Here is a 144,179-nt window from a genome sequence, read left to right as displayed (position 1 = left end):
CAACACATGAATTGCCTGATGTCATAGTTTCAGATAATGGCACTGCCTTCACATCCTCAGAGTTCCAAGAGTTTGCGGACCGCAACGGCATTCGTCACGTCACTTCAGCACCTTATCACCCAAGTTCGAATGGCCAAGCTGAACGTATGGTGCAAACAACAAAAGAGGCCCTGTCTTGCATCACCAGGGGCGAGTGGCAGACCCGGCTGGCTCGTTTCTTGCTGTCACAACATATCACGCCGAATTCATCAACTGGAAAAAGTCCTGCTGAGTTGCTCATGAATCGGCGACTGACCACTGCCCTGGATCGCTTGCATCCTGACCATGGAGAAGATATGCTTCGCAAACTGGAGCTGAAGGCTGCGAAGGGCCATGGCACTGTTAGAGAGTTTAGGCCACATGACTTGGTGTACATGAGAAGTTACACTAAGGATTCTAATAGGTGGACGCCGGGGGTCATTACGGATGTCACAGGCCCCTTGTCATACAGGGTCAGAACCGGTGATGGGCAAGTGCACAGACGGCACGTTGATCAGCTGCTAGACAGGGTGACACCCTCATGGAGCCCATCCGGGCCCGAGCCAGAAGGCTACACCGTCTATCGGCCAGAACCCTCTGGGATTGGGATGCCTGAGTTACAACCGCCAGCAATGGAGATGGCAAATCCTGGGGAGGAGATTGCCGGGGCTGAGAGCACATCAGAGTTCCCTCGTTCTAGGAGATACCCTGTAAGAGAGCATCACGCCCTAAAGAGATTTTCAGACTTTGTGGACTGGGGAAAAGGGGTGTAGTGTTTTGACTATATATAAGTTGCGATAAATGAAGCCCCTTTAAGAGAGCAAAGATGGGGAGGGGCATGGGGAGTGACCCACTAGGAAAAGGGGAAATTTTTGTTTGATTTGAGACGCTGGCTGATGATGTATGTGCTGTTCTGTACGACACCTAGTCAGTAAAGAGTTCTGAACACCTCAGCCTCCTGTCATTCCAGTATATTACACTGAGGCTAACTAGAGTTGCTAAACTGTGTGTGTGCATGCATATGCATGTGCACCCTGCAATGGGTTGGTGCCCCATCCTGGGTTATTTGCTGCCTTGCACCTATAGGCTCCAATGTTTTGTTTTGGTGGTCAGAGAAAACTCTAATGGATAAAGATATAGTCAGTACATTTTTAACAGGTGAAACAAAACACTGTCTGCCTTTGGGTAGTCCAGTCTTGGTATAAATGATGGTAGATATCCTGGCTGCTGATACACATTTACCTTTCAGTTACAATTACAACTGGGATCCACTGTCAGGGTCCACAGCAGCTAATAAATCTGTGCGGTCACTGATGTTCCTCTGACAGTATCAGGCCCAAAGATATGAAGAGAGGCAATCTTCTCTGAATAAGTTTTGCATGTAGTTTCAATTAACAACACCTATAAGTGAAGAAACACTGTCAATTACCCTCCAACATTTAAACCCTAGGCAGATATGGTATTGATGTGAATCTAAAAGAATAACATCAGTTTTGGTTGATGAGGTACTTTGGAAATAAAATGAAAATTGACAAGAATCATCAGTTTTTCCATTGTGAAGTGTCAACCTCCATTGGCAAAGCTGTTTATATTTGTTTTACAGCTGTTGGTCATCTTATTGTTCCAAAATACACTGTATGGACAAAAGTACTGGGACTCCTGGCCATTACACCCACAGGAAGTTTTATAACATCCTAAATCTATTGGCATAAATATGTAATTGATCCCCCCTTTGCAGCTAAAACAGCTGCAACTCTTCTGGGAAGGCTTTTGTGTATCTGTGGGAATTTTTTCCCATTCGCCCAGAAGAGCATTTGTGAAGTCAAGCACTGATGTTGGACACGAAGGCTTAGTTCACAATCTCTATTGTAGTTAATGTGTTAGATTGAGATGAGGTCAGGGCTCTGTGTGGGCCAGTCAAGTTCTTCCACACCAGTCTCACCCAACCATGTCTTTATGGACCTTGCTTTGTGCACTGGGGCACAGTCATACTATAGCAGAAATGGGCCTTTGCCAAACTGTTCCCACAAAGTTGGAAGCATAGAATTGTCGAAAATGTCTTGGTATGCTGAAGCATTAAGAATTTCCTTTATTGGAATTAAGGGATCTAGCCTAACCCCTAAATAACCACCCCATACCATTATCCCTCCTCCACCAAACTTTACAGATGGCACAATGCAGTCTGGCAGATAACATTCTCCTGGCATCTGCCAAACTCAGATTCGTCCACCAGACTTCCAGACCGATAAGCATGATTTATCGCTCTTGTTTTTTTGACCTATTAATTTCTGTTAATAAACCCTATTTGCTTGCCCTGAGTCCCGCTCTCACATCCTCAGTTCTGCCCTGTGCCATGACACACACCCTGAAGACTCCATTCCCTGGGTCTGTGGACACTTGAAGAAGAGAAGGGAAGCTGCAGTTTCTGACCCAGTAGAGGGGCCCACATCTCCAGTTCCCAGCCCAGCAAAGGGGCCCACTCTGCCCAAGTCACCTTTACTAGGTGTTTGGGTTAGTGACTTCTCCATCCTCCAAGGACTCTTGTTGGGCATATTGAGAAACTCAGCCAGACGCCGATTTTCATTTATATTAATCCACATCAAGGGAAAAGGGAATAAATTGTGACTGTTCTCCCCCCAAGCAAGACCCCCAGGAGATAGTTAGAGTATGGACATGCCACCTGAATCTACAGGACTTGACAAGATCGTCAGTATATTCCACACCCAGCCCAGAGTAGGCTGCTGTCTTGCCAGACTCATGAATCCTCGGCCTGGAATGGAGTGCTGCCTCGCCAGAGTCCTGAGTGCCTGGTCCAGAATTGTGTGTGTCATCCCCTCCAGGCCCAGAGGAGACCAGTGAGTTTCCCTCACTTCCAGTGAGTACCATATCTGGAAGTTATTCAATGAAGAGTAAGAAGCTCCTTGGGCTGCCATGTGACTGAATGGGTAAAGCAGACTACTCAAACCCAAGCTCCCCTACCACCTTCGTTAGAAATTCATTTTATTACTGTATTGGTCTTTGATTTTCTATCTTTCTGGTTCCTTGTTGCCCCTAATCTTTTGTTTTGTGGTTAATTAGTTATATACCGCACCTGTCCCTTGTTGAAGTCCTTGTTATGTGTATTTAAGTGCCTGCCCTTACTCTGTTCCCAAGTGCATTATTGTACGTGTTCCTGTGTTGCCCCATGCCTTAGTTCTTGTCTATCTGGTTTGTTTTTGACCCCTTGTGGTCCTTTTTTTTCTGGTTTCTTGTGGAGTTCAGTTTTTTTCTCTCAATAAAACCCCTTTTGCCTGAGATCCACTTTTGCCTGAGATCCACTCTTTCTGCAATGTCGTAACAGATGGTCAATTGAAAAGGACTACAATTGGCTAATGTAAGGATGAAGCAATCATTCAGAAGAAAATAGTACATTTTTACAAGGATGGTCTTAAATTAATAGCAATGACTGTAATGTGTTGTTTGTACAATTTTTCAATCTAAAAGCATAGAACTATAAAATTCCTTTTGAAATCAAAAATATGAACCACGGCATGTTCTTTGCAGGCATACTGTATATGACGTTGCATTCAGCAAACAATACCATGATAGTGGTCATGAGAAAATACAAGTTATGTTTATTCATATCCATTTTTTTCTTTACTCTGTTTCCCTTCCAAAAGACAATGAACCTTTCATATTACTGTAGATCTGTCATGAAATGTTTTTTTTTTAACTTTCTTGACCAGCAGAACTGCTGGGGATCAGGCTTCAGAGCAAATCAGCAAATATCATGGCGGTTGTTTACAACAAATTCCCAAAGATCCTGAAGTCTTGAGGCTCAGTGTTTGGCTCAGAGGTCTGTTGCCGCGACTGTGGTTTTGAGTAGGTTGTAAAGGAAGTGGTTTTGCTGGTGGGGGTTCTACTCTTTGCATATTTTAAGTGGAATAGGGGTGAAAGAAAACTGAAACAGACTTAAAAACAGCATGCTTTGACTTCCAATGAAAACAAAATTGTGATTCAAAAAATCCAACTTTGATGCATCATTACAATTCACTGTAAGACATTACCATAATTTAAACTACAACACTCCATTATCTCTAGAAATTTATTTTTTTTGTTTCACAAAATTCTTTGAAGCCATTACCAAGGATAAGCTGGAGATCCAAAATGAGTCTTATGTTCATGTAAGCCGTGGAAATAGCCTTTCACTGGCCTTAAATGTTAGAATAACCCTAGAATGTTTATTGGTTTCCTCCTCTCTGGCCACACCCAAGCTGAGGGCACAGAAAATTTCTTCAAATTCATATTCAGTAGCATACATACAACCTGAAGTCTGCTTGTTTTCACACAGAGCTAAACTGGTATTTGTGTTGGATACCTAATGATATGTTTGGTTGGCAAAGCGCATAATGTGGCAAAGTTTAGTCTGTGACAGGAATGTCTAAACTACAGGTTTGCAGAACCATTAATTTCTTCAGGAGACTGTTATTGAGAAGATCTTAAAATGATGCACAGTTCTACAGTATAACTGCATGACAAATTGTCTGACTGTTTAATAAAAACAAGGAAGGTGGCAGAAGAAATCATTCAGATTTGTTTCGATTCAAGTCATATACGCTACAAAGTTGTTAAAGCCAAAATAGATTAAACAAAATGCATGTCACACTAGAACTGGCGGTTACTGAATCTCTGTGATGCTAACTGTATTAGCCCTAGCGAGTCATGGAAAACACATTACGTCTTCTACATTTAACTTTAAGTAATTACATATTTCTGGGAATGTGTGGTCTCTCCCCAAGGCTAAATAATATGTTCCTTAATACACTAGTATGTTCTGCAAATATGGACAGGAGAGATGAATTATCCTCTATATTCATTTTAGTGTCATTGGTCTTTGTCATGCTGAAGGATATGTGCTCCAGCTCTCTTCCTCTGCAGGGCTTTATTCTGCTCCCTTGTGTTCCCTTCAGCCTCCACACATCTGCTCCTTTGGCGCAGCAGTTCCTGAATGATGTGTACACTGGCTCCCATTTGAATATGGGGTGTGTATGCAAGCCCCTGGTCGTGTGAGAGCCACTGATTGCTTCAAGGTTTCAGACTGCAACAGTGTAAAAGCAAATGGCAAATGCAAGAACACTACACAGTGTACAAACCTAAAAAACGTTCCCTCTGAAAAATACATTTTTTTCTATTGCAAATTACTCATTATAACTAGTATGTTATTTTTCTCCTAATTCATACTTGAATGGACCATAATTGTTGCTTTGATGATTTCTAGACCTCAAAGGGTAACATTATTTACAGCTTTAAGCCGAGGGTTTGGTTAAATTAACCATTGACTCACCCATCAATTATAATGTTCGACTAAAAGTGTATAACTTTTAATACCTATAAAGTTTTCACACCGATCACAACTAATTTAAACAAATATTAGATACTCAAAATGAGTATCACTGGCCTTTTGTTTGTATGATTATGTATAATGTCCATCTGCCTGTAGGCATTGTTTTACCTTCTAACCAAAACTGAACTGAAGTCTCTGAAACATCTGCAACAAATTACAACAACCCCCACAGATTCTTTGGGTTGTGTTTGTGTAAAAGATGGGTAGGGTTAGTAGTGGGTGTTAAAAAGAGATCTGGGAGAATTTTCTCCAGGGGCTATCAATCTGCTAAGGTAGTGGGCTGAATTATGAGAAGAACTGTTTTAACGGTGGTGGGGAAGGGGGTGTTGAGAAATAAGGGCTGGGGGACTGAGAACAGGGCAGAGCTGCAAGCTTACTATCTTCCCAAGTATAAACCTATATACTGACTATTATATACACAATAATGTACATCTCTGTCTTGAGTTTAATTCATACTCATTCTCATATTTCTTTTCCAATCAGTATTGTATCTTGTTCAAAAAGCATAGCAGAGTGCTAGGGGTTAGGGTCAATGGCTTTGGCTTAAATGTGTGCTGTAACTTCTGATAAATAAACATTTTGTTGCATTTATTTTCAGGCTGCACACTATGACCACTCATTGGAAATTTGAGCACAAAGTTTCCCCCAAGTATTCCACCTAGCATACTAGCTATGTGGGACCAATGCATAAAATATTTTTTAAACTAACAAAAATCTTGTCATTGTTTAATTAATTTAAAACTATTATAAAAATATTGTACCCTACCATATTCAGCTAAACCTGTCATAATTACATGACCAGTTAAAGTCACAATATTATTATATAAATCCATCCATCACCTATTATCTTGATCATGGTGACAGGGGGCCTGGAGTCTGTCCCTGGCAACACAAGGTAAAATCAAAACAAATCCATAATTAGTGTATGATCATAAATAATAGCTATGCATTAATATAAACTTTTCAAGCCATATTTATCAAACAAACATACCTTTATATTGTTAAATATGTACATAATTGGCTTCTTGGATATTTTTACATTCACTCCATTATTCTGTTTACCCTGTATAATTACAAAGTGCCCTCCTGAAGTAATTGAAAGGAAAAATAAATTATTATCATAAAACAAATACTTTTCTCAAAGGTATCACAATTATTGGCACCCCTTCGTTTAGTACTTTAATATTTAGTGCAGCCCCCTTTACCAAGCTAACAGCTCTGAGCAGTGCTTGAAGAACACATGAGTAGGGATCTGAAGCCTTTCCTCCATACAGAATCTCTCTTGATGTTTCAGATTTTGAGGTCTGTACTTGTGCACTCTTCTGTTCAGCCCATTCCACAGGGCTTCAACGCGAATTAGGTTGGGGGACTAGTGTGGCCCAGGCAAAGACTTTTACTCTGTGGCTGGTGATCTATTTTTGTGTTGATTTTGAGGTGCATTGTCCTGTTGGAAGATCTATCCATGGGCCAGTGTAAGTCAGCTTTTGCTTTATTTTCTGCTGATACATGAAACCATGTCCATGATACCATGTATCCTAACAAGATTTCCTGGGACTTCAGAAGAAAAACAGCCCCAAAAAGCTCTATTTTCGTGTCATCTGACGATACAATCTTGTCCCATTGAAAGCCCCAGTAACGTGTACAAACTGTACCCTCTGTTGTTGATTGACAGCAGAGGCCTTTTTCTGGTATCCTTCCCAAACACTCCTGGTGATGTAGGTGGCATCTGATCATAGTTTTGGAGGCTTTCTGACCCCAAAACTATCATTTGCAATTTTCCAGCTGTGATCCTTAGAGATTCATAGGCCACTTGAATCATCCTCCTCACTGTGCATGCCCTTCTCTTGCTGATTCGAAACACCTCTAGTTACTTTGAATCTATTAATTGCCGCCTTGATAGTGATAATGGGAATTTTCAATGGTTTAGCCACTTTCTTATAGCCATTTTCTGATTTGTACAGCTCACCAAGTATTCATTGCATATAATTTCTGTGTTCTCAGCTCTTTCCCATTGTAAGGAATGACTAAGGGAATCTGGCCTGTGTGCCATCTCATATTTATACTGCAGTGAAACATAAAGTAATGGCTGACCACTTAAGGTTTCCAATCCACTCTAGTAATTTTAAAAACTTAAAATAATATCGGGATTACACTTCAGTTTGATTTTATTCATATGAATTTCTATAACTGTGGCACACATACACTATATTGCCAAAAGTATTGGGAAACCTCTCAAAATAATTGAATTCAGGTGTTCCAATCACTTCCATAGACACATGTGTATAAAATCAAGCACCTAGGCATGCAGACTGTTTCTACAAACATTTGTGAAAGAATGGGTCGCTCTCAGGAGCTCAGTGAATTCAAGCGTGGTACTATGCTAGGATGCCACTTGTGCAATAAGTCCATTCGTGGACTAAATATTTAGTAGTAATAATATTATTATAAAATATTATATTACATTATAACAAAGTGGAAGCAATTGGGAACAACAGCAACTCAGTCATGAAGTGGTAGGCCACATAAAATCATAGAGCAGGGACAACGTATAGCAGTGGTTCTCAATTCCATTTCTGGCGTTCCCCCTGCCAGAATGTTTTCATTCCATCCCTACCTTAATCAGGCTCAGATGGTCCTTAGTAGGCTAAAGCCAGTTTCAGACTTTAAGTCTACACTGCGCTCCGTGCCGCGTGCTGCTCGCGGAGCTTGTGCGAGCTCTGTGGTCAAAGATGGACTTTGTTGAACTTTGACCGCTGAGCGCTGTGACGCATTGTCGCGCGATCAATAGAAACAAGGCACCGAAATTGAAATAGAGGGAAAACGTATAGCTCTGGGAACTCAGACACGGACAATATATCACACAAATGTAGAATCTTTTTGAATGCAAAATATATCGCTATTGACCGTGAGCCGAAATGACAGGAGAGAGTTTTGAAAACCACGCCTACCGCTGTTTTTTGAATGGGGTGCGCACAGTGCATGCTGCATTTGTTCTGTAACCAGCTTTAACCTATTGAGGTAGGGTTGGAACAAAAACATTCTGGCAGGGGGGCACCAGGAACGGAATTGAGAACCACTGACTTATAGTGAGGCGCACAGTGTGCAGAAGTCGCCAACTGTCTGAAGAGTCAATAGCTACAGACCTCCAAACTTCGCTTGGCCTACAGATTAGCTCAAGAACAGGGCATACAGAACTTCATGGAATGGATTTCCATGGCTGAGCAGCTGCATCCAAGCCTTAATTCACCAAGTGCAATGCAAAGCGTCGGATGCAGTGGTGTAAAGCGCACCGCCACTGGACTCTAGAGCAGTGTAAACGTATTTGCTGGAGTGACGAATCTCTGCCTGGCAATCTAATGGATGAGTCTGGGTTTGGAGGTTGCCAGGAAAACGGTACTTGCCTAACTGTATGGTGCTAAGTGTAAAGTTTGGTGCAGGGGGGATTATTGTGTGGGGTTGTTTTTCAGGGGCTGGGCTTGACCCCTTAGTTCCAGTGAATGGAACTCTTAATGCTGCAGCATTCGAAGCCATTTTGGACAATTTCATGCTCCCAAATTTGTGGGAACAGTTTGGGGATGGCCCCTTCCTGTTCCAACATGACTGCGCACCAGTGCACAAAGCAAGGTCCATAAGGACATGGATGACTGAGTCTGGTGTTCAGGAACTTGACTAGGCTGCACAGAGCCCTGACCTCAACACCTTTGGGATGAATTAGAGTGGAGATTGTGAGCCAGGTCTTCTTGTCCAACATCAGTGCCTGACCTCACAAATGCTGTCCTGGAAGAATGGTCAAAACAAAACACACACTCCTAAACCTTGTGGACAGCCTTCCTAGAAGAGTTGAAGCTGTTATACTGTAGCTGCAAAGGGTGGGCCAACTCCATATTAAAGCCTATATATTAAGAATGGGATGTCATTAGAGTTCATGTGTGTGTGTAGGCAGGTGTCCCAGTACTTTTGGCAATACAATTTATGTATATCAGAAAAACATTTGTTTTATGATCATTTCTTCTTTTCAGTTTACTTCATTTTGTGGCTGGATTTTTAACATTGTTGAATGAATGATTAATTGGACAAACAATAAAGTCCAGTCCATTTCATTTTTATTCACCAAGGATGCCAAAAATTCTGGAGAACAATGTAATGGGATGACTGAAAATGGGAACAAAGTACTATGAAAAAAACATGGTTGCATTCTAGCACATGACCAGTCACATTACATTACCAGGTGAGTTGGTGTGTGCTGTTGCTTTATGTGGGATGAAGTGTAGGAGGAGAACTTATTCCTAATATTATGCTACAGTATATACAACTAGCCATAATGCCACCATATCCAGTTGCCAAGCGCCTACAATTTCAACATGACATTGATTCGCTTACTAACTTGATCTAATTAGATATACTCAATATTTAAAAAATAATTCAATTACTGGTATGACATTCAATCCAATACAGGCATAAAATATAAGTCTTTTGTGCTTATTATTTATAAATTGTGCTGTTCCCCCAAAACATGAGCTTCCCTTTAACGTAAATTTGTGAATATATTGTGTATTAAGATAAAAAGAAAAATCGAAATCATATCCTAGCTATTTCGAAGTCTGATCAAAAAAGCATGGAAAGCATTAATTAACATGTTCAATCTCAGGAATATATACAGGGCAGGGCGGGCCATCTGGCCTGTGGGTAGGTGGGCCACCAAAATCGTCCTCCCACCCCCCTCATTTGGCAACATTTGGGGCCATGGGAGATGCCAAAATCCAGGGCTGAATTTTAATACAATTCAGCGCTGTTTATTCAATTCAGCAGCCATGTTTTTATGGGTATCATCAAAAGCTGACAGATGTTACAAGTTGCATATCTGGATGTTTAATATAATCTACATTCTGTCTGCATTTGTCTTCATGTTACTAACTTTAACGATTTTAAGAAATATCCCCACAAAGCGTTATAGGAAAAAAACTGGCGACAAATGAAACGCAGACACGTGTAATTTAACATCAAGTTTTAAATAAGATTCATATTTATGCCACTGCATATTTTCAGATGGCTTTATTTCCTGCAAGGGAAACTGAGTAAGCTTCACTGGCTGCTGGGTCCGACCGCAATGCCTGCCACGCCAGTCTCTCCCAATTCATGGGGAAATCGGAAATTCCTCGGTTTTGAATAACCGATATTAAAGCCGGAGTGCATATGCTCAGCAGGTGGACTTATTTCACCTCACGTAGACTTATTAAGAATTAGATCAACACAATCAAACAGAAATAAATATATGCTTAAGACCTTTAAAATTGCAATTCTTGCAAAAACGAGGCATGCTTGCTACTCCTACTGCATGCTATAAGGTTGCACCTTAGACACTATATAAATTGCTTAGTTTGTGCGCTGCTAAGTTTACTACCTGGATTTACAGGACGAGCGAATTTAAGTTCGATTGGGAAAAAAAAGTTTTTTGTAATTGGCGAAGTTAGCCCGTCAGTGTTACTTACGCAGTGTTGCAGTTAATAACCCGACGACACTTTAAAAAACCAATGGTAGTTAGCCAATGCTTAAAATCCGTAGAAAGAAAATGTCGGCGCCTTATTTTAAAATGCCTGCCCATCCTTTATACGTTAGAATTAAAGGTAAGTTCGATATTCAAGTCAAATATTTTGATATGATTGATTACACAGTTTGTTTTGAAGATATAAGAAAAGTATATATTTTTCTTTCAATTTAAGCTTAAGGTACCGCCTCCAGACTTTGACGTCACAGCGAGAGAAACTACAATTTCAGGACATATTCTGATCACCAGCAGTACAGTTTAATGGCTTGACTGGTTGGCATAACTCAGTGTACCGTAATTGAAATATTCGACGCTAACTTAGGAATTAAAGACACCCCTGGAAATAAGGTAAAGGACTTTTAGTCGTGGAGAAATTTGTTAATGATCATTTTAATGATTGTAATAAGATAAGCTTTCAAAATGTTTTTGTTTGTTATGATTTTTTAAATTATTTTGTTCTCTCTAAACGAAAATGTATTGCGAGGGATACGACAATATAGTGATAATCACATCATGCTTATGTTTCTAACTATTGGGAAATGAACTAAATTAGTGTTGTATATATAAGTATAATAATTGAACCGTATACATTCTGCTTTATATTCTTCTTATGTTAAGAGATTTATGGAAAACGCATAACATGTTTAAATTAATACGCAAGTCAAATAGTTAATGTGAAGGGAAAATTGTCAAGCGCATTTTCATTGTCATGATAAGACAATATTAAAGTGAAGGAAGTGCTTTTCTGTCATGACTTTTGTTTATATGTTTAAAAATACCTTCTATTCTGGTAACAATTGCAAAACAGAATGGCACAGTCATAAAAATATTTTGGTATATAGGGGCCCCCTCTAGTGGAAGTAGAGGGAAAAACAGACGCAGCAGTTATTTAAATGCTGACATGAAGGATAAGTGAAGAATTTGAAAGACTTAGCTTAATATTTGAGTAATAGCATTAAATTAATAGTATTTCATGCATTGTATATTTTTGATTTCAGAATATCTGTTGCATTGCTTTGGATGATATTAATTTTACAACTTCTTTTGCATTCTTCTTCATCTTCACAGTTTCATTATCTGGATTGTACACAATGATGGAATCATTCCAAACCACCGCTTCTTCTTACTTGGGTAATGGGACAAACATGTTTCCTAACTACATGCCACCCAATACCACAACAGCTGACTATTATTACGATTATGAAGATGAGAACACAGAGATTAGGAAGGTACTTAACATAATGTCTCTCATTGTGTACTCTGTGGCATTTGTACTGGGAGTGCTGGGAAATGGTTTGGTGATCTGGGTTACAGGTTTCAAGATGAAAAAAACTGTCAACACTATATGGTTCCTGAATTTGGCTATTGCTGACTTCCTTTTTACTGCATTCCTGCCCTTGAGCATAATCTACACTGCTATGGACTTCGACTGGCCTTTCGGCAAATTCATGTGTAAGTTCAACAGTACTCTGGCTTTCCTCAACATGTTTGCCAGCGTCTACATCCTAGTAGTGATCAGTGTGGATCGTTGCATCTCTGTGGTACATCCAGTTTGGGCTCAAAACCACCGTAGCTCCCACAGAGCATCAGTAGTGAGCTTTTTCATCTGGCTGTTTGCCTTGATCCTGAGCGCCCCCTACTTTGTCTTTCGAGACACGGCACCCGCGAACCATGACAAGGATGTCATCAACTGCTTCAACAACTTTGCCATCTCAGAGCACAATGAGACGTTGGACATAAAAACACTCATTGCATTCCGTCACCAGACGATGATTATCACACGTCTGCTCTTGGGTTTTGTGGTGCCCTTCACTGTCATCGTTTCCTGCTATGCCATGATTGTGCATAGACTAAGGAGAAACCGTTCTATGGCTGGACGGACAGGACGGCCTTTCAGAATTATTGCAGCTATCATCATTGCCTTCTTCCTGTGCTGGGCGCCTTACCACATCCTGGTGTTTATCGAGATGGTCAGCCACATGGAATCAGAAGAAAGCAGCAGTCTGGAGCTTGTTGCCGTCATTGGCATTCCTATAGTCTCCAGCCTTGCTTTTCTTAACAGTTGCCTTAACCCCTTGCTTTATGTTTTTATGGGTCAAGACTTTAAAGACAAGGTACGTAAGTCCATTTTTACAGTGCTGGAGAGTGCCTTCACGGAGGAAGTTTGCCCTTCCAATTCTCACTCAAACTCTGGATTCAACAGCCAAAACAAGCAAACATCCTTTTCTGATGTAGAAGTGTGAGGACTAATTTGACGGTCACTGCTATGTACATCGTAGCTTAAAAATAATTTCCAGATGCTTTAGAAAGCAATCATTATATAATTATTGTGCATGTATTGTGTTTGAGCATCAAGAATGCTAATCCCTTATACAGGATATGTAATGCATATACAAAATAAGGTACTATAACTACATCAAGTACTCAGAAAATTTACTTTATACCTATTCCATCCAATATTTGAAAATGTAAGTGAGACATGGTGGTAAGATGTCATATGTACAGTGACTATCAATAAAATAACACAAGTTTTTTCCATAAAGTTTTTAATTATGATGTTTAATGTAGCTTACTATGCTATGGATGCCATACCTTGTAAATACTTGGAAATGTTAATTCTGTCAGAGTATATACTGTTTTTTTGTGTCAATATACAGTGCCAAGTATTTTCTGTGCATCTGTTAATCAAACTTGTTTCAGATTCTTACAGAATTTTTCTAAACTATTAAATGATTAATAGAAACCTTACCATTGGTTTGTTCATTTTGGATGATACTTAATGGCCGATGGGGTGGTTTTATTTTTTATTTTAAAAGTAGCATATAGCTTTAAGAACACAAGCACTCATGGATTGTGACCTTAGCATGGTTTGTGTGCTTCAATGATCCACAGAGTGATGTGCAGCTGGACTTTTAATGGTACACTAAGTTGCACAGAGGAAGACTTTATCTATTGTTTCTGTGTAGGCACCAAATGCAGTTCAGAGAACCCAGAAATTGGATGGGGTCCTGAAATGGACTAGCATTTTAGTACACACATAACAAAACAAAGAGGGATAAAGTGGTCCCCACTGAGCTACCTGCCAGATATTGCCATTTAAAATTTAACCATAAAATATAATACATAATGGGGAAGAAATATAAATGCCAAGAAATTATGTTTAATTACAATCATTATGCAGCAAGTTATTATTCTGTGCATCATAAACTTCAGTTTTCTTAGTATTTCTAGTATTTCTAACCTTCCTAAGTGTAGATGATGCATTTTCTATTTCATATTGACAGCAGTTGTTAGGTCCATCTATCCATCTACCTGTTTTTCATAACCACTAGTTCATAACCACTAGTTTCATAACTTCCAGCATTGTACTACATTTGGAATTTGGTATTTTTGTACATATACAGTACTGTGCAGAGGTCTTAGACAGTCAAAGAAATGTTTATATTTAGATTTACCTGGGAAGCGAGTGTGTATTCACAAAGAAAGAAAAAGAACACCGGTATGCTAGTGGCCGAGTCAGCAAACACATGGATACATTGAATATTTACTGCAAATACCAGGGTGACTATTGAAGAAATGGCTAGACTGACACATTTTGACAGATGGAATATCACAGTTTTACATCTACATGAAGATCATTTAAAATTTGTCTTCTTTGACTTTTGCACAGTACAGAATGAAATGCATTCCTGAGTTAATGCAATCTTTAGTAAAATCAATGCATTCAACTTCTTGCTTTTCCTGGTCAGGGTTGCTAGGGGTATGAAGCCCATTCCAAGCAGCATAGGGCACAAAGCTGGGGTACACACTGGAGGGGATGCCAGTCCATCACAGGGCACAGGGCTGGGGTATACCCCGGAAGGGATGCCAGTCCATCACAGGACACAGGGCTGGGGAACACCCCGGAGGTAATGCCAGTCTGTCATAGGGCACAGTCTTGGGAACAACCTCGATGGGATGCCAGTCCCTGAGAGAGCATAGGCTGGGGAACACCATGAATAGGATGCCAGTATGTCACAGGGCACAGGGCTGGGGTACACCCCAGAGGGGATGCCAGTCCGTCACAGGACACAGGCTGGGGAACACCTCGGAGGGGATGCCAGTTCGTCACAGGACACAGGCTGGGGAACCCCCTTGATGGGATGCCAGTCCCTGAGAGAGCACAGGCTGGGGAACACCCTGGATGGGATGCCAATATACCACAGGGCACAGGGTACATGCAGGATGGGACATAGTCCAATCCAGGGCACAGACACAGTCTTATGCTACAGGTAACCAAGTTTCAATTTTATTTGTCACATCCACAATCATACGCTCTACCACTGTACAGTGAAACGCCTTACCATCCAATTCCTGGATTGTGAATACATATGTAATATAAAGAGAAAAACAAAACAGTTATAATTATAAATATGAATACAGGATAAAATAGGAATAAAATAACAATAAGTTTAAATAAAATGACAGTTAAACAGACAAAAATAGAGCGCATCAGCATATCGACCACTGAAAAAGATATTCAATGACACAGTGGGCTGGTAAAAGTAGGCAAAGTAAAGTGACTGGTTAGCATGGAAGCCCTCAGTGGCTCGGTTTTGGCCTCCAGGCTGTGATAGTGTAAACCTATTATTAATCTATTATTTAGTTACTGTTGCCCATTCCTGTTGGCAAATTTACCTCAAGTCATTGAAATTTGATGGATAGAGCATGTGAACCACAGTTTTATAAATGTGCCATTAATTATTAATAGGAATTAGATCAAGGCTTTTACTGGGCCCCTGAAGAGCATTCAACTTTTCAATCAATAGCTGTTCTGGTATCTCCTTAGGTTAGCTTTCATCCAAGCTTGATATTTGTAACAAAGTGTAAAATGGATTCCAAAGCTCTGTGTTTTGTTTTCATACCTATTCAGTAATTCATTCAAAATTTCTTCACATTTGCATACCACACGGGATAGCCTTCATGCGCATTGGGCATTGGATAGTTTTAGCTACCTAATATCCAGTCAGTGGATTGTGATTTTTCACTCCTCAGACCACTGTCTGTAGCATGGGTGTTGCTAGATCCCTTTTACTGGGGCACATGCCCCAATATTGATCTGCTGTGCCCCAGTAAAATGTCACGGTCAAGTTTTAACAAGTTCTTATATTTAGTAGTGTGTTAATTTGAATTGATATTAACGGGAAAGGAATTCTAATCTGCAATGTCAAAGAAATGCAGTTTAACACAGATTACAAGGTGAGGTATATACCTTGCAATCCAGGTTCGTACACTGTGGTGCACACATTACTGTCCATTCATGGCATTGTGCATGTCGTAGCCAGTGCACCGTGGCACGGACACGTATTCCCTGGATCGGCGCATGAAACAAGAATCAGGATTGAAGAATGATAACACGATGGGATTTAACTCTTGTATATTGACATCAGTGTGGCAGTGACAGGAATAGTGAGCTAAGCAAGGGAAGTTCAAATAGCACATTCTATACCACATTTCATACATAGAGCAGCTATTTGAATAATGGGGAGTCTGTTCTGGGTATGACATTAAATTGTATCCAGCCCTGCAAGTAGTCCACCAACTAGCAGGGAATTTTTTTTGGGTTGATGGCAGGATTGACACTCTAGCCTCCATAAAAAACTTCACGACAGCTTGGACCAAACATGCATGACACCTTTGTGCTCTCAGCAGGAGTAGCTCTGCAGCAGCCACGAATGAATTCATCATGAAGGGGATGGGGAAAAGTGTTCGGGAACCTCATGCCTGGAAGAGTGGAAACCATTGGAGAGCTAACAGGGTCTTGTCTGTTGGGGATCAGAGCTAGTGTGGTGCTGAGGCATTGCCCACTGCATGGTGGCACTTGGGTCCCAGTTTGAGGCGGCCCATCCAGGTAGGCGCGTGGAACATCTTGTCTCTCTGGCAAGATGACCATCTTCCTCTGCTGTCAGAGGAGCTTCGCAAACTCCATTTAATAAACACATTTCAGTGGTTACACTCTCTGAGGTATGCAGACCAGAAAGTGGCCAGATCTCTGTAAATGGGTACACCTTTTTGGTCTGGTCACTCTGGTGGCTGCCATACTCGGTGAATAGCTGTTGCTATGGCAGATTGACTCCTCCTGATGGTGTTTGATGTCACTCGTTTCAACAAGCATATTATGAGACTCAAGCTAAGACACTCCTTGGGTGTCTTGTCTGTTGTCTCAGTGTATGCTCTCACTACAGTGAGTGATGTCTTGTTGAGGGAAACATTTTACTTGCAATTTCACTCAGTGGTTGATGGGTGCCCACGAGGTGACACTCCCCTGGTCATGGGTGACTTCAATGCAACCACTGGCACTGACAGGGCGGGCTATGAGGATTGTGTTTGTCCCCATGGGTTTGGTGTCCAGGGTGAGAGTGGCTCCATTTTCCTTAACTTTGCGAAAGGTTAGGGGCTGCATGTTGCTGGATCCTGGTTCCAATGTCCTGAGCCGCATCGTTGGACTTGGTACTCCAATACTGGTGGTGCAGTGAAGGAGATCGATCTAATCAATGTGGGCTGATTCTGGAGGCTCCTGCAGAACTGCAGGGACTACAGAAGTGACCAATTTGTAAATTATGATCTCAGACTTGTTTTTGCTGCTCAGAAGATTCAGCTTAGATCCAGTAGGTTATCATTTACTAGGAGAATGAGGCTGGACTTGGTGAGACTCCCAGATCAAGTTGTTTTTGATGAGTTTGCATGCAGTGTGTGTGAGGAACTTGCAAATTTGGGTGCGACTGCTTATTCTAATGTGATGTGGGGGACCTTCCGTGACAAGACCCTGAAGGCTGCTGAGGGTTGTGTTGGTGTTCCAGTGTGCCCAGAAGTAGGTGTTTCACCTTGCAAGGCACCCTGGATATTATCGAGAGGAGTCACAGCGCACAACTTGGTGGCACTCATGTCTGTACCAGGAACTGAGGAGGATGGGTGTGAAGGCTCTGAGGTCAGATAAGGAGGTGCTTGTTAGAGGAATCTGTGAGCAGGTGACACACCATCTGTGGTCTAGAGACCCACATTCTGTTTCTAGGTGAATCGAAGCATTTTGCCCATCTGAATCTGTTCCACAGAGACTTGCAGTCACGGTAGGCTATGGAACTGTCCTTACAGATGACACTGCAGTTGTGACCTGCTGGGCTGGCTAGTTTGAGCAGCTGTTTAAAGCTGATCCTCCAGCTAGGACTTTGGACATCTCTGGGTTCACAGTTCTTGAGGCTGATCTTTTAATCAGCTGTGAACCACCCAATCTCACTGAGATTGCATGGGTTTTGAATCGGCTGGGGGTAGGGAAGGCTGCAGGGATCTGTAGTATCCGGGGTGAACTTCTCCAGACTGGTGGTAAGGATGTCCTCCTGGCATTGCTGGCAATCTTTGCTTCCATTTAGGAGTTAGGCATCATTCCAACTGACTGAAAAATGGAACTTGTTGTCCCTATCTGGAAGTGTCAGGTAAGGCCTTTGATCACTTCCTTGCCTACCAGCAACCAAAGGAGTCTGGGTTTATGCCTAAGAAGTCTACCATCGACCGCATTTGTCAATTTTGTAAACTGTTTGACTCAGTTGATCAAGCTGCCCTGTGGGACATCCTGAGACTGAGACAGGATTCCCCCAAAGTTGCTGGATATCAAATCTGGCCTGTACACTGGTACTGTGAGTGCTGTGCAGAGAATCTCTGTGTTCTTCCCAGCTGATTCTGGGGTTTGTCAGGGGTCCGTTCCTGGTTCTACTCTGTTTTGCAAATGTTCTCATCCAGTTGTCTGACCATAATGATTTGGCCCTTATTAAAGGGGCCAGAGGAGGGGGTTGAGTGGCTTCTTGCTGTGGAGTGGCAATGGGCTAAGCAGCTTCATGCTCAACTATCCTCTGCATGTCAGATCCACCTCCTATGGATCTGCATTTGCGGTGACTCTCGCTAGCACACTCACTGCCTCCAAGAAGAGAACATCGCCCTCAGGGAACCTTCAGGCTATGGGATTACTACTCCACAACTGAAGGCTATCCAGGAGGGAGAATAAGTCCTCTGTTTGAAGGTGGGGTGGCTCCTACAGTGATGGGAATCCCTGCGTTCCTCAGATCCATTGCCTGGTGGTGTCACATGTAGAGATGTGACTGCAATTTACCGAAATGCAATCCTTTGTATAGGCTGGCGGAAGATCTACGTAAACAGCAGAGTTATACCGTCTAAAGCAAAGCCCCAAGACTTTTTTCACTCTGAAGAAAAGTGTTCTTTGGTGTCACTTTGACTATCAAGCAGAGCATAAACAAGTTTTCTATGTATGGATCACTTTTTGTTGACACTCATAATGGCACAACCATAGAGGTATATGGAGAGTTAGGCTGAGTGATCTAACAGCTGCTGTTTTGATTACCTGGCCTTGAGATAAAACTGAGAGAAGCAGGATTCTCCTTGTGCACATAGCTGTCATCATGGAGGCATGTGGGGTGCTTACAAGCCACCTCTGCTTCAGTGAAAATGAAGGCAGCAAAGTCTTTGAAACTAGGGAGGCCCTTTTCATGTGGCATGACATCTTGACATGCAGTCACAAAGCTCTCTGAGTCCTACAGCTTCTTTTGGTGGAATCTTTGGCCAGTATTTAAGTTTTGCTCTGAACGCTCTCTGAATAATAATTGGTTGAGCATTGCGCTGAAAGTGCCATCTAGAATTGTGTGCTTTTTTATGAATGAGAAACATGAAAGATCATTTCCATTCAACAAATTGAATGGGATCCCCATTGAACACAAAAGGTTCAGGGACAGGTAGCCCGTTTGCTGTCATACGTTCTTGAAGTGCCTGAATCAAGGTGGACACATCCATTTTAGGAAGTGTTCCGTTATTAAACTGGGGAATTGCATTTGGATAAATGTTGCTTACATCTTCATTGGGTTTAGGATTGCTGTAATCAGAGGATGGGACAAGAACTTCCTGCTTTACTTCCCATTCATTAATTTGCAGTCTGACTCTTGCACCCTTTAGTTCTCTCTCTGCTTTTAGTTGCTCCAACTCAAGTTGTTGAACTTCCAATGTCCTCTGCTGTTACATTAGTAACTCCCTTTTTTTCTTTCCTGTAAAAGGATCTCATATTCTGCTTCCATTACTGCCAACTCAACAGTGGCCTCTGCCCATTTAGCTACATGTAAGCTCATGATAGAATGACCAGAATGTGAGGCGATTTGTGAGGCAGCAGACTCATAAATGGAGTGATGGAGGAAGCATCTTTCTTGTTCTTCATCGAACTCCTCAATTCCTGCTACTTGATCATAAATAATTTTAATGAGGTCTGCTGTACTGCATCACAAGCATCGACTCGCCATCTCACCTCAGGTGAAGGTGTACTGTGTTGCCAAACGTCAAGATAAATCTTCATTATGTCTTCCTTACCTTTTTCCAACAAATCAATCCAGATACCCTAGCTGACTCTTTAACTGATCTCTTGCCTTACAAACTTGGATTTTCCATTGGTCATACATAGAGAGCAGCCTCTTCTCCTTTCTTTGTGCCTTTTCTCTTTGAAATGCAAGTATCCTTTCTGTTGGTTTGCATACTTGAGTGGTGCTTCAAGGGGTAGGCAGCTCTTGAGCAACTTTGTGAAGCGTGCATTGAAAATTAGATAGAGCCCTTCCTTGGCATCAATTTCTTCCTTCAACTGATGTCTTTCAGCAAGCATCTGTTGCTTCATGAAGCGTAGAATTCAGCTCCAGTATTTCATACTGGAGACTGTTAACCTGCTCTACAGATCAATCTCTACTAGGATTTTGCATAAGTAATTCAGAACTGTTATACTACAGAAACACAGCAAAATCACCTTCAAATATGTAATGCATGAGACGACCTGCGAGAAATTATTGCTGATTCTGAATGAACTACTCATTAAATTGAACATGTTCTAGCACAGTATTTGTAAAAGCACTGTAAATACAACAGTACATATTTGATAAAATTTTTTGTGACATTTTAGAGGAGGCGGAGCTTCCTTTGTAGTCTTAGAGCAGTGGCCACTGGACCACACTCATCTCAATCATTTCTGCCAGTTCATGCCATTGAAATTTGCATTTGTGCTGCTTTAAATTTCTGATATATAAATATTCCTTTACATGGTGACATCACCACCAGGCGTTCCCATCCAGATTTCATCCCCTTATGACATGTCATTCAGCTGTTTGGCTGATGATGCAGTTTCAAGTTAATACTGCACCATGTAAACAAACATTTATATCCAGTGTTGGGGAGTAGCTAACGACAATTAGCAATGCTACTAATTTAGCTACTTTTTTTCAGTCGCTTATTAGTAGTGCAGCTATTTTTAAAATGCTGTAGCTTTTCCAATAACTGTTCTTTTACAAGTAACGTTGCAGCATGGCAAAACACTACATCATTAAAAAACACTACAGGTCGTCGTCAACTTACGACCTATGTGACTGCCGGCAGCGCGAGCATCCCTGCCAGATGCTCACAATAGGGTATACATTCATATCCATTTGTGTAACAATAATACACTAAGAAAATTGTGATAAAAGGTTAAAAACACCAAACAATATTACTAGATGATGTAACTTTATCAAAAAATTAATAATACTTCACAGCAAACAATATTTTAGACATGTTCATTAAAATACATAAGAGCACTTTGGTTCTTGAACAGATTATCAAAATCTATCTTTTATATGTACACTCAATGACTAAAAAAGTTAAGCACCCAGGCAGAGTGATGAAAATGAAATGAATCTGCACATGGTGAAAGGTCATGTGACTGTATCGCAATGATTATACACTGTGTGCACAATTATTAAGCAAGTTGTATTTTTGGGATTAATTTTAATATGAAGCAAATACAGTGCCATCAGTCAATCCAAAATGTCAATAAACCTGAAACCTGAATGTTATGCAAAGGAAATGTGAGTGTGAACATTATCAGAGGAATACACGTGTGTGCACAATTATTAGGCAACTATTAGTGTGCAGAATTAATATGCAACTAAATCAAAAACGTACATTTTCCCCATCTCCCATGTGTATTTTCATCTGTTAAAGTGAGAATAATAAACGAACAACACAAAATTTCAAAATAAACATGTCTGACATGGAAAAAAATCAGTGAGCAATATAGCCACTCTTCATTTCAATAACAGCAATAAGCCTTCCATTCATGGAATCTGTTAGTTTCTTGATCTGTTGCCGATCAACTTTTTGTGCAGCAGCAACCACAGCCTCCCAAACACTGTTCAGAGAGGTGTACTGTTTTTCTTCCCTGTAAATCTCCTGTTTAAGAAGGGCCCACAAGTTTTCAATAGGGGGCCATGTCATTATTGTGTAATCTTTAAGGCCTTTACATCTCATCAGTTCATAAAACCTTTGAAAAATCTGTCTTCAGATACTCCTTGGCCCAGTCTTGATGTTTCAGTTTATGTGTCTTGTTCAGTGGTGGTCAGGTTTCAGCTTTCCTTACCTTGGCCATGTCTCTGAGCACTGAACACCTTGTGCTTCTAGGCACTACAGTTAGGTTGCAGGTCTGGAATATGACAGCACTATTGGATAACGGGTTCCTGGTTGCTTTACATTTGATTCTTCTCAAATCTGTGGCAGTTAATTTGCGTCTTTTTTTCTCAACACGTTTCTTGCGACCCTGTTGACTATTTGCAACAAAACGCTTGATGGTTCTATGATCACGCCCCAATATCTTAGCAATTTGGAGAGTGCTACATCCCTCTGAAAGACTTTTTACAATTTTTGATTCTTCAGAGTCAGTCAAATTTCTTTTTTGGCCCATTTTGCCTAGGGAAAAGAAGCTACCTAATAATTATGCACACCTTGATATAGGGTGTTGGTATCCTTATCACACCCTCCCTCATTACACAAATACATATCATCTGATATGCTTAAATCAAATAAGCATTTAAATTTATACAGCTTGGAGATGGAATATATGCATGAAAATTATGATATCGTCAAAATACTCACTTTCCTAATAATTCTGCACACAGTGTCAATATCAGATCAAATAGATAGTATCAAATCAAATAGATAACAGAGTTGGCAGTATGGGGACACTGCTGGTTCCATGTCATTAGGGTGTGGCACATCCCTGGGCCTGGATACATGCAGCGAAACATACATGCAGTGTGGAAGGGAGTTGTACAGCCGTTGTATCCTCTCCTGTGGCAAGCCGGCCCACAGCTGTTTTAACTGGGCCCCACGATCCTGCAGATTGGCAGTGAGTCTGAGTTGACATCCGAGCTGATCCCACACATGTTCAATTGGGGAAAGATCGGGGGACCTATTTGGCCACGGGAGGACCTCAACATGACACAGGCAGTCCACAGACACACATGCCATGTGTAGACGGGCCTTGTCTTATTGAAAGACTGTACCAGGGTGCTGTCTCAGGAGGAGCGAATTACTACCAGAAATGACCTGAAGTCATACTCTATGGCTCCCCATACCATGATGCCAGGAGTAATGCTGGTGTGTCTCTCTATAACATTGGCAGGATTGGTCCTCCCTCCTCGGCACTACCATACACACACAACATCATCTGTGGTAATACAGAACCGAGATTCATCGCTGAACATAGTACGATGCCACTCATCATTAGTCCATGCCTCCTGGTTACGGCACCACTCCAAACGCAGCCGTCTCTGTTCTGGTGTTAAGGGCAGCCTATTCAGGGGACAGGAAATCCATAGTCCGGCTGATGCCAGTTGTTAAGATTACACGGGGTATTGTAGAGAGTCCAATACCTGTGTCCGGATGGCAGGCACGGATGTCATGGGGTTCTGTAATGTTTGGCACACAATATAATGATCCTCCATTGGTGTGGTCTGTCTTGGGCGACTGGAACCTTCACAATGTGTGTGGGAGCCCTCATGTGTCTAATGGTTCCAACATCGGGTGACTGTGACATCTGCATGCCCCACATGTCAGGCAATTGCACGAAACAACCACTCGGCCTAATGCAAACCTACAATGCGATCCCTATCAAACTGGTAAGGGCTGGTAATGCTGTCTAACATGTCTACGAGGCATCCTCTGTGTCTGGTGACTAGACGTGCCAGCTCCTTGTCAATTGAATCATTTATATACCCATAGCTGGTCAGCACATGTGCCAAATTATATCAAAATTGGACCATTACTTCTGGGTGCTTAAGTTTTTGTCACTGAGTAATTAATTTGCTTTAAGAGTATCCTACAGCACAAATATTAAATATTACCGGATGAAATACCTTCGATGTAGTTAGCCACTTGTAGTGTAGCTAACTATATATTAAAACAGTAGGTTGTAGGGTGAAAAGCTAACATTTAAAAGTACGGTAGCTTGCCCAACATTGTTTACATCTCGGAAACTAAAGCAACACAAATGAAAATTTCAATGTCACAAACCAGCCCAAATGACTGAGACCAGTTTGATTTATATCGGATGCAAATGGGGGGCCAACTTCACAGTGGCTGCATTAGTTGCTTGCTAGTAGGGAGACAGTCCAAGTTATTGTGCCTTCTGCTGTCTAAATAACACATTTACAGCTAGGAAAAACTAAGAGATTGAGAAGCCTCTGGCTGAAGCCTACGGGAAGGTGGGGTTGCACATCAGCCTGGCTCACATGCAACACGGCCTACTCTAAGTCACCTCACAAACCTATCAATCATGCCATTCATTCTAGAACCACTTTTGCTGTGCTTGATTTACACGTCATGCTCATGTTCTCAAGAAACACTTTACCAGTGTCATTGTTGTGTGAACATCATGTTATTTACACACTATGTGTGACACGGCATATTGGTTTACAGTAAATGTTTTCCTTTTTAATAAATAAAATGTACACTTGAAAATAATATTTAAAAGGAATTTATAGTAAATACATAAACTGCTAACATAGTTTATTATTATTATTACTAACATAGATTATTTTTATTATTATTATTGTCAAGTACAGAACTGTTATAAAGTATTATTATTATTTAAAATCTTAATTCTTCCATTCAGCAAGTTTGCATCGGCTCATACTTCTGCTTCGACTTGAAGATGTGTTGGACATAGGCGTGTCTTTTCATGTTACAAAAGGGCCTGGTTGGATGTCCAACCTCCCCAGTGAGACATACTTGGAGAGATTACACAACTTTATAATAATTTGAGCTGTTTCACAGTTTTTTTTTTCACAATTAGAATCATCATAAATTTGTACCTCAATTTATCATCGCTACATGCCTACAGGAAACCAATGCTTCACAGTGAATATAGCTTGGGTAGAAATGTTAATCTATTCTGCAGAGGTTTCAATGGGTTTCCTCCATATCTATCTTAGATATGTTGGTGTTTCTCAGTTCCATTTGTTGACTGTGCGCCATGTGATGAAGTGCTTTGTGCTTCCTGGAATAGTTGTAGTATGATATAGGGTAAACATATATGGAAATCTCAGCCTACCCCAACGTATAGTAAACACCTGAAATCATATTTATGTGGCAGAATGAATCCCAGATTACTTATTTCCCATTTTGTAGTGGTACACATCTGGGAGTGCCTAAGTAGTGTACGTATTTCACTGATAAAAATAAATTTATAATAAACTTGGAATTCGTATCTTTATACGAAGTTAGATTTAAATGTAAAATGTGATGATTAAGGAACAAGGAAAATAACTATCCTCCTTCCTGACCTTATGTACCACAAAATTGACATTAAATATTTTTCTGTAATTTGTATTTTTAATGTGCACTTTTTAGATTAAGACAAAATACTGGCAGGAATGATTCTGTTTAGTGGAAAGATTTATTCTGCAAATTATGTCACTTCAGCTTCTCAGGGTTTTTCGTGAAATCCTACAAATTTTATAGTCTATGTTTACATATTAGCAAGATTAATTAATAATTATATAATCACGGAATAAATGCAATACAAAATGTAGAGTGTAATTATATATACTCAGTAAAGGAATTTTTAATAGATATCTTCGACCAATGTTGTTGCGATGTAAATGCGTGCGTGTGTGTGTTTAAGAGAAAAAAAAATCTATCTCCGCCCTCTGCCTGGGCTTATTGTTACCATCCGCAAACTGTGGCTGGAAACCGGCTCGCCGTTTGCGAAAATCGGCCGGGGAAAAGCTAGTTGGTGGTGTCTTTGAACTTTGCTTTAAATGTGTATATATATATATATAAATAAGAAATATCTACCAGAATATTCAAGCATCGTGTTTGATGGATCTCGTAAGTACCAGCTATTTTTTTTAGAGATGCACACCAAATGCTGCTACCTGCCAGGATTGGGCTATGGAGAAAGGAGGAAGGCCTGCAGCCCAGCTAGCTATATCTGTTAGCCGAGGCAAACATGAGGATTTGTGATAAACTGACGGTTTTTGGTGGATATTTCACGTTTTTACAAAAATATTTTGAGAGTATTGTCGTTCCTATAGCTATACGGTAGATATAACACCGTTTATTAACGTTCTGCATAGTTAAATTATTTTGCCGTATCGCGCCTTGAAATAGTTGAATTATGCTGCCGTTTTACGGAAATAGACTCACGGCAGTATTTATGAGCGGTGCATCTGTCGTGTTTTTGTACGCATATTTATGCACAGAATGTTTCAGGGTTGTTGCTGCATTTATTTTTTCACTGCCAAGTTACTCGTTAATGTGTTAATCCATTATCCGTGTTAGCTTATCGGTTTTTTTCTGGTAGAAATGGGTATTCATGACTAACCATCTAACTGCCCTTCCTGTCAACCCAATGGACGTAACTTAATAAAAAATTAATAATTTTCCCTAAAAATAAATCATTATGGAATAAAGTCGTGCACGTATATATCCTCGAAACTGATATATTTGCATAAATTCAAAATGGCCGTTCATTTCTTGTCAACATGACTAAATAAATATATTTAAAAGGTAAGAAATGTTCGTATAAATATAAAAACACAAACGAGTGTCCATGTCGTTATAATGAAACTTGAAATGGCTTTTATCGCGGTGGTAACACTATTTGAAAAAAACCCTTGGTTGGAGATTTATCTGAGTCCATGATCCTTTCAGCATTTGTGACGGCCTTTATTAATTTTCTGAATAAATACACGTAGCATGTCAGTTGATACAAAACGTGTATTTATTTAAATTGCGTCATTTTTTTACTTTTTATTTTGAGTTTGACAAGCGTTTTTTTTTGTTTAATAGTCAATATGGTTAGTAGAGTGTGTTCAATATCATTCATAATAGTGTCAGTAACGAGTATGGCTGTTACCACATTCCTCATATCCTCATTTCTGACTTCATGTGCTGGAATTAAAAGGTAATTTAGAAATAAGACCAGTCTGAATTTACGTATTTGCTTCCACTTAGCCAGAGTACCCCTTGGCAAATAAGCTGTCTAAAATACCTAACTGACCAGATCTCAATTTTTTATGAATTAATTGATCTCTTTGTTCATATTTACAGTAGCGGACGCACATTTGGAGCTGCCTTTATCTGGAGCCTGTCCTGGGAAACACAAGGCACAAAGCAGGTGTGTGTTTGACCACCACAACACACACACACAAGAAACACAGAAAGGATCATGAACACAGGAAACCTACAATTTAACATATACATTTAAAAATGTTTCTGCCAAGGTCTGCATATGAGGCATCAACATTTTCTGTTCAAGAAAAGTGTTACATTTAGGAATGATAGAGATGTTGATAATCAGTTCCGTTGTACTTGCTTTGTCCTGATGCAATTTGAAAAATTGTAGTTGTAATGAATGAATCTGGTTACACAGTATATCTGTTGAACTGCAATCCTTGAATTTCCTACACTAGTTTTGTGTGATTGTAGGTGGGGATGGTTTAATGAAGCTTTTGCCTTCTGCATTTGGGGAGATGTTAATAGACAGACATGAACCCCCATAGTCATTGTGTAGGGGGCAGGCGTGTGGCTCACTGGGCTAAGCCTCTGTGCCTGTGATTGGAATGTCACCGATTTGAAACTAGCTTCAATAGAATAGGCACATCTGTGGGCCCGTGATCAAGGCCCTTAATCCCTAGCTCCATGGCACCTGCTACAGGTGGCTGGCCTTCGCTACCGAGCTTGCTCTCACCTTCATACGTGTCTGTGTGTCATGGAGAGCAAGATTGGGTAGGTGAAAAGAGAAATTTCCATCCATTATCCACCACTTATCTGGAGTCAGGTCAGGGGGGCAGCAGTCCCCACAGGGATCAGTAATGTATTATTATAAGAAGTAGAAAATTTTATGAAAAGTATAAAAACATCCCCCATAAAACACCACCTTATTGTGATGGAGGGGTTTGTATGCCTCTGTGATCCTACAAGTTTGTGGGGAGCAATTGCCCCTAGTATGGTCTCCCAAAGCAAATTGGTTCCAGGTGAGCGGGCAGTCTAAGTGCGATTCACATAGACCCCCATGACGAGTACATGAGAAAAAAGATGTGACCTTGCTTGGACTGGGGAGACCAGGGTCCCACCCTGGAGCCAGGCTGGGAAAGGAGCTCACATCCAAGTGCCTGATGGCCAATCCCGCTCCCCATGGGGCTCAGCCAGGCATAGCCCAAAAGGATTACATGGGTCCACCCTCCTGTGGGCCCACCACTTGCAGGAGGGGCCGTGGGGGTCAGGTGGTGTTTGGATCGGGTGGCAGTTGAAGGCAGGGGCCTTGGCAGACCTATCGTTGGCAACCAAATCTGACTATAGATACATGAAACTAGGCAAGGCACGATACCAGAAATTTAGTAGTCAATACCAGTATCGGTAGAACTACAAGATTCTCTACCTAATTCGATACAACGTAATTTATGTGCTAGTAGTCTACTTGTAAGCGTCCTTCCTTTTCATCAGCATGTAAGGATAGCCTTGAACAAATGTAGTCATATATGCTGCCCCTGTCAGTTCTGGAAGAATTACAGCCTCGCTTCATACGCTGCCTATGGTACCTACAGTACTCCAAAGAAACAAAACCTTTGCGTTTTCAGAATTTTGGTGTTGAAAGGTATCGTAAGTATTCTTTCCGGTTAGGGATGGGTCTGTCCATGTTTTTTCCAGTTCCAATCTGATTCTGATACAGAACTGCCGATTTCGATACAAGAGCTCTTTTTACTTTAATATTTAACTAGTAAAGACAAAGTATGCCAAAAAAGCTTTGATTGAACTACTGGTAACACTAGTGCTGGGCGATAAAACAATCTTGATTTTTTTTTTTTCATTGATAAAACAATCTTGATTTTTTTTTTCATCGATAAAAAATTAGGACAATTACAATGATACACACCGACTATAAAACTCGGTCAACCAAGTTTGCTCAGTTTTAGAGAATGCGCTGAGACAGACAACTCGATCGCCTATCGAGTAGAGATTTACTGAAGCACAATAGCCAATCGCCAACGACATAATTTTGGCCATCCTCCTTTGAAGAAGCAATGGGTGCGTTCAACTTGGGCTTAGGTCTGTCTTCAGCTGACGTGATGTGGAGCGAGATCTGCTGGCGGCTGCAGAGGTGGAGTATAAACTGACTGCAGCCAAGTCGGACAACTTCTACGCCTCGTAGTGTGCGAGACCTGACTGCAATGACAGCACTGCCAGAAGGGTGTAGATAAATCTATACAAATATCACCTGCATGCACATTACTACTTTAGAATAACCAACTCCTGATCCAAACTGTTAGCAGTGAAAGAAAATAAACTATCGTGTATAGTGGCCCTGTGTAAAAAGATTGCTGCCAGGGAAAAGGTAAAATACATGTATTTCAAGGATTCAAAGTTTATTGTCATGTACAATGCAATTCTTACTTGAATGCCTTCACAGATTGGACCATTAAACAAATAAATCAGCGCAACATTACAGTAACCTAACAATAAATAAACCACTAACTTGCGTGTACTGTTTGAGCATTTATGTAATTTATTTAAACTTTATTTTACCAGGTAAATGAACTGAAAACCAGTTCTCACTGCTTTACGTGCTTTTCGGGAGAAATTGCAGATAATGCATCATAACTTCCTGGGATACAAACGTCATGCGTGCAACTAAACTCAGCCAATGAGGGCAAAGTTGTGTCGTCACGGAGGCAGTTCCAGTTTGTGCAGCCAGTTGAGAGGTGCTGCATGATCTGTCTTAAGTTGTCTTGCTCTTGCGAGGATTTTGTACCATGTGACATGGTGACGCGTGGTGACATTTTGCAGCACCGGACAAAAAAATCTAACCATGATTTGGCATTTTTTAAAATAAGTGTTTTTTGTTTGGTTTAGATACTTTTCTATCTCAGAATTTTAAAAAGTTGAGACCAAGAATAGAGGCAGATACTTGTTGCAGTCAGTTCTGTCCTGTTTTATTTTGTTTGCCCTTTAACATATTTGTAATATTATACTGTTTTGCTTATTGTTACATTATTATATGGTTTTTATTCATTCTATTTTTCAGAATAGGGTTATTTTTATTATTTGATTATTACATTATTACATGGAATAGCATTGTGAAACTATAATATTGATAATTATCGATATCGGCCAATACAGGAAAAAATATATTTTTTTTTTGCCATATTGCCCAGCTCTAGGTAACATACATAATGTTCAGTTCCACCTCATTTGTATATCTTATTTTAAGTGTTTTTATGGTATTTGCAGTTGAGTTTGAATATCTTCCAAGAACTTGTACACAAGTGGCAAATGCTTTAAATGCCCCACAATTTTTTGCCCACTGGCAATGGCGTCACTTACTACAATAGCAGCCCCTCATGTATCACAAGCTGTACCAAGTGTGCAAAACAGCCCAAGCTAGCAACTCCCAAATCATCCATTGATTGCTGTTTTCATATTACTCGCATTTTCGCACAAATTTTCCACTAAACTCTGCTTCCACCTTTCAAAACTTTTGTTTTTACAAAGATTACAAATCATTCTGCAACTAGTTGTTCTCAAAGCGTGAAATACTTCCAGATCGTCACCCTCTTATCTGATATTTTTACATTCCCCCTACTGCAAAGGGAATCAATCAATCAATCAATCAATCAATCAATCTTTATTTATTTCAAACAAACCACAAATAAAAAAAAACATTTCCACATTCTCCGTCATTATGTTACACACTATGCATGATGTCACAGCACTCGCACCTATTGAGTGGCAGAAATACTCAGTGGCAGCATTAGTATTGATAGCCTTCTTGAAGACGTTTGATGGGGTGCTGGAAGGTGCCCCCTCTGCGGGCTTCATAGTTCTGCTGGGGGACTTTAACACTCACATGGGTAGCAACAGTGAAACCTGTGTTTGGGAGAAATGGCCTGCTCAATCTGAACCCGAGTGCTGTTCTGTTATTGGATTTCTTCGCTAACCACAGTTTGTCCATAATGAACACCATATTTGAACATAAGGGTGTTCGTAAGTGCACCTGGCACCTGAGCATCCTAGGCTGCAGTTCAGCGATCAGTTTTGTAATTGTATCATTGGATCTGTGTCTGCATGTTTTGGACACTTGGGTGAAGAGAGGAGCTGAGCTGTCAACTGATCACCACCTGGTGGTGAGGTGGATCTGATGATAGGCGAAGATGCCGAATAGACCTGATATAGACCCAAGTGAAGGTGTGCTAGGAGCATCTGGTGGAGGCCTCTGTGTGGGAGATCTTCAACTTGCACCTCTGGCAGAACCTCCTGCATCCCAAAGCAATCATGGGACACTGAGCCTGAATGAATGACGACTCCATTCCAGAAGCAGCTGTGTGGAACTGTAGCCATAAGGTTCTTGGTGTTTCACAGTGGCAATTCCCAAACCCAATGATGGATACTAGTTGTGAAGGGATCTGTCAGGCTGAAAAAAGAGGCCTTCCAAGCTTGGTTAACTTGTGGGACTCCTGAAGTAGTTGACAGGTACCGACAGGCTAATCAGAATGAGGCTCTGCAGTACTGAAGCAAAAACTCAGATGTGGCCAAAGTTTGGTGATGCCATGGTGATCTAAAAGATTCTGGCAAACCATATACGCCCACCTGTCCCTGTTTACAGCAAGGATGGAGAACTGTTGGCCTCAAATAGGGATTTAATCAGCCGGTGGAAGGAATATTTCAAGGAGCTCCTGAATCCCACTGATACTCCTTTTTTGGAGGAAGTAGGCTTGGAAGACTCAGAGGAGGACTTGCCGTTCACAAGGGCTGAGGTCTCTGAAGTAGTCAGTGTTCAGTGGTCAGACTCCAGGGGTGGATGACATTTGCCCTGAATTCTTGGTAGCTCTTGCTACTGTTGGCTGACGCGTCTCTTCAACATTGCATGGAGGTTGAGGACAGTACCTTTGAATTGGCATACTGAGATGGTGGTGCCAATCTATCCCTGAAATGATCCCCACTACTCAACCTCTTTGGGAAGCTCTATGCTGGGGTACTGGAGAGGAGGGTCCATCCTTTGGTCGAACCTTGGATCCAGGAGGAACAATGCAAATTTCATTCTGGTCATGGACAGGGTTGGGTATCGTTTGGGGTTTTTTCGATACCGGTGCCAAATCGATACTTTTAAAACGGTACCGGTGCCTGAACCGATACTTTACAAAAGCCACAAAATGATGGTGGATGACTCAAGAATACATTTTTATTGAACAAAAAATTGAATGCTTAAAATTGAACAATATATTAAAAGTTTAAAGTATATATAAATATATATGTAAATACAAAAAACAACAACAAAACATAAGCCACCTATCTAATGTTAATTTAACATTACATTAGCCTACTACTAACCTGCGGAAAGGTTGCTGTCGTCATCATAATCGGTGGACTCCTTTTTGCTACGGTTGGTATGACTGGGGCTGGGGTTATCCACACCGATCGTGCCAGCTGTTGCCCGCAAGCTGTCAAGCACGGTGCATCCCTCTGCTTTTAAGTTTATTCCGTGTACCGTCAAATGTTTGATTAGATTTGACGCGTTTCCCCCTTTACATGCAACTGCTGTAAAACATTTGCTGCACGCCGCGGTGTTGGAATCCTTTCTTGTGAAATATAGCCACACTTTCGATCGTTTAGTTTTAGGCATTTTAACAAAAGTTGTTTAATTTAGCAAGCTAAGATAGTGGTAGACCACCTGCTGCCGTCAGAGCAGGTGTAACGTTAGTTGCTGCATTCACGCGCATCTCGGATTCTGTCATTTCCTGATGATGTCATGTGTGTGTTGATGAATCTTATGCTTATTACAACTGTGTCATCATAGCCCCAGAGAACAAATATTTCAATCGACAGTTCAGGCATCGAAGTGGCACCGAAATTCGCGTTTTGTTTCGGTCCGGTACATACCGGTTATATAGGTACCGGTGCCGTATTGGCACCGGTTTTCGGGTACCCAACCCTAGTCATGGAATGCTTGACCAGCTCTTTACCCTAACAAGGATACCGGAGGATTTTGTGGGAGCTTGCCTAACCATTCTACATGTGTTTTGTGAACTCGGAAAAGGTATATAATCATGTCCCTCGGGGGGTCCTGTGGGGGGGTGCTACGGGGTCTGCTGTTGTGGCCATCAGGTCCCTGTTTAAGTGGAGTGAGAGTTTGGTTTGCATCACCACTAGTAAGTCAGACTTGTTCCCGGTGGGTGTTGGACTTCGCAAGAGCTGTCAGCATGAGGATCAGCACCTCCAAGTCTGAGGCCATGGTGCTCAACATGTGGAGCAGCATAAGTATCTCAGGGCCTTGTTCAATAGTGAGGGAAGAAGGGAGCATGAGATTGACGGGCACTGTACAATTCTGTTGAGGTAAAGAGAAAGCTAAGCCAGAAGGCAAGGCTTTCAATTTTGTAGTCGATCTATGTTCTTACCCTCACCTTATACAAGGTGTCTGGGCTCAGCCTTAGAGAGAGGGAGAGGAGCTCAAAGTAGAGCCACTGCTCCTCTGCATCAAAAGGAGTCAGCTGAGATGGTTCAGGAATCTGTGTAGGATGTCTTCTGGATGCCTTCTTGGGGATCCTATTTGGAGGAGAATTTTGGGCAGACCCAGGACATTTTAGAAAGGTTATGTATATCAGTTGGCCTAGGAATGCCTTGGTATTCTCCAGGTGGAGCTGGAGGAGGTGGCTGGTGAGAGGGTGGTCTGGACATCCCTGCTTAAACTTCTGCTTCCGCGACCCAACTTTGGATAAGTGGTAGAAGATGGATGGATAGATGGATGGGTGAATGAGGAAATGTTCATAGTTGGAATATGATGAAGAGAAAAACGGTATGACTTGCACGATTTGCATAAAGCATAGCAATAGTGATGCTCTGACTAGTAAAGAGTTTAGAAATTGTAGGAATCTATACGTGCTAACTGAGGAGCCTATAAATAAGCTGGTTATTGAATCCATGACTGAGTACTTAGTAGGGGTTGCACCGACTAGTCGACTAGTCGACTGGTCGACCTTAATACTCTGTCATGACGCTTTTTGATTGAAGTCGACTAGTCGCGCTGCGTGGATCATGTGATTTTGACGTGAAAAACATGGCAGCCTTACACGACACGTCACACGTGCACCGATCAGGAACCTAGTGGGTCATTTCAGAAAAGCAGCGGCATATTAGCAAAAGCTACTTAGCTGTTCCAGCTACCAGCACCCCAAGCGAGAGAATCTTTTCACTCGCTGGGAATACAATTACGCGACAGCGTGCGAGCCTGCATCCAGCCCATGTCAACACCCTCATTTTCTTGCACGCAAACCAGGATAAAAAAGTAAATTATGTGACTGAGCAGGACTCTGACAGTGAGTAGGCTTATAGCCTTTCTCGTTCGAGAGTTATGAAATCACTTCATATGAATTAGTGTTCTGTTCTGACGACGGTATGCATTACTTTTGCATAAACTATTTGTCGTTTTTATATTTTTAGTAAGTGCAGTGTTTATTGTGTTGACTGTGCATTTGTTGGCACTAAAATTAGCCAGTGCTGTTGCATTGTTTTTGCAATGTGTTATGAGCTGTCTAACAGCATTTGTATATTTTGTTCCTGTCAATAAATTACAAATTGTGGCATGTTGCAAAACTTTTGCATCGTTTTAATGATGACGTCACCAGCGACTAGTCGACGTCGACTGGACTTCAATCACATAAAAGTCGACTTTAAAAAATCTAAAGTCGTTCAACCACTAGTACTTAGTGCAAGTTGTGGCAGACATAACTAATGAAAAACAGCCAGCAGTTTTATGTGCATTGAAAGCTAACTTCTGGATAGCAAAAGAGGATCTAATAACTAAATTTGAATGCTTTGTCACTGGGGTTGCAGCAGTATAAGATTTAATGATAAATAATGATAAATTCTTTATTTGCCATTTGCACACGTGTGAGTACAGGTACATTGAAATTCTTCTCTTTGCCTACCCCATCTTGCTCTCCTTAGCTGTGGTGTCGCAGTGCAGGGTCAGCCTACGGGCAGCACCACTGGAATGGTGGGTTAAGGGTCTTGCTCAAGTGCCCACTGACATGTGACTGTTCTGCTGAAGCTTGAAACTGATCATCTGATCAAGTTCACAGAGACTGGGTACAGACTGGGGTGAGCCACTCACCACCCACACATGAGTGCATTGACTTCATTTTCACATTTTGATTGCCATCTCGGCAAATATCACGGTTTCATGATATACAGTATTTCAGAATTATTATTGACAGTCACAGTTGACCTTTAATGTAATAAAAACGAAAGGATTTTTTGGTTGAGCAAACACTTTCTCTAGCTGAAACTTTTTTTTCCTGGTGCCACTGATTTGGAGTGATAAATATATCTGCAACAATTGCGAAATATATCGAACTTCATATTTCAGTTCAGACTGAAGTATACCAAAATACCATATCACTGGATAGCAGCAATTTCAACTGAGGAAAATATAAGCTAATATTTCAGATAAGGCTATTTACATAATAGTGTTGATCCAAAAAAAGTGGAAATAGATGACTGGAGTGAGTTTTGAAATCAGAGTTAACTTAAAAGGTTGAAAATAGTCATCCGGTCTCCAGTTGTTAGTCTGTTGTGTTGTCTTAACATTGCTGATGTATCTATTACCGAGAAACTGAGTGTGTGCATTGTAGGGTTATTAATGCGAAGTAGAAGAAAAAAGTAAATCCTTGAAAGACATTCAACATGTTGAGTTACGTTGAAGAGTTTGCAGTTTAAAGACCAGCCTTTATGCGAGTGTCCTCTTAGTCCTTTTTAAAAATGCCACATGTCTGATGGGCCATTCAGCCTCATATTTTGAGAATCTTGGCTGATATTTGCAAGTTATTGTGATGTTCTTGTACATCATTCAAACATACTTTTTCCAACCTAAAGTGTGTATGTTTCGTCCTTGTCTTACAGTTGCAGACAGATTCTTGCAGGTAGGAGGCCAATAAGGGTTATGTTACATGATGACCTCACCAGGTCATGGAAATAAGAGCTAGAATTCCAGCGATGTGTTTCAGGCAGATTAGACAAGGGTGTTTTCTGGGGTGAGAATTACTCCCTTTGGTGTGTACTTTAGATTGTAAGACTTTGCAGACTGTTTGCATGCCCATAAAGCTATATAACACACTACTTTAAAGGAGACCTATTATGCTTTCTCTTTTCCTTTAAAGACGAGAGCTGCAGTGGTACATGTACCATTGTTTACTTTTTGACTTCATCATTTTCGGTCTGGAATACGCAGTGAAACTGAGTATATTTCCTGATATGGGTGAAACCTAAATTCACAAGTAGTGTTCAACACAGAACATTATGCTAATTGTGAGTTTGTTATGGCCGTGAGTTTTTGTCATATACACATTTTAAAAATACCCTCAGAAACCTTGGACGGTCTACTTTTCAAATATATATAGGTAGAAACTAAATATATTTTTCTGCTTCGTGATACGAATAGAAAGAACAAGAGTGACTGACTTAAGCGTCTGCGTCTCGAAGCGGCTGTGATCGCCCACCCACTTGCAAATTGCGCTATTCGCATGATAACATGATAGGGATGCTCATTTAGATTAATTTTCCAAACCGACAACCGCCTTTCGTTATCCGAACATTAACCGTTAACTGATTAGATTAGAATATTAAATTAGAATTGAATGAAAATAGAACTGAGGAGTGTCTGATTAACCCTCTGGGGTCGGCGGTCCCGCCGGCGGGATCTGACAGAAATTTCGCCAAACCGTTTAAATAACTCTGCGAGGTTTTGCCATATACACATTTAAAAAAACACCCTCAGAAACCTTGGACAGTACTTTTCAAATATATATATATATATATAGGTAGAAACTAAATATATTTTTACAGCTTCATGATACGAATAGAAAGAACAAGAGTGACTGACTTAAGCATCTGCGTCTCGAAGCAGCTCTGATCGCCTTCCCACTTGCAAATCGCGCTATTCGCATGATAACATGATAATCCGACAGTTAGTATTGGATAAAAAAATATGTGAATATGCCCATTGTGACCGAAATAAACAAGAGCACATGTCTGGGTAGTGTTTACACCGATCGGGTACAATATAGCAAACGGATACGTCTCTGCCGCTGAAGCTTTGCACCAATGTTTCCATTTTCAGCAGCAAAGCTCGTACCTGTGTTCATGGCTCAGTGGGCTAAGCCTGTGTGCCTGTAATCACAGGGTCGCGATTCAAACCCAGCGTATTTAGAACATGAATAGCGATCTTCAGCTGAGATGCCACAAAACTTCATACTACTAATAATAATTAAATATATATAAAAACATTTTAAACCGTTTAACTGATAGTAATAATCGGTCAAAATTAATTATTTCAGTTAACGGTTAAACGGTCAAAATGAGCATCCCTATAACATGATAATCCGACAGTTAGTATTGGGTAAAGAAATATGTGAATACGCCCATTGTGACCGAAATAAACAAGAACATGTCTGGGTAGTGTATATCGGCTAGAATATAGCACACGGATACGTCTCTGCCGCTGAAGCTTTGCGCCAGTGTTGCCACTTTCAGCAGCGAAGCTCATACCTGCGTTCATGGCGCAGTGGGCTAAGCCTGTGTGCCTGCAATCACGTGGTTGCCGATTCAAACGCAGCGTATTTAGAACGTGAATAGCGATCTTCAGCTGAGAGCGGTCCTACCCGCTCCCGATACAAGTAAAACAAAGAAAGGTGACACGATTTCCTTTTTTGCCTATTTTTAACCTAATTTTAAGAACTTTAATACTTCTGACAATGGAAGTTTTGAAAAGAAGACAGATAACGGATTTAGTCAGTGTTTTTTCATGATTTTACATAATGATTTCAATGAGATAAACTGAAATACACGAGAAAGATACGTGGTCGACGATGCCCTCGTCCCCAGAGCGTTAATAATAGTCACTGCATCATATTTATCGCTTTCTATATTTATATAGTCAGTTTTTCATTTTTCATTCCATCTACCAATAAACTGTGAAAGGGATTTTATTGTTGCTACTTTTCTTGCGTTTCAAACTGCCTTTCCAAAGTGATGGGTGTGGGGTGCAGTGACATTCCAGACTGATGGGCCATTGACAGTATGCAAACTACTACAGGTGTGAGGACACTTATCCCATCAATATTCATTGTGAAGCAGGGCTGTGGAGTCGGTAGAAAAATGCTCCGACTCCGACTCCTCAGTTTCTAAATTTTCCGACTCCCCGACTCCTCTGTATGTATATACTATGCTAATGTATTTTCTACATCCATTGAAGGAAAGGAAGGCAACATACATGTCATTTCACCACAGAACTACTGGCTAGGAAGCCAACACTGTACTATAATGCCAGATTAAAGACAAACACAATGAAAACAAGGATTTTGCCACCGACCGATGTGCGTGTACAATCGCGGCAATTGATTGGCGGCCGCAGATTGAGGGTGTCCACATGGACGGGCAGATCCAGCTTGCCGAAAATCTCGACCACCGCCCCCATCCAAAGTAATGTGATGCCTCTGTCTGCTGCAGTGGCTGTCTCCTCTGTCAGCCAGCCGGAAGTTTAGTGCATTGTGTCACTCACCGGCCAGCTGATCAGCAGAACGAGCCTCTGCTGGAGACAGGTTGGGAGATCTGTGTTCTCGGCTCCTTCGGCCCCCTTCACTAGCGCATAGCGAAGGGGAGCCGACGGAGCTGAGAACACACCAGATGATTTTTCAGGCGTTTGACGTGTGATGACTCGTTGAACGGCCGAAAAATCGGCAGTGCATCTGTAAATGTATGGGGGGCTTTAGGCTAGGTTCACAGTTCCCTGTAACAGTGGAACACGACACAATGGAAAGCGGTGCCGCACCTTACCTGTGCATTACATCCCATATAGTGACGCATACAGTCAATGAAAAGCATGCTTCATGGTTACTTGACATGTTCTTTTTGTGGTAACATTATGCACTGCATGCATTGGGCTTTATTCTTACAGCAGAGAAGTAGTTCATTATGACTGTTTGTGAATTGGGTCATTTCAACTTACTTTTTTAATTCCCATTTAAATTTAGTAGGAGTCGGAGTCGGTTAACTTTTTGCCGACTCCAACTACAGGTACCCAAAATTGTCTCCGACTCCGACTCCACAGCCCTGTTGTGAAGGCCACTTACTTTGAGAAAAAGTGTCACTCTAAAGTGCTAACACTTTAGTAATCAAACCACATAAAATTTCAAGAATGTCACTTTCACCTATGTGTAGCCAACCCCTGTGTCTATAAGCTTCAGAACTCAAAAGTCTTACCTTGAAATGTCTATAATGTGGTTTTTGAAAAGTATATGTTTAAAGTTGATTTTAACAAAAAATAGAATAATAACATTCTAAGAGGTCTCAGATTATTGGTGCTGAGTTTGTGCTGAATAAAAGCAAATGTAACACTTTGGGATAAATGTTTTTTAGATAGGTGAAATATTTTAAAATGTCAAGGCATGTCAGACTACCCGAAAGTGGAAAAGAGGCCTCAGACCCCAGGGGGTTCAGAAGAGGACACGTTTTGCACAGTTTAGAAAGACAAAGGAATATTTTTGAATAAATTTGTCTGCAGTTCATTCTGCTAAAAAAAAACGTGAGAAAATCGTATCGTGAACTCCGAATCGTGAATCGTATCAAATCGTGAGTTGAGTGTATCGTTCCATCCGTAACAGACGCGTCTCTACTTACGAACTTTCAACTTATACACTTTCAGGCAAACATAGAGGACTGTAAATCCAAATTTTGTTCATTGGGCTCCCGTTTCCTGTCTGCAACATCATTTTTTTTTTTTCCCTGCATGCCAGTTCCACCTAGTAAGACTTCTGGCCACTACTCCCGCCGCACAGTAGCGTAGCATGCGTTCTTTGTACTTGCATATATCCTTAAAATGATGTTGAAGAATAACTAACGAACATTCCAAGTTACGAATGGCCATTCGGAACGTAACCCGTTCGTAAGTAGTGGAGCATCTATACATGCACATAGACAAAAGTAGGGATCCTTGGCCGTTACTTGCCCAGGGCACTGGGACACAGTCATGCTGGAACAGAAATAGGCCTTTGCCAAACTGTTCCCACAAAGTTGGAAGCATAGAATTGCCCCAAATATCTTGATATGTTGAAGCATTAAGAGTTCCCTTCACTGGAAGTAAGAGACCTAGCCCAGCAGCTGAAAAATAACCCCATGCCGTTATCACTTATCCACCAGACATTACAGTTTGCAGAGTATAGTCAGGCAGGTAATGTTTTCCTGGTGTCCACTAAACCCAGATTCATCCATCAGACTGCCAGACAGAGAAGCTTGGTTCGTCACTCCACAGAACACATTTCCACTGCTCCAGAGTCCAGTGTTCTTTACACCACTCCATGTGACGCTTGGCATTGGGCTTGGTGATGTGAGTCTTGCATGCAGGAACTCATGCTTGGAAGACCATTCCATGAACCTCCCCGTGCACAGCTCTTGTGCTGGGGGTAATGCATTTTAATGACGTTTGGAACTCTGTGTCAGTGGAGCATTGCTGACTATGCACCTCAGCACCTCTAGGCTAATGTCTTAAACAAAAGATAATTGGAGTCAGGAGTTGGCAAACCTGGATTCCCATCGATGAAATGAGTTTGGAAGTGTGGGTTAGAGCTACTTTGACTTATCAAGAGCCCTTAAATGTTTTGAGTTTGCTATTCGCAAGAAGCATCAGCTGATGTGAACCATTCATTGTATGTAAAGATATGTTCTCTGGTGCTGTAGGTTATCAAACTTGTGTGTGATACCAGCCTTTTTACTGAGTCTAATGCTAACCGTATACTTCAGATGAAATCAATGGAATCTACATCGTTTTGGCAATATGTTATCATATGATCACCAGATTTTTTTTTTTTTGTTCTAATCCCAGTCCATGATTGGCTAATTTAAATGTAATGCCACAGGATTGATCATCAGCACAAATTATGCAGTTACTAGCATGCTTTGCACCTCACCGAGCTGCACTTTAAATGAATATGTGTATTTATTTATGTCTGTTAATGGTAAATGTCGGAACCGTGGAATGTGCATGCTTCGTTAGCAAGTAACTTTGAGTGTCGTGTAAATTGTTAGTTTTCCTTTGCTACTGCTGGTTGCTAGTAATTGTGACTGTTAATGAGAGCTACTTCCATTTTAAAAGAGCTGTCACGTCCTTTATTACAATCACTCACACCCTTGCCACAATTCTTTTATTTTTGCTCTGTATGTGGGTGTGCTGCGCTGAACACATTCTCCCGACCATCGCCGATGCATCACAGATGCCCGCCAGATATTTGGCGTGCTAAATATCTAGACTTCAGCGACTTACAATCCTGTAGGTGTGAAAAGTGTTGTGGCTGGCAATGAGCACAATGAGCATCAAGCACCCCGTGCCTGCACCGGTCGGCCGCTGCATTGAGACATATAATTCAACCCCTGTATTAGCTTAGTCATATCATCTTGTTTGTTTGACTCATCTGCCAGCCCCTGGAGGATGGGCTCCCCCTTTGGGTCTGGTTCCTCCCAAGGTTTCTTCCTCTTAGGGAGTTTTTCCTTGCCACCGTTGCCTTTGGCTTACTCAATGGGGGGTCCTTACGAGGCAGAAATGTAAAGCGCATTGAGACAATGTAATGTTGTGATAATGTGCTATATAAATAAAATTGAATTGAAAAATTGAATTGAACAACCTTAAAAGTCATACAGTGTGAACAAGGCATTACAGGAGCAGAGATTTATGTGTAACGATGTAACATGACCAGTAATATACACTCACCTAAAGGATTATTAGGAACACCATACTAATACGGTGTTTGACCCCCTTTCACCTTCAGAACTGCCTTAATTGTACGTGGTGCTGAGGACAAAACAGAAAAAAAATTCTACGTGATTCAACAAGGTGCTGAAAGCATTCTTTAGAAATGTTGGCCCATATTGATAGGATAGCATCTTGCAGTTGATGGAGATTTGTGGGATGCACATCCAGGGCATGAAGCTCCCGTTCCACCACATCCCAAAGATGCTCTATTGGGTTGAGATCTGGTGACTGTGGGGGCCATTTTAGTACAGTGAACTCATTGTCATGTTCAAGAATCCAATTTGAAATGATTCGAGCTTTGTGACACGGTGCATTATCCTGCTGGAAGTAGCCATCAGGGGATGGGTACATGGTGGTCATAAAGGGATGGACATGGTCAGAAACAATGCTCAGGTAGGCCGTGGCATTTAAACAATGCCCAATTGGCACTAAGGGGCCTAAAGTGTGCCAAGAAAACATCCCCCACACCATTACACCACCACCAGCAGCCTGCACAGTGGTAACAAGGCATGATGGATCCATGTTCTCATTCTGTTTACGCCAAATTCTGACTCTACCATTTGAATGTCTCAACAGAAATCGAGACTCATTAGACCAGGCAACATTTTTCCAGTCTTCAACTGTCCAATTTTGGTGAGCTCGTGCAAATTGTAGCCTCTTTTTCTTATTTGTAGTGGAGATAAGTGGTACCCGGTGGGGTCTTCTGCTGTTGTAGCCCATCCGCCTCAAGGTTGTGCGTGTTGTGGCTTCACAAATGCTTTGCTGCATACCTCGGTTGTAACGAGTGGTTATTTCAGTCAAAGTTGCTCTTCTATCAGCTTGAATCAGTCGGCCCATTCTCCTCTGACCTCTAGCATCAACAAGGCATTTTTGCCCACAGGACTGCCGCATACTGGATGTTTTTCCCTTTGCACACCATTCTTTGTAAACCCTAGAAATGGTTGTGCGTGAAAATCTTAGTAACTGAGCAGATTGTGAAATACTCAGACCGGCCCGTCTGGCACCAACAACCATGCCACACTCAAAAATGCTTAAATCACCTTTCTTTCCCATTCTGACATTCAGTTTGGAGTTCAGGAGATTGTCTTGACCAGGACCACACCCTAAATGCATTGAAGCAACTGCCATGTGATTGGTTGATTAGATAATTGCATTAATGAGAAATTGAACAGGTGTTCCTAATAATCCTTTAGGTGAGTATAATGAGTAATATAGCAAAATCTCACAATATAGAATCTGTTAATATGTGCATGCAACACGTACAACACAATCCTTTCCTATTCCCCTCTGTCTACTAATTTTTGGGTCACAGGACTTATAACCTAAGGGCTCCTTTATGCTCCGTTTATGTATGAAAATAAATACATCCATTTCAAACAAAGTAATTGTCACTGCCCACATGTATTCTGTACTTATCCTGTACGTTGGTATGGATGTTAAACAACAAATCCCCTAGATGGTAGGACCTTCTGAAGTTTCTGGTGCAACAAGCATGACGACGGTAGAGGAGGTTGTAATAATGTACTTGTTAATTAAGAAAGGCTGCTTAAGATTTCACACCAAATTGTAAGGAACCCTCAGAGTCCCAAAAAGAAGATGGAGCTTCTGCCCTCAGGCCATCAGACTTTGTCAGTAGTCATTAAACTTCACCAAGTACTATATTGGAGCTATGTCGCACATATCTGGTCTTCTTTCAGAGTGAACCAAAGTGTACCAAAATGCCATGCCACAGGATAGCAGGAATTTCAAATGATGAAAATATTCATATTTATAGTCCAGATATGGAATATTTTGGTAATTGTGTTGATCCAAAAACTGGAAATAGATGATCGGAGAGTTCTGAAATCAAGCAAATGAACACTTAAAAGGACAAGCAAAGAAAATGGATTCAGTGGAATCATTTACACCAGTTCTTACTAAACAATGAAGACAACATGGTTTGCCATAAAATGGCAGGATGAACGGATCAGGTAGTTCCACAATATGTAATGCAGTTTATACATGCTTGGAAATGAATGCGCAGGCATGCAAGTTATAAATCAGGCTGGTGGTATGGATCAGGTAGTGACAGTGGAAGAGATTTGGCAGGATGGCGCTAGTTGCTGAGACTGACAGGCAGCCAGTTGGGAAAGGGGATGTACAGGTGAGATTCTCTAAGTTGCATTCTTTTCAATACCAGTAAAAAGCATGTGTACAGTACATTATTTTACAACCATCAATTTTCATGTCGTGGTATACTGTGAAACTGGTATACCACTGTAACCTTACCCATAACACAACCTTGGATTCCTTGGTCTTGCATTCTGTGTAGAATCACATAGCATGGTCCGGGTTGGTCGAGGAGATTACTGGAGAGCATCTCTGATTGTTACTTTGAGACTTTCCCCCAACTCCTAGGGATGTTCACATCTGGTCCAATTACTCTATCAGTCACGTCAGCCAGTGGGTTGGTGGTCCTGGATAAGTTCCCAAATTGTCATGAAAGTTTTCTCAATCATAGGTCAGACAAGGAGAGGCTGAGTATATATGGAATCCTCCTGAAATGTATATACACAAGGAATAGGTAATTCCTAGGTTACTGTAGAATGTCTTCCTCTTCAACTATTGGCTAAGAGTTTGACCACAGGCATTAAGCTATTCTTAGGATTTTCTATTTGTCCTTTCAGTTACTAGGTCACCAGGTGTCTTGACCTATTTTCCACCCTTAGTTCTGCAGATTGTTATTCTCTGAGGATGTGGTTTCTTTCTGTGCTATAACAGCAAGAACATGAAAACACCCTCTGTTAATGTTAGTGAGGTTGGTGACATGCCAGTAATATCTAAATTTCTTTCACACACTGAATTCTTGTATGTTTAATTCTCATTTAGTTGCATTAGGACTCAGTGTATTGTTTTGTACTTTGTGCTATCTATCCTGTTAATCTATTCCTAGAAACAGCCTTTGATTGCCCTAACCTAAAATTGTTGTGACATTGAAAATAACAGGCATATTGCTAATTTACCTTTTAATAGCAAAGGTTTTATGTTGATTTAGCTAATAATTTTGTTCAAAGTGATGTACAAGTACTACATATTCTTGTCAACCTGGTTCCAAAACTGTATGGATACAAAGACAAGTCAACCGGGTCTGGGTTCAGACGATTCTTTGTCTTTGAAAGTTCATCAGCTAATCTCAGAATTACCTATTTCAGATGGATTTGGTATCAATGTCCTACTGCTAAGCCTAAGGTGGCTGTGTACCTCATGGAATCAGTGTCATTATAGAAATGCAATTCTATATTAGGGGTGATCAAAGGGGTGATCGAGGTTTTGTTGCTCTGCCTGTGCAGAGTCCCCAAGGTGAACTTTTTCATTTGTTCTGATTCCTTGTTGTGGAAGGTTGTTTGTCGTGGAATGTGTTTCGTTAGCATGTTACTGTTTTGTGTAAATTGTTGGTTTTCCTGTCTGTGCCACTGCTAGTATTAAACCAATAGTGGTTGTTAATAAAGAAAACAGCTTCCAGTTTAATAGAGTTGTCATCTTCTTAAAATGTCACGGACTCAATAAAATAAGTTTATTTACATCCCATATGTCTGCTGCATCGAAACATTGTGCACCTTTTAGGATTGTGTCATAAACAACGTGGTGGTGTTTTAAGTATGCAACACCATTGTTCTCACTGACGTGTTCTATATATGCGGTGTACCACAGGTATCTGTCCTAGGTTTATTATGCTTTGTGTACTCATGCGTTTAACTAAGAGACTGATAAAATGAGTATTGGTTTTCTGCTGATGATCAAATAAATTCTGGTTGTTCTGTCACAGATTTGCAAAACATCACATTAAAAATGTCCTGTTGTGCTGTATTTTTCATAAATATTTTTTGTATTTCTCTCTTCCATTTTCTCGTAGCCTAGATGCTGATCTGAAGATCTGAATCAGTGAAAAAAGAAGAAAAAGTCTGCATCTAGATTGTAGTCACAATATGGGTATAAAAAGTTCAATTCATCAGATTTTTTCTGGCTTAAATTTGAGCCTCATTAGATAGTCATGTGAAGTTAAGAAGACACAAACTTAAAGTTTCAGATTTAAGGCTGACTTGAATAACTCTTAGTGTTATCTCTTGAAGAACAAGAAGACGGATCTTCTGAGATGGATCAGCTGAGCTAATATGGTCTTAATTTTGTGAGCACATGAAGTGTTCTAAATTGATGGTATTGATGAGTTCCAGCCCCTATACATAGTTAGTCTAGCCATAGGATGAAAATGAGGTGAAGACTGGAGTTCACACTGCAAGTGCTTCTTTAGACAAAATGGCAATTATCAATCTCCTTTTTAGTGCGAGTTAAATTGCATACATGGAGTCATGATGGGATTATGTTTTTATTCTTTGTAACTCTCATGCTACCTCTGTGTTTGAGAATCTCTAATGTGAACATTATCACTGTCTGAAAAGTGTTTTTGGTTTTTTTGACATTACGCAATGGTCTGAAGTACATTCTTAAATTCTTTTTATATAGTCTTAAGATTAATTGGTGTATTATGACCAAATGGAAATTTTAGACCAGTGAAACATTTATATTGTGTTCTTTCTGTACATTATACTTAAAATCATAACATCGATCGATTATATAGTGTACATTTAGTGCTGTTTCCTAAACCTGATCTTGTGATACTATTGTCCCTCCTTGAAATTACCCAAGAAAAAATGGAATACCCTATTGTGGATTATAACAACTGCAGTGAACAGGTTGGGGGAGCAGCAGCTTTCATCTGCACTGAATGTGGAGATGGCTTCAGCCATTATCCTGACCTCTTGAATCATATGGTGACACATGGGCCAGTGGATACCTTCTCCTTAGATTGTCCCCCAAATGGCTTTGGAGCGCCTCTTGAGTTTGCACTTCATGAAAATGGCATGCTAACAGTTGTAGATAGATCTGTAGAATTGAACTATTTACCTGCCAATGATAAACCTCCATCCCCAAATATAGTTTGGAGTCAGGCTTCCTCACAGGAGACCCAGCCCTGTCCTGTTACGTCACCTACTGAAGATGAACCTCTCGAGTCTCAGCATACTCCATTAGTGTTGCCAGTCAGCCAGCCTCCTACATCTCAAATTACACCTGTAATTCTATCTTCAACTAAGGAAGTACAGTCCTATAGTGAATCCATTAGTCGAACTCTAGTTTCCTCTCGCTCTGCTCGTTTTCGATGTGAAACATGTGGCCAGTTATTTAACACAAGGGCTGGTTTACAACGACATCAGCGCTACAGGACCTTAGACCAGGGATTTAAATGTACTTTGTGCTGCAAGGTCTTTAGTGAACGAGAGGAACTGCGTCAACACCTTCAAGAACATGCACATGAGCGATTTTATAGCTGTGGACACTGTGGAAAACGATTCCTCAATCAAGAGACTCTTCATGCTCATCAGGAAGAACGGCACAGCAAAGCAGCATCAAAGACCTCTAAAGAGGGTCAGGAAAAAAGCACTGGTAAATCGTACCCCTGCAAGTTATGTGGGCTTCGGTTTTTTTGGCTGTCTGATTTGCAGAGTCACTTGCTCAGTCATGCTCAAGGAAAAGTAGTGTCCCATGCTTGTACTACACCAACTACCAAGAGACAGCCTCAGCAGGATGAAAAAGCACGTGATAGTTTACCTAAAATTGGCTTGCCTAAATATACAAATCAGCGTCGGGATTCTGCCTCCAGTCTGAATACACCATTTAGACCATACCGCTGTGGATTGTGTGGGATTCGCTTTCAGCATTTATCTGATCTTAAGTTGCACCACCTCTCACATCAGACACAAGAAGACTTTTTAAGCCCTGAACCAGAACCTAAACCTAAACATGTCCAATGTGGGGCAACAACAAGACAACAGACCCAAAGTAGTCCACCAGCAAAAGAGCCAAAGCCACGAGGAAGGCCTCCACGTGGGAATCAAGCAAATCACAATGCTCGTGTATATCCTTGCAAACTATGCCACCGTGTGTTTGTGCATTCCAGTAGTTTGTCTCGGCACATGAGATACCACAAAGGAACTTTGCATACTTGTGTTTACTGTGGGAGGCACTTCCCACAGCGCTGTGATGTAAGGAGGCACATAGCAATGTATCATAATGCACAAGGAACACAGTCTAAGGCTGAGACGGAAAAAGCAGTTGCAGAAAGTAGAAGGGACCTACATTTGCAGCAGCCTCAATTAAAGCCATATATACAACCTCAAATAAGGCAAGCAAAAGAAATAGAAAAAGGTACATCGGACAAAAGAAAGGATAACAGTAATTATTCTTGTGGAAAGTGTGGAAAGATTTTTTTAGATTCTTCCGAGCGGGATAAACATGGTTGCAACAGTCAGCACCCCTTAGATGCCAAAGAGGCACAGACTCCTTCCAAACCTCGGGTGACCTTCCAGTGTAGTGTTTGCGGTAAAGGATTTGGGTTGCTTTGTGTTTACCAACGTCACCAGCGTTATCACAGACGGGAGCTTTCTGGTGAGATACACAAGTGTCCCCGCTGTCCAAGACGTTTCCGTCAGTCATCTTCATTAATACGCCATCTCGAAACTCACCAAAGTCATTCTCCACAAGATGATGACAAAGAAGTGCAAATATCTCCTACCACTTTGTGTGGTCAGGATCCTGCCTTAGTTTTGGAACATGACAATGAAGATCTTGAGGATGAAGAATACTTAGAGGAAGAGGAGGCTAATGGAAGTATCGCAGCTGAAGTGCTGTATGAATGCACAGAATGCACCCAGACTTTCTCTTGTTTGGTGACATTCCTGCAGCACCAGAGTGCCCATGGCTCAGATAGCCTTGCATAATGGAGTTCCCAAAACAATGTCTTGTGAAGTGTGTGTGACTTATGAAACTAATTATGTTCATGAACTATTCCTCCTGGCATTCACAGTCAACCTAAAATCAAAAAGATGAACAATGATGACGCATCTGACAGAGGAAAGTTATGAAAATGTTCCACAAGTTTGACATTTTTCTGATCCAGAGTTTTCAGATGACTTTTTGTATTGTTGAAGTTTGTTTTGCTTGGGTTTGTCAGTACGGTTATAGAAGGTTATCTGGTTCCAGTTTGGATCAATATGAATCTGTATAGTTCTATAGATTCCAAGTATCTGGTAGTTTTGAAACTGCTGAAGATGAATTGGATTTGGGAAAAAAAAGATGTGTATTTGTCATGACTTGGTCTTTTCTACTTAAACCCAATTGGAAATGTACATAATATTGTGGATTTCCAAAACGTTAAGAATATTGGCATACATCTTTGCAGGATTTCGTCTGAAAGGTCCTTTATTAGAGGATCATCTTACATCTGTTTTGGGTCTCTTCAGCTGATATCAGTTTTTAAAAATGACACTGTTTTACAGTAACATTATAAATGCTGATGTCCAGTTACTGTTATTCTTTCTAAGCCAGTTGTCTGTTAGCTGTGTTATATTTACAAACCCTAAACATTTCTAATCAGATTAAGCTGCAAATTCCCATGGTATCCATCAGTTCCTGGGAGTTTGTCCTAGGAACATTCATTTTATATGCATTTCCATCTTTGATTATTTTTTGTTTATGAATTTGTTTTGAACTGGTATTTTGACAATTGCTATTAAGTTTTAACAATAGTTAATCTGAAAAATAAACTGCAGAAATTTGCAGAATTCTCTTGCCCCTATTTTAACATCCACACATTACCATGTCACCTACCCCCCACCCAACTCTCAACCCTATAAATATAAGTCTTTTAATTCTACTGTTTAATTTAAAAATGAACATCCAAGTAATAGGTGGTACTCTTGAAAATAGCCCCTTGACAGCTACAACTAACTTGCACACTTTTCTTGTATTGAACTATATTCCATCTTGTATTTCAATGGTAATTACCCTTTTTTGTCACCCATATAAAATTCCTATATCATCCTTCCTCACAGTTCAAGATTAAACACATATTTGGTACTGGTTGTCACTAATATCAAATAGGAAAGTGCCATTTGTGGTTTTTTGTGTGTGTTTTTTAGTGTTACATCAAATTTGCATTTTTGAGGACCAGAGGCACTGAAAAGTTTTTTATTTTTTTTATTTTTTACTTTGTGGGCAACAGAGAAAGACTACTCAAAAGGCTTTTATTTTGAGATACATCAATGACAGAATGTAGTTTTTACATTTTTTCATTGCCAAATATGAATCAATGTATCCTTCCTCCAGAAATGTTATGTGCCATTACAATTAAATAAATGTTCGCTATATCAGCCCATGAAACGTTTTTGATTTTTTTTTTCTTTCTTTTCCCCATTGTTTGATAAATAGAAATAATAGAATTTACGTTCCTAAATGTTAAATGATTTGCCGGTGGAGTCATTAATTTGACCCAGGCTTGTATCTTAATGTAGTTTATGCTGCAACAAACATTTTGTTGAAGTGGTCATTTCACACTCTTCAAAAACCTCTAGGAATTGATCATATTGGTGATTTTCTCCCTGACCTCTTATGGAAGATGATCTCGCCTCTTGACCAAAAGTTTTTATGTACATATGTGGGCATGCTTCATGCCTGTATAACAGAACAGTGATCAGATCAATGTCGATGGAAAAACATTCTCCATCACAAATAGTCAATGTGATAAGTTTCCAAAAGCTAGGAATTGTCCCTGGAACTCATGAAATGTAAAAAACTGCAAGATCATCTGTTTACTATAACGTTTTATAAAAATCTCTTTGGTTCAATCTGGAAAATGGCACAATGACACTTGTGTCAGTTATTGGTTCTTCCATTGACCTTATATTAATGTGTATGCTAACTGTGGTTTGGAATCTGTTGCTCAAAGGTATAATTCTCTTGGCTTTGGAGCATATGGAAGTTGAAACTGTGGGAGTACCAATGCAGTACCTTCCTAATCCATTCTCTTTTGGAAGAGCAATAAGCATACTACACAACACAACCAATGGAGGTAATATCAGGCAACTATTAGAAACTAAAAACAGATACCACTGATATTGCACCATCATAAAGAGTTAACTATCAAAAGTCCAGTTGGGGGGAGGGGGTAAATACAGCCTCATACCACTAGGGTTGGGGTCTTACCAACCCTGGCCATAAGTGCCTGTTCTATCTGCGTTTGAGTATCCTCGAGAAACTCAGGTTTCCCACTGCAATCCAAAGATAAGTGAACTGGTATCTCTAAATAGTTCAAACTGGGTATTTGCATTGTAATGGACTGATATCCTGTCCAGGGTGTCCCTTGCACTGTTCCCCGTATTTCATGGGCTCAGAGCAACCCTGTAATATGTTGTACTGGAAAATGGATGGGAGACACGGGAAGATACATTACAGGCATACAAACAGTTTGTCTTTCTTGCTCAAGAAGAACCCTGTGTGTATTTTTATGTTTTTTTGAGTAATAGACTCTAAGCTTAAATAGTTTCATTGCTAGCTTTGTATAGAAGCTTGTAACCTTCTGGAATGGCAAATGTATTATCAAGACACTGGAATTTGGAAGACTGAATCGAAGAAACCTTAATTAGCTCTTCGAAGTTAACAGATATGGAGACTAAAACACATTAAACCACTAGAATTTTTGGGGGGAAATTTGTTAGATATACAAGCTTATGTCACTAAAACATGAATTGGCATTTATGATCAGTGCACAGTGTGTGGAGTTTGCATGTTCTTGTGTTGTATGAGTTTCTTCTGGGTACTCCAGTTTCCTCCCACAGTTCAAAGACATACAGTAGTGTAACTGGCATCTCTAAATTGTCCATAGTGTATAATTCTGTTTATATAGCCTGAGATGGAATGGCATCCTGTCCTGTGTATACCCCAACCTTGGCCCTGTGCCGCCTAGGATCAGCTCCAGCCGCCCAACATATTACCCTGACCAGGATAATATAGATCCATTGAATTCCGTGTTGTCAAGCAGCAGACCTACAACAAATATTAGTGTCTGTAACTTCTTGTTATGAATAATTAACTCCCAGGCCTCAAGAAGACTAATGGAAATGCTACTAAGATATTTTGGGCAAGTTATACCTTTTCTGAACAACTGTGGAACAACTTCTCAACTGCAAACAGCTTGCAGAAGTTTTTGCCATGTAATGCCTGATTTTGGTTTGCAATTCACAACCTTCTTGAGTAGTCAATGTAGTTCTTGAGAGTCAAAGTGATCAAAAGCTAATCTTAGGAGCACAGCGTGCATGACTGTATTGTGGGAGAAATCTGTACCCCAGGAGAATACGGAAAAACAGCGTGGATGGATTTAAACTCACAACCCCGCAGTTGGGAAGTTAGTACTTTATGTTCAATTTAAACTTCAGTTAACTTTGCAAGTTATGACTCCTGTTGCTACCTAAAAGCCTGTATATGAGCTTCAAGAAACAAAAAAAAGAGTTTATTAGCTTAAAAATGATTGTATACCTTTATGAGGCTGAAGTATACCACACAACACATTTATGTTCATGCATTAAAACTTAGAAACAGTTTTTGTATGTTCTTGCTGTCAGCCTTTTTGTCCTGTATAGAGTTCTGGAAAAGAAGATGCAGATTATCTATATAGCATATCTAGAGCAAAACTGAAGATAACAAGGAAAGTGAAGGTCAACGTCAACCAATGCTACCAAACCACTGACCCAAAAGCTGTTACATCTCTTGATTCCAGAACAGAAAACCTAGCAGGAGGAAGAAAAAGTTATCTATATGGACCTTTTCCAATTCTGAATTTCAAATAATATATGTGAAATATGCTCATGAAACCGTATTCCTCTGTATGCTTCCTGTAAAATGTAAGCCTATTATGGTTTTACATGAATAAATCTGTTATGTACATCTTCATTCTTGAAGTTGCAATAACGTTTGTCAGAAATAGACCATCACACTTGCATGAATGAATGACATGTTGAGTATTGAAGGAATTCGGTATTTTCTTTTAGCAGAGGTGGAAAGTTCAGGTTCAGAAACTACAGATCCAGACCAAGATTGTGTCTCAACCAACCAGCTGAGTACTCTGGGAATGTGACTCTTCATACTCAACTGATTGGTTGAAACAAAATCTTGGTTTGGATTTGTACTTTCTGAACCTGGACTTTCCACCTCTGCCTTTTAGAATTGTTTTTCTCATAAACTGACCAAGTTCCTGTGAACCTTCTGTATGTAATACTTGTTTACTCAGCTTTGGGACCTTGAAAATCTGCCATTGATTTCCAGTCCCTCATTTTTTAGTTAAGTGTCCTTTATGGCCACCGATAGGGAATTATTAGCCTATAACATTAAGCCAACTTTCCCAGAGTCTACCCCAGGCAGGTCAGGGCTCAAATATGGGATGCATCCATTACAGGGTGCATATACACTATGAGATACAGATGCCAATTAGGATAACTGCATGTCTTTGGACGTCCCAAAGGAAACCAACACACCACTTGGAGAACACACACAGAGCAAAGGCAGGATTCAAACCCTAAAGCCTCAGCTCCTGTACCCTCCAATCAATGGTGAAAATGTGTGCTGAAACACACTTACACGGCTAATGGTAGCAACTGACATGCAGCCCAATCAGAAAGCTCAGTTTCACCAACTAGCTTTGACACCAATTCAGCATGCTCAATTGGCCAAAACAGCAACGTGTACCAACTTGTCCGACTGTGTCATACACACTGAGATGACAGGCAGTCACCGAGTCTCCTTGACAGACTAACAGCTTTCAATGGCTGAAAATCATCTTCTTGTGTTCCAGGTTTTAGGCAACTACCCAATAAGCTCCACTATGCACATAAAATTTTCAAATGTATGCCAATCAGAAACATAAAAACAACCAAAAAATGGTGCCAATTGGAACTGAGCAGGGTTCATGTGACAAGTTAGCTTTCTAGTTTAAAAAGTGGACACAAGAATGAATAGACTATGAAGCAATACCTTCAACCAAGGGATTTCAAACATCGGACTACAATGAAAGGTTGTTTAAACCACAGGCCAAACAATTTGTATCTCTATGATGCAGGATTGTCAGTCCGGAAGTCAGAGTCTATTTTTGACTAATCAAAAAACTAACAAAAGATTTTCTCTTGTGGATATAACACAAACTGGGTTTCCCTCATAATGCAATCAGCTCCAAAATTCATAGTTCATCCAGTTAAAGAAGCTGATCTACATGCTTTAGGTACTATAACCATAGTTAATGCCTTAGACCTAGTATATTCTGGTACAGACTAAAAACGAGGCACGCCTTGTGACATGTTTGTAATAGGGCAAGCTGTATGCATGCAAAAATAGAGGTCAATTGTATTGTGCAGTAATTTTATTATAAGACACTACAGACTACATATAATGGCAAGTCTGTTCTGGATTACTGAATTACACTTAGTAAAGATAAAAAATAACACATACAGAAAGTCTTACAGTTATGTGCAGATTGAGGTTTCAGTGTTTAATAAAACATTGCTACAATTCACGTATTATCATGAATAGGTTTGTATTGAAGATTTGACTGAATTGCCCTCAGTATGCACTTCTTAATTTAGGCAATCACAGACTACCTGGCGATGTTATGCCATCTAAATATAATAGTGCCTGTTACAAACTATGTTACCCGGGGGGAAATCTTTACGTGTGGGCTTAATAACTGCGGTTCCCCGCCATTATTGCTTTATTGCGCCATTGTACATGCGCAGAAGCATCAATGCGCAAAGACGAACTTGTAAGTTGAAGCCGCGCGACGAGAGGGGCGGGATTTTACGAATCAGAACTTCGTTTCGATTGGTTAGTATAAAGTGGTGTCATAAAAGTGGCCCTGGTTTAGCCACATTGTCTAACAAATGCGCCAAACGGGGGGAAGGTAGAGATCCGAAATAAAATATATTTAAGCTGTTAAGAAATTGAATTCATTACATTTGTCAGTACGAATGATCGCGCCTTAAAGGTTGCGTGTGCTGTAATTGTGTTGATAGCCAAAGGAAGACGGACACGGAGGAAAAGCGAGAGGTGAAGACAGCTACAGTAAGTGAAGAAACGTTCACAACTGCGCCGATTTTTTCACGAGGAAGCCATTTATATCCTGCCAGTAAGCTAGTTCAATTCCAACGTAAGAAAATAATGATAGATGTGGGCAAAACTAACGTTTTTATTGCTAGATGATGCGTACCTAGTCATTTGATCATAACACGGTTTGTTATTATTGGCCGCTGTGATGTTAAACGCGTATTTCGGTTTGTCAGGGTGTTCAAAAAAGGGATGGTATGCCTTTCTTTAGGCAAGCGCTAGCTAGCCGACGTTGCTCCTCCCTGTTTTTCCTATTTGTCTTTGAAATGTATGTATGTATGTATGTATGTATGTGTGTGTGTGTGTGTGTATATATATATATATATATATACGGTATATATACGGTGTGTGTGTGTATGTATGTGTGTATATATATATATATATATATATATATATATATATATATATATATATGTATATGTATATATGTATGTGTGTGTGTGTGTGTGTGTATGTGTATAGTGTGTGTGTGTGTGTGTGTGTGTGTGTGTGCGCGCGTGTTTGTCTGTGTGTACATATTACCCCGTGCATCGAATCCCATTTTTAGGAAGGTGTTAAACTTATTGTTGCTCGGAAAACACCGAGGGTGACCTTTTTGAGAACGGGTATATTATAAGCTGCTTCAGTCAGTTCACATGGCAAGATTATTTTATATGACATTAAATGCATATGCATCACCTGTGGAGACTAGTGTGATAATTCACAAGTTTAAGAGTTTATAATTGGGTTAGTACCCTTGTATCATTTAAACAAAGTATAAATTTCAGTTCTGCTTTGAATTACTTGACATGCAACGAAGTTGATATCTATGAATGTTTGTTGGGCGGTTGTTTGCTAGTAAACACTTTTTATATTTATACACCAGATTTTATTAGTGCAGTAATTGTATTTTTTCTGAAAGCACTGGACTAATTTTAATTATGGACAAGGACACTAGCTTTTAAAAAGAGATTTATGGAAATTAGAAGTGATTGAAGGGAAGTACAAGTGGGTGGGAAGCATCCAATGATCAGTTCTAATGTTTAAAAAACTCACAAGATTTATATAAAACTTGGAGGAAATTCAGATAGATAGCAATGCCTGTCATGGTACTATTGGTTTCAGAAGCCAGGACATTTTCATATTTTTCTCCACTTGTAATTCACATAATTTGTGTCACACAGACTGTAGAAAAACAAGAGTGCAGTTTAGTGTCAGCAAGAATCACAGAAGTGCTACATGTATTGTCTGAATATTATTTAACTGCAATTTAGTAGTTCCTATATTGCTGTTCCCTCAACTTTGAGGAAAAACTTTCCAGTATTGTCACTTGCATTTGGTTCACCAAATTAGCAAGCTTCACCTTCCACACTCCTCAATACTGGATAGTGGTAAATGTCAGCTTCTTTCTACATGAAATACATATACAGTGTTATGCAGTAATATTTGATTATGTATTTCAGTATGAAGAATATTAACAAAACTTGTCTAAATAAGAACTCGAGTTGGAGGACCCTTATTCAAAATAGTTTAAGATCTTTGTCAAGAAATCATCCTTATTAGCTTTAAAAAAATTTCTGTGGTTTAGATACAAAGTGTTTTGTGCTCTAGCACTCTTAAAAATATTAAACCAAAGTTTTGTAACAATTTCATTGGATTTTTTTGTGGAGCATTCTTGTGATCTGATGGAGAGTAGCCACTGAGTTTTTAATCTTATTGTCCTATTGTAGCTTTTAAAATATATATATTTTTGTGTTAGATATGTGCAATATATTGATTAATATTGTTTAAAAATCAAGATTGTTATTTATCTGATGTGACAGTCAGATAACAACAAGTCAGATAACAATTCAGAAAGATAGCAGTGCCTGTCATGGTGCTATTGGTTTCACAAGCCTGGACATTTTCATATTTTTTTCCACTTGGAATTCACATAATTTGTGTCACACAGACTGTAGAAAAACAAGAATGCAGTTTACTGTCAGCAAGAATTCCAGAAGTGTTACTTGTATTGTCAATATTATTTAACTGCAATTTAGTATTTTGTAAATTTGGTGGAGTTTGCATGTTCTTCTCCCCCAGATCCAGAAATGTAGTTTGAGTGTATCTAAGTTGTGCTTATCTTAGCCGATACTGACAGGTAATATTTAAACTTTGATCAATACGAAAATTTAGTAGCATTTGAGACAGACATAACTACTGAATTAACTGACATGATTGCATTGGAAAATTAGACATATTGTATAGTAGAGCACTGTGGGATTTCACTTTCAATCCGATGAAGTAAGAGACCCATGCAAACTGCGTCTACAATGATAAAATTTACGGAGTGGAGGGATCTGTTGTATGTTCTTGCTGTTTTTAGCCTAACTACAAAGGCTTCCATTTCATTTAACAGTGGCTTCCAACTTGTCCAGCAGTGAATATGATTTGCTTTTAAAACCTGCAAGTTGGGCTTGTATAATATAGTATAGTCTCATTGTGTATAACTTGATTTAAATTTAAAAAAAATATTTTGATGATGGTTATGTAAAGCTAATAATTACTGTATATTGTATTTCTGTAATAAGAATATTAATATTCATAATGTAAATCTATAGTAATTGTATCATGCCGTTTTTTTTATTTTAAATGTTGGATTTGACACTTTGAGTGTTCATTTTGTTCGTGGTGTCGTGCACCACGAGGAACCCAGCACCCACTGCATCAGCATATGGTCTGACAGTGGGTCCTAGGATTTCATCCCGATACCTAATGGCAGTCAAGGTGCTGTTGTCTAGCCTGTAGGGGTCTGTGCGTCCCTCCATGGATATGCCTCCCCAGACCATCACTGACCCAACACCAAACCGGTCATGTTGAACAATGTCGCAGGCAGCATAATGTTCTCCACGGCTTCTCCAGACCCTTTTACGTCTGTCACATGTGCTCAGGGTGAACCTGCTCTCATTTGTAAAAAACGCAGAGTGCCAGTGGTGGACCTGCAAATTCTGGTATTCTATGGCAAATGCATGGTGTTGGCCAGTGAGCACAGGGCCCACTAGAGGATGTCGGGCCCTCAGGCCACCCTCATGAAGTCTGTTTCTGATTGTTTGGTCAGAGACATTCACACCAATGGCCTGTTGGAGATCATTTTATAGGGCTCTGGCAGTGCTCATCCTGTTCCTCCTTGCACAAAGGAGCAGATGCCGGTCCTGCTGATGGGATAAGGACCTTCTACGGCCCTGTCTAGCTGCCTGTCTCATGGAATCTCCTCCATGCCCTTGAGACTGTGCAGGGAGACACAAACCATCTGGCAATGGCACGTATTGATACGCCATCCTGGAGGAGTTGGGCTACCTGTGTAACCTCATGCTACTACTAGTAGATACACTGACCATAGTTAAATGCAAAACTAGTAAAAAAAAGTCATCAAAAAAATTAGGAGAAAAAATGTCAGTTGCCTCCACCTGTTAAACCATTCCTGTTTTGGGTTTTGTCTCATTGTTACCCCTCTAGTGCACCTGTTGTTAATTGAATTAACATCAAAGCAGCTGAAACTGATTAACAGCCCCCTCTGCTACTTAACCGACCAGGTTAATATCCCAGAAGTTTAATTGACTTGATGCTATACTCTGATTAAAAAGTGTATAAAGCCCTGGGGATTATTGACCGTGTGCCATGTGATCATGATTATATTGTGAGAGCCCTTGTGGTAGTTTTACCATTATGGGTGCTTTTCTTCTGCACCAGGTACCATACTTTTGATTAGAGAAGCACAGATCTGATATTCGGATCGGTATTGGCGCTGATCCAGACCTATTTGATGGATCGGGTATCGGCATGCTGGACCGATCCACGTCCTACACTTATTTAATTTTTGCCAATATCTAAAAAGATAGCTCATGTTTCGTGTTAAATCTGTTTGTATAATGAATCGCACGACAGCTCTTTCTCATTTTGCATGTGTTTTTTTTTGTGCCATTCAAATCGAACGCTTATGCTGCCCCTCAGTCTTCTTTGCTGTTCAGTGGGAGTGAGTACAGTGACTTCCGCCTGCTGTGACGTCATGCGCATACCCTTCGTGGTACGAGGAGCGTAAGATAAGATGTGACGATCTGGGAGTATTTTGCGCTTTCAACAGAAACCAGTAGCACAGCGATTTGCAATCTTTGTCAAATAAAATTTTGAGAGGTGGGAATAGCGTTTAATGGACAATCCCACTTAACAAAGCACACGCAACTGTGAGACAAAAAAAGCAATGGATGGTTTGGGAGTCGCTAACCTGGACTGTCTTGCGAACTCGCTGCAGTTTGTGATACAAGAGGGGCTGCCATCGCTAGGGATGGGTACCGAAACCCGGTACTTAATCGGTCCCAGTGCCTAATTATAAAAGACCGAAGTATCGATAAGCTCTGACGTTAACTGTTCTGCTGTCGGTACTGGAGAAATTAAAAAAATAAATTTCCTATTTATTATTGTTAAATAAACATTACCTAGCATATTTTACCTGACCAGCCTTTTGTAATTTGCGATAATATTCGTTATTCGCCTGCACTGCTGTTATTTGCAATCTCACGCACGAAATGTAGTCTGTTCCGCAGTACACAGAGCTTGCGCGCACACAACATGAGAGCTCGCGCTTATGGAGTGACGATGGTGGAGAGAGCCAAATGATCGAAAGTATGGTTACACTTCACCCGTGTGAACATGGACAATGCTCGTTGCAACAAGTTCAACAAGATTTTTGCTTGTAAAGGCGGAAACACAAGCAATTTATCAAAACATATAGCCAAAGTGCATTATGTGCAGATGGAGAAATGCAAAGTTTTCGAGTGCCTATAACTTCTACTTCATCATCCGCCTCCTCAGGAATGTATGCTATGTTAAAATAACGACATAAACATCACATAAGGTCTCTCTAAATCAGTATTATAATGCTAATAATTGAATAAATACACATTCAGTTACATATAGCCTACATATAGGCTAAATATTTAGAGTATTTTTTTAATGCAGTAGCCTAAATAAATATTAAACATTAAAATGCCTTTATAGTACTGGGGCCTGTTTCACGAAGCAGGATTACTTGCTTAGCCAGATAACTTGCCAGATTTAAGGTAGTCTGGGCTAAATAGACCTTATTTTCATCAACTTACATTCAGCCCAGACTACCTTAAATCTGGCAAGTTATCTGGCTAAGCAAGTAATCCTGCTTTGTGAAACAGGCCCCGGCTTTTACAAATAGATAAATAATAATAAACTAATACATTATAAAGCAGAGCTTACCTAAAAATTAATTTGTAGTGATTAAATACATTCAATTTAGCGTACATTGCAATAGGTTCGAAGCCTGTATTACTTTTAATCCCAAACACAGTTAACTAATTTATATGAATGTGTTCATGATAAAACATAAACATTAGCCACAGATGATTGTTTAGCTGCATTTTGCAACTTTTTTGATGTTGATTTTTCTCCAGAAGAATGGTTAAAACTGCTAGTTCTTTTGCAGCCTACCTGCATGCTCCAACTATGTTCCTTTAAATCATTGTATATTCATTTACAAGAAAATTGTGTTTATTCATTTGTTTTACAATCAGTGGTTTTGTTGGATAGATATTTTTGTTAGATATTTGCTCAAACATTGGTGTTTGCTAAGCTATAGATAATTATTTTACATTTAAAAAATGAAGTGTTGTTATTTCTGTTCTGAATTTGTTTTGGTTTTTTAATTAAAAAAACACAACAAAAAGTAACGATAAGAGTAGCGTTAAAGTACAGAATCGATAAGTGGTATCGATAGAAGTAGTAATACCATTAAAACCTTAACGATACCAATCCCTAGCCATTGCCAGAAAGTGTAACTGAGCTGACGCCAATGGGAGAAAAATTGTTAAAATTTGTGTATAATTATTTTGAAGATATTCATATTGAACTGCAAATGCCTCAAAAACGCTTAAAACGAGACGTACAAACGAGATGGAACAGTACGTTAGGTATGTTTGTAGTAGCCTAATATTTTTTGTCATACATTTTTTTCCATTTGTATTTACTACCTTAAAATAATATATAAAGTATAAAAGTAAAAAGTGCTCTTGTATCGGAATCTGTATTAGGCTGCACGATTTGGGAGAAATATCGAATCGCGATTTTTCTGGCAGAAATTGCGATTACAATTTGACTTGCGATTTAAAAATTTTTATGTCAAGCTTCAGTTCAATATTCAGTGTGTAGTAATTTTAAAACTTATGATCCAGCATGAGAGACCATCAGTATTAACTGGTCTGTATTCTAATGCAAGGATGAGAATTTAAAGATGTTTTATGTGTCAAGTTAAATAAAGTAATAATGAAAACAATTGCAGCAAAAAGAAAAATAGCGATCTTGCAGGTAACACTTATTACCCTCCTAATAACACTAGAACCACTTTTTCCCACACCAATGAACAAGCAAGAACTACTTCGGTGTATGCAGCCCTTTTGTTTGCGCTATTGTGTTGTTAGCTGCTGTTATTAACACTAACAACACTCAAAAAACCGTAATGTTCATAACAGAGTGGCTGTTCTGTCCTGAAACTGTAAAGCTGGAAATTTTTAAACGTAGTATGCATTTTATAAAATGTTGAATAAATAGAAGTCGTTTATTGGTGATTTCATATTGGTTGAAGTTTCCGCTTTTTAATTACTGTATACGGTTATTTTCTATACAAATCAGTTCAGGTGAAACAAAAAATTTACGTGTTAATGGTTGCAAACTCTTTCAGACTCTCATGCAAGAAATCTTACGGCAAATCTATATTCCATTCTGAACTTAAAATTAGCTGCATCAAAAACGTTACGGCAGTTTGCAAACCCTACAGACTATTCACAAGGTAATAAAACTTACATACATGTAAATGTGTGTGCAGAACAGAGAACAGAAAATCTCACTCCAATGCAGCTGACCAAAGTTGCCAACCCTGCATTTTATTTTAAATGAGAAGTCAAATGCAATTTTCGACTGAAGCAGCTTATCATTCCTTTGCTTTGTTACTCGGACAAATACAAAACGAATGATTAAACATTATATGCTTCTCTTTTTGTATGTTTTCTAAATAAGACCGCGTGCCCATACCCAACTGTAATAGCGATTAAAGTGATCTATTCTTTTAGTATTTATGTTAAAGCAAGACTTATTTTATTACTGTTGTGGGATTAATCTTTGGAAACACTTAATAAGCACAAAAACATGACATAAGCACAAAAACATGACATAAACACGACTGTCTTGTGGGTTTTATGGCTTTTTTGGAGGTCACCGACTCCGCTGCTGTGAGAATTGTCGTTCTGATGGGTTAGCGGTATACTAATGCTATTGCCTATTAACAAAAACCAAAGGTATGATACGCTGAAGTATATTGCAGCTGGTGTTTAAAAGGAGCTTGCCGGTTCTATTGATGATAGGACCTTTCTGAAACAATCTCGGACCATGAAATAGGAAGGCAATTCACTTATATCTCAGTAGCGGAATCAGTATTTTTCCGCACCGCGAATAACATTTTCCTTGGGTTTCACGTGTTTGCTGTTTGTGGGCCTATACGCCTTCTTGGGCCACTTCTGATTGGTGAGCATGACTGGCACACGAGAAGCACGGCGCTTGTGATTGGTGAGAATGACTGTCACACAGGGAGCATGGCATGAATTTGTAAAACTATTCTCAGAGCTGTTTTAAACCCTAGGTCTGACGTGCTGTATAATGTATATCCTAAATCGCGATTTTTGCGACTTGCTAATCGCGTGTTTCAAATCGCGATTTCGATAAATCGTGCAGCCCTAATCTGTATCGGTATCGGCAGTTGCGTATTGGAATCAGATACTTTGAGAAAGTACCAAAAGTACGGTACTTGAAGGCATTGGTTTTCCAATGGCATAAAAAGTCCAGTATTCTCTCCCAGTTGGTATCTGTACTACCCAGGAAGCCATCCAGGTTCTGCTTAAAATTTGACGTCAGAATAATCAATAAAATGACATGCGTCTTGGCAGAGTTCACCAGGAGGAAATTCTGTATCATGAAATGTTTTACGGAAATTTAACACTTACAAATAATATCCTCATCAGGCAATAGGCCTATATTATGGAAGTGTAAATAATTGCATATTCAACAAAGTCCTGAGAGAAGGGCACCTGCTGCGACAGGCAGTCTAATGATGCTTTTTCACTGGCATACAAGAACCGAGCCGTACCGTGAGAAGAGGCTAGTTACAGCAACAGTAACTTAACACCAAAGAGATGCTTATTTACTGTCCGCACAGTGTACATCATGAATTACTGTGTGCTTATTTCATAATTTTCTATCACATCTGTGAGAATCGCTATGTTATGCAAGTATCAAATGCAAGCGGAATTTGCATTAAATTTGAAATTTAAGTTCAGAGTTCTCTGGAATGTATCAATACATCGCAGTGTGCGATACTACTTATGATGAATAAAATATAGAATATACCCATTTCCTTCAGAAAATCCATGTCCAGTATGTCCATGCATTTTAACAAATTATTTGCCACAGCCAGTTCAGTTTGGTCATGCTTTCAGCCCTGCTAATAAACAGGGTCACATTGGCAAGGTTACAGTTCTGGTAAGGCTCACATACTAAATATATACACTCACCTAAAGGATTATTAGGAACACCTGTTCAATTTCTCATTAATGCAATTATCTAATCAACCAATCACAAGGCAGTTGCTTCAATGCATTTAGGGGTGTGGTCCTGGTCAAGACAATCTCCTGAACTCCAAACTGAATGTCAGAATGGGAAAGAAAGGTGATTTAAGCAATTTTGAGCGTGGCATGGTTGTTGGTGCCAGACGGGCCGGTCTGAGTATTTCACAATCTGCTCAGTTACTAAGATTTTCACGCACAACCATTTCTAGGGTTTACAAAGAATGGTGTGCAAAGGGAAAAACATCCAGTATGCGGCAGTCCTGTGGGCGAAAATGCCTTGTTGATGCTAGAGGTCAGAGGAGAATGGGCCGACTGATTCAAGCTGATAGAAGAGCAACTTTGACTGAAATAACCACTCGTTACGACCGAGGTATGCAGCAAAGCATTTGTGAAGCCACAACACGCACAACCTTGAGGCGGATGGGCTACAACAGCAGAAGACCCCACCGGGTACCACTCATCTCCACTACAAATAGGAAAAAGAGGCTGCAATTTGCACAAGCTCACCAAAATTGGACAGTTGAAGACTGGAAAAATGTTGCCTGGTCTGATGAGTCTCGATTTCTGTTGAGACATTCAAATGGTAGAGTCAGAATTTGGCGTAAACAGAATGAGAACATGGATCCATCATGCCTTGTTACCACTGTGCAGGCTGGTGGTAGTGGTGTAATGGTGTGGGGGATGTTTTCTTGGCACACTTTAGGCCCCTTAGTGCCAATTGGGCATTGTTTAAATGCCACGGCCTACCTGAGCATTGTTTCTGATAGGGGTGCACCGATCGATCGGCGCACCGATCGATCGGCCTCGATCACGTTAATTTGAGGGGATCAGAAATCGACCATATTCCCATGAGATCCACCGATCTTAGTTATATGCTTTTAACTCTTTGGGGTCGAGTATGTCGTCGACGACATCGCGTACTTTTCGCGTCTATTTCAGTTTATAAATATCTCGCTGAAATCTTAATGTATAATCATGAAAAAAACGCTGGCTAAATCCGTAATCTGTCTTCTTTTCAAAACGTCCATTGTCGGAAGTATTAAAGTTCTTTTAATTAGGTTAAATCGGCAAAAAAGTAAACCATGTCATCTTACTTTGTTTTACCTGCATCGGGGGCGTGTAGTACCGCTCTCACCCGAAGATCGCTATTCACATTCTAAATAGCCGCATTAGCGCGTATTCAAATCGCATTCGCATGGTAATTTGATTAACAGCGCAACGGTGAAACGCGATCCAGATGCATCCCCTTCAGCGCCATAAAAGGGGGTTGGGGACGTGGCCAGGTGACAATGGCTCATTCATACACATGAAAGTTGCTACATATTCAATGAAAGGAGCCAGAAATAGTTACATGAGTTAGGTTTTTCTTATTTATTTATCCAAATTAATGTTGCATCTACACAATTTAGTCATCTTCATGTAGCCAAGACTTTGGTGATCAGATATCTGGGATCAAAACAAACTGCCAGCATTGCTTACTATGTACTTTTATAATGTTTCTGCAAGTGTAGTTCCAAACTGCATTTTGCAATGTCTATACTTTGATGTCAAATTTCAAACTTAACAAAAATCTGACATATTTACAATATATATTAAAATAAAGATGAGTGTAATGGCAAAACAAATATATAAGAAATAATTTATTTGCCATGAATTAAGTGTGATGAAATGTGTGATCATGCCCCAGTCAGTGAAAGTGTGTTTCCTACCCCTAGGCCCCAGAGGGTTAAATCAGCCTTTTCTCCCATTCCCGAGAGAGGTGCAGTGCAGGCTGCCTCCCTCCCTATTTTTTGGACAAGTGTGTCATAACAGCTATATATATATATATTTTTTTTTTACAAAATTAGAGAAATTAAAGTCTGGAAGAAAAAATATGATTTTGTACTTCAAACAGCAATGCTCATTTATATGTTCATTTATATTTGAGGACACTACCTCATGTTTTGTGAGTATTCATATCAATTTACTCAATAAAAATGGAAACATTGAAGTAACTGTCTTTTAGTTATGAAAGAAACAAGATCGGCAAAAAAAAATCGAGATCGGCAGGTAAGGTTGCCTAAGGATCGGTGATCGTTGATCGGCCAGAAAACTGCAATCGGTGCACCCCTAGTTTCTGACCATGTCCATCCCTTTATGACCACCATGTACCCATCCTCTGATGGCTACTTCCAGCAGGATAATGCACCATGTCACAAAGCTCGAATCATTTCAAATTGGTTTCTTGAACATGACAATGAGTTCACTGTACTAAAATGGCCCCCACAGTCACCAGATCTCAACCCAATAGAGCATCTTTGGGATGTGGTGGAACGGGAGCTTCGTGCCCTGGATGTGCATCCCACAAATCTCCATCAACTGCAAGATGCTATCCTATCAATATGGGCCAACATTTCTAAAGAATGCTTTCAGCACCTTGTTGAGTCAATGCCACATAGAATTAAGGCAGTTCTGAAGGCGAAAGGGGGTCAAACACCGTATTAGTATGGTGTTCCTAAAAATCCTTTAGGTGAGTGTATGTTACTTGGGTTCATCATTATTATACTTAGTATTAATATTATTATTTATTATTGTTAGTTTATCGTTATTATTATTTACATTTATATATGTTGGCTAAAATTTTGTGTGTAGGGAACAGGCGAAACACAAATGTAAAATGTAATCTTTTTGATGGACCCTTACCGTGCGTGCACTTGGTGGTCGAGCTGCTTCGGGTGGTAAAAAAGTATGAAGTTAACTCCAGAAAAAAATAATCATACTTTACATAGATAGATTCCTTTAACCCTCTGGGGTCTAGGGGTAGGAAACACACTCTCACTGACTGGGGCATGATCACACATTTCTTCAAATATCATAAACTTAATTCATGACAAATAAATTATTTCTTATATATTTGTTTTGCCATCACACTCATCTTTATTTTAATATATATTGTAAATATGTCAGATTTTTGTTAAGTTTGAAATTTGACATCAAAATATAGACATTGCAAAATGCAGTTTGGAACATTTGCAGAAACATTATAAAAGTACATAGTAAGCAATGCTGGCAGTTTGTTTTGATCCCAGATATCTGATCACCAAAGTCTTGGCTACATGAAGATGACTAAATGGTGTAGTTGCAACATTCATTTGGATAAATAAATAAGAAAAACCTAACTCATGTAACTATTTCTGGCTCCTTTCATTGAATATGTAGCAACTTTCATGTGTATGAATGAGCCATTGTCACCTGGCCACGTCCCCAACCCCCTTTTATGGCGCTGAAGGGGATGTATCTGGATCGCGTTTCACCGTTGCGCTGTTAATCAAATTACCATGCGAATGCGATTTGAATACGCGCTAATGCGGCTATTTAGAATGTGAATAGCGATCTTCAGGTGAGAGCGGTATACACGCCCCCGATGCAGGTAAAACAAAGTAAGATGACAAGGTTTACTTTTTTGCCGATTTAACCTAATTAAAAAAACTTTAATACTTCCGACAATGGACGTTTTGAAAAGAAGACAGATTACGGATTTATCCAGCGTTTTTTTCATGATTCTACATTAAGATTTCAGCGAGATATAAACTGAAATAGACGCGAAAAGTACGCGATGTCGCCGACGACATACTTGACCCCAGAGAGTTAATTGTCATTGTACAAATATACACCGAAATTGCATTGCACCCATATAAAGAAAAGAAGCAAGACATCTAAACAAGAAGTCAAAGGGAGTTACATATTTATAAAAACTGTAAAATATGACTGCTAAGCATTGCATAAATAACTCATCGGTTTTGAATTTTGTCTTTTGCTTCTTAATGCTGGCAGTGTAGTGTAAGTAATACTTGTAGGACATTAAGGTCAAATGCATCTGACTCCCCTAACAGAACTGGCTGTTTTATTTAAATTCTGAAATGGGCAGTCAAACCTAAAGAGTTCATTATTTATTTAAAGGATGATGTGTTTGTATTTTCTTCTAAAATACCGCATTGGCCCGAACTCCGGTTATGGGGTATTATTTTTTTTGGGGGGGGGGGGGGGGGGATGTAGATAAACAAACAATATTACCAGCTTCACAATCCTTGAGGGCACAGAACGTTTTCAATGCAATGGACCCACATGCAGAAGTTAAAAAACGTATTGCGGAGAAGTCGAGCCTTATATGTTATATGACAGCCTTTTTGTTAACGGCCACTATCGGTTAATGCTAGCAGCGACACAGCCAGGGAAGCCAGCAGTTTACATGACACCCAAGGATACGCACTAATCATATGCATTGCCAGGGTTGCCAACCCTCACGCATCTGGCGTGACACTCGCACTTTTTGACTCTCACGTTCACAAGAAATCATTTGGCAAATCTACATTATTACATTATAAACCTAAAATTTGCAACATTAAAAGCATTGGGTTAATTTGCAAGCAGTCTATTTACAGGGTAATAAAACTGTTACATACATGTAAATCTATGTAAGTCTCAAATTGAAAATCTCATGCCAGCCAGCTGACCAAAGCTGACAACCCTGCATTGCATGGCAAACATTACATGCTTCCAAAATTTACTGTTAACAATAATGCATGAGTACACATTAATTTAGACTATTCACAGATGAGCGAGGTGCAGAACCTGCCTGTAATTGCATGTAGTTCCACTAATCAACCCCACGGCATTGAATTATGGCAGCCAATCGTGGACAACGGTTGGGATCAATGTAGTGCTGCACAATTATTCATAAAAAATGTGATCTCAATTCACACCTCTATCTCTCTTCACACGATCTCATTTCTAAATTACAACAGTTCTTCTGCGTTGTATTAGATTACCTGGATCAACTACTTTTCCCCAGAGAGTCTCAAGTGTCCCATAATTCTGCATTATAACCCAAATTATATTGAGCTTGCTTACTTATGCATCCAAGGTATTGTTTTCTTTTTCTTTTTCTTACACCCATTTTACTGTGGTGGTTTGACACCCCTGGGTTGTTCCTTGCACCTGTAGCCTCCGGGATAGACCCTAGACCTCCTGCGACCCTGTATTGGATAAACGGTTACAGAAAATGGATGGGTATTCATTATATTGGTATGGACAGAGAGGCATATATCTTGATTTCATCTTTTTGTTCTATCAAAGAAAAGCTGAAATATGGGTGCATGGACTTATGTATATTCACTGTATAAAAATTGTACATTTTGGGGTAGTCTGCTACAGTGATTCCCTTGAATGAATGTATCCCTGATGAATGTATTCCCATAGTTTTCTCTGTAAAACTTGGTGGGAAGCACTTGTCTTTTCAAAGAAAATTTGAATATTTACATGGGTGCTCAAAGCAAATACAAATTCAAATGTTACCACAAATGATATGGTTTGGTAGAATCCATATGTAGATGTGAAGGTTCCATATATGATTCTTTTCTTACCCTATGCTGCTTTTTTTCCCCTTCTCCATACTGCAGGTGACAAATCCAGCTAAAACAAAAACTGAGAGCCTTTTGAGTTATCCAGTTTGGTCAGGGACTAGTCAACTTGGGTTTCGCAGGAAGTATGCAAGGAATCTACTCTGTGAAAGAGGTTGACCCGATTGCTGGAGTGAGAAACCCATGAGCCCTTTTATGTCGAGAGTGAATGCACTCCTTCACTATTGATTTGGATTCCTGTGGACCCTCCTGGTAGGTCAGTTTATTGTATATTCATGACATGTTGTACCAGTTGGCTCTGCTTCTAGCTCATCTGTTTAGGATTGAATCAAAGGAGTTTGGTTCATATCTGAATAAGCAATGTTTTCCACTTCAAAGATTCTGTTTTAGGCCTTGTTTTATCCTTCTTCACTGACTAGTGAATGTTCTAAAGATAAACTTGAGGAGAATTTTTGAAGTACCCACTGAATCTAAACGAATGCACAAGTGTATATTGATATGTTTGGGGCTATTATTATGTAACTGTACAGTACAAGAATCTAGTCTGTTAAATCAAATATGTGCACCAATGTGCAACCAAATATGACTGCTGCAGAAAAAAATGTGGAGACCTTTTTTGTTGAGCTGTTCTGCTTCCATGGGTCCTCTAACTCTTAAGACTTTGGGATTTTGATTCCTTCAAATATACCATTTCTTTTAAAAAAATTGCTTCTGGAGAGCCATTTCAGCCTTTCAGCAGGCAATGATTCCAAAAAACATGTGAAGTCAACAGAATGGCCACGTGATCACAAAATCATTGGTGTGTAATCACTAGTTTAATATTTCATCTGGATTCAACTGAATTTGTCCATCAAAATGTAAAGCGGTTTGCAAACTGAACTTTAACATGCAAATGCCTCGTGTCTGTGTGCCTGAACCATTTAGAATTTAACTGAAGAAATTTTGCATAAACTAATTCAGTAATCTGTCTACATAATCATGAAACATACCTCAGCCAAAACTTGAACTGTGGGAAGAACACCCTCAAGTTTTTAGCAAAATTTTTTAATAGGATATAGTGACAATTTTTATGAGGTTGCTCTTTGTCCAAAAAAATAACATGGGGCAATTGACTGTGTTGATATTGTGAACTGAATTGGACTGGGCTGTTATTGTTAATCTGCATGTGAGCCTTTGATTTGATTTACTCTTTAGATCCTTCACTGATTTCTGAGCAGCTAATGTACTCCATTTAGTCCTGCTTGTATGTTAAGTTACTGTGAGGCGAGTTTCTCCCATACTTATCTGGGAAAATGTTTAACTCAGTCCTGCTTTTCTAAAATGTTGCCTATGATGGATTTCAAGCATGTTGTGTTGGACCTTCCAGAGATATAGTTTGTCAAAGAACCTGCATGTCTCAAGACTATTTCATTTAACAAATGTGCTCCTTAAGGTTTTTTTCTTTTCTTTTTTTTTGAATAGGGTTTGGGAACAAGGGAACTAATCACCAGCTTTGGTTTCCAAAAATTGGTATGGCACATGGACAAAACACATGCTGCAATACCCAGGTAATGAAAGATCCTGGGTCTGCGGAAATTCCCATAAATCTGGAGAGAAACTTGGTGTCTCCCTCTAAAAGTCTTACTGTGCAAGAGACTCATGTCGAGAATGTATTTTCTTCAATTTGTAATTCAAACATAAACACAACACTGGACTCCCCAACGCAACACCCACCTCACCAAAGGTGTCATGGGGAACAGCTTTGTCTGCATCAACAGCCAGATGGAGTGGAGAGGCTGGAACTTCCAAACTGCACTGCTGCAGATGTTACAGCTAACGAAACACAATGCTTAAGTCTCTTCCATGCAGTGACTGAAGCAAATGCAGACTCCCAAGGCAATTATTTTGTGAACTCCACTATTTTTGATCAATACTCTGATGTTAGCAGTTGTTCAGAGCCTGATGTTGGAGATGTTACTACTTGCACTGAATTAAACATTGGCAATGACCAATATAATGACCTACAAGGAAGTGAAAGCACCTGGAAACTTGAATGTTTGGAATTCTCTAACTCTTTTGGATCAGTAGAACCCAACTGTCAAAATGGATCTAACCACCCTGGTAGTACCTGCAAAGATGAAAGTTGCAGTAGTACCTCTGATTTGAAAGTTCAAGAAGCCGAGGATAAGACCCAGAGAGAACAGATGTTTGTGGATCAAAAGTATGACTACTTGCATCTACAAAAGTGTAGGGGTGATATTAATACATGTGGAACACATCAATGTGAAGGTTGCTTTTTTGCCAGCAGATATTCCAGCAATCTACATGATTCTGATACCTGCAAGAACTTAAAAAATGATAGTACTGTTGCTTATGAAATGGAGGCCAGAGATCAAGTGCTTGCACCTTGTGGAGATGGCTCTATCAGTTCAAAAATGGGACTCCAGAAACAATGTGACCAACAACAGAAAGATGATCATAAAGAATATCCTGGTGAGTTGCTTGGTACTAGCAAAGGTGAGGATCAACACTGTAGCAGCTTTGAATTCCTTCAGCGCTGCTTAGGCTTAAATAATTTTCACAGTGATGCAAATGAGTCTAGCTTTGCAAAAGAGAGCCAGAATGGTGGAAAGGTATCCCACGAAGACGGTATACACACCATACAGGGAGAACCACATGGTGGTCCTTTGGCCATTGTGCAAATGGGTTTAGAGTCTGTTCCTACAAGGAAGCCTGAGGAAACGTACACCGGAAGTGGTAGTCAAGAATTACCTATCACTGTGTGCTATAATATTCCATGTGTTACTGACTCAAACAAGGTAATGGCTACATCTTCTCAGAGTAGCAGTTTAAAAGGAGACAGTTTAAATTCACAGGCATCTGACACCTGTGCATCTATTTTTGAAAATCTGAATTGTATTGATACATATACTAAAATTGATCATTCTTGCAGTGATCTTTCCAGAGATCTTTTACTAACAACTTTTCCTGACTCCAATACTGACTCTACTGATATTATACCAAGTTCCTGGAAAGATAATGAAATATTGGAATCTTCTGAAAAACAGGCTTCTGTGTTGTCTAAAAGTGCGCACAGACCTTTTTTTCCCTTGAATAATGAAAATTCTGCTTTGCTTGATGTGGCTGCTGATTCCTCCACCATCCAAGTGTTGACTCATTTTGAGACTTCCCAACATTTAAAGAAACTCTTACATCCCGTTGTGCTGCTGAAGACTGCAAGGCAATATGTTACAGAAAAGAAGGGGTACCACTGTGCTGAATGCCAAGACCCATCACCAAGTTTGTCATGCCTCATAGAACATCACCATGTTGCTCACTCTAAATACAATTTTCACTTTTGCCAGACTTGCAACCGATATTTTACTGGCTTTGAACAAGCTAAGAAACACTTTTGTGTACGGCAGATAAATACTTTAAACAAACTGAAGAAAGGAAGTTACCGCATGCCACGCACATGCAAGTACTGTGACCTGACTTTCACCAGACTCTCTGACTATTACAAGCATGAACGGAAACATACTGGCATTACACCATTCAAGTGTGAAAAATGTGGTGTCTACTTTGCTCAGTCAGCAAGTCTGAACCGACACAAGCGATTGGCTCGGTGTCCGCATCCAACATTGAAAAATCTTGATAAAAAAGTAAAGCACCAAAAATCTTACTCTCCTGTCAAAGTGTACCAGCTTCCATCAGATGACATGGGTAGTCAGCTACCTCCATGCTATGTAAAGTTGGTGGACTTTCGCAAGGGCAGTTGTCCAACAAGCAAGAATAATTCAGAAGTTTTTGAAAAGAGTTTCCAACTTGGACTAACTGATGAAAGGCCCTTTAAATGCCTTAAATGCCACAGAACCTTCAAACATGGTAGCAATCTAAGCAGGCATAAGAAGAATGCCTGTAAAGATGAAAATAGCACACTGAAGTCTACAATTACAAAACCGATTAAAAATGTTGGAGGGCAGTACAAGTGCCCACTTTGTCCACGTCTGTTCAAATATTCCTTCAACCGTTTCCGTCATATGCGGTTGCAGTGTCTTAAAGAATATTCACAGCAAGGCAAGGGTAAAAAAGGTAATTTGTACAAGTGTGCTTTTTGCAAAAGTACTTTTTCTAATTCCTCTAATCGCAGCAGACACATAAAGATGGTTTGCATGAAAGAGTATATTCGCCGAGAGAGTTTGAAGATGAGACGGGAAATCCAAGAACAGAAAAAAGGGTTGCCTCAAAAGCAACAGCGGCCACTGACACAACCTCGGCAGGCTCAGAGGTTGCGCCACAAGTGCAGTTTTTGCCCAGCAACATTTGCTCATACGTCTGGTAAATATAAACACATGAGGAAACACAAGCCGTTTGAGAAGACTGGAAAGCCATTCAGGCAGCAGAACTCTCACCGACTTCTGTCAAAAACTGAAAATATTAATCCAAGGTCCAAAGTCCGCAATGAAAATGATAATGCTGGCAGCCTACCCTTCTCTTGTCATTATTGTGGAAAACAATTCAGCACCTCTGCCACTCTCTCAAAACATGAAAGGTTGCATAAAGGTGAAAGACCTTATCGTTGCTTAGAATGCGGAAAGCGCTTTTTGCGAAGCTCACACCTCATAGCTCATAAAAAGGTACACCAAAGAAGAATACAGTGCACTGTTTGCAAGAAGATTGTTCCTACAATTAAAGATCTAATAAAACACAGACAAAGCCATATAAATAAGGGTATGCTACAGTGCCCTGATTGCCCATTGCAGTTCAAATATCCTGCTTTTCTTCTCCGACATGTGTCTAAGCATAACAAAAAACCATCGAAAGGCCCAGAATTTTCTGCTTCTCCACCGCTGCCACCACCAGAACCACAACATGAAGGCAGCCTTGGTGAGTTTCAGTGCTCACTCTGTCAAGAGACCTTTGACAGTGCCTTAACACTGAATAGGCACTGCTTATCTCACATGTCAAAGTCTTCTAAAAATCAGTGCCCTTTCTGCAAAAGACATTTTTCTGGGCGTACTGCTTTAGTTCGACACCTTCGCCTACATACTGGGGAAAAGCCATATCGTTGTGACACCTGTAGAATGTGCTTTGCACGTTATGAAGGCCTTAAAACCCACAAAGAGAAATGCTCAGCTATTGAAACAAACCAGATTGATAAGCAGGATGATCCTCTTTCCTCCAACAGTAAGAAAAAGTACACCTGCAAATACTGCCCACAAACATTTTTCTGGCCCTGTAGTTTATCAAAGCACCACAAAAATCACATCCTGAAGATGGTTTTTCCTTGCTCCAAATGTGGTAAATGTTACAAAAAACTAAGGTTAGTGTCTCATGAGAAAGTGTGTGACCCTTCAGCTACCACATATGCAGATGCATCTAGCAGTCATTTGATTGCTTGTGGGAAGTGTGGACAGTCCTTTAATAGAAAATCAAATCAAATTGTCCATGAAAGGAAATGTACTGCTAAGGGCATAGGTACAAGGAGCACAGACAAATTGAAGCACCGCTGTCCGCACTGTTCTAAAGTCTTTAGGTATCGAAGTTACCTTCTAAGACACCTTGTGGTTCATGCAAGGAACAAACCACATGCATGTATGCATTGTGGTCATAGATATGCCAGTCACAGCCGCTATCTTCAGCATGAGGCTTTCTGTAATGGTACTTATAGGTACAGGCGATCAAGAGATAGCGTAAAGGTTGTAAACAGCATGCATATGTCATCTGATACTTCTTCCAAACAAAAATGTGAACCTCTAACTGCTGGAGACAGTGAAGAATACAACTGCAAATTCTGCTCGAAGACTTTTATGCGCACTGGAAATCTAAGACGTCATATTTTAACACACACTGAGGTCAACCCTTACCATTGCAAATCTTGTGAAAGCTGCTTCTCTCGTTATGATACATTAAGACGGCATGAGGATTCTTGTACTGGCAAGAAGGTAAGACCTGAAGTCCGCATTGTCAAGATTAGTCTAGATGACCTGGGGAAGGGCTGGAAAAACAAACTGGAGAAACCAACAGAGGCGCAAAAATTTTACTGTCAGACTTGTAGCAAATGTTTCACCACCCATGCAAATTTAAGTCGTCATGTAACCTTGCAACATATAACAGTAAAGCCTTTCAGCTGTAGTCGCTGTGGTAGTTCATTCTCTCATGAGTGTTCTTTGAAAAAACACAATATGAAGTGTAAGGGACAGCTATTTTCTTTCGCCTCTAAAACAAAGAGTTCTCAACATGAAAGCAGTAGCTTCCAAGCTGTACAGGAGAGTGGCAATACTCAGCCTTGCAGGGAGACATCTGAATTTCTCATGAAGATACAAAGGCAGTACCCGGACAAGCATAAATTCCTGTGCACTTTCTGTCCCCGTCGCTTCAAAAACCAAGAACAACTGAAAGTCCATACCCGCCTGCACACAGGAGAAAAACCTTTTGGCTGTGCCAGCTGTGGTGAACGCTTCATTCGTCGTGACTATTTGAAGCGCCATTTGATTAAGTGTAAAGTTGGCTCAGAAAAACAGGAGAGAATGCTCTGTGACAAATGTGGTGAAATTTTTATCTCTCTAGATCAACTCCAAAATCACATGAAGTCTTGTATGGTCACCCCAAAGTTACTGGACTGCTATTTAGAAAAGCCTACACGTCCCAGTATTTCATCAGAAAACAAGGGCTTTTCTTGTGCTAACTGCAGTGAACGGTTCTTGCTGTTCTCACAGCTACAGCATCATTTCCTTGCTGTGCATAGGGGAAGTACTTCTCAGAAACTTACATCAATATTACCAGTCAAGCAACAGTTATCTAGCATGGACGTCAAAGAGGAGCCAGTTGATGAAGGTTATGAAGAAAACCAATTAAAGAATTCTGATCAATTGTCTACTAAACTTCCAATTGCAATTCATAAGAAACCATTTGTTTGTCCACACTGCAACTTAGAATTTTGTAATACCAGTGGACTTGGCATGCATCTTCGTATGCATGCAGGCCAAATTCCATTTATGTGTCCAAGATGCAAAAAAGGCTTTTGGAGTAAGAGCTTACTGCGAAAACACCAAAGAAAGTGCCGCTTTCAAGTGGTAGCAAGAGAGTCGCATACAGAGACATCCCATCCATTTCAATTGAATTACAACGCCAAGAATACTGTTTTGGTATTTAACAGTGGGTCCAAAGCTACAGGGACAGGCGTACTACAAACTAAATTTTCCTGCAAGGAGGGTAACAAAGATCAACGGTGTCAACAACAGGTTTCATTTGATACCCAAGAGAAGCAGAATTCTTCTGGAACAAGTGTTACCGGTAAATATCAATGTTCAGAATGTGATCAGAGTTTTACTGATGGACTTTTACTTATCAGCCATTTGGAAGGCCATAGTCGCCAGGAGAGAGAACAAAAACAAGGGCATGTTTGCAAGTTGTGTGGAAGGGTATTTAATCAGTCGGCTGTATTATACAGACATTTGAAAATGCAACACTCCAAAAAGACACCATATCTATGTCCAGAATGTCCCAAATCTTTTCGGTATCCTTCAGATTTGGAAGTCCATAGAAGTTGCCATGACCCCAATCGACCATTCATTTGTAAATTCTGCAACTCTAGGTTTTGGTCAAGCCAGTCTTTAAAAAGACACACCTCTGCTGTACACCATGAACTTCCCAAAGATACATGTGCTTATACCTGTCAGGTTTGTGACAGGTCCTTTTCTCAGAGAAGTTCATATCAAAAACACTGCAAACGTCATAATGTAGGGTTGGGTATAGAAACTCAGCTGAAACAAAAGCTATTCTTAAAGCAAAAATGTAGTATGGTTGTGAATCTTGAAGGAAAGAATTATTCACACAATGAAGATGAAGGCAACAGTGATGATTCTGACTCGGCACCTTATTTCCCCTGTCATGTGTGTGGAAAAACCTTTCCCACATCAGAAAACCTAGAGGATCATCAACGTTGCCACCTTGGTGAGAAACCTTATGAGTGTGCAGAGTGTGGAAGATGTTTTTTCCAGCTTGCTCACCTGCAGCAACACCAGAGAAGCCACAAATCTGAGTTTCAGTGCCAAACATGTGGCCGCGGCTTCGTTTCATTCTTTGCTTTACGTAAGCATAAGCACACTCATGGAAAAAGCCGACCGTATCGCTGCCCAAAGTGCCAGCTCAGCTTCACTGGTCCCACACAGTTGGCAGAACACATGGCTACTCATCGTGATGATAACTTCCCCTGTGACCTCTGTGATCAAACGTTTTCTTGTAAACTTAGCCGTGCTCAGCATCGCATGAGCCATACAGATCAAGATGAAAGTCTTCCTCCCCTGCTGCCACCAACCAATATATCACTGCAGTCATCTCATATCTCTAATTCTGATCGGCTGAAATATCACTGTGGTGTTTGTTGCAAGCGATTTCAGAATACAGAACAACTGTCAGAACATGGTTGCCATGCAGGCAGAGAACGACCTTACTCTTGCCCTGAATGTAACCAGCATTTTCGTCATGGATCTCACCTCAAAAAGCATCAACTCAGTCACCAAATCTCAAGACCCTCCAGCTACAAATGTAATCAGTGCAACATATGTTTCAGATACCGTCATCAGTTTCTAAACCATTTGAAAGTACATGGTACCGAAGAGTCCACAGATGCTCTCAACACAGCCAATTCAACAGATGCTCGGAATAACTCAGAAAATATCTTCCACTGCCCCATCTGCCCATCCCAATTTCTCCATGCCATAGATTTAGCAAGCCACCTTTCAATTCATGCAGACAATACATTTGCATGTGAGATTTGTGGAAATATGTTTGCAAGCAAAAGCAGCCTTTTAGAACATGAATGTCATCTAACTACCTCTGTGCAGTATGAGTGCACAGAATGTGGTAATAGTTTTCTGGGCAGTAATACCTTCCGGCATCACCTCTGTACAGGTAGAAAACGTCCAGATAAGGAGAGTGAATACTGTTTGCCATCTTCATCTTCTATGAGGAAAACTGCTCCAGTCACTGTATCCCAAGCTACAGAAGATGATGACAGTGACGTGGATGTAGGGGAAGACTTTTTTAATTGCCCCGTTTGTGACAAACGGTTTACTTCCAAGGATTCCCTCCAGGAACATCAGCAGCAACACACTATTAACCGTCCCTTTAAGTGCCTTTCATGCGGCAAGTTCTTTGCAAAGAAAAGGTACCTCAAGAAGCATGAGCTGATTCATCAGCGCCTGTATCGTTGCAAGCTATGTCCTCAGTCATTTGGTGATGCAAAAGCCTATTTGGTTCATCAGGGTCTTCATGATGAAACCCGGCGGCACCAGTGTCCGGTGTGTCGGAAATGTTTTGTAACATCTCAAGATCTGGCACGACACACAAAATCTCACTGTAAAGAGCTGGAGGACTCTAGGGGGGATTTTCGTTGTGACATGTGCTACAAATCTTTTGGTCAGCTGGCACATCTGCGGCAGCATCAAGAATCGCATGTTGGGCAGGTCGTGTATGAGTGTACAGAGTGTGACAAAGCATTTGCTTTTTTCCACCTCCTGGAAGAACATCAGAGCACGCATGCATTACCACAGTCATCTTTATCTGCTCCTGTGTCCAACACCTCCAGTTCCTTCACTGCATAACCTGTAACTGGAAGAAGAGATGTTGATATTGCTATGTTCTGGTAATTAATTCAAAGTATGAAAACTGTCTGATTGATGTTTTATTTCCACTTAACATTTTTACCTATGAAGTATTACTATTCTGGGAGGCATTTTTTTTCCCTCAGTTAAATATATTATCAGATCTCCAGTTATTTAGACTCCTTCCATCCTGTTCACTTTCCAAAGTTGGAGGTTTAAGTGTTTAATGTAGAGGATTGTTTATTCATGAATGTAAATACAGTTGGTGCATGTGTACATTTAAAATGGTAAATCCTGGCTATTGTAATTACGAGAATATATGCTTGGAGTGAATTGTAAATATTAAAAGCTCCTTCTGGTCAGTGTGTGCATTGTCACCTAATCTCTTTATGCTGTAGTTCAAATGAATTTGGTTTATAGAGTTGCTTGTTGTATTTACTTTCTCGCAACAATTTAAACACATTTTTAATCTTTCAGAATGTGTTATCAGGTGTACTTATGTGACTTTAAATATCTTGCTCTAATATGTAGAGTTTGTATGCTCAAACTTAAGTACCGAATAGTATGTAAGTGGATAAAGTATTATGTAAATGTTAATTTCTTTCGGTATTTACTAAAATTGACTGGGCTGCACAGTTTGCTGTACAATTTTTTTTTTATATTTCCTTTTAATATTTTTCCAATATTGCCAGTATAATAGTTTGTACAGAAGAAATTGTGTTCAGTATTTCTACTTACTGTTTGTATACACACATGTATACCCCATGTTTTAATTTTGTATGGACAGAGTATTGGGTGATCTTTCAGACTTCTGGGTTATTTTGGTTTTCTAGTTTAGTCTTGTTTGTAAAACAATGTAAATAATGTTTATGTATATAGTAACAATTGGTTGGGATTATGGACCCGTAAATGTTAAATGACTTGTGGGAAAATTTAACCCATAAGAATAATGTGAGAACTGGGAGTATGTACTGTAAGAGCATTGACATTGCTTGTCCATCCTGTATTGTCAATCCATTGATAAAGGAGGGATAAGCACAGTAATTAGCAGACAGTTTGTATGAAAAATACTGTGTACATGTACAGTACCTGTACTCTTTTGCTTAACAAGGAATACCTTGACATCCAATTCTCAGTCAGCGTTTAACCAATTTAAACACTAAGTTCTATTTAAAATTTTAGTAGATTTTTTTTTTTTGAGGGATTTGTTAAAATAAACAGAATAAACTATTTTTGAATCGTCTTTTTTCATATTTAGGACCACATTTTGAGTGTGTCGTCATGTCGAGGGTTGGTTTGTTAAAGTAGATTTTCCACTGCACTTTTTCCCTAGATTGAATGCTGTTTTCCACCTCAACAGCCAATGGGCAGTTTGCTAGCATCCTCATTACAATTTCAGTATCTAGCAGTTGTTTTTCAGATCTACCAAGATTTTGCTTTTACATCTGGATATGTTGGTGTTAACTCCATCTGAAAATCAAGAGCTAAAAATGTGCCTTCTGCAGGCTAACACCTACAATAAAAAAATTCAAATGGGCTGTGGACAAAATCTGAAGGTTTTCCACTTCCTTTAGCCAGAAAATTGATTAGCACAATTATGTGCATTTATGGGGGAAGTATGTGTAGGTGTCCTAGTTGCCAGTAGGAGGATTACACAACATCACACTCTACCGTCCACACCAAGCAAAGGCCATATTGGTGCATAGATTCCTGTCTGGTGTGGTACTCCATGTGTACAGTCTGTGCTCTTTTGCCGCAATCATTATGGTTAGGTATACTGTTGTCGGCTACAACAGCAGCAATGTTTGCAAGAAATGTAAAGGACCCTTTACGATTCCCAAAATTATAAAAAATAAATAAATAAATAAATAAAAAACCGTCAACAGAGGAGAGAGTGTTTTATCCAGCCAGCCTTGCAGACAATAGTTACACAACATCTCAAGAACGGCTCATACTGAGAAGAGCGGCGAATCACTTGGTCTATGGTAAGAATAATGCAAAAACTATATGTTTCTAATTTGTCTTTCTGTGTTCATTTCTGTAGATAACAGTATTGATCATATTTAACTGGTGAACATCAGCTATGCAAACGCTACTAATTCTTGTGATCCCCATTCTGTTTATGCTTGTGGTGACATAACATGAATATAAGTAATTTTATGGCATTTTGTGCCTCATAATTTATGAGAGCTGATGGCAAAATTGTTTGGTTTTAAAAGTATGATGTGGAAACGTTTTAAAAACCATTCTTATTCTTCACATTAGGCAAACCAGCCACTACGTATAACAGGCAGCATTGACAGGGCACCAACTGTGAACATGGCATACAGCAGTTTTTAAGAGTGTGAAGAGAAGAATGCAAAAAGAGAGAGCCAAATGAAGCCAGACATTTAGGGATAAAACAAATCAATCAGCAATTCACCTTTAAAACACTTATGTGTCTAGATTTGGTGTATTAACAATGACTACAGGCACAGCACTGTAATGTTAACATTACAGCACAGAGCACAGCTGTTTTATGTTACCATTCCATGATGAAAACGGTTACAGTGAAGTATAGTGATATTAATAAGCATGAGATTTACAGTTGAAATTACCCATGAATATACTGAACTATTTCATCCATGTTTTTTTCCTCTGCAGTCTTTGTACCCAGAGAGAAATAAAGTCACTTTCCTTTGTTTTGATGTTATGCTTGATGTTTAAAATCTCATCTGTATGGGACACATCCAATAATATCCTTTCTCTCTTTGTGTAGTTTGCTTTTGTTTTACTTTTTGCTTTTTATGGTCTTGTTCAAATATGAGATTTTTTTAAGAGAAGTTACTGTTCATCTTCGATAATTTTTCTGATGCCCTGACTGATTTTGTGCCTTAATGTCAGTGGATGAATTGAGTCTATTTCTTTTGCTGTCACCTAGCTGAAGGTCTTAAGGAGACCTGCAGTAAAATAAGCCTACTTAAATATCTTACTTTTTCATTCTGCCCTTTCTCTGTCAGTAATTCGTTGAATTATTTATGCTTGGGGATAGACATTTCTTCATTTGCCTCAACCTGTGCACAGGTAATACTTTACCCCCAGTGCAAAGTCTGACTTAGGCATTGGTATCAACAGCACGAAAAAGGAATGGCATGTTTTGCATTTTTATTTTCATGCATTGATTAATTTGTGGTAGTATCTAAGTTTGTCTCAGTTGGTATAATTATCGAGTATAATACACAGAGTAGGATACACTTTAATATTAAGCTTTAAATGTGTTACCAGCGGCACAAAACATTGGGTATACTGTACAGTATGGTGCTTCCATTTTATTTAGAAGATCCCTTTGTCCAAAGCATCATGCAAGTCATCAAAACTTGAGGGATAGGGGCTGTGTTCAAAGTCCCAACGTTCTTTATGCCAGCTACAGGACTGAATCCACAACTTTTTCTGAGCTACACACTGACTCACCAAATTCTTGCAGTTTTTTCCCCATTGTTATATAAAACAAATATTTAGATACATCCTTTTAGTGGGTCAAGACTTTAGAGACTAGTAGTGGATAAAAAAAGAAAATAGAATTTACAAGGATGATAATTATTCCACTAACCTCCACCCATTCACACAAAGATTGAGTAAATAATTCTAACCAAAGGTAACTATGAGGTCTTAGTTTGGCTTTTGTTATTATACAAAGTGGTGTATTCTTGTTTGTTCTTCACTGAAATTACAACTGATGGTTTTCTTTAACCACTCAAAAAATATATAAGTACATTTTTAGAACATGTAATAATGAATGAAAGTTTTGAGAGATTTGCATTCAAACTTTCTGTCTTAGCATGTGAACAAATTTCTAACTGATCGAGAGAAGTTTGGGACTTCAGGAAGGTTGATGTAAAATCTGAGTAATGCCACAGTATGTGTCACGACCAGTTTCCGTCTGCCTTGTCTTGTTCTGCCTTGGCTGTGTTATATTTCCCTCAGTTGTTGAAAATCTTTGGTAAACTCTTAATGTGTCAACCACTCACTCCTGTTTCTGCCCTGTGTCTCGTCATCAGTGTATAAATCAGCCTGATCATACTGTGTGCTTTAGCCCATTCATTGTTGTAATGTCAGCAGGTGTCTTTACCCCTGTGTTGATCTGCTCCACCTGTTGTGGCCCCTCTTGGTCCATTTTGTTTTGGTTCCTACCTGTGTCAGTCCCAAATAGTGTTTTTAACCCAAGGCTGAATTTTGGGTTGCCCCTCCTTTTCTCGATGTGACAATAGGCAAGTTATTATGGTTGCATAAACTTTACCAGGTTCCCTGTCATTGTACTCCTGCAACCACCTAAGTGTAGATGTAGCTAAATTCGTATTTCATTTCATTAACTGATCATTTGCAATGGTTGACAGCTGAGGTTAGCTACTCAGGCATCCTCACGACTTGACTGAAGTATTCTAATTGTATGGGTTTATTGTAAGGCTGGACTAGCACAAAGCAATCACTACCCACAGCTTGTGACCATAGGTGAGGGTAGGAACATAGATCGACTGGTAAATCGAGAGCTTTGCCTTTTGGCTCAGCTCCTTCTTTACCATGACAGACCGATACAGCGCCTGCATCACTGCGGACGCCGCACCGATCCGCCTGTCGATCTCCCGTTCCATCGTCCCCCCACTCGTGAACAAGACCCCGAGATACTTAAACTCCTCTACTTGGGGGAGGACCCCATCTCCAACTTGGAGAGAGCATTCTACCCTTTTCCGGCTGAGAACCATGGTCTCAGATTTGGAGGTGCTGATTCTCATCCCAGCCGCTTCACACTCGGCTGCGAACTGGCCCAGAGAGAGCTGAAGGTCACGGTCCGATGAGGCCCACAGAACCACATCATCTGCAAAAAGTCGAGACCTAATCTTGAGGTCACCAAACCGGACACCCTCAATGCCCTGGCATTAGAAATTCTGTCCATAAAAACTATGAATAGAATCGGTGACAAAGGGCATCCCTGACAGAGTCCAACCCTCACCGCAAACAAGTCCGACTTATTGCCGCCCATGTGGACCAGACTCTGGCACCGGTCATACAGAGACCGAACAGCCCTTAAAAGGAAGCCTGGCACCCCATACTCCTGGAGCACCCCCCACAGGACTCCCCGAGGGACACGGTTAAATGCCTTCTCCAAGTCCACAAAACACATGTAGACTGGTTGGGCAAACTCCCATGAACTCTCCAGAACCCTGCGGAGAATATAGAGCTGGTCCACTGTTCCACGGCCGGGATGAAAACCACACTGCTCCTCCTGAATCCGAGGTTTCACAATCCGGCGAACCCTCCTCTCCAGAACCCCCAAATAGACCTTACCAGGTGTTGGAGTCTGAACTCCGCCAGGTCCGTTGATGAGAAGAGATTCACTGCACAGTCGAGGAGTAGTTGCAAGTCACCAGTTTATTCTGATTAATCAGGGAGCAACGATCTGACATACATTCAGCATGTACAGGAAGATGCTCGAACCATAGGTGTCGGCTCTAGGTCTTTATAGGCCTTTTGGGGTGTGGCCCCCCTTTTCTGTACTTTTCCATCTACGTGACTACAACATATTGTGACATTTGCTCTAGTTAGCCAGTGAGTACATGTCTCCCCCCCCTTTTCCTATGTTGTACAAGAATTAGAAAAAGTATTAGTTCGACCTGTTCTCTGGCGCAGGTCATCTCTCTATCAATTCCTGATTTCTGCCAACTTCATGAAGTGAGATCGCCCCATCCTGCAAGCCCAGTATCAGTTCCCCTGTCCAGTGTCTGCATTATATTCAACACTGTGTTATTAGACATTAGTAAATTAGTATTGGCATTATTGTATAATTAACCCCTCAATTTCATCATGCCCTGCTTTAAGCTATATTCTCCTTTTCCTCTATTCATTGTATGTTCTTTATAATTCTATTGAATCCCACAATTCCCCCTTTTGATCTCCAATAGGAGATCACCCTGATTATAGGCAATGATTCGTGAAATTTGCTTCCCCCTTTAATTCCCCTGTTCATCCTGACTCTCTGCATCGTTGTCCTGCTGATCTGCGATGGATGAGATGTTGATTTCTTCAATCAGTCAGGGGTAGACTACCCTGCTGATCTGCTCAGGTCAAGGGATTATTCTGCCCTTCTGTAGAGACCTGAGTTGCGTCTGGTTCAACCGAACTGACGCTCTGTGTGTCTTCTCCGAGGTCCTTCTGGATCTCTGTGGTGGTCCTGCCTGGCTCCTCTGCAGCTGCACACTGGCTCCAATGGAACCACGTGTCACCTTTGCCTTTTAGACGAACTGCGTGTGACGTCCTTTCAGTAACTCGGAAGGGGCCGGTCCACCTGGGTTCTGACCACTTCCGTTTGATGACTTTCAGGAGGACCCACTCTGCCGTGTGTGGTTCGGGTGCCTGATTCCCAGGTCTCGCCTCCTGGATCTGTTTGGAGAAATCTGCAACGAGAACTTGCAAACCATCATAATATGACCTCGGATTTCGCTCCCCCTTTTCGTCGGGGGTCCAGGATAGCCCTCTCTGGGGTCCTGGGAACTGCCTGCCTGTCTGGAGCTCAAAGGGAGTGAACCCGGTCCACCTGTTTATGGAACACCTTACTGACATCAGTGCCAGCGGTAAAGCGTCAACCCAATTTATTTTAGTCTGTGCACAGATTTTTGCCAATTTTTGTTTTATTGTTTGGTTCATTCGCTCCACCTTTCCCTGGGACTGCGAATGATAGACAGTTCCGAACGCATGTCTTAATCCCAACGCTTTCTCCACTTTCTGGAGGTCTTCATTCTTAAAATGGGTCCCATTGTCTGACCGAATCCTGTGGGGAAACCCATGTCTCGGTATATACTGATTGATCAGAAACTTTATCACGGATGCACCATCCTCCTTTCTTGTGGGCCATGCTTCTGGCCACCCTGAGAATGCATCCACACACATCAACACATATCTGAACCCCTTCACTGGAATAAGCATATCTGTGTAATCTATGATGATTTCTTCCCCTGACCTCGTGCATGCTGGAAACTGTCCTTTTTTCGGCTTGACTGTGGGTCGCAAGTTATGAAAGGTACAGGTCGCACAATCTCGGACGTGTCCCTGCACCATGTCTTTCATAAACGGGTGCCACCACATCGTCAAGTTTTCTAACATCTGTCTCACCCCTGCATGTCCAACCCCGTGAGCCTCTGCTAGAACTGCCTGGCGAATGCCAGGGGGAAAGGCTGGTTTCCCTTCCTTATTCTGCCACAGCCCCCCCTCCTTGCATCCCCCTTTTCCCAGCCACATAGTTTTCTCCTCTGGAGAGGCTTTGTCCTGTTCTTGCTTAACTTTCTCTAGGGTTAGTCTGTCACTCAGCCTAACTTCCTCCTCAACCGTGACCATCTGTTTGGTCACCTGGTATCCTGCTGCCCTTTTTGCTTCTTCGTCTGCCACCTGATTTCCCTTTGCTACCATTGTTCCTGACCCTTCGTGGCCCTTGCATTTTACTACGGCTACGTTCTTAGGAAGCATTAGGGCTTCTGCCAGCTGTTTCATCTCTGCTTCGTGCTTTATTGGCTTGTTTCCCGCAGTCAAATTCCCGCTTTATTGGCTTGTTTCAGTGCCTCAATCACGGCTATCACTTCGGCCCTCTGAGCTGACTGGGCTCCTTCCAGCCTTTCTGCCTTCAAGGTCACATATTCTTGGCCTTGTCTGGCCACGACTGCATATCCTGCCTGCAAACCTCCTGTGTCTGTTCTGAAACAACACCCATCTGTGAACCAATCCTCTGTCCCTTCTATTTTCTCGGCTTCCAAATCTAGTCTAACTTTCTCCTCTTTCTGAACTCGGTACTCACACATATGTGGTTCTCCCCAGTTCATCCGGTCGGCCATATTAATCCCTTCGTGGGAAAAATTCAAATTGGGTGCCTCTAGTATTTTGCTAAATCTCTGCTGCCTAAGCGATGTCATGGTAAACGTTTGTGAGTTTACATAAATCACCACGCTGTGTGAAGTCAGAATATGAAGCGCGTGTCCCATCACTATGTGTGCTGTTTTCTGAATAATTTTAGCCACTCCCGCTGCGTATCTTGTGCATGCAGGGTGTCTTTTTTCTGTAGTATCCAGTTTTACACTAACGTACATCAGCACTCTCCTTTCTCCCCCTTTTTTCTAAAACAGGATGGCGTTAACAACGTCACCTGCTTCAGAAACATCCAAGTGGAACGGGAGAGAGTAATCTGGGAGGGCTAGGTCTGCGGCCTGGGCTAATCTCTGTTTTAAAGTAATAAAAGCCTCTTCAGATGCCTGGTGCCAATTGAGAGATGCACTAAGGCGACGTAAGCCGTACTCTCGGACCAAAGCCCTCAGGGGCTGTGTGAGCCCCGTGTAATCTGGAATGTAAGTGCGACTGTAGCCGGTGAGACATAAGAAGGACAACATGTCTTTCACCGTAGTGGGTTTTGGGTGATGCAGGATAGCTGAACGATGAGCTGGGGAGAGACCTGTCCCTGCGCTGGACAACACTCGACCTAAAAAGGACACCACTGTCCGCGCAACCTGCAATTTATCTTTACTGACCTTGAACCCTCTCTCCGACAATCGGAGCAGCACGGACTGGGTGGCCTGCAGGGCCGCCTCCGATGTTGGGGCAGCGATCAGGAGATCATCAACGTATTGGACGAGGGTGACACCGTCCGGGAGAGGACATCCCTGCAAAGCCTGCTTTAAGGCCTGATTAAAGATACCTAGAGAAAGGGCGAACCCTTGAGGCAGGCGAGTGTACCTCAGCTGACAGCCCTTGTACGTGAAAGAGAATATGTCTCTGCACTCTTCTGCTAGAGGCAGACAGAAAAAAGCATTTGCCAAGTCAATACAGGTGAACCATTTCTGTTGTTGGGTCAAATTAGTCAGGGCAACATATGGGTTTGGGACTGGAACCGTGGGGGTCAGTAGGAGGTTGTTTATGGCACGCAGGTCATGGGCCATTCGATACTTCCCTGTCCCGGCTTTCTCCACCGGGAGAAATGGACGGCTCCAACACCCCAGCCTGTAAAAGGACGTCTATTGTCTCGGCTATCCCGTCCTCTGCTGCCTGCTTATGGGGATACTGTCTGAGCCAGAGGGGGCCTTCCCCTGGCTGAAGTTGAAACTGCACTGGTGCACAAGATATTAGGCCTACGTCTGTGGGGCTGGTGGACCACAGTGCATCTGGTAAAGATGCCAAGAGGGCTGCTGCCTTCGGGTGGTCCATCTTTTCCCGCCCATGATCTCTAGCTATCTGCTCATGTTGCAAGCGGGCTGTGTCCTGTGCTGCGACCTGTATGCAATAAGTACTGCAGGAGGGTGAAAAGGAGATCTGTGGGATCTGGGTCTGTACCCAGTCCTTAGTCTCTCCGGCCCGTTTAACCATCGGGCCCAAATCTTTGGCCTGCTGCTTAGGATGGAGGGCCAGAGAAATGTGTGGGACAGCCTCCTGTCCCATCATGAACCAGGGCAACTGTTCTGGGGTTAGCATGGTGGCTGAGGCTACCCCTTCGGGTCCCACATAGATGTTCTCAGAGGCAACTTGCCACTGGCGGCCTTCCAGTTGCTCAGTAAGCAGTTCCTCATACCACTCAGTATTTTCCCTATCATAGAAAAGGGTCACATGGGGAGGGTCAGGTGGGGGTACATAGGGCTCTAGGAGCAAGATCCAGGGCTGCCACGTGTAATAGGCCGCCAGGATGCCATTCAGGCTGGGCTCCAGCAGGCCCCAATAGATGTCCGCCAGGGCCTGACTCTGGATGGGCTGTACCAGCCATTGTCCCGCCCCCGTGGTCCGGGCGTCACAGCGCAGGCGAGTGCCTCCCGGCCGGGTAACCACCAGTCCATCTGCACTGCACAAAATAGAGGCCCCCAGCTTCACCAGCATGTCCCTTCCTAGGAGATTCACTGGAACTGAAGAAGACACAAGAAAAGGGTGGAGGAAGGTGTTTCCCCACCACAACTTTCACCGGTTTAGTCACTGGCAGTCTCTGTTCTTTCCCGGAAAAGCCCACAACGGTCACTGTGGAGGTAGACAAATTATGTTGTTCAGGGACCACGTTAAGAGTGGAATATGTGGCTCCCGTATCTACCAGGAACGCCAGTTCTTTATCCATGACCCTGAGGAAGAGCATGGGGTCTGCCTCCCGGGCCGCTCGTGGGCACCGTCACTGTGGGGAGGGGTACCAGTCCCACTCCCCCCCGTCCATCGCCGGGTACTGTCCTGCCGTGGGAACTGCTTGTGGGTTGGGTGCCATCACCTGTGTGTTGGGTGTCAGTACCTGGACTCTAGGAGGGCCTCCCCCGCCGCATACACTGCTCGGAGCGGGCGCTGGACAATCCCTTGCCCAGTGGTCTTCTGCCCCGCACCTGAAACAGACACCTGACGGCAGTCCCCTTTGCGGGCCGCCCCTTCCCCAGCCCCGGCCTCTGTATCCCCGACCCCAACCACCCCGACCCCTTCACCACTGTTGGCCCCACCCTCTCTGTTGGTAGGTGGGGGGCCCATTCCATGGGCCAGGTGGTTGAGGGGGGGGTCCCTCTGGGGACACCCCTGCCACCATCTGCTTCCCCCGATCTTTCTTTTTGGACTCAATAACCTTTTTTCTCGCTTCGCCCACCTGCAGCTTTAGCAGCTGCGTCTGCAGTTCCTTAACCCTATGGAGTGAACCAGGGGCCCCTTGCATGGGGGGGCATTTCTTCCCTCTTTGGAATAATTACCTTATAACTTCAGATATAAAAGTCACAGACACATGCCTGATACCTAAAATCAAAGTTGACCCCTTTACAATTGATTGTAGGAAGTTCAATAACGAAATGAATAACCTGTGTATAATTTATGGACATGCGAATATAACAAAAACAGCTGGAAAAATACAAAATCTGTCTTTGTGTCTTGGATTTTTGTAAATATTTCAAAAACTACATGATGGAATAGGTCCAATTTTAAAAATCTGGTTCCCAAGCTTGTTTTCTACATGTGTGCCCAATTTCATATCATTTGATGCAGCCCAACAGGTTTTACGGAGGAAAGAGCAAATGGTGCAACTGGGAGAACCTTTCCTATCCAAAACCTAACCTAAACTAATCTGAAACCTATCCAAAATGGCAATAGTGTAACTAGCAGTGTTTTTTGGGGTAGCAACTTTCTTTCTAAATGCATTACCATTTATAGGTCATAAGTAACAATTTGTCACACATCATCACCACACATTTGTAGGAAAATCTATATTTTATTCACACGACTTGTGCCAAACCTATCCAAAACCTATCCAAACTGGCCACAGTGTAACTAGCAGTGTTTTTTGGGGTAGAGTCTTTCTTTCGAAATGCATTACCACTTATGGGTCATAAGTAACATTTTGTCACACAACATCACCACACATTTGTAGGAAAATCTATATTTTATTCACACGACTTGTGCCAAACCTATCCAAAACCTATCCAAAATGGCCGCAGTGTAACTAGCAGTGTTTTGGGATAGCGTCTTTCTTTCTAAATGCATTACCACTTATGGGTCATAAGTAACAATTTGTCACACATCATCACCACACATTTGTAGGAAAATCTATATTTTATTCACACGACTTGTGCCAAACCTATCCAAAACCTATCCAAAATGGCCACAGTGTAACTAGCAGTGTTTTGGGATAGCGTCTTTCTTTCTAAATGCATTACCACTTATAGGTCATAAGTAACAATTTGTCACACATCATCACCACACATTTGTAGGAAAATCTATATTTTATTCACACGACTTGTGCCAAACCTATCCAAAACCTATCCAAAATGGCCGCAGTGTAACTAGCAGTGTTTTGGGATAGCGTCTTTCTTTCTAAATGCATTACCACTTATGGGTCATAAGAAACATTTTGTTTCTAACCCTAACCCTGCATAACTGTGCCCAAACAAAGCCCGACAAGTGCCCCGCATAACTTTGCCCAAACAAAGCCGACAAGTGCCCCGCATAACTTTGCCCAAACAAAGCCGACAAGTACCGTACATAATGTTGCCCAAACAAAGCCGACAAGTACTGTACATAACTTTGCTCAAACAAGGCCGACAAGTGCCCCGCATAACTTTGCCCAAACAAAGCCCCGCGTAACTTTGCCCAAGTGAAAGCCAAAAGCGCTGCATTACTTTGCACACTTCAAAGCTTGACAAAGGCGATGCGGAACTTTTCCCAATGTACCACAATACAAGTGTTACCAAAGCAAATGCTAATTGTAATTTGCTGAATCACGGAATTATAAAAATCTATAGAATAAAAGAGTAAAATGTAAACTGTAAATAAATGTACTTATGTCGAGCGTTGCATCCTCTCCACGCAAAAAATAAGAGACACTCCATCAAATCAATGGATAAAAGTGACACTTTCTTCCCCCGAACCACTCTTCAAAATCATCTTCTGTTCTTTCTCAACAGTGAAAGTCATCCGAGCCATTTTTCTTCAGTCAAAAAAGTTGTTGTCCGAAAATAACTGGGTAAACTCACGGAGACTACGTGCGCAATGCGTACTCGAGACACTCCCACAAATACTGCACCTGCAGAGAATAAGTTGCGCATTCATGTCCCCAGCGCGAAAAACAATGCCCAATCAGCACATCCCATACCATTTTGCAAACCTTAGACACACCTCTATTGGATGAAGCAAATGACACTGTAATTTGATGTTCATGTAAAAAGTTTATTATGGTGAAACATAACCATGGGCAAAGGTTCAGTGCGTAAAAAATAATGTGCTAGCAGGGAAGCAGAGCATATATCTGAAAAAATACTTGACAATGAAGGATTACAGTGATTGATTTATGTACATAAGAGATCAAGCTTTCAAACGAGGGTAACTTTGTCATTTTATTCATTGGTTTTCTTCTAAAACTCCGAAGATAAAAAACATTGCACGAATGTACAGAATGCCGAGTGAGCAAGCTATTTGAGAGCATTACAGTCATATTTATGGAAAAATGCGTGTTTTGTCTTAATACTGTGACGGTTTATGCATTATTGGCCGTGAAAGAAATAGTTTGAAGTGCTTAGTTTTCATTTTATTAACACTTATATTTTACTTTCTGACACTCCACCCGTTTAAAGATGGCTACCATGGTAATTTTATTTTTACTTGTTACAAAAAAACCATGGCACAAAAATTGCGCAACTTTCTACAGATATTATCTGAAAGGTTTTTTGTAGTGTAACAAGCCGTTTTTGGTTGATTTGATACATTTGTTTCTTTTATTGAACGTCATTTTTTTTTGTTATTGAAAATTTGGACGTATGCGTCCGAACCACTAGGCTGCGACAGCGAAAGAGTTAAGGTCGCCTTCCTCTTTCTGTGTTTCCTCTTTTGCCCTCTGCAAATGGTGGACGACATGTCTGTCCCACATCTGAGAGTCTGCTCCTTGGAGCTCTGGGTTGTCTAATATAGCCCCCTTTACTCCCGCTGGGACTCCCTCCATTACTGCCCGCCTGAACCATTCCCAGTGCGCCCCATCCTGCCCTGGATGGCACCCGGTGCAACGGGTCCAATCCTTTTTTCATTTATCCAAATATGCTTTGGGGTGGAGCTTAGGATCCCATGTAAACTTTGGGATCACTGCTCCACTCGGGGCAGGGAATATCTCTCGCATGGCATCACCCAGGTCCCTTATCACTGCTGTCAGACGTACGCTATCTGCCACCTTAGTAACCCTTGCTCTGGCCTCTAAATCCTGTAAAGCATGCTTAGTCATACTTCGGGCTGTCACTGCCCGGAAGTCCCCCAGGGCCAACGTCAGACCCTGAGTGAGTTGATCCAACTTGTCCAGCCACTGCCCTCCCCCCTCTGCCGGGGCAGGCAGCTTATCTGCCAAAGCCTGCACATCCCCTATAGAAAAAGGTTTGTACCTTTCCATACCTCCTGCTCCTCGCAATAAAGGTGCGATTATTTTTGTCCCTTTGGAGCGCAAACCGTATACATTTCCGGATGGCCCTTGCGCTCCCTTTATGTACTCTGGACTAAGTCCTTCTGTCTGGTTTTCCCCTAAATGCTCGTCCTCACAGTCCTCGAACAGTGGGTCCCCTTCCATCTCCTCACACGTCCCCACTAGTTGTCCCACCACCTCTACTTGCTTTCGCTTCCGACCGCTGAACCTTAGCCCACTTCCTGGGGTGGCGGGTTTAAACATGCTATTCTCCCCGAAATCCTCTGCTTGCTCCCGCACTACTCTGTTATGGAACGCTGGCTGGTCTGCTGCCCCGGCAGAATCCTGTCGTTCTGACCCCCCTGTTTTCTCTTGAGTATAGGACTCAGTCTCAGCGTCTGAGCCCCCTTCTGACTCCTCCTTCACTTTTTCAGACTGCGCACAGACTGCCCTACTTTTTTCCTTGGTTGCCCTTTCTACTGCTTCTCTTATTGTCTGAATCTGCCTTACTAAGGGCTTCCACACCGTTTTTTTTGGAGGTGTCCATCCTCCGTCACCTAACTCTCGATCAAATTCGTGATCCTTCTTAATTGAACCGGCTATGTTAATTTTATTTTATTCCTGTTATTCAGTTTTAATATTTATTATTATATATTACCTTTCTATTCTGCTTTAATCCTGTTCTAATTATTTTATTATCATTTATTTAGTTATTTATTTTTATTATTATTATTATTATTATTTTTTTATTATTATTATATATATATATATATATATATATATATATATATATTATTTTTTTTCTGTATTGTTTTCTTCTAGCAGCGCTTTCGCCTCTGGGCGTGGATTCACCCAACCACACTTAGTACACCTTTTTATTGTAGTAGAACGTCCCACTAGTAAACACTACCAATACATAAAAATCGTTTTTCCGAACACTAAGTCTGTATTCAAACGTAGCTTTCTGCCGCGTCTCCCCCTGAATAGGGTGCGCCTCGCAAGCTCAATCCCAGCCAAACCAGCCCATCCGAGTCTCCCCCCCCCGATTCCCAGCACGGCCAACTTGGAAGGGCGTGTTCTGTATGCACAACTGAGAGGACCCAGGTGGGAGTCAGCTTTTTGGGCGCACTACCGGTCTGACTCGGCCAGGGTCGGCAAAATAGCCTTCAGGTGTCACCCACCCCAGTGAGAGTCCAAGCCAGGGCCGTTCTTAGAACTGACTCTGGACGAGGTCTTCCTCAAAGGTTGTAATGACCTCCCGAGGTACCTGCCGGCTCTGCCTTTTGTAAGTCAGTGGGTGCGTCCGGGCTGGCTCGCTTTTGGGCCTCCAATTGCTGAGAACTACCCTTAGGTTCTGACCCACTGTGAGATCGCAAGGAGCGACAACGGAGGCACGGGCAAGCCCAACCAACAGAGAGTGAGCGATAAGCCCCCAGGACAGGAAGAGCCCACAACACTACTTACACACACAAGTCACTACACCTGCACCCAAACTGGTGGTTTAACTCACCCCTTTTGCTATTATTTTTATTTATTTATTATTTTTTTTTATTTTGTAGAGAGGGAGACCTTTTTCCTTTTGTCACTCCTGGGTTTGGGGATCTTGAACTCCCCGGGTTTCACACCCAGCTTCCCTACCACTCGTCAGCAGTAGGGAGGTTGCCACACCTAAGATACTGCGAGGTCCTCTACCACCTCAAGGTCTCAAACTCTTATCTACTCTCTACTACGGGGTCTCTTCCCCTCTGCTCCGATACCACCGCGGGGCCTCGTGCCCTCCATTCCTTAAAATCCTATTTTACGGCAGGGTCCCGTGCCCTCCGTTCCTATTTTTCGGCAGGGTCCCGGACCCTCCATTCCTTAAAATCCTTTTTTTTTTTTTTTTTAAAAAAAATCCTATTTTTCTACACTCACACCCTGGGCATACTCGCTCCTTATACACAATGCATAAACAACACAAGTCACAATACATAAACCCCATATACGCCTGGTACCCGCAACCTCCTTTTCCGTGCTATTTTACAGATGGGCCACTGGACAGTTCAAACTGCTTAATTTGAAATTTCCAATATGCAGATTTTGATATAACAGGCCCTGCTTACCTCTTCTAGTCGGGCCCTGCAGTTCTCTGTGTCCAAGTAGGCAGCGTCACACTTAGCCGAATCTTACGAATCTCCTGCTCATCCCGGACGAGCCCCCAAATTGTTGGAGTCTGAACTCCGCCGGGTCCGTTGATGAGAAGAGATTCACTGCACAGTCGAGGAGTAGTTGCAAGTCACCAGTTTATTCTGATTAATCAGGGAGCAACGATCTGACATACATTCAGCATGTACAGGAAGATGCTCGAACCATAGGTGTCGGCTCTAGGTCTTTATAGGCCTTTTGGGGTGTGGCCCCCCTTTTCTGTACTTTTCCATCTACGTGACTACAACATATTGTGACATTTGCTCTAGTTAGCCAGTGAGTACATGTCTCCCCCCCCTTTTCCTATGTTGTACAAGAATTAGAAAAAGTATTAGTTCGACCTGTTCTCTCGCGCAGGTCATCTCTCTATCAATTCCTGATTTCTGCCAACTTCATGAAGTGAGATCGCCCCATCCTGCAAGCCCAGTATCAGTTCCCCTGTCCAGTGTCTGCATTATATTCAACACTGTGTTATTAGACATTAGTAAATTAGTATTGGCATTATTGTATAATTAACCCCTCAATTTCATCATGCCCTGCTTTAAGCTATATTCTCCTTTTCCTCTATTCATTGTATGTTCTTTATAATTCTATTGAATCCCACACAGGGAAGCTGAGGAGTGTGATCCCCCTATAGTTGGAACACACCCTCTGGTCCCCCTTCTTAAAGAGGGGGACCACCACCCCGGTCTGCCAGTCCAGAGGCACTGCCCCTGATGTCCACGCGATGCTGCAGATGCGTGTCAACCAGGACAGCCCTCAGCATACAGAGCCTTAACACTAGAATCCCTGAAACCTGCGTAAAATCTCGAACACACCTCTGGTGGAGCCCCCCCCTCACTCCCCACACAAACTGCCCGCCCCCTCATCAGCGCCAATCAACACCTATTGTTTTGCAAATGAAAGCGAGTTTCACGGTTTCAACCTCGGGTCTGCACAGAAACATCTTTCTAACAGTGTGGTCTGAGGAATCTTAAAATACATGTATATTATAATCGTAATTTGAAATACAATTGAATCCCCATTTCTCGATTCAGCAATTGCGATTTCAGTTTCCCGAAAGTATTGGAAAGAATAAATAAATGCATTTGCTTACTGTCTGTAACAATCGGTGTTAATCTCTTTTTCAGTTTTAAAGTTCAGTCAGGGCTAAAACGAATTAATTGATGTATGTCGTTAAAATTACCCTGGCATGACATTAGTGCGATATATGCATTATAAATATGCCGACAGACAAAGCATTTTTATAAGTAATGAAGAAAAAAATGGAACTTGCAACTTAGAATGTGTAAAGACCGTATGAAGTCCAAGCACACAAAAGACTACTGATTACTATCTCGATCTCTTATGAGATGGCACAATGCGGTTTGCACGTAAACACTGATGACGCTACCTTCGAAAAAGATTGTGCAGTTATGAGCACACGAAAGACTATAAATTACTCCGGACGTGTGTGCAGTTATGTATTGGATAATTCATGATGTACCTGTGAAACAGGATGGGCAGTTATGAGCACACAAAAGTGCTAATTACTAGAATATATACTGTATATATTGTATATACTGTATATTACGGTACAATAAAAAAGACTTTCACGTTCGCGTGTATGTTTCCGTATCACATTCAAGCGGTTATATTTGATATAATAAATAGATACAGTTGATGTATGCAATAATTAATCTGTTTAACCTAGTTTATTCAGTTGTAAAATGTAGAGCTAAAACATAAATTGATTTACGTATATCGGTAAAAGGACCCTGACATGACATTAGCGCGGTATATGCATTTTAAGTGTGTCACTAAGTAAAAAGGAAATATTGTTTATTTGAGGGGTGCCAAAAATGTTATGCGATGTAATGTGTAAAGTTCAACCTTTTGTTAGACCGCAACATGTGTGCATGAAACAGGATGTGCAGTTATGAGCACACAAAAGTGCTAAATCATATATATATTTATATATGCATATGCAATATATAAAACATGTATTCCTTACAACACACCGCTATATAAACTCTTTAGTGCAGACCTGAGCTGAAGAAGTGACTTCAGGCTGGGGGATGACTTTGACTGAGTGACTGTGTTTCATTTGCAAAACAAAAGGTGTTAATGGTGCTGGAGAGGGGGCGGGCAGCTTGTGTGGGGAGTAAGGGGGGAGGGGGGCTCCTCGTGAGGAGAGCCTCATTTTTCCAGGAATTCTAGTGTTAAGGAACTCCGGGCAGATCTCATCCACCCCCGGGGCTCGGCCACTGAGGAGCTTTTTAACCACCTCAGCAACTTCCGACCCAGAGATAGGGGAGTCTACACCCAAGTCCCCATGCTTCCACATTGGAAGGCATGTCGGTGGGATTGAGGAGGTCTTCGAAGTACTCCTTCCACCGACCTAAAACGTCCCGGGTTGAGGCCAGCAGCATCCCATCCCCACCATAAACAGTGTTGATGTTGCACCGCTTTCCTACCCGGAGCCGACGGATGGTGGACCAGAATCATCTCGAGGCCGTCTGGAAGTCGTTTTCAATGGCCTCACCAAACTCCTCCCAAACCCGAGGTCTTGCCTCAGCGACCGCTGAAGCTGCATCCCGCTTGACCTGCCGGTACCTGTCAGCTACCTCTGGAGTCCAACAGGCTAAAAAGACCCGATAGGACTCCTTCTTCAGCTTGACGGCATCCCTCACCACTGGTGTCCACCAGCGGGTTCGGGGATTGCCGCCACGACAGGTACCGACCACCTTGCGGCCACAGCTCCGCCTCCACAATGGAGGCACGGAACATGGCCCATTCAGACTCAATGTCCTCTGCCTCCCCCGGGACATGGAAGAAGTTCTGTCGGAAGTAGGAGTTGAAACTCCTCCTGACAGGGAATTCCGCCAGACATTCCCAGCAGACCCTCACTATACACTTGGGCCTGCCAGGCCTGACCGGCTTCCTCCCCCACCAGCGGAGCCAACCCACCACCAGGTAGTGATCAGTTGACAGCTCCGCCCCTCTTTTCACCCGAGTGTCCAAGACATGCGGCCGAAAGTCCGATTACACGACTACAAAGTCGATCATCCAACTGTGGCCTAGGGTGTCCTGGTGCCAGGTGCACATATGAACACCCTTATGCCTGAACATGGTGTTCATTATGGACAATCCGTGATGAGCCCAGAAGTCCAACAACAGAACACCACTTGGGTTCAGATCGGGGGGGGCGTTCCTCCCAATCACACCACTCCAGGTCTCACTGTCATTGCCCACGTGAGCATTGAAGTCCCCCAGCAGAACAAGAGAGTCCCCAGAAGGAGTGCTCTCCAACACCCCTTCCAGGGACTCTAATAAGGGTGGGTATTCTGAACTGCCTCTTGGCGCATAAGCGCAAACAACAGTCAGGACCTGTACCCTCACCCGAAGGGAGGCTACCCTCTTGTCCACTGCGGTAGACCCCAATGTACAGGCGCTCAGCCAGGGGGCAATAAGTATGCCCACCCCCGCTCGGCGCCTCTCCCCACAGGCAACTCCAGAGTGGAGTCCAACCCCCCTCAAGGAGACTGGTTCCAGAGCCCAGGCTATGCGTCGAGGTGAGCCCGACTATGTCTAGCCGGAACTTCACCACCTCGCGCACCAGCTCAGGCTCCTTCCCCATCAGAGAGGTGACATTCCATGTCCCAAGAGCTAGCTTCTGCAGTCGAGGATCGGACCACCAAGGGGTTCATAAGGGGTCTTTTGAGCCGCACTTCGTCTGGTTCCTCACCCAGGACCTGTTTGCCTTGGGTGACCCTACCAAGGGCATAAAGCCCCGGGCAACTTAGCTCCTGGGATCACTGGAACACGCAAACCCTTCCACCACGATAAGGTGTCGGCTCCTGGAGGGGGATTGTCCCCACAGGCATATAAACCCTGCCCTAGGTGATCTGAACCAGAGTGAATTTCAGAAGCTTGCTTTGATGTCTTGTATGATTTGCCACTCCACTCAACATATAACGCACCCTTCCTAGTTCTCACCCCCAGCTAGGGCTATAGTCAGTAGTGCAGAGTTGGTTGGCAATCACTGTCATTGGCTTTGGATGAAACTGAATGTTCAGTGCTGTCACTTTGACTTCACATGTCTCATGTGTTTTTGGAGTGCTGGTGCTCAGGGATTCCTAATGCCTTTGTTCCCTCCCACCTCTCCACCTGGTTTAGCTGCTTTAGTTAATTAGAGCTGCCAGAGCCTCCTAGTGCCGACCGCACTACAAATTACCTCATATAATTTATACTATTTGTCACAATGCTCCCATGTCACATGTCAATGCTCTGTTCAATTCTCTGTCCTGAAGCTCTAGATGGTGGGCAAATCCCTACCTGCCCACCAGAGGTGCATAATTCAGGTCCAGAGAGTCTCGACTTTTACTTTCTGGACCTGAACTACCTACGTGTGCTGCCCACCCAGCCAAGCTACATCCTCCCATGGTTGCTGCTGGACCACACCACCGCTCCCTCCTGCTGAAGGAAGCACCTGCCTCTCCTGACATCAGCTGGATCTTCCACATTTATACCTGGATTATATACCATTTTACTTTATAAACCAGGACTTTGTTTTTTTGGATTTCCTCTGCTGGCCCCTAGAGGATGGGCTCCCCCTTTTAGTCTGGGTTCTCCCAAAGTTTTTTCCTACCAGGGAGTTATCCTTGCCACTATTGCCACTGGCTTGCTCTTTGGGCTCATTGGCCAGGGGCATTGTGAAGCACTTTGACACAATGTAATATTGCGCGTTATATAAATGGATTGTGTGAGCATGGGGGAGTCATGAGGTCACTGGAAAGGGGTGGTGGTGCTCCTGATATCTTTACAAGAGGACAAAGGTCCAAGTCTTTAGTCCTGGTGCTTCCTGTCTTGCTATACGGCTGTGACACATGGACTCTATCCAGTGACCTGAGATGAAGACTAGACATGTTTGGCACTGTGTGTCTTTGGAGAATCCTTGGGTAACACTGGTTTGACTTTGTGTCAAACAGGCAGTTGCTCAGGGAGCCCTGAATGAGGCACATTACCTACATTGTGAAGGAATGTCAGTTACGGCACTATCGCCATGTAGCGCGTCCCTGAGGGTGATCTGACTCATAGGCTCTTCATTGCTGAGGACACAGGCGGCTGCACCAGGCCAAGGGGACACCCACGATAGCACCTGGTTGCAGCAGACAGACAGTCATTTCTTGAGGGTGAGACAGGACTGCAGGTCTGCCTGGGGGGTTGCTGCACCAGTGCATGCTCCCCAACCTGACCTGACCTGATTATATAAATACAGTGGTACCTTGGTTTACGAGCATAATTCGTTCCGGAAACATGCTTGTAATCCAAAGCACTCGTATATCAAAGCGAATTTTCCCATTAGAAATAATGGAAACTCATATGATCCGTTCCACAACTCAAAAATATTCATCTAAAATTTATATACAAAATATAAAGTAAAAATACATAAAACAAATTAACCTGCGCTTTACCTTTGAAAAGAATTGTGGATGGTGTGAGGGAGACGAGCGAGGAGAAGAGGAGGGTTATTTTGTAGGACGACTTTCACTATAATTAACGGAATCACTGCTATCTGTTGGCTCACTGGAATCTTTTTCTGTTTGTGCGACTTTAACAAGGAACCCATCCAATGACAGCCTCTTTTGCCTCCTTTTCGATTTTGCAAAAATGTGGACATTGCATTGTCGTTAAACAGATTCATCGCTCGCACTGCTAAGCCCTTATTCAGGTGGTGCTTTTCTACAAAATTTTGACTATACGAGTGAGGCATGCCGACTGAGACCGAGCATGGGAGACGATTACCCACAATTCTGCAGCGTGAGAAAGTGAATAACCATTGGTTCAGTTGTGATGACATGCGCTCGGCATCAAAACAAGAAGCGCACACATGCGCTTCCTGTTTTGAAGCCAAGCGCACGTAAAAAGAAGAAAAACAAGGAACGCATGTGTGCCATATGATTTTTGATGATACTTGGCGCTCGTAAACCAGGACTTGCTTGGTTTCCAAGTCAAAATTTATTAAAAATCTTTGCTCGTCTTGTGGAACACTCGTAAACCGTGTTACTCGTAATCCGAGGTCCACCCATCCATCCATCATCTGCCGCTTGTCCGGGGTTCGGGTCGCGGGGGCAGCAGCTTCAGGAGAGGCACCCAGACCTCCCGGGTAGCCGCCCAGGAGGCATCCGCACCAGATGTCCAAACCACCTCAACTGGCTCCTTTCGACGTGAAGAAGCAGCGGTTCTACTCTGAGGCCCTCCCGGATATCCAAACTTCTCACCCTATCCCTAAGGGAAAGCCCAGACACCCTGCGGAGAAACCTCATTTCGGCCGCCTGTATTCGCGATCTCATTCTTTCGGTCATTACCCATAGCTCATGACCATAGGTGAGGGTAGGGACAAAGATGGACCAATAGATCGAGAGCTTACGTAAGAACGCAGTACGTGGGAACGCAGTACGTCTTCCCCGACCCGAAGAGGGCAAACCACCCGTTTCCGGCTGAGAACCATGGTCTCGGACTTGGAGGTGCTAATCCTCATCCCTGCCGCTTCGCACTCGGCTGCGAACCGCCCCAGTGCATGCTGGAGATCCCCAGCAGATGAAGCCAACAGGACGACATCGTCTGCAAAAAGCAGCGAAGCAATCCTGAGGCCACCAAACTGGACACCCTCAACACCCTGGCTGCGCCTAGAAATCCTGTCCATAAATATTATAAACAGGACCGATGACAAAGGGCAGCCCTGGCGGAGCCTAACCCGCACCGGGAACACATCCGACTTATTACCGGCAATGCGGACCAAGCTTCTGCTCCGTTCGTACAGGGACCGAATCGCCCACAATAGCGGACCCCGGACCCCATACTCCCGAAGCACCCCCCACAGAGCACCTCGGGGAACCCGGTCGTAAGCCTTCTCCAAATCCACAAAACACATGTAGACTGGATAGGCAAACTCCCAGGCCCCCTCCAGTACCCTTGCAAGGGTATAAAGCTGGTCCAGTGTTCCACGGCCAGGACGAAAACCGCATTGTTCCTCCTGAATCCGAGATTCGACTATCGATCTCACCCTCCTCTCCAGTCCCCCGGAATAGACTTTCCCAGGGAGGCTGAGAAGTGTGATCCCCCTGTAGTTGGAACACACCCTCCGGTGTAATCCGAGGTTCCACTGTAAATTAAATTGATCTGCTCCTGGTGTTTTCTGCAAAAGCCAAACTGTTAGGTAGCACGCAAACTTTCAAACTGTAGATTTCACCAAATTAAAAATTAGAATAAAGTAATCAGAAGATATAATAAAGTCATCAGAAGGGAAACTGAACAAGTTGTGTAGTTCGAACTATAGTTCTCGAGCTGCAGTTAGAAGCTTAGTGATTTAATAATCTTTAATACTTAATAAGGAATAATTTAGCTCTATGATCACATATAATGTGAAGTGGCCTGAAAATGTAGTTTGAAACGTAATTGTTGTGTGGGTCTCTGGTCATAAGTACAGTATGATTGTACATTAGATCAACAAATTCGGCAACTGTCTGTAGTGTAGAGCAATAGGGAGAATTCTCAGACTGCAAAGTATTGTATTAGCACAGGGGTGGCTAATTTTATTCAGAAAGGGCCGTTGGGCATGAAGCTTTTCGCTGCAACTACGTACTTAGAATAGTACGTAGAGGACTGATCGACTGAAGAGTTCGCATACCTGGGTTTGAACAACTGATCGGACAGTTATCGGCCCACACTGGCCCTTTCTGGATAAGATAGCCCTATGCAGACCATTAGGTGTTGTGCAGTTTCTTCATTACACGCATAACTAACGGTCAGACGTGGTCCTAGGAGCTCTTAGCTGAGAGCTCCTGCACACCAGCCAGCTTTTGTGCTTTGCAACAGGTTCTCTGCTGTCAGCAGAGCATCTGCCAAAGCAGAAAAGGTGCTCATAATTGGAGACTCGATGACTAGGAACGTTAGAGTTTCTAACAATCTGAAAGCAACAGTTTCTGTAAAATACCTCCCCAGGGTCAGAGTTTCTGATATCAATTGAACTCCCTATCCAGCAATGAAGTCTCCACCTTGGGTGTTCACCCTGGAACTAATTACATAAAGTGCCAACAATCCCAGGTATTAAAGAGGAACTTCATTTCTAGGTGTGCAAAGGTTAAAACAAAAGGCCGTAATCTAATTGTCTCTGGTCCCTTACCAATTCTCTATAGAGGGGATGTGACCTACTGTATAGTAGGCTACTTTCCCTAAACCGCTGATTAAAGACATGATGTGCTTTAGTTTTGTGCAGAAACCATGTGTTTCTGGGCGTGGAGGCAGTCTGGAAGCTCACTGTTTAACTCACTGTTAAAACCTGTACATAATATTATACAGATGAAGTCGCTTCAATTTTCCCAGCCCTGCCGGAGGCCATTCGGCTGACAGCCGAAAGCCAGCCAGTTCCCAGCCAAAAACCAGCCGAAGGAGTTGACCCCCCTTCTTCTGGAGGTGTGCCTCAGTAATCCTTTAAACCCGCCCATTTATCCACTTGCAGGGTGTTACCATTAGATGGCGCTTCCTTAACAAAAACAAATTTCAGCTGTGGTCAGATGTCCAACAGGTATCAACCTGAAGCTTTTGGTAGCTATCAGCAAGCTTCTGGCTTAATTCTGACTGGATATTTGACCACTGTTCTTGGCAGAATTGGTAGTTGGTTTCCTAGTATGGCTTTAAAGAATAACCTACAAATTTTCAATATGTTTGAGAACATATAGGTGAACTGTTCCATAAAGCAGGAACAGTTCTGAAGCTTGGCATACTTATCAGGAGTGAAAATTTATTATTCCAATATTTATTTATTTATTTATTGTTTTGTACTATTCCTGTAATATAGAAAAGCTCAAAAGTCTTGGCAAAAAAATTCATGATGTGATTTTTACATTTTCTCAGCACCAAATAGATTTTTGAAAAGTGTATGTTTGATTTGAACAAAAATAGAATAATCACACTCCAAATGGTCTCAGATAATTGATGCTAAGTTTGTGCTGAATAAAAGCATTTGATTCACTTTGGGATAAATGTGTTTTAGGTCAAGGGTGAAATATTTTTAACACTAGAATCACTGAGTTTTTATTTTCTGGTGCAAGTCCCGAGGTGTTCTTCACCCCTGCTGAGATTTTCACAGGTCTTCAGCTCGATTCTCCTCCTGCTTTTGTTGTGCAAACCACCCTGTGAGGCCAGGCACATTTGCATTTGTTTACTCAGAGTAGCTCAGATCCAAGTCAGGCCAAACCTCTGTGTGACATGGAAACCTTCAGAAAAGCCTGCCGTATCTATGCAAATTATCCCCACACTGACTGACCTGCAAATATGAAAGACACACATTCACAAAATATATGGACACACAAGTTTGCATGTCACACACAGAGGTTTGGCCTGCCTTGGATTTGAGCCACTCTGAGTAAGCAAATGCCGGGCCTCACAGGTAATGGGTGTGTCTGCACAACAAAAGCAGGAGGACAATGGAGCTGAAGACCTGTGAAAATTTTTGCTGAACTGAAGAAGCGTCTGAGTGCCACGGAAACAAAGGTTGCAGCCATGACGGAAGCACTGAGCGCCACAGAGTCCCAGCTCACAAGCACAAGGTCTGCACTGGAGGCTGTGACACAGAGACTCATCCTGCTGGAACAGGACAGACCAGAGAATACAGGACACCAACCGGGTTGCAGTCCAGTTGTGAGGAGGCAACTTTTTCAAACTCCAAATGATGAAGATGATCAACAGACATGTGGATCCACCACCCCCGCCGCTCAGCCAGCCAGTGCCACCCCTTCCTGCACCCCCTGCATGCCACTGCCAGGTCCTTTGCCAGAGATCTCCACCAGGACTGTATCTATTGAACCGGAGGAAGTCTTCTACCGGGACTGCTTTGTGCGAGGCCAGTATAGGCCAGAGGTGTATGCAGCCAATTTATTTATGGCTCTTACACCTTTTGAGACCTATACGGGCTGGGTGAAGCATGCGAACTGGTGCGGCACAAATGGCAAGAGGGAGTTGCCTCATAACTTAAAGGAAAAAATACAATGTTATCTGGTCAAGAGGTTCCCAGAGCTGACAGGGGAGCAGTGGCATAGAATAAGAAACAGAATCAATGAGAGACTGAGGAGCCCCCGAAAGATTGATCCAGAGACGCCTCGCCTTGGTTTCTCCCCCCACTGAATGTTAATGACACATGCCTGAATAAACAAAACACATGAAAGCAATAAAATTGAGCCTCGTTACCTTTTGTTTTTGCCACTATTGAGTACTGTACTATACAGTGCAGTATTTGCAATAAAAATGCATCTCCTATTGATCTCGTATCAAGATATAATGATAAGACTACTACAGAGAATTTGTTGTATTTGTGATAAAAAATGTTGATGGCCCATTAGCCGTGAACAAAGATCAATGCTGCGCAGATTTTCGCAGGCCTTCAGCTCCATTGTCCTGCTTTTGCTGTGTAAACACACCCATTACCTGTGAGGCCTGGCATATTTGCATTTATTTACTCAGACTGCTAGCTCAATTCCAAGGCAGCCCAAACCTATGTGTGTGATATCTATACAAAATATCCCACACACTGACTGACCTGCAAATACGAAGACACAGACTCACAGAATATATGGAGAGACAAGCCTGTTTTATTTATAGAAAAGAGTGAATATAGAATAAAAAGTTGCCAATAGAATGAAATGAGTAGCAATGAGTAGGTTTGCAGACCATGGACCATGACTTCACTCAGTTTATGACATATATGAACAAACATACGTTGGGGACTGATGTGTTAGCGGGTTTTCATTCTATTAATTTAATTCTATTAGCAACTTTTTATTCTATAAACGATATTTTCGTATAGATATGGCAAGCATCTGTCACACACATAGGTTTGGGCTGCCTTAGATTTGAGTTAGCAGTCTGAGTAAATAAATGCAAATGTGCCAGGGTTCACAGGTAAGTAGTGCGTTTGCACAACGAAAGCAGAAGGGCAATGGAGCTGAAGGCCTGCTCAAATCTGCTCAGGCTTAGTAGTTCTAGGTATTTTTCACCGGAATATAAAAAGCTCAGTAATTTTAGTGTTAACAGAGACAACATCTACTGTTATATTTATATTAAACAGTGCAATATGAAAATACAAAACCAGTACAAAATAGATTATATTCTATTCAAATATACATTCTGTCCCTCTTTGTTCAACATCCTGTCCATCTTATTACTTTATTTAGGCCTGTAATTAGTGTGTTGCACACATCCTGGGTCAGTCTCACCAAAAAAAAAAGAAGTGAATTAAATTTAAAAAACTCTAAAATAAAATACACTAATGAGTTACAGTTACCTGATAACAGGGAAACTCACTGCAGCTTAATTTATCACTGCTCCTCCTGGTGGATAGGTAAATCACTGCAAGTGTTATACACAGAAAAGGTTTAGGGGCGGATCATGCCGCCCCCCTTGTTCATGACATCACCAAGGGGGATCTCATTACAGTCAAGGTCCCACCCAGATCCCAGCAGGGACCTGTCAGGGACCAGCCATGGCCCCATCAAGGAAACAGGGGAAATTTCAAGCGACTGCATCTGTAAAAGATTTTGCAACTTGCAAATGGCATCTGACCTGCCCATCTACACTATGTTGCCAAAACTATTGGGACACCCCTCCAATTAATTAAATTCAGGTTTCCAATCAATTTCATACACAGCAAAATCAGCAGTGTTAATTTTTCAGGGTTAGATTAAAGTGTTGACAAGTAGTGTTGAAACAACACTAAGCATACTTGATTGTGCACTGTCAGTGTCAAAGTTACGATAGAGTTGGTGCATTTTTGTAGTGTTAATACAACAACTCTTCAAGAAGGTTAATTTGCCACGCCCTTCTTCGCGAGGGTTTGTTAAGGACTGAGACGTTGGTGGCAAGCGCCATTTTCGACGAGCACGGAAAGCCCGCGAAATAACGTAAGTGTTTGTAATTTACATTTGCACAAACATATGCATTTATATAAACGCTTTTAAAACGACTTCTCATTTCAGATATATTTTAATATATAAAATGAGTAACATATGTTTAAAATGTAAGAAAAAATATATTTTAGCGTCCTACAGTTCCGTATGCATGGTGGACTGAAACGGAAACCGGTAAGTTAGCCGTTTTAGACGTCTGTATTGATGAATATAATATATAATGTTATCCACGTCTTCTTAATAGGTATTGTTCGTAACATGCGAGGAAATTGTCAAAATGCTACTATTTTTATTACTTAAATAGTGATGTAGGCGCTGCAAACTTCATTAATCGCCGTCTTCTCCACAATTTTAGGACCGAGAAATACAGTAGCCTATAAACAATGTTTTGCTCATCGTTGTTTTTGTCAGGGCATGTATGGATCCTTGAAGTCTTTGAAATGCTTAAATTGTAATGCGTTTCGAAGATTTGAAAAGTATTTGGATAACATTGGAGCATATACACAGTATGTAGTGATAAGATATGTTTCCACCAAAATCTATTGCATAATGTGTATTTACAACGTTAGCACAGTGTGGTGTTTAAATTGTTTTAAAGTGCATTCAAAAAGTCAGCTAAAGTGTTTTGATTCGGTATGCGGTGATTTATTGTAATTCGGTGATTTATCTTGATAAAATGACTAATTTCTAGTGTATACTGTATGTAGACATATGTAGTCAAACAACTATAAGGGACTGAAAAATGTAATGTTGTTGGTTTAGCTTGAAAGTGCAAAGGTAAATCTGGACACATTTAGTGTGGTGTTAAACTTAAATGGGTTTGCTATTTAATATTAAAGGTTAGATTAAAATGTAATATGATTATTCAAGTTTTATCTAAATACAAATCTTGTGAATTTGTTTTGGAATGCAGTTTGGAAGATTCTGGCACTCATTTTGTTGATCTTGGTAGTGTTACTCATTGCTGTGTGGTGGTTTTGCAGCAAATTGGTGGTGAGTTATTATTATTATTATTATTATTATTAATATTATTGTCTAAAATGACCAAATCCCAGTGATGCATTATGATACAATAAACAATACAAATATTGGTTTCAGGAGAAATGCTTTTGAAAGTGCGACACCAAGAAAAACAGAAGTATGTGAAGGTGACAGAGACTGATGGGATATATGATTATCAGCAGTTCAACCAAGCAGGTTCATCCTCTTTTTTGGTCTTTGATTTTGTAAAAGAAAGTCAATTTAATATTGTGCTGTAACTTTTTAGACATTGTGGTTAAACATCAAAACACCAGCTATATGCTCACGTTTATTGTCAAGTCTTTGTCACTCTTTTTCCAGTCAAAGAAAAATTTGGCTTGCCACAAGATGCTGAAATTATTTACAAGGATGAGTCAGGGACAGAAGTTGATGAGGACATCTTTGGAGATATTCTACAGAAAGGCGATGAGGTTTTGTTGAGAGCTTATTTGAATGATGGTAATTTATTATCTACATCAACCTGCTTTGGCATTTTTCATTAATAGTCATTAAAAACAGTTAAGGATTAACTTTCTGTTGTGAAATCATAACACAAAAATGTAGCCTTTAAGATTGCCTTTCTGTTTTTTTCAGATTCGTCAGATTTATCTTGCTCAGAGGCATCGTTCTCCTCTGCTTCAACTGTGGTGCTTGCTGAAAGCCCTTGTCAGAGTGTGGAAGACTTCCCAAGCAAGAAAATGAGGCATGATGATAGGGAAACTGCAAAAAGTGTAAGAGTCCATTGACATGTTAAAAACTTTGTAGATATGCAGCATAGTCTATTTAGATGACTTTTAAATAATCCTTGGTTTATGATATGGTAACCTAGTTTCAACCTTGTTCTGTTTGGGGTTTTTTATTGAGTGATATGCAGTATAGTTCTGTATGTGACTATCATGTTGTATATGTTACACAGATGGTTTGTGCTACACTGAACTCTAAACCAGGGGGTGACAAGGTCCTGAATGAGTATGACAAAACTAAGAGCCTGTCAGACAGCACCAGGAGACAGCTAGTGAATATTCTTGTTGCTGACATGGTTGAGATCCATGGGTATGTGTTTAAAGGTTAACTATTAAAAATGGAATTTGTTCCATGGATATATTTGTTCCGTATATTTCATGGTTTTTATGTTTTCAGGCGAGTACCCCCTCAGAATGTGCGCATCAAATATGCTCAAGGAATTGTGGCCTTGTTTCCATATCTAGAGGATCCTTTCTCAAAAAATGGATATGTAAGTTTACACCTATGTATACTGGTAGAATAGTGGTTAAAGAAGTGCTTGTTACTGGTTACTGGAACAGAAGATTACAGCTACTGCTGAGAAAAGGTTTTACATTTATATGTATATGTAACTTGATTTATCTATTTTTGCAGGAACATTTCTATGATCCAGCAAGTGGAAGCGGCTATCTTGCTTGGCGTTTGAAAACTGTTCAGCGCAACACCACCATGAACTTAAAAAGTGGCAAACCAGCTCCAGAATATGGTGGCCCACAGGTTCAGCGGAGCCCTGTTACCACTCAACAGCAGCTCACTGGTGATGAGTGTCGTGAGGCAATATCTATCCTAAACCATTCCTCGGATCAGACCGTTGTACGGGAGAAAATGAAGGCTACTTTTGAATACCGACAAAATTTAGTTCATGATGCGGATAAGTCCACGGACATTTTGGATACCTTCCCTAGGTTTCTTGACACAGTTGGCCTTGTAAGTGATATTTTTATACTTATTCAGAAGTTTCTGGTGATCTTGTTGAAGTATAAGGAGTTGAATTTGTAAGAAGGTGATGGTAAGAAGGATTTTGTGTTGATGCTGTTTTCATCTTCTGATTTAAGATTGAACAAGACTTCATCATGATGTTTGGAGAAGAGACAGCTGGAAAATTTCTTGCAAAGTGGCCAACATTCTTTAGGCCACGAGTACTTGAACAGAGTAAAGGGTTGGTTCTGAATGCCCATGTTGAAGATCTAATCAAGTCTGCACAAGGAGAAAGTGATTCTGGTAAGTACTATGTGTTGAAAAGAATTATTATTTTGAGTTAAGTTGAATCTATAATTTTTTTCGTCTTCTGACATGTTTAGGTTGGGATCGTGACCTTGCCTCTTTGTGCCTTCTGTTGCATCTTCTTCCTCCAACGGCGAAAGGTCATAAGAAGACCGCTAAAATCAGTACTCTTCAAGCAGAAGACTACTTTTTGAGGTTTCTGCAGGTATGTTTATCTGATTGGGTGTTTCGGCTATTTCATTCACTTACAGCATTGTACAAGGAGACATTTTGATTTTGCTTACTAGAATGCTGGCCAGCAACAGCCTCCTCAGTTTTGGACCACGTGCCATATCTTCTTTATTTGAAGTTTAATGCAAGGACAAACTAAATTTGATGCTTGGTATTAATGATCCATGACTTAATCTTATTTATTAGACATTAATCAAAACCTCTTTCACGATTAAAATTTCATAAAGTTGTTGTTATTATTACTGGTATTTTCTAAGAGGCTTTTGTGTGGTTCTTTACAGGTGGGGGCAAGCATCCAGACATTCCTGTCAGATATTGAACCATCTCAGCCTTTTTTGCTTTGCATTGGAGAACACAAGAAGAGGATCCAGAATTTCTATGTTATTCTGGACAATAAGGCAGTACCTTGTAAAGCACGGACATCTGTAGCAGCATTTGATGAGCTGTTCAAGGCACATTTTGTTTTCAGCACAGCATATAGTCAGGTACTTGACAGTTTTTATGTATTTATCCAAACTGCAGTGTACAATATTGATGTAGGTGCAATGAAAGAAAAGCCAAGAGTGAAGGAACTTAGAGCTAGGTTTCTGCATACCAAGACGTAAATATCTGGAATAACTGACTGATTACCAAAAATGTTTACTTGTTTTATTTGCAAGTCTCTTCATGAGAGTGTTTCATTTATTTGTCGCCATTTGAAATTTCACCATGGCTTTTACCCAGGAAAGACTTTACGTTTACATTGTGCAGAGACTGGCTGCTCATCTGTGTTTGGAACATTTTCTGGATTTAAAAAACATTTAGTTCAAGTTCATGGCACCTCTGTTCCTTATAAATCCCAAATTGGTGCACATAGATCTAATGCCGGTTTGCTTTCTACTCACGAAACAGATATTACATTTACTGAAGTTGGTGAAGGATTCTCTAGAAGTGCAGATATAAAAACTCTGTCCCCTGTGACTGAAATTAATTTAAATGATGTGTGTGGTGCTGTAGTTGCACAGTTACAAGCTTCAGGAGTTGCTCATAGCACAGTGCAAACTGTTGTTCAATCAATGGAGAACTTAGTCAGCAATATTCAAGCTAAAACAAAGGAGGCTGTTCTCAATAAGATTCCATCTGAATATTGGGAGAAAGTTGAAGACTGCTTAATATCAATAGAGAACCCTTTTTCAAATTTTAATACGGAAGCAAAGCGTCAGAAATATTATAAAAGCAAATGGGAAATTGCGGAGCCAATAGAATACGTTCTTGGTGTCAGATTTGATGTGAGACGTGACAGAACATCAGGGATATACAGTCAAGTTCCTGTACCAGAAAAGTTTGTCTATGTCTCCGTTTTGAAAACAATTCAATCAATGTTTAGAAACAAAGAAATACTTGAAGCCTTCCAACTTCCAAAACAACACACTGAAGGTCTGTATGATGATATCTGTGACGGGGAATACGTAAAAAAAAATAATCTTTTTATGTCTGAAAATAACTCATTAAAGCTTCAACTTTATTATGATGATTTTGAGACGGCAAATCCTTTGGGTTCAAAAAAGGGAATCCACAAACTTGGTTGTATGTATTTCATTTTACGAAATCTTCCCCCAAAACTTAATTCAGTTCTAATGAACATTCACCTTGTTTTACTTTTTCACTCTGATGATGTGAAGAAATATGGATTTGATGCAATTCTTAAGCCTCTTGTGGATGATCTAAAAATTCTAGAAACCCATGGAGTTCTTACTCCTTTGTCTGACACTCCATTGAAAGGAACTGTTGTTCAGGTCACAGGAGACAACTTGGCTCTGCATAGTCTATTTGGTTTTGTAGAATCATTCACTGCAACATACTGCTGCCGCTTTTGTTTGGCTGAAAAAGATGCCTTCCAGAGGATCTTTACTGAAGACCATCCTGATGTTGTTTTCCGCACCAAAGAAGCACATGTTGTGCACTGCAATGCTCAGGAAGACGGTTCAAATTTATCTTCCACTTTTGGGGTAAAGAAAGGCTGTTTGTTGAATAGCCTTAAGTTTTATCACACGTGTGAAAATTTTGCTGTTGACATTATGCATGACATTTTGGAAGGTGTGGCACAATATGAGTTGAAACTTGTCTATCAACATCTGCTGAAAGAGAATGTTATTTCTTTGACTGATTTTTGTGAAAGAATTCAATGTTTCAATTACGGATACCTTGAAAGAAAAAATCGTCCAAGTGTCTTAAAATTGGATGACAGCAAAGATCTTGGCTTAAATGCAAGTCAGGCTTGGTGTTTGTTGCGCAACACCCCACTTATTTTTGGAGATCTTTTTGCAAAAACTAATCCTGTGTGGCATCTGATTTTGTATTTAATACAGATCGCGAATATTGTTTTTTCACCCCGAGTAACAGAAGGCATGACTTTTTATCTTAAACACTTAATTTCAGATCATCATAAACTCTTTAAAACAATATTTCCTCATAAAAACTTGTTACCCAAACATCACTTTTTAGTTCATTATCCTCGCTGCATAAGAAAAATAGGGCCCGTCATTCATATGTGGTGTATGAGATTTGAAGCCAAACACAACTTTTTTAAAAGATCAAATAAAAACTTTAAAAATATCACAAAAAATCTGGTCAATACACATCAATCATATATGGCTTATCATTTTGAAAAATTTCAGTTTGAGAGATTTCAGCATGGGCCAATAAAAACAGACATGGTATGTAATCTAGAAGGGTGTGAGGTGATAATGGAAGAACTTCATTTGACTTCTTACTGTGATATTTCTACAACAAATTGGGTAAAAATGTTTGGTACTGAGTATCATATTGACATGTTTGTGTGCTGTGGACATGAGTCTGAAATGCCGGTGTTTAAGAAAATAGTAACTGCTTTTATAAAAGATGATCAGGCATATCTTTTAGTTAGTGACATTGTAACTTTGGCTTTTGATGATCATTACAGTGCTTTTTGTGTAGAGGAGAGAGCAGGTCTATTTCATGTTCTCAGTGTTAAAGACTTGTTTCACTACAGGCCTTTTGACAAGCAGTTTTCTTATAATTCAGATGGGAAGATGTATATTGTGCCTTACTGTCACCTTATTTGATTAATCTTGTCATGCAGTTCTGCATTTCTAATAAATTGTTTTTTAAAAAAACAAAAACAGTTGCCTTACTTACATAATGGTAAATGGCAGTAAAATAACTGATATTGCATTTCTATAATTCTAGCAGGGTAAAGTTCTGTTTTTGGAGTTAGAATTAATACAAATAACTATTACTACTCTGAAAAAGTGTTAGAAAGGAAAGAATTGAATTTACTCTCTCTGGTGATAAAGTGTAACACTAAACACCAGAGCTTGGTTTGAGTGTAGTTAAATTCAACTCTAATGGTGTTGTTTTTAACTCTTTACTAGAGTTGAAACACTAACACTTTTAAAAGTGTTAGGTCAACTCTGTATAGATTGGGACAATATAGACACCGCCAAAGTGTTAAAATTGACTCTCTTGGAGTTGATTTAACACCGGAAGATTTGCTGTGTAGCTGTCTGACTGTAAAAGCAAGCACCTAGGCATGCAGACTGCTTCTACAAACATTTGTGAAAGAATGGGTTGCTCTCAGGAGTTCAGTGAATTTAGGCATGGTACCATGATAGGATGCCACCTGTGCAATAAGTCCATTCGTGAAATTTCCTCGCTACTAAATATTCCATGGTGAACTGTCGCCAATTGTCTGCCCGGGGCTTCTTGTGGTCTTCAGATTAGCTGAAGAACAGTGCGTAGAGAACTTCAAGGAATGGGTTTAAATGGCTGAGCAGCTGCATTCAAGCCTTATATCACCAAGTGCAATGCAAAGCGTCAGATGCAGTGGTGTAAAGCATGCTGCCACTAGACTCTAGAGCAGTGGAGACTTGTTCTCTGGAGTGACGAATCACAGTTCTCAGTCTGGCCATCTGAGGGACGAGTCTGAGTTTGGAAGGTGCCAGGAGAACGGTACTTGAACGGTACTGCATTGTGCCAAGTGTAAAGTTTGGTGGAGGGGGGAATATGGTGTGGGGTTGTTTTTCAGAGATTGGGTTTAGCCCCTTAGTTCCAGTGAAAGGAACTCTTAATGCAACAGCATCCAAAGCCATTTTGGACAATTTCATGGTCCCAACTTTGTGGGAACATGCTCAAATGGCTCACAATTAACTCTGATGCAAACAGAACATGCACACACCTTTAATGTTTTTGCACAAATCAGTGAGCAGGAGTTAACTACAATTCTTAAATAATCCCTGGCAAGTTCTGGGAAGACCTATAACTCCCATAATGAATATGTTTCTATCCTCAGGTGATGTCCCCGACCTATTTAAAGTAGCAGTAATCAGATGACTACTGAGAAAACCAAGTTTGGATCCATAGGAGCTCAGCATTTACAGACCTGTTTCTAATGTACCATTCTTGTCCAAAGTCTCTGCTCAACTTCAGGCATACTTGGAGGCACACAACATACTGGATAGATTCCAGTCAGGCTTCCGCCCAGCACTGAAAATGATACAGCACTGAAACTGCCTTAACTAAAGTCGTAAATGATATAGCAATGCTGATAACGACTGTGCTAATGCTTTTGGACTTTGGTACAGCCTTTGACACGGTAGACCATTTTACTCTATTATAAGGATTTAAATTTGATGTTCAGTAGTGTGGAATAGTATTGAAGTGGTTTAAAACCTATCAATATCAATATGTTCAAGTGCCGAATAACTGTACTCCATTGTCTAAGTCACCAGTCAAATATGGAGTACCACAGGGTCTTGGTCCTTTATTGTTTTCTCTCTACATACTGTTTTCTCTCTACATAAGAAAACATAATGTTAATTATCACTCTTATGCCCACGAGACCCAAATATACATTTCAGATACACCTAATGACACCTCCTCTATTGTCACGTTAGCTAATTGCTTTAACGATGTAAAGATTTGGATGACTGAAAACTTCTTATCATTGAATACTCAGAAAACTGCAAGTCTGTGGATATGAATGCTATAAGAACATAAGAAATTTACAAACGAGAGGAGGCCATTCGGTCCATCATGCTCGTTTGGGAAGAACTTAACTAATAGCTCAGAGTTGTTAAAATCTTATCTAGCTCTGATTTAAAGGAACCCATGGTTTTAGCTTCCGCTACACTAGCAGGAAGACTATTCCATACTCTAACTACACGCTGTGTAAAGAAGTGCTTCCTCAAATTTGTTTTAAAATGTTCTCCCGCTAATTTCCACTTATGGCCATGAGTTCTAGTATTTAGACTAATATTGAAATAGTCATTTGGCTGAACAGCATCCAGACCCGTTAGAATCTTATAGACCTGAATCATATCCCCCCTTAGTCTCCTTTGCTCAAGGCTAAACAGATTCAGTTCCGCTAACCTCTCCTCATAAGACATTCCTCTAAGACCAGGAATCATTCTCGTAGCTCTTCGTTGCACCTTTTCTAAGGCAGCAATGTCCTTCTTGAGGTATGGTGACCAAACCTGCACACAGTATTCTAGGTGGGGTCTTACCAAGGAATTATACACTCACCTAAAGGATTATTAGGAACACCTGTTCAATTTCTCATTAATGCAATTATCTAATCAACCAATCACATGGCAGTTGCTTCAATGCATTTAGGGGTGTGGTCCTGGTCAAAACAATCTCCTGAACTCCAAACTGAATGTCAGAATGGGAAAGAAAGGTGATTTAAGCAATTTTGAGCTTGGCATGGTTGTTGGTGCCAGACGGGCTGGTCTGAGTATTTCACAATCTGCTCAGTTACTGGGATTTTCACGCACAACCATTTCTAGGGTTTACAAAGAATGGTGTGCAAAGGGAAAAACATCCAGTATGCGGCAGTCCTGTGGGCGAAAATGCCTTGTTGATGCTAGAGGTCAGGGGAGAATGGGCCGACTGATTCAAGCTGATAGAAGAGCAACATTGACTGAAATAACCACTCGTTACAACCAAGGTATGCAGCAAAGCATTTGTGAAGCCACAACACGCACAACCTTGAGGCGGATGGGCTACAACAGCAGAAGACCCCACCGGGTACCACTCATCTCCACTACAAATAGGAAAAAGAGGCTACAATTTGCACGAGCTCACCAAAATTGGACAGTTGAAGACTGGAAAAATGTTGCCTGGTCTGATGAGTCTCGATTTCTGTTGAGACATTCAAATGGTAGAGTCAGAATTTGGCGTAAACAGAATGAGAACATGGATCCATCATGCCTTGTTACCACTGTGCAGGCTGGTGGTGGTGGCCTACCTGAGCATTGTTTCTGACCATGTCCATCCCTTTATGACCACCATGTACCCATCCTCTGATGGCTACTTCCAGCAGGATAATGCACCATGTCACAAAGCTCGAATCATTTCAAATTGGTTTCTTGAACATGACAATGAGTTCACTGTACTGCAATGCCCCCCACAGTCACCAGATCTCAACCCAATAGAGCATCTTCTGGGATGTGGTGGAACGGGAGCTTTGTGCCCTAGATGTGCATCCCACAAATCTCCATCAACTGCAAGATGCTATCCTATCAATATGGGCCAACATTTCTAAAGAATGCTTTCAGCACCTTGTTGAATCAATACCACGTAGAATTAAGGCAGTTCTGAAGGCGAAAGGGGGTCAAACACCATATTAGTATGGTGTTCCTAATAATCCTTTAGGTGAGTGTATAAGTGTAACATCACCTCCCTTGACTTAACTCTCTGGGGTCGAGTATGTCGTCGGCGACATCGCGTACTTTTCGCGTCTATTTCAGTTTATATCTCGCTGAAATCTTAATGTAGAATCATGAAAAAAACGCTGGATAAATCCGTAATCTGTCTTCTTTTCAAAACGTCCATTGTCGGAAGTATTAAAGTTTTTTTAATTAGGTTAAATCGGCAAAAAAGTAAACCTTGTCATCTTACTTTGTTTTACCTGCATCGGGGGCGTGTATACCGCTCTCACCTGAAGATCGCTATTCACATTATAAATAGCCGCATTAGCGCGTATTCAAATCGCATTTGCATGGTAATTTGATTAACAGCGCAACGGTGAAACGCGATCCAGATACATCCCCTTCAGCACCATAAAAGGGGGTTGGGGACGTGGCCAGGTGACAATGGCTCATTCATACACATGAAAGTTGCTACATATTCAATGAAAGGAGCCAGAAATAGTTACATGAGTTAGGTTTTTCTTATTTATTTATCCAAATGAATGTTGCAACTACACCATTTAGTCATCTTCATGTAGCCAAGACTTTGGTGATCAGATATCTGGGATCAAAACAAACTGCCAGCATTGCTTACTATGTACTTTTATAATGTTTCTGCAAATGTTCCAAACTGCATTTTGCAATGTCTATATTTTGATGTCAAATTTCAAACTTAACAAAAATCTGACATATTTACAATATATATTAAAATAAAGATGAGTGTAATGGCAAAACAAATATATAAGAAATAATTTATTTGTCATGAATTAAGTTTATGATATTTGAAGAAATGTGTGATCATGCCCCAGTCAGTGAAAGTGTGTTTCCTACCCCTAGGCTCCAGAGGGTTAAACTCCACACACCTAGAGATATAAACCAACATTCTGTTGGCCTTTTTTATTGCTTCCCCACACTGGCGAGAGTGGGACATGGAAGCATCAACATACATACCGAGATCTTTCTCGTAATCAGCTACCTTTATTTCAGTGGAACCCATAAAATATCTGTACTTTATATTTCTGCTCCCTGCATGGATTACCTTACATTTATCTGTGTTAAATTTCATCTGCTAAGTATCAGCCCATTCGCTAATTAAATCCAGATCCCGTTGAAGCCTCTCTGCTGCTAGATCAGTATCTGCTACACCACCCACCTTGGTGTCGTCTGCAAATTTAACCAGTTTACTGTATGTATTTGTGTCAATATCATTAATGTAAATTAGGAACAATAGTGGTCCTAAAATTGAAACCTGCGGTACCCCACTATGAACAGAGGCCCACTGTGACATTGTGCCTCTAATAACTACTCGCTGCTTCCTGTCAGTTAGCCAGTTTTCAATCCAAGCTGCCACAGTTCCTAAAATCCCTGCAGCTTTAAGCTTTAGCAAGAGCCGTTTGTGGGGGACAACATCAAATGCCTTCTGGAAATCTAAGTAAATCACATCATAGGCCTTTTTGTGATCAATTTCACTTGTAGCTTCCTCAAAGAACTCAAGTAGATTCGTTAAGCAGGATCTACCTCTCCTAAATCCATGTTGGCTATCCTTTATGTTATTTGCATCTAGGTAATCTACCATTTTCACTTGAATTATAGCTTCCATTATTTTTTCAGTAATACTAGTTTAATAATAATATATATATTTTTTTTTCGGTCCTCGAAAACAATATCCCATGCCAAGCAAACATACAAACATATATATAAGAAAAACCGAAAAAAAGGCTGAAGGCTGAAGCCTTGCTTATTATGCCTACTCTTTATACATTCTTATCTGATGAACGACACTGTTTACTCAATTGGATGACACAAGAAAACTAAATTTCATAAGACATTTTCCAGAGTATACAAACATAATTTAAAACATACATAATAACAGAAATACGAATTCCATCCATTACTGCAAAATTTAAACTGATTATTTTACAATTTAATTCTCATTCATATAATTATTTATAACCATACTTTTATAAATTTTCTTAAATTCGCAAAGTGATTTACAAAGTTTTAGTTCCTTATCACATTTATTCCATAAATTAACCCCTTGGACAGATATACACCTATTTTTAACGTTAGTTCTTGCCCTGATTTTTTTAAACATATACATTCCTCTTAAATTATACTGACTTTCTCTTATTTTGAACAGCCTCTGAATACGACTTGGAAGTAAATTATTATAAACTTTATACATTATCTGGATTGTATATAGATCAACTAAATCTACAAATTTTAAAGCAAATAAATTAATAAATATTTTATTTGTTGGTGCATAGTAATCAGCCCTTTTAACAATCCTTATAGCTTTCTTTTGTAATAACAATATAGAATTTTGAATATTTTTTGACACATGACCCCAAACCTCCACACAATAAATAATGTATGGAACTATGAGTGCACAATACAATATATATAAAGTTTTTCCATTCAAGATATATTTGATTCTATTTAATATTGCTATAGATTTGGACATTTTTGTTTTTACATAATTTATATGTGTTTTCCAACATAGTTTATGATCAATTATAACACCCAAAAATTTGTTGTCGTATACTCTTCCTATTTCTTCATTATTGATCCTCAGTTTAGCTTTAATATTACATTGTCGATTACTGAATATTATGAACTTTGTTTTACTTAAATTCAATGAAAGTCTGTTGTCATCCTACCATTTTTTAAAAAACATCAGTTCATTTTCCACAATATTCAGAAGCTGTTCCAAATTTTTTCCTGAACAATATAAATTTGTATCATCAGCAAACAAAACCATATTAACAATTTTAGACACATTACAAATATCATTTACATACAATACAAACAATTTAGGGCCTAACACCGAACCTTGCGGAACACCACACGTAACTTCCCTTAAATCTGATTTAACATTATGTATTTGTACAAATTGATATCTGTTATCAAGATAACTTTTTATCCAGTCAAAAGCTTTTCCTCTAATACCATATCTCTCCAGTTTCATCATTAATAAACCATAGTCAATAGTGTCAAAAGCTTTTTTTAAATCTAAAAACACCCCGACAGTATATTCATTATTGTCCATTGAAGTAGCAATCTCTTCTACCATTTCCATTACCGCCATTGAGGTCGACCTATTTGTTCTAAAGCCATACTGCTGTTCACTCAATAATCTATATTTGTCTATGAAACAATCAAGCCTATGGACAAATACAGGTCCTTCTCAAAAAATTAGCATATTGTGATAAAGTTCATTATTTTCTGTAATAGACTGATAAACATTAGACTTTCATATATGTTAGATTCATTACACACAACTGAAGTAGTTCAAGCCTTTTATTGTTTAAATATTGATGATTTTGGCATACAGCTCATGAAAACCCAAAATTCCTATCTCAAAAAATTAGCATATCATGAAAAGGTTCTCTAAACGAGCTATTAACCTAATCATCTGAATCAACTAATTAACTCTAAACACCTGCAAAAGATTCCTGAGGCTTTTAAAAACTCCCAGCCTGGTTCATTACTCAAAACCGCAATCATGGGTAAGACTGTCGACCTGACTGCTGTCCAGAAGGCCATCATTGACACCGTCAAGCAAGAGGGTAAGACACAGAAAGAAATTTCTGAACGAATAGGCTGTTCCCAGAGTGCTGTATCAAGGCACCTCAGTGGGAAGTCTGTGGGAAGGGAAAAGTGTGGCAGAAAACGCTGCACAACGAGAAGAGGTGACCGGACCCTGAGGAAGATTATGGAGAAGGACCGATTCCAGACCTTGAGGGACCTGCGGAAGCAGTGGACTGAGTCTGGAGTAGAAACATCCAGAGCCACCGTGTACAGGCGTGTGCAGGAAATGGGCTACAGGTGCCGCATTCCCCCGGTCAAGCCACTTTTGAACCAGAAACAGCGGCAGAAGTGCCTAACCTGGGCTACAGAGAAGCAGCACTGGACTGTTGCTCAGTGGTCCAAAGGATGAAAGCAAATTTTGCATGTCATTCGGAAATCAAGGTGCCAGAGTATGGAGGAAGACTGGGGAGAGGGAAATGCCAAAATGCCTGAAGTCCAGTGTCAAGTACCCACAGTCAGTGATGGTCTGGGGTGCCATGTCAGCTGCTGGTGTTGGTCCACTGTGTTTTATCAAGGGCAGGGTCAATGCAGCTAGCTATCAGGAGATTTTGGAGCACTTCATGCTTCCATCTGCTGAAAAGCTTTATGGAGATGAAGATTTCATTTTTCAGCATGACCTGGCACCTGCTCACAGTGCCAAAACCACTGGTAAATGGTTTACTGACCATGGTATTACTGTGCTCAATTGGCCTGCCAACTCTCCTGACCTGAACCCCATAGAGAATCTGTGGGATATTGTGAAGAGAAAGTTGAGAGACGCACGACCCAACACTCTGGATGAGCTTAAGGCCGCTATCGAAGCATCCTGGGCCTCCATAACACCTCAGCAGTGCCACAGGCTGATTGCCTCCATGCCACGCCGCATTGAAGCAGTCATTTCTGCAAAAGGATTCCCGACCAAGTATTGAGTGCATAACTGAACATAATTATTTGAAGGTTGACTTTTTTTGTATTAAAAACACTTTCCTTTTATTGGTCGGATGAAATATGCAAATTTTTTGAGATAGGAATTTTGGGTTTTCATGAGCTATATGCCAAAATCATCAATATTAAAACAATAAAAGGCTTGAACTACTTCAGTTGTGTGTAATGAATCTAACATATATGAAAGTCTAATGTTTATCAGTCAATTACAGAAAATAATGAACTTTATCACAATATGCTAATTTTTTGAGAAGGACCTGTAATTTCTCTAAAATTTTTGAAAACTGGGAAAGGAGAGAAATTGGTCTGTAGTTAGAAAAATGGTGCCGATCTCCACATTTAAAAATAGGAACAACTTTAGCTGTTTTCATGTTATTTGGAAAGATACCTGTTAAAAAGGACTGATTACAAATGTGTGTAAATGGTTCTACTATATATTCTATAATATTTTTTATTAACAACATATCAATATCATTACAATCAGTGGAATTTTTATTCTTGAAGTTTTTTACAATATCAAGTACTTTTCATCAACTCCCCTAATAAACATTGAATAATTACTACTAGGGATGTTTACTTCATCTATCTTATCCCCTGTTCTTTGCACCATAATCTCTTCTGCTAATTTATAACCAATATTTACAAAATACTCATTGAATTCATTAACTATATCCTCCATTTTAATTATACTTACATTATCATCATTAACAAAATAATTTGGATAATCTAATTTTACAGTATTCTTTTTAATTATGCTCTTAAGTACTTTCCAAGTTGCTTGTATATTATTCTTATGCTTATCTAATAACTTGTTATAATAGTCCTTTTTACTAACTCTTATGATGCTTATTAATTTATTTTTATATATCTTATACTTATTTTCAGCTTGTTTAGTTCTGGTTACTATAAATTTTCTGTATAATGCTTTTTTTTTTTTTACATGCGTTCACTATTCCCTTGGTAATCCATGGTTTATCCTCATTGTTTTTGTTCTTTACCATTTTCTTAGACAAACAATGTTTTTGATATTGTACAATTAATATAGTCAAAAAAGCATCATAAGCTCTATCAGGATCTTTATTATCATAAACCTTGCTCCATTTTTGATTCTTTAAGTCCTCACAAAGGGCAGCAATGACCTCTGGTGATCTGTGTCTTATTATTTTATAGCTTTTTATCCTATTTTCTTTTATTTTTTTCAATAATCTTTGAAAGATGGCAAAAACTGGAAGATGATCAGTCATATCATTCATAAATAAACCTCCTACTATTTTATCTTCAATTTCATTTGTGTATATATTATCAATCAATGTAGCAGTTTCTTTTGTTATTCTACTAGGTTTTGTAATTACCGGGAATAGACCTTTACTATACAAAACATCAACAAAATCTGTAATCCTCTTATTTCCCTTTGGATTCAGCAAATCAATATTCAGATCTCCACATATAATTTGTACCTTATTTGCATTCAATTTATCAAACATGCCAAACAGATTATTCATAAAGGTTTCCATACAAGTTCCTGGTGATCTATACACACAACTAATAATTATATTTTTAGATTTTTCAATATCAATTTCAATAGTTACACATTCCAAAATATTTTCTATAGTCATTGACATACTTTTAATTAAATTGCATCTTAATGCTGTGTCTACATACAAAGCAACTCCTCCTCCTTTTTTATTCACTCTATTCACCATAAACAAATTATATCCTTCCAGTTCTACTTCATATTCTTTCTCATTATCAAGCCAAGTCTCTGACACAGCAATCACATTAAATTTATTGAACTGACACAAATAGTCCTTAATATGCGTAAAGTTTTTATAAAGACTTCTACTATTTAAATGTAATATTGATAATGCCTCCGCCATATTCACATTTCTGTTAAATTGATCTTCTGTATAATACTCACAGCATTTGTTATCTACATTATTAAAAAAATGATTTTCCGGGTCAATGTCATTTTCCATTTCATACATTTTATGATCTGTATGACTGAAAGATTTAAAGTTCAAATGTTCATACTTACAGTAACTTTGAAAGCGGTCAGACACACAGTCCATTTGAAAACTGTCAAACTCCCCATCATCAACATCTCTAAATGGGAACATAAATTCCTTGTCAAAATCCATAATTTATCCATATAATGCTTAGAAATCCATATGAAGATTCCACCACTAACTTCACTTAATCATACTGATCCAATTCATAGCATTCACTTTTTACGAGATCTCTAGATTATTTTGATGTTCCATTTAGCTGTCGCACAGTCTGCACTTATCCATATTGATTCAGTTCTTTAGAATCTCTTATTGTGAGTACTTTCGCTTCTTCTGGTGATCCATTTAACCGTATCATCACTTTACAATTTCTTGTCCATGTAGCTTGCATCTTGTTCTGTTTCCTCAAAATGCGTGCGCGTCTGGCAATATCAGCATTCTTTTTTGTAAGATGTTCATTCAGGTAAACCCCTGTACCTTTCAACTTCTTAGCCTGCCTCAGTAACTCGACTTTATGTTTCCAATTCACAAACCGAACAACTATTGCAGGCTTCGTTTCGCCATTTCTCCGTGGAACAGTATGACAGGCCACAACACTATCGCTCTGAATATTCATGTTCTTACTTTCAAAAAACAGGATTACTTGCTTTTCCAGCGTTTGTAGTTCCTCTGGCAGAGCATCTTCACCATCTTTATTTCTGGCCACTGCACTGGCATACGTCCGATGTTTTGTTTCCAATCCACTTATTATTAAATCCTCCATTCTTGTATATTGCTCCAGCTTGTCAATCCTTCTCTCCAATCCTTCGATTTTCTTATCTTTCTCTTTTACCAGGTTCTTCAGTTGTTTAACTTCTTCCATCAGATCGAGTAGCAAAGTTTGTTGCTTGGCAACTTTGCTCAACTCGTCCGACATGAAGTTTAGAGATTTCCGAATCTCCTCCAACTCATCCTCAATCACACTGCTAATCTTTTTCGGTGGCATTTTGATTAATCGTTTTTGTCTCTCTTTTTTTTTTAAACGATATCAATTTAACTTAATTTAATTGTTAACACTTAAAATTTTCCTGAAGAAGCTGCACGCCACAGAGTGCCGCCATCTTGCCGACGTCATCCATCCACGTCATCCATGTTCCTCCAGTTAAACTGATTGGCCTATAGTTTGCTGGATTACTTCTATCCCCTTTTTGAATATGGGTGTTATATTAGCATGCTTCCAGTATGATGGTACCACACCCGCAGATAACGATTTCTGGAATAATCTCTGCACTCCACTCCAAGGGGCTGAACTTTTCCCTTAGCAACGCAGCTCGTAATCTAGGCATCATCTTAGATACAAGCATGTAAATGCAGCATCAAAGGTATTCTTTCTACAGCTAGGTAACATTGCCAAACTACGACAATTCCTTACTATTCAAGACACTGACAAATTGATATGCCTTTGTATACAGTAGTTTTCCTACAATTTTGCTGTTTTTGTACAATTTTGCATGCTTCAGTGAATGCTTTTAACTCTGCTTTTTGTGCTGACTTCCCTTTAGACCAGCTCCCGCTAATGATCGCCTGTGTGTCTGTTGTTATTGCCCACCCCTCTCAACCACTGATGAACAACATTATTTTGGGATTATGCAATGGCGTTTCTTGAGTGTGGCCAGCTTCTTCCATGGCAGTTACTATTTCCACACAGTTGTGATCAGTCCCTGCTGGGTACTCTGGCAACAGGGTGGTAGGGATGTTTGGACTAGCCTTTTCAATCACAATGTTGGGTGTTTTGAGGCCCGTTGACCACTTAACTCATCGGGCTGTTGTGATTTGTGATGCTCTGTTTAGTGTCAGGAGAGTGTGGACAGTGTGTGGGTATCTCACCACTAGAGTTTGATCCAATACCAGGCTGAAAACAGTAATGACCGCCAAATGTGTCGCTTGGACAGTGTCATGCTGTCCAATTCTGCTGAATAGTAACCTACAGGTCACTCCAGGCCACCATGATTTTGTGCTAGAAATGCTATCATGTAGTCACTCTTCTCATAACGATGGAAGGCTAGCCTGTGTATGGAATTCCCAGGGCAGGAGCCTTGCACAGAGCTTTCTCAAATGAAGTTTATTCATCTCAACATGATATTTGAAGTCTTTCCTGCCTTCCAGTAGATCATTGAGGGAGTTGTACTACAGTATGTCAGTGTATGAGTCCACCCATGTCTTCCATATCTCTTTTGCAGTTTTAATTGCATGTGCTTCCCCGCTGGTTCGCCCACGCCTGAGGCTCGCCTCCCTGTCACTTCGCCTGCACCCAAGGTGCTGACACCCCCTCCAGTTCCCATGGCTCCTGCTCCAGTTCCCGTGGTTCCGGCTCCGGTCCCCGTAGTTCCGGCATCAGTTCCCAAGGAGGTCCCTGAGCTTCTGACCACCGCTCCTCCCCCTTCAGGAGAGATGGAGGAGGAGCTCAAGTGGGACCCCTCAGGGATTGTCCTTGCAAACCCCTCCAGAGTGTCACCCTGACCACCACCCCGCCCTGGTAGATCCAGGCCAGGAGCCCGTCTCTAGGTGTCTCGCAGGGGGAGAGGCCATTTACGCCGGGGTTGTGTCCCACCCAGCCTGCCCCTGGGTTTGCCTTCAGTCCCCCTTGCTTCCGTGCAGCTGTCGCCTGCAGTCCCCCTGGCTCCTGCTCAGCAGTCGCCTGCATTCTCCCCTGCAGTGACTCATCGGGTGTCTACAGTCCCGCCTGCGATGACTTGTCAGTTGTTATGACGGGAATAGATAAGCAGGCGAAGGGAGCCAAAGATACAAATAAACGGGGTTTTATTTGGACTCAATCCTTACACAGTAACATCAATGACAGGACTGGGGAAACATACTCTGACGTGGACTTAAATACACTGAACTAATCAGAAATAACTGGTAAACACAGGGAATCCACATGGGGTAGGTGACGGGATGTGGCACACGGGAGGATCGGACGAACGGGTCACGACATCAGTCACCTGCAATTCCCCTAGCTCCACCTCATCTGTCGCCCGCACTGTGGCTGCGCCTGTGGTGCCTTGAGAGAGTTCACGTCGGTCGTTATAACCACAGTTTATGTGCCTCCACAGGCTAATATTAAGCTAGCCATGGAGAAGTTACAATGCTCCATTAACCAACAGCTTACAGTGCACCTGTTCTGTGTTATAATTGCAGCAAACCTGAAGTCTGTCCTGCTCGGAATATACAAAAATGTGAGCTTTCTGACAATGGAAAATAACATTCTGGACCAGGTCTACACCAACATTCCAGGAGCCTACGAAGCCACCCCTCTGTCACACCTTGGACTTTCAGACCATCTCTCTCTGTCCCTGATACCTGCTTATAAACCTCTAATCTACAGACAAAGACTAACAGTTAAAACAATTCAGGTGTGGAATGAAAAAGCCACCGCAGCCCTACAAGACTGTTTTGACAATGCGGATTGGGGAATATTTACAGCTGCTGTTGTAACCTGTCACTCCAATTAAACTTCACTCTACATTGTGTGAATCAAACACAGGACTCAGGTGGCTGTTCACTGGAAGCATTTTATCTCTTCTCTCTCTTCCATACAGTTCCTTCAGGAAAAAGGGCAGAGGAGGGGACGAATAATTCAACTCAATAAATTTGAAAATTAAATATAAAGAAACATGGAAAACATACCTGACACAAAGGAACAAACAGCCTCTGAGTGAGAATTGCCCTTGTTTTCTATAAAATAAATGTGATGTACATCATGTGCTTGATTTCCACATGTTTAGGCCAAAATTATAGACTCAAAAAAAAAATGAAAAATGCCAGAAAATCACACAAATACATAAAATAACATTATACACAAATTGGAGTGAAGATAGAGAAATAAAATAGTTAATGAAAATAAGGATTAAATTGGGTTACAAGGAGTCAGAAGCAACATACCTCTTCCATACAGTTCCATCAGGAAAAAGGGAAGAGGAGGGGACAAAACAGGAAATTGTACTGGCTTTAGGTGACATCACAGGATTTAAAGGGGAAAGGACCCATCTCAACCAGGCACCCATATCAGGCATATGAAATGAGCAGTTGTTGTTTTTTTTGTGTAAATTTTAACAATTTAACAGGTTAATTTCTATACCTGTTACACTGCTCTCTTACATCAACTTTTTCCACTGGGAATGTTACCACAACAAAGACTATTAAAGTGTTCCCAAACCAGAAGCTGTGGCTCAACAGCGAGGTGCGTGCCCTGCTCAGAGCATGAGATGCTGCCTTTAAGTCAGGAAATCAGCAGGCTTACAAAGAGGCACGTCGGTCCCTGCTGAAAGGCATGAAAAAGGCCAAGCGCAGACAGAAACAGCGCATCGAAGAACACTTTGATAGCAACAACTCCAGGCATATGTGGCAGGGGATCAAGGCACTTAACCGGCTACAAAGACACCCACACACCGGTAGACTCCTCGGACAGCACCCTACCTGACATCCTAAATCTGTTCTTCACCCGCTTCAACCAATAGTATGGCCCACACTCATCCTGCTAGTCGACACCCCCATCCAGCTGCAGCAGCATCAGGTCAGAACCACTTTGCACAGGGTCAACGTGAGGAAAGCAGCTGGTCCAGATGGAGTTGCAGGGAGGGTACTTAAGGCATGTGCAGACCAGTTAACGGAGGTTTTTATTACCATCTTCAACCTCTCGCAACTGCAGTCTGTAATTCCGATCTGCGTTAAGTCAGCCAAGAAGAAGAGTCCAGTGAGCTGCCTGAATGATTACCTCCCAGTTGCTTTAACTCCCTTGATCACCAAATGCTTGGAAAGACTCATCATGCCCTACATTAAGGCCTCTATTGCAGCTGACACCGACCCACATCAATTTGCATACAGGGCAAACAGGTCAACAGAGGATGCCATAATAACAGCTCTCCACACAGCCCTCAAACATCTGGACAACAGCAACACCTATGTGAAGATGTTGTTCGTGGACTTCAGCTCCGCCATTAATACAGTACGACCCCACAAGCTGATTCAAAAGCTGAGCAACCTGGACCTTAGCAGCTCACTGTGCACCTAGATAATGGACAGGCCCCAGAACATCAGGATGGGAGACCACATCTTCTCCACTCTCATCCTGAACACAGGCACGCCGCAGGGGTGTGTCCTCAGTCCCTTCCTCTATTCCCTTTTCAGTTTCTCATTCACACCAGCAACACTATCATCAAATTTGCTGATGACACCACCATTGTAGGACTGATTGACAACAACGACAAATCAGCCTACAGAGAGGATTTCAGTAGCTGAGGCAATGGTGTGACAGTAAAAACCTGGGAACGAATACATCCAAGACCAAGGAGATGATATTGGACTTCAGGAGAGCCAAGCAGACTGAGCACTCTGCCCTCTACATTGACGGAGAAGAGGTAGAGAGGGTGGAGAGCTTCAAGTTCCTAGGAGTCCACATCTCCGCCGACCTCACCTGGTCCACAAACATCTCTCACCAGGTGGGTAAGGCACGACAAAGATTGTACTCCCTCAGGAAGATGCGTCAGGCCCACATCCCCCAAAAGCTACTGACCGCTACCGCTACTGACCGTTGCACAGGTAGTCCAGGCCCACATCCCCCAAAAGCTACTGAAAGCTATTTTTACCGCTCTACCATTGAGAGCCTCCTGACCTACTGCGGCACAGTGTGGTTCAGTAGCTGCACTGAGGAAGACAGGAAGAACCTGCAGCGGGTGGTAAGGGTGGCAGAGCGGGTAATTGGAATGGCATTACCCCATCTCAAGGATATTTACACTGGCAAACTCTACCGGAGAGCCAGTAAAATCATCAAAGACTCCTCACACCCTGGCTAATACCTTTTCTCCCCCCTCCCCTCTGGGCAGACGCTACAAGTCAATCAGAGCAAGAACAAAGAGACTGAACAAAACCTTTTACCCACAGGCAGTCAAATGCGCCCATCCCCTACCGCCCTGAATGACTGTTTCTGTGAAACAGTATCCACCCCCCTGAATGACTGTCTTCTATGCAATACTATGCTTAGGGCAGGTCATTAAGCACACACTACCTTGGACTGACATATTGTACACATTATACTCAGACACTCTTTTTCGGTGTTGTTCTTATTTCTCTTATTTATTACTTTAACTTATGCTGCTAAACAGAGAGCTGCTAAACTGTTTTTCACTGTTTCTGTATTAGTGACTATATATATATATATATATATATATATATACATACACACACTGCACAAAAAAATTAAAGGAACACTTCTTCATCAGAGTATAGCATCAAGTCAATTAAACTTCTGGGATATTGGTTTGGTCAGTTAAGTAGCAGAGGGGGCTGTTAAACAGTTTCAGCTGCTTTGGTATTAATGAAATTAACAACAGGTACACTAGAGGGGCAACAATGAGACGACCCCCCAAAACAGGAATGGTTTAACAGGTGGAGGCCACAGACATTTTTCCCTACTCATCTTTTCTGACTGTTTTTTCACTAGTTTTCCATTTGGCTACGGTTAGTGTCACTATTGGTAGCATGAGGTGATATCTGGACCCTATAGAGGTTGCACAGGTAGTCCAGCTCCTCCAGGATGGCGCATCAATACGTGCCATTGCCAGAAGTTCTGCTGTGTCTCCCAGCACAGTCTCAAGGGCATGGAGGAGATTACAGGAGACAGGCAGTTACTCTAGGACAGCTGGACATGGCTGTAGAAGGTCCTTAACCCATCAGCAGGATTGGTATCTGCTCCTTTGTGCAAGGAGGAACAGGATGAGCACTGCCAGAGCCCTACAAAATGACCTCCAGCAGGCCACTAGTGTGAATGTCTCTGACCATACAATCAGAAACAGACTTCATGAGGGTGGCCTGAGGGCCCAACGTTCTCTAGTGGGCCCTGTTCTTACTGCCTGGCACCGTGGAGCTTGAATGGCATTTGCCATAGAATACCAAAATTGGCAGGTCCAATGAAAATGGACTAGCCTGCTGCATAATTTTTTCACTTTGATTTTTGGGGTGTCTTTGAATTCAGCCCTCTGTAGGTTGATAATTTTCATTTCCATCAAACAATGTGGCATCCTTTCATTCCTAACACATTACTCAGTCCATATCAGCATAGATATCCAGTATGATTTTTTCCCCCATTGAGATCTGATGTGTTTTCAAAGTGTTCCTTTAATTTTTTCAAGCAGTGTATATAGATATATATATATTTATCTATAAAGGTGTTTATCACTACAGATACGTGAGTATACTTGGTAATACCCAGAACATGGGGTTTAGTTGATTATAATCATTGTATTTTTGATGTTTAAATAAAAGTTTCTTAGGTTTTATTATTTTGACCAACGCATTGCCTTTGTTTTACAACTGTTCCTAATTGTTTGTGTTTGCAGTTTTAATAATAAATAATTTTAATATAAATTCTGTTTTTCCTGCTGTACCAAAATTGCTGTGAACCCTAAACTGTGAACGCTAAACAAAAACTTTTAAATTGGCCTAATGCTATCTGTTAACTAATGTAGATGGCTCAAAATCCAGCTAGGGCCAACAGGTTGGTGGAAGAGCAAAAGCTCCTCAACTGGATGGTGTAGTACTTGCAGTCACAATAAAGCATCTTGCTCCTCTTCTGCCCTTGCCCATGCAGCTTGAGCTCCTGCCAATTCTCTCTCTTTCAGACAGTTCTTTGTTCTTTACACAGATAATGGTTAAAGCAGCAACTTGCTCATGCAAAATTTTCCACTCTCGGTAAACATTAGTTTTTGTGATGACATCATTCCAACACCAAATGTGACTCGGCACAAGTGTCCACTGCAACCTTTTGGTAGCATTTTATGAATATGAAATATGTGTTGCATACACCAATTTCAAAAAAGGTTTGCATACATGCATCCCATGATTCCATGGCAGTGTTACCCGCTGAAAACCGGTTCCAGACCTTTCCGCCATGTTGCGATTCTCTGAAGCATCATGAGATGGTTAAATTAATCAAGTTCTGGAAAAATGCAAGGTCCTTGCCTGGTTCATCAAATCATATACTGCATGAGATTCACGTACCTTCAGCTGATGCATTGCTTTTGAATCTAAGTGTCTAATCTAAGTAAATCTAAGTAATAAGGTATAGGTCTATATCCCTATGTTTCAATACTAGTATTGATTCATAAAGCACAAAAGGCAAATTATAATTTGGAATGTCCAATGAGAGACAGTACAAAAGTATGAATTTCAAGTCATTAAAAACCTCTTCAGCGTTCTCAGTCCACGTCAAATCATCCATAATATTTAGCTCATTAGTTGAGCTCTCTGTAAAATCTTAGATCCAATGTCTACAATAATCTACAGTTTCCATAACTGGTAGCACTTGCTGTTTTGTTTGGCTGGTTTTGGCACAGTTGATATACCTTTCTCACCATTCTTGGACAGTGGATACTGTCTCTTATTATGTCTAAAGGTACTTTTTTTGGCACAACGTGTAGGGGCTGGGCCGTAATAATCCTTCCAGAGTTATTCTTTGATATGGCCCACAAGCAGGCCTGCAAATCTGCCAGGAGGTTGTCCTCATATGTGGTGGGGTTAGCTGTCGGTGTGACAGGGGCTGAGAGAGGATGGATGTTATGTTGGACAGAAAGGCAAATGAACACAGGACTGTCATTGACCCCTGGTGTAGGTAAGAAACAGGAACCATCTGCCTAAGGCATCTAGTTGGAAACATTCTGTAATATCAGCATTCAATGACCCTTCATTTTCCAATCTGTAGAGTCACATAGGCCAAGAAACACACATGGGTCAGAGCCTGACACGCAGGAAACTGAGGCAGACAGTTACAATGCTGCAGCCCCAAACTCAAATTACTTAAAAATGTCTGTGTGCATAATCACATCTTCCAATCCATCATTCAGGAATTCAGACAGAATTGTGTGGTGTTATAGTGAGAAATGCAGTGCAGCTGCTGAGGAGAGTGCCAGTCACATGACATGAAACCAGTCAGTCTCTGAGTCTGTGCTGCGGGATGAATATCCCATATAGCATAGGTGGTACACTGTTGAAAAGAAAACCGTATTAGGTTGTGGTGGTGTTAGCCAGTGGGTACCAGCCTGGGGCTCCTGCTGCAGCCTGAGGGCAGCATTTTTCTGTGTCCTCTCTGGCCACGGAGATGGCAGATGTCAGATTCGATGGTTTGGCCCTAACCCTCTGTCATATCCTCTGCCCCTGGGTCTTCCCTTGTCACACTCAGCCTGCTCAATCTGGACATGCATCAGTTTCTCCTGTGGACAGTGAAACTTATCCTCTCACAGCCTGTAGAAGAGTGTGGACTTCTGTGTAGGGGGAGGTTTGTAATTGTGCCCCTGGAGAAGTACCCGCAAGTAACTAAAATTGCAGCAAAAGTAGCAATGGATAATAAAAGCGAGCCCATTAAGCCTTTCCACTGTCCGAACACCGAGGTCAGCCAAGCATCCCAGATGTTATTCATCCCGGAGTGCTCATGCATTTTTTTGAAGAGGGTCCGGAGACCCTCGAGTGCCCTGGTCACTGAGCCGTCTGGTGCTGTGTTATTGGGAATGATAGTACAGCATACTTCCCCAAACATAGCACACACTCCCCCCTTTTCGGACTCCAAAGAGTTCCACACACAATCCTGTCCATCCAGCCTAGGAAGAAGGGCAAAAACCCTGAGCTTCAGGGAAATTCCACTCCCAGCCCGCCACAGGCGCGGCCCCCCTTCGGGGTCCATGGCTGGCATGGCTCACACTACTAACACTGAGAATCAACCAACAGCAGCACAGGGGGTACAGCAGGAAAGGGAACACACTTGTTTCCCCCAACATTCCCCTTTTTATCTTGATCTTCATCCTGGTCCTAGTGTTGTCTGGCGGTGGATTAGGTGCTTTTGTTCTTTCTAGTCGTTGGAGCAGGGGTGGACTACCCCGCTCTGGTTGCTCAGGTCAGGGGATTATTCTGCCCCTTCTGTTGAGACCTGAGTTGCATCTAGTTCAGCCGAACTGACGCTCTGGATTACTTCCCTCAGGGCCTCCTGGATCTCTGCTGTGGTTCTCCCTTTGTCCTCCGCAGCCGCGCACTGGCTCCAGTGAAACCATTGGTTGCCTTTGCCTTTCAGACGAACCGCGTGTGTTGTCCTCTCAGTAACATGGAAGGGGCCAGTCCACCTGGGCTCTGACCACTTCCATTTGATGACTTTCAGGAGGACCCACTCCGCCGTGTGTGGTTTGGCCGGCTGGTTCTCTGGTCTCGCCTCCTGGATCTGTTTAGAAAAATCTGCAATGAGAACTTGCAAACAATCATAATATACCCTAGGATTTTGCTCCCCCTTCTCGTCGGGGGTCCAGGTTAACCCTTTCTGGGGTCCTGGGAACTGCCTGCCTGTCTGAAGCTCAAAGAGGGTGAACCCGGTCCCCCTGTTTATGGAACACCTCACTGACATCATTGCCAGTGGTAAAGCGTCAACCAAATTCATTTTGGTCTGCGTGCAGATTTTTGCCAATTTTTGTTTTACTGTTAGGTTCATTCGGTCCACTTTTCCCTGGGACTGCGGATGATACACAATTCCGAACGCATGTCTCAATCCCAACGCTTTCTCCACCGTCCAGAGGCCCTCGTTCTTAAAGTGGGACCCATTGTCTGGCCGAATCCTGTTGGGAAACCCATGTCGTGGTATATACTGATTAATCAGAAACTTTATCACGGATACCCCATCCTCCTTTGTGGGCCATGCTTCCGGCCACCCTGAGAATGCGTCCACACACATCAACACATATCTGAACCCTCTCACTGGAATCACCCTGTCTGTATAATCTATGATGATTTCTTCCCATGACCTGGTGCACATTGGAAACTGCCCTTTCTCAGGCTTGACTGTGGGTCGCGAGTTATAGAACGTACAGGTAGCGCAACTCCGTACATATCCCCCCACCATCTCTTTCATAAATGGATGCCACCACCTTGTCAGATTCTCTAACATTTGTCTCACCCCTGCATGACCTACCCCGTGGGCTTCTGCCAAGATTGTCTGGTGAAGGCCTGGGGGAAGGGCTGGCTTCCCTTCCTTACTCTGTCACAGCCCCTCCTCCTTGTGCCCCCCTTTTTCTCTCCACATTGTCTTTTCCTCTGGGGAGGCCTTGTCCTGTTTGTGCTTAACTTTCTCTAGGGTCAGTCGGTAATTCGGGTAACTCCTATACTGTGACCATCTGTTTGGACACCACATACCCTGCGACCCTCTTTGCTTCCTCATCTGCAGCCTGATTTCCCTTTGCTACCATTGTTCCTGACCCTTCATGTCCCTTGCACTTTACCACTGCCACTTTTTTTGGGAAGCATCAAGGCTTCTGCCAGCTCTCTCATTTCAGCTTTGTGCTTTATTGGCTTGTTTCCCGCAGTCAAGAATCCTGCCCTCAGCCATTGTCTGAATTCCACATGCACTGCGCCCACAGCATATGCTGAGTCTGAGTATATGGTAACTTCTTTTCCTTCTGCTAATTTTAGGGCCTCGATAACCGCTATCACCTCGGCTCTCTGGGCTGACTGGGCTCCCCCCAGTCTTTCTGCCTTCAAGGTCACATAATCCTGGCCTTGTCTGGCCACCATGGTTCGAATTACGGGGGGTACTGGAGGGTACAGTACCCCCCCATCAAGACCCTGACCCCCCCCCCAAAGAGACAAAAATAGCAGTTTGGGGGGGCTCTTAAAATTTTTCCTTTGTTGTAAAAGAAAAAAAAAAGCTAACCTCACCTTGTAGGAAAATTTCTATGTAAAACAATTTCAGACACCCCTAATGTGGACCGTACCATTTTAACCACCTCGGCGCTAGAAGCAGCTTAGCCAGTAGGTTGCATCATTCATTCTCATTGAGTGACCTGTTCATTGTGTTTGTCTATCATGGTGCTGTTTGTCGTGCCTTGGTAAATATAAATAGCCAGCAGAAGTCTAGCCTGTTGAAAATGTGTTATTTTACAACCTTAATTTATTCGTTTAAGTGTTTCATCTACTAATGCAAGCTGACATCTTTATAAGTTGAATTACTTACCATTGTCCTTCTGAGGCCGGTACAGTCAACGTTAGTTACGTTAATTAGCAAGAGAGCTAAGTTCTCTATTTATATCAGGCTTATTTGATGAGGTAAAATCGGTCATGGTCATTTTCCAAGGAGATGAACTCCCTATGTTTTTATTCTTATTTTGTCATGAATAAATTGTGCCTTTCTGAAATTAATTTGCCATTTAGCCTGTATGGTTTGTTATTAACGTCTAACGTTATGCTCTGAAAAAAACATTACTATAAGTGAAACCTATAGGGCCAATGTAAAAAGATTGTCTAGCAAATAATAAGCCCTATTATTTGAATTTTAGTGGTATTTATTCTGCATTCCACAATTTCAGATTTCTAGACATTTTTAGAAGCTTCATCTGGTAGCCCGGATACTGCTTTGTTAAATATAGATTAGATTTTATTCAGAGACACACTACGAGGAAATGGAAAGATGGAGACATCAGATACTTTTTCGGTGGTAAAAGAAGAGTAAGTAGGAAATATTAGTATTAAGAGCTACAGAACATTATACTAAAAGTATAGGTGCAGTTTTGCAAAGTTAATGTGTATAATGGAAAGTGGTGGTCAGCAGAAGGCAGGAGAGGCACAGGAGCAGGCAGCAGGGAGATGGTAGGATGAGGACAGTGTGCAGGACAGTGAGCAGTCAGTAGGAAGATGGCAGGATGAGGACAGCGTGCAGGACAGTGAGCAGTCAGTAGGAAGATGGCAGGATGAGGACAGTGTGCAGGCAGCAGGGAGATGGTAGGATGAGGACAGTGTTCAGGACAGTGAGCAGTCAGTAGGAAGATGGCAGGAAGAGGACAGCGTGCAGGACAGTGAGCAGTCAGTAGGAAGATGGCAGGATGAGGACAGTGTGCAGGCAGCAGGGACATGGCAGGATGAGGACAGTGTGCAGGCAGCAGGAAGATGGCAGGATGAGGACAGTGTGCAGGACAGTGAGCAGGCAGCAGGAAGATGGCAGGATGAGGACAGTGTGCAGGACAGTGAGCAGTCAGTAGGAAGATGGCAGGATGAGGACAGTGTGCAGGACAGTGAGCAGTCAGTAGGAAGATGGCAGGATGAGGACAGCGCGCAGGACCAAGAAGTGAGTTAGAAATTAGGCTGTACTTTAAGATCTACTGTATCATCAAGACAGATATTAGCCTAATAGGTAAATATTTATTTCTGAAGGCTGTTGGAGCTGGGGAGACTGAGAGGGCAGGAATAACACCAGACTGCTGGACCAGACCTGGCTGTTTGTAACTGTATAGGCTTATTACTTTTACTAGTATACTTCTTCTAGGATAATTCCTGGGAGTTATCAAAACCAAGTTCTTTTGGATAGGGATAAGGATAATGAGATCTTCTGCATTGATTCTCATTTTGTCGCATGTCCAGACCATGACCGTGTGTTGCATACATGTTAGTAAACACCCCTAGCGCATCTTGCACTCTTAACATTGATCCTGGTGGCTATTCGTATTGACGCGGTAGCGGACCATAATGGTCATAGAAGTGTTATGAAGGCAGTACCCCCCAATTATGGAGGGGTAATTCGCACTCTGCTGGCCACCACTGCATACCCTGCCTGCAAACCTCCTGTGTCTGTTCTAAAACAACACCCATCTGTGAACCAATCCTCTGTCCCCTCTATCTTTTCTGCACCTAAGTCTGGTCTGACTTTCTCCTCCTTCTGAACTCGGTACTCACACTCGTGCGGTCCTCCCCCGCTCATGTGGTCTGCCATGTTGATCCCTTTGTGAGAAAAATTCAGGTTAGGTGCCTCTAGTATTTTACTAAGTCTCTGTTGCCTGAGTGACGTCATGGTAAATGTCTGTGAATTCACATAAGCCACCACACTGTGCGAGGTCAGAATGTGCAGCGGATGTCCCATCACTATGTGTGCTGTTTCCTGAATAATTTTGGCCACTCCCACCACGTGCCTTGTGCATGCGGGGTGTCTTTTTTCTGTAGTGTCAAGCTTTACACTGATGTACATCAGCACTCTCTTCTCTCCCCCTTTTTTCTGAAACAGGATGCCGTTGACGACATCTCCTGTTTCAGAAACATCCAAATGAAACGGGAGAGAGTAATCTGGGAGGGCTAGGTCCGCGGCCTGTGCTAGCCTCTGCTTTAAGGTGATAAAAGCCTCCTCCGATGCTTGGTCCCAGTTAAGGGGCGCACTGAGGTTACGTAGGCCGTGTTCTCGGACAAGAGCCCTCAGGGGCTGTGTGAGCCCCGTGTAATCTGGAATGTAGGTGCGACTGTAACCTGTGAGCCCTAGGAAAGATAACATGTCTTTTACCGTGATGGGCTTTGGGTAATGCAAGATAGCCGACCGATGAGCTGGGGAGAGGCCTGTTCCTGCCCCTGGCAGCACTCGTCCTAGGAAGGTCACTGCTGTCCTAGCAATCTGCAATTTGTCCTTACTGACCTTAAAGCCTTTTTCTGACAGAAGGCGCAGCACTGACTGGGTGGCCTGTAGGGACGAGGGTGACACCGTCCGGGAGAGGACACCCCTGCAAAGCCTGCTTCAGGACCTGGTTAAAGATACCTGGAGAAAGGGCGAACCCTTGAGGCAGGCGGGTGTACCGCAGCTGACAGCCCCTGTAAGTGAAGGAGAATGTGTCCCTACACTCCTCTCCTGGGGGCAGACAGAAAAAAGCATTTGCCAGATCAATACATGTGAACCATTTTTGTTGCGGGGTCAAATTAGTTAAGGCAACATATGGGTTCAGAACTGGAACAGTGGAAGTCAGCAGGAGATTGTTTATGGCATGCAAGTCGTGGGCCATCCGATATTTGCCCGTGCCGGGTTTTGCTACTGGGAGGATGGGGGTGTTCCACTGAGACGTGGAGGGCTCTAACACCCCGGCCCACATGAGGCCCTCTATAGTCTCAGTTATCCCTTCCTCCTCTACCGGCTTGTGCGGGTACTGTCTGAGCCAGAGGGAAGTTGGAACTGCACTAGCGTGCAGGATATTAGACCTACATCTGTGGGGCTGGTGGACCACAGCGAGTCTGGCAGAGACGCCAGAAAGGTTCCTGGTTCCCAGGAGGGCCTCCCCTGCCGCGCACATTGCCTGAGACCGGTGCTGGGCAATCCCTGGCCCAGTGTCCTGCTGCCCCGCACCTATAACAGACACCTGACGGCGGTCCCCTTTGCGGCACGCCCCTTCCCCAGCCCCGGCCCCTGTATCCCCGGCCCCAACTGCCTCGGCCCCTTCCCCATCGCTGGCTCCACCCTCCCTGTTGGTAGGTGGGTGGCCCGTTCCAAGGGCCGGGCGGGTATGTAGATGGTCCCTCTGGGGACACCCCCGCCACCATCTGCTTTCCCTGCCCTTTCCTTTTAGTCTCATTAGTCTTTTGCCTTGCTTCGCCCACCTGCAGCTTCAGCAGCTGTGTCTGTAATTCCCTAAGGTTGCTCTCTTCCTTATCTGCTTCCTCTTGTGTTTCTCCTGCCTTTACCGGGGCCTGCATTTTAATGTTTTCCTGCCCTCTACTGTCACTTAAACTGTTTTCCTGTCTGGTATAAAAATTAACAGAGTTCCTCACAGTCAACCGGTGCTCTATTACCCACCCCTCTACCAAGCTAAGGGTGTTCTTAGAACTCACCCTAGGTGAGGTCCTGCTCGGAAGTTGTAATGACCGCCTGAGGTACCTGTCGGCCCTGCCTGTACAGAGTCAGCGGGTGCGGCCGGGCCGGCATGCTTTTGGGCGATCAATTGTTGAGGACTCCCCTTCGGTTCTGACAAACTGTAAGACCGCAAGCAGTGACAGCAGAGCCGCGGGCAAGTTCAACCAACAGAGAGCGAATGGCGAGCACCCTGAACAGAAAGAACCCCCAGCCCTGCTCACACACAAATCAGCACACTCGCACACAAAGTGGTATTTGAGACTCCCAGTCTCGGGACTCCAACCCGGTACTTTTGGGATTTTAACCCAGGGACTTCAACACAGGATTTTGGGATTTTAACCCAGGCACTCCAACCCAGGATTTTGGGATTTTAACCCAGGGACTCCAACCCAGGATTTTGGGATTTTAACCCAGGCACTCCAACCCAGGATTTTGGGATTTTAACCCAGGGACTCCAACCCAGGATTTTTGGATTTTAACCCAGGCACTCCAACCCAGGATTTTGGGATTTTAACCCAGGGACTCCAACCCAGGATTTTGGGATTTTAACCCAGGGACACCATCCCAGGATTTGATATTCCCTCCTTCCAATTAGCATTCAGGGGTCCTGGATTCCCCGGGACTCTAACCCAGTGTTTCTAAAGTTCTACTTCCTCACACACGATGCCTGCACACAATCCCTAGACACAATGCATACACAACACATAGACATACCCAATATATAAACACAGTGCGTGCAACCTCTCCTCCGTCTTAATTCATCGACGGGCCACTGGACACTTCAAACTACTTAATTTGACATATCCAATGTGCAGATTTTGATATAACAGGCTCTGCTTACCTATTCTGGTCGGGCCCTGCAGTTCTCTGTGTCCAAGTAGGCTGCGTCAACACTTAGCCGAATCTTGCGAATCTCCTGGGGATCCCGGATGAGCCCCCAAATTGTTGGAGTACGCCGTCTCCACCGGGTCCGTGGATGAGAAGAGATTCACAGCTGACACGTGGAGAAGTTGCAGGTCGCCAGTTTATTCTCTGACAGATTGCAATTAGGGAGCGACCATCTGACATACATTCAGCAAATACAGGAGGAAGCTCAACCATATGTATCAGCTCTATCCCTTTTAAAGCCCTTTGGGCATCTCCCCCCTCTCTCGGTATCTTCCGTCTACGTGGCAACCACATGTTTGACATTTGCTCTAGTTAGTTGGTTAGTACTTGTCCTTCTGAAAGGCTGAAGATAAATAAGGGCCGCTGACGTTCTCTGTCTGCTCCCTCTATCTGTCCCGATTAGGTAACCTTGCCCTGCCGGCGCGCCAGTCAGTTCTCGTTTTGATTAGTTACAGCCTTATAGAATCATTCCCTCAACATTATTATTTAATTACATTTAATGGGAACTAGTAAGCTGCATTTAGAATTATTCGCTAGGCAGATGTACCATACTGATAGCCTGTCCTATGACCTACAAGGTAAAACCATATGGCACCAAAGCGGGGTCAATAATCTTTAAAAGAATAAAAGGTGTTTATTAACGAATCATTTAAAATGCGTTTTAAGGGTAATAGCATTTATCAGTGTGCTTGTAACAGTGCTCTGGGCGCATCAATCTTTTCTAGCTAGAGACAAAAGATGGTCTGGCGGTTTTAAATGGTAAAAAAAAAAAAAGTTTTGTTAACGTGTCATTTTAAGCAAATGTGCTATTTTATGTCAGTAAAAACACAACCAACATATTTAGACATGTCAGGCGACGAATGGCCGCAAGCCCTCTATTATGACGTGAGCGATGTTTTTGGGGAGGCGCGTGATGAAGCAACATGTCCGCCCATAGCCATAGCATATACGGTACAGTACATGCCAGCAAAACGGGGGTCATTAGTCTTTCAAAGAATGAAATACATTACAGATGTTTATTAATGTACTGGTTTAAATGCATTTAAAGGATAATAAAACTTTTAGCAGCGTAATTTTAACCGTGCTCTGGGGCTCGTCAATCTTTTCTAGCTAGAGATGAAAGAGGGTATTGTGTTTTTAAATGGTAAAAACAATAGCTTTGTTTTGTTATTTTAAGCATTTATGCGCTATTTTATGTCAGTAAAAGCGCAGCCAGTATGTTTTTAGGGTGAAATTATACGGTCTAGCATTGTTTCACTTGTTTTGATATGTCAGACAGCTAATGGTCACAAAGGGGGAACGGGGTTCAGCTACTGAAGACATTAACTGTTTTTGTTAACGTTTAAAGGTATAAAAAACTTTAGCTGTATTTGTTAAATTGGTATAAAAATTCAGCCTTAACTACAGGAGTAAGGGGAACACCCCAGAAGCGCCGCAAAGCCACGGGTCCACCAGCTCCACCTTCTTTTAAATAATAAAAACAATATCCTAAATTCTTGGCCGTTGGTGACCTGGGGCTATAAGAAAAACACACTTCTGTTGCTGTAGTCCGCGCGCGTGTGGGATAATATGCTTGAATTCTTTATTAATTATCATTGCTATATAACACATTTTATACTTATTTTAAAATAAGAATTCTACCAAAGTTTTTTAAATGCTTTTGATATAAGTTGATACATGCCATTCACTAGCTTCTACAGCAATTAAATACAACAGTGTTTGTCTGGGCGACCACCCTCGCACCGACCGACCGACCAAGACAGTGGGACGAGGCCTCTACACTCTGCCATAATCATGTTGCGAGAATGTTACCCCAAGTCCAATGCTTACCCTGTCTCGCCAGTTCGCACTGTGCCCATGTCATCACCGTTAGAAAAAATGCCAGCAGTTTGTTTAAAAACTTATCAAATTTTTTCCTGATAGATTCGAGATGCAGGGCATCGGTTACCCATATTGCACTGCTTCCCTTTTCTCGCTTGCAAGGCGTCCATGTTGGGTTAGGCAGAGGGGCCCATCTGGATCGAACACAATTCTTGCGGTGTCTTGTTTTATGAAATCTGCAAAACTTTGTCAGTTAACTTCCATATCGAATCTTGAAGCAAAAGTTTTTACACAATGTCTCTCGTGCATCCTGGGACATATGCCAGACAGCGCTTGGATCATCAACGCCACATTTTGTTCAGCCCTAAAACTTATTGTCTGGTCTATTCACATACATTATATCAAACAGTATGTTAAAACAGTACATTTATGTTAAAGAGAATTATTTCTAGTTTAAAATGTTAGTAGACAGTGACTATTTTCAGTACGACAGTGTATCTACTGTCATGCAACGTTAGTCAGGGCCGTGTGGGTAATATACTTAAGAAACACAAATGATGTTTTTCCACTTACATTTATTAATATATCCAAGGCATTATTCTACCATAGTATGTTGCTAAATAACATTCACTAGTTCCTGCAGCTATTAAATGTAATTAAATAAATCGGATGCGTCTTATTTAAAACTAACAAAATACACCTAAATAATCTTTTTAAATTATAGTGTTTTATTCCTTTTGATTAACCAAACGTAGATGAATGTAGCTAAATGTCGCTAAACAACCGGGGGCTGTGGTGTTAGAGCTCGACTTTATTATCGTTGGCTCTATGTTTTATAACACATCTTATACTTATTTTACACACACATTTACTTATTTTATACACACTTTAAAATTAAGTAAACTAGTTGCCTCAGCTGATCTCAATAAATGATTGTGGTACGTGGGGATTGTGGCTCTCCCGTTTCTACACCCCCCACCACCATGCTGTTGTCACGATAAGAAAAGTCCAGTTCTGCAAATCATGCAAACGGCTATAGTCCGGGGTGTGTGGGGGGATAATCTACCATGGTTTTGAAAATGTTGCTAAATACCGCTCACTAGTTCCTACAGCTATAAAATGTATTTAAATAAAACCGGAGGCATCTTATTTAAAATAAAACTAACAGAATACAAGTAAATACATCTTTTGTAAGTTATAATGTTTTATTAATTTGATTAACCAAACATAGATGAAATTAGCTAAATGTCGCTAAACACCCCGGGGTGTGGTGTTAGAGATCGACTTTTATTTAATTTAAAAATATATTATTTTATACTATTTACAAATAAGTCAGATTAACAAATAGAGTTAATGCGCATTCTGTCAGGATGGTGGCGTGCTTTCACAATTAAGGGCCATGGCCTAGCATCACGATAATAATTTCCGCCGGTACCCATTTTGAACGTGTGTCTGCGTCAGAGCGCCCCTGCCCCCCATGGTCGTTCATTTGACGCGCAACTTTTGAACGGAGCAGTCGCACACGGCCGAGCTGCTGGGCTAAATGTTTGCTGGTTAAATGTTTTCTTCAGCCTAACACTGGTAAATATTGCTAAAAGTTTTTCTTCTTCTTCTTCTTCTTTAAACATGTTGGTTAAATGTAATGGGTTTAAGTGCTTTCTTCTTTTAAAAAAAACTTGGGCTGAAATATTTGTGCTTGTTTAGCACTCGGCATTTGCTCTTCTGACAGTGTTTTGTTCAGGGCATGTTTGTACTTGTTTAAATTATACCTGCTTTTTCTTTCTTTCTTTTAAAAATAACACTAAAGTTTTTCTTGTTTAAAACATTTTGGTGCTTTCTTCTTTTAAAATACGCTGGCCGCTTGTGTCCACCTCGGACGGATGGAACCCCGCTGGACATGTATGCGCTAGCTTATGTTCGTCCTGCTATATGTTTTATTATTCCTTAAAACGTAATTAAAAATAACACATTAATAAAATACTGTATTTTTATTCTATTAAAGTTTAATGGCAACCCTTATCTCCCCAAACCATACATCCCCTATCGGCAACACGTGGCATAAGCATGAATGATACCATTGGCCATAACCCTCGACCAATCAGAACAAAGGATACGCCCCCTCCTGCTTATGACGTCATAGATGGGGGAGCTTTATGCTCCACCCAATGTACCACTTAACCTTTTTTGTGGGATTCGGTCTTGGGGTGTGGAGATTGGTGTTTTTTCCGTTTTGAGTTGGTGTCTGTGGATATATCTGTAGCCGCCTTCTGTTATTAAATCCACGTTCTGTAGCAAACTCTCGGAGATCTTGTTTCTTAAATTTGGTGTCAGAAGCCGGGATTTTTTTTTTTTTTTTTTCGGAACCCATTCTCCGCAACTTTCTGGTGATGGAGTTCATGGAGGGTCCGAGGATGTTTGGACGTCAGGGGATCAAACTAGAATGCGATGTGCAGAATGACTTTAAGGTGTTCATACCCGAAACGGAGGGGTTTGAACTGCCGCACCATTGCGAGGGCGCCAACACGC

The 144,179-nt window shown here is 41.4% G+C and overlaps 3 protein-coding genes and 1 long non-coding RNA gene across 8 annotated transcripts; all 4 read left to right on the top strand.

Annotated features, from left to right (window-relative positions):
• The first annotated feature begins 10,512 nt into the window (after positions 1-10,512).
• Positions 10,513-13,694, top strand: fpr1 (formyl peptide receptor 1). The gene is made up of 3 exons (XM_023834779.2): positions 10,513-11,025; positions 11,122-11,294; positions 12,015-13,694. Exon 3 carries the CDS (start codon positions 12,038-12,040, stop codon positions 13,187-13,189), a length of 1,152 nt encoding a protein of 383 aa, XP_023690547.2. The 5' UTR covers positions 10,513-11,025; positions 11,122-11,294; positions 12,015-12,037; the 3' UTR covers positions 13,190-13,694.
• Positions 13,695-25,988: 12,294 nt separating this feature from the next.
• On the top strand, positions 25,989-50,379 carry LOC111855614 (uncharacterized). 5 transcript variants are annotated; one of them, XM_023834802.2, is made up of 4 exons: positions 25,989-26,159; positions 27,384-27,450; positions 46,019-46,095; positions 46,236-50,379. In XM_023834802.2, the coding sequence occupies exon 4, from the start codon at positions 46,815-46,817 to the stop codon at positions 48,936-48,938; it is 2,124 nt and encodes a 707-aa protein (XP_023690570.1). In that variant the 5' UTR covers positions 25,989-26,159; positions 27,384-27,450; positions 46,019-46,095; positions 46,236-46,814; the 3' UTR covers positions 48,939-50,379. The 5 variants fall into 5 exon arrangements, with proteins under 5 accessions (XP_023690570.1, XP_023690568.1, XP_023690566.1 ...); XM_023834800.2 differs by having other exon boundaries at positions 46,024-50,379; XM_023834798.2 differs by having other exon boundaries at positions 46,019-50,379.
• Positions 50,380-54,889: 4,510 nt separating this feature from the next.
• LOC111855612 (uncharacterized) lies at positions 54,890-81,435 on the top strand. The gene is made up of 4 exons (XR_011993059.1): positions 54,890-55,101; positions 69,239-69,451; positions 70,661-80,771; positions 81,052-81,435. It is a non-coding gene; the product is annotated as an uncharacterized lncRNA (long non-coding RNA).
• A 25,348-nt stretch (positions 81,436-106,783) lies between these two features.
• On the top strand, positions 106,784-113,226 carry LOC111855603 (uncharacterized). Its single transcript, XM_072716596.1, has 11 exons — positions 106,784-106,797; positions 107,717-107,796; positions 107,902-108,000; positions 108,145-108,282; positions 108,418-108,554; positions 108,740-108,876; positions 108,964-109,057; positions 109,201-109,533; positions 109,662-109,827; positions 109,908-110,035; positions 110,343-113,226. Exons 3-11 carry the CDS (start codon positions 107,907-107,909, stop codon positions 110,664-110,666), a joined length of 1,551 nt encoding a protein of 516 aa, XP_072572697.1. The 5' UTR covers positions 106,784-106,797; positions 107,717-107,796; positions 107,902-107,906; the 3' UTR covers positions 110,667-113,226.
• Positions 113,227-144,179: the final 30,953 nt, after the last annotated feature.

Source organism: Paramormyrops kingsleyae, chromosome 9 (genome assembly GCF_048594095.1).
Source record: "Paramormyrops kingsleyae isolate MSU_618 chromosome 9, PKINGS_0.4, whole genome shotgun sequence".
In the NCBI taxonomy this organism is placed as follows: domain Eukaryota; kingdom Metazoa; phylum Chordata; class Actinopteri; order Osteoglossiformes; family Mormyridae; genus Paramormyrops; species Paramormyrops kingsleyae.
The sequence above is the reverse complement of the archived record's forward strand: the minus strand, read 5'-3'. Positions and strand labels throughout refer to the sequence as shown.

Excerpts from the sequence above, each read along its gene's own strand:
- LOC111855614 (XM_023834800.2), top strand. The coding sequence starts at position 46,815 with ATGGAATACCCTATTGTGGATTATAACAACTGCAGTGAACAGGTTGGG.
- fpr1 (XM_023834779.2), top strand. The coding sequence starts at position 12,038 with ATGATGGAATCATTCCAAACCACCGCTTCTTCTTACTTGGGTAATGGG.
- LOC111855603 (XM_072716596.1), top strand. The coding sequence starts at position 107,907 with ATGCTTTTGAAAGTGCGACACCAAGAAAAACAGAAGTATGTGAAGGTG. Across the intron at positions 108,283-108,417 it reads GAGAGCTTATTTGAATGATG|ATTCGTCAGATTTATCTTGC; the intron begins GTAATTTATTAT and ends TGTTTTTTTCAG. Across the intron at positions 110,036-110,342 it reads ACTTTTTGAGGTTTCTGCAG|GTGGGGGCAAGCATCCAGAC; the intron begins GTATGTTTATCT and ends GGTTCTTTACAG.